Source organism: Staurois parvus, unplaced genomic scaffold, assembly GCF_062004578.1.
Source record: "Staurois parvus isolate SC_StPar_1 unplaced genomic scaffold, SC_StPar_1.0 ptg000192l, whole genome shotgun sequence".
NCBI classification, from domain to species: Eukaryota; Metazoa; Chordata; class Amphibia; order Anura; family Ranidae; genus Staurois; species Staurois parvus.
In genome coordinates, this window is record NW_028317988.1 from 738,395 (window position 1) to 882,573 (window position 144,179).

Genomic DNA, 144,179 nt, shown 5'->3' on the forward strand with positions numbered 1-144,179 from the left:
ATGGACATAGTAACGAATGTAAACGAATTAAAAAAAATTATAACAAAATTAACAAATGCATTTGTTTAATTCGGTTGACATCACATTATGCAATAGTAGTCCGGGACTATGGGGAAATGAATTACATTTTTGAATGCGTACGATAATTTGTATTCAGGTAACGAATGGATCCAAATTTTGATCCATTTGTTAATTCGGATGTATATGACACCAGTCTATATTATCCAATCAGCTCATGCCATTTCTCTTGGTGGGTTGGACTAGCGTCTGAAAATATTGATTCCTTTCTATTCAAATCCATCCTATTCAATAATATATTGAATATATAAAAAGCACTGGCTTCTGGTGTGCATTTGCCAAGTGGATAGTGTAGGGACAGGCTCCCAGCTGGTTAGGAACAGTGCACTAGCACTGAAAGGTTCCTGTTGAGGATGGACAGAATAGGGGATCCACCACTGCTCTGCTGATCTGAAGACTTCTGCCAGCCTGCCGCCACTGTGCCACCATTCTGGAATTGCTGAGTAAGCTTCTGCCACTGCCTTGACATGTGTAATTGCTGCTGCTGTTCAATCCAATAACAACAGTGCCAATTACTTGGTCTCTGAGTGCCTTTTCTCCATTTTGGGTACCAACTAAGTGGACCCGCCCACAAGCTAGTGGAAGGTTTTTGACATTAATGCATAGAATGCAGCAAGTTAAAAAAAACCTTTTGCTTTTAGAACCACTTTAATTTTTCATTTAAAAAAAATAATAATTTGATATTAAAATTGTCCATTTCTACCACACCTATCAGTCACAGTCACTTCCTTTTCCATTCAACCTGAAGCTGGAAAAAACGCTCAGAGATGGTTTTGTTAATTTTAGTTTGGACTAGAATGTTCAAAATCAAGGGATAGGAAGGAGAATTGTATGTTCATTGTATGGGGTTCTGTTTTTGCACAATTAGTCTTATGTCCAGTATCAGTTACAGGAATGTAGAGAGAAGCTTGAAAATTGTGAAACATGAATTCCGTACACTTACACTGGTGGGTGGTACAGGCCATGAAGAACCACTTTGTAGGCAACAAGTAGACTTGTAGACCCAGGGTACCCAATCTAGACATGTGTGATTTGTTTCATTACGAATAAAAACATCAGATTAAATTTTCGTTATTAGGACATTCAGATGTATCTGAATTTCCGAATCACAACAGTAAGGAATTTTAACGCATTCCAAAATATATTAAAACAAAACAAAATTATCGAAAGTCGAATTAGAAAATGAATATGAAAATTAATGTCTGATGGGGGGCACAGTCTCTGATGGGGGTGCTGCTTATGATGGAGTGCGGCTTTGAATGAGTGCAGAGCAGTTAAACACAGCACTTTAATTATGCCTTCTCTACTTTCACAGGTAACTGCATTTATCTGCTACCTCCACTCTTAACCAGACAAACGCATTGACTCCTGCTGTTCTTCTCTGGGTAACTGCATTTATCTGCTACCTCCACTCTTAACCAGACAAACGCATTGACTCCTGTTAAATTCTCACCAAATGTTGTAATTATATCTGTGTATCTGTTGACTTGTCCTCACCTCTAGGCGCACTCAGGTTTATGACTGTGGCCTGGTTCCTAAGAATCATCCCCCCCTATTCATGTGAGCCTTATCAGCTTCTAATTGGGGTGGAGTTGAATGCTCATTTGAGCATCTCCCTATAAATGTAGTTCAGCTCATGGGGGAGATCTCTGATGGGGGGCACAGTCTCTGATGGGGGTGCTGCTTATGATGGAGTGCGGCTTTGAATGAGTATAAAGGATGCGGCGCTGTATCGCAATTATAATTATACTGAATCACAGTTATGGTTATATTGAAATATCCAAGGTATGTGTGATGATTGGTGACTACTAAGAAACCATAAATATACTGTCACAAACAGAGTGACATGCAGTGCAAAACAGTCTTTGGTGACAATCCTTCAAAAAGTGCTTCTTCCACACGGTGATAGTGAAAAGATATAGCTGTGCACTCACCAGATGCACAGTTTAACTGCGCATTTAAAGATGAACTCTTTTCCAAATCCACCGACTGTTTCTAAAGGTCAGGTCAGGCCAGATATTCATTCCCCTGTTGTATAGCTGACAATCCACGGTCTCTCCCTTAGGTGGCTCTATAGGTGATAAGTGACTCACCAAGGGCCACAAAAAAAGGGAGACCAATAGCGTGATACCGTTTCAAAAAGTTTGGACTTTATTCCACACAGTATACAGATAAAAGGGAAAAAAAACACACACTGACCATGAGGTGAATTTAAAAGATGGCCACCGGGACCTCCATTGTGCCGGTGACAGAGAGATAGTGACGCTGTAGCTCCTTCCCTGACGCGTTTCGTGCTAGTCGCACATCATCAAAGGGGAAAGCTTTCCCCTTTGATGATGTGCGACTAGCATGAAACGCGTCAGGGAAGGAGCTACAGCGTCACTATCTCTCTGTCACCGGCACAATGGAGGTCCCGGTGGCCATCTTTTAAATTCACCTCATGGTCAGTGTGTGTTTTTTTTCCCTTTTATCTGTATACTGTGTGGAATAAAGTCCAAACTTTTTGAAACGGTATCACGCTATTGGTCTCCCTTTTTTTGTGGCCCTTGGTGAGTCACTTATCACCTATAGAGCCACCTAAGGGAGAGACCGTGGATTGTCAGCTATACAACAGGGGAATGAATATCTGGCCTGACCTGACCTTTAGAAACAGTCGGTGGATTTGGAAAAGAGTTCATCTTTAAATGCGCAGTTAAACTGTGCATCTGGTGAGTGCACAGCTATATCTTTTCACTATCACCGTGTGGAAGAAGCACTTTTTGAAGGATTGTCACCAAAGACTGTTTTGCACTGCATGTCACTCTGTTTGTGACAGTATATTTATGGTTTCTTAGTAGTCACCAATCATCACACATACCTTGGATATTTCAATATAACCATAACTGTGATTCAGTATAATTATAATTGCGATACAGCGCCGCATCCTTTATATTCATATGATTGCGAGGTTTTTTGGTTTACTTTTTGATGCTTGGCTGCTTTATTTCACTTTGAGCGCTCGCAAATTTCTTTTAGGCTTTGAATGAGTGCAGAGCAGTTAAACACAGCAGTTGAACTTAAGCAGCAGGAAGACACATCAACAGCAAGAAACCCTACTGCATGCTGGACAGACTGCAAGGAAACACCCTGGGAAACATCTCTTACATACCTGAGTCCCACTCCGTGTACCTTTTTATATAATACACCCCTCTTCTGCTCTTCATATTACTATCCTCTGTTCACAAATCTCATTTCTTTACCCCTCTGCTCCACCCCAAAACTTGTACATCTCCCCCTCATTGCTATCATCTCCCTACTATTGCTTTCATCACCTCCCCAAAATGCCTCTTCCACTCCTCCTTCTCATTTTCCTCTCCTCTGTTCCCAAAATCCATTCACTATATCCCTCTGCTCCTCCCAAACATTTGTATATTGTGCCCTCACTGCTTCCCTCACCCCTCTATGGCACCCACCACCTCCTCCTATTACTCCACTCTCCAACTGACCCCAACACCTCCACTAGTAGTTTCTCACGCTCCTGCACATCCCGCTCCCATGCCACCTTTCTCACCCTTCTCCTCCTCATAACCGCGGGGGACATCTCCCCGAATCCTGGCCCTCCACCACCTCCCTCACCCGCACAAAACCCTCCCGCCTCCACGTCCTGCCGCAACCCCCGCAACTTAGTATCTGTCCCCCTGCTCCCTAAAATCTCCCCCCCGGTTTCATGTGCACTCCTGAACGCCCGATCGGTGTGCAACAAGCTTACCGCCATCCACGACCTCTTTGTTTCCCGCTCCCTCAACCTCCTGGCGATTACGGAAACCTGGATCCAGCCCACTGACTCTACCTCCCCTGCTGCACTCTCCTACGGCGGTCTCACCTGGACCCACTCACCCAGGCCCAACGGTCGTAAAGGTGGTGGGGTTGGCCTGCTCCTGTCACCGCTGAGCACCTTCCGAGTCCTCCCAAACCCCCCCTCCCTATCCTTCTCCTCCTTCGAGGCCCACTGCGTCCGACTATTCTCCCCAACCCTCCTGAAGATTGCTGTGATATACCGGCCTCCTGGATCCATACCCCGCTTCCTGGAAGACTTCTCCTCCTGGCTACCCTTCTTCCTCTCCTCTGAGCTACCCACTATCATCCTTGGGGATTTCAACATCCCTGTCAACCTCGACAACCCGGACACAGCCCGTCTCCTCCACTTAACCTCCTCCTTTGCACTTGCACAGTGCATACAATCCACCACCCACTCCGACGGTAATATCCTTGATCTTGTCTTCTCCAACCGCTGCGCTCCCCACAACCTCACTAACACCCCCTTCCCTCTCTCTGACCACAACCTGATTACTTTCTCTATCTCCTCTTCCTCCAACGCCTACCCTTCCAAATGTCACACTACTACCAGCCGTAACCTCCGCAACCTTAACCCTGCCTCCCTCCACTCCGCAGTTGATCAACTCCATGACCGCATCCTCCCCCTGTCCTGCCCCGACTTGGCTATGACCGCCTACAACAATGCGCTGTCAACAGCCCTTGACTCACTAGCGCCTTTAACCACACGCAACATCAGACCCCGACCGCTCCAGCCCTGGCAGACTGATCACACCAAAACCCTCAAACGACACAGTCGTGCCCTGGAGCGACTATGGCGCAAAACCAAATCCCAACAAGCCTTCACCCGATACAAATCTGCCTTCCACACCTACACCTCCTCCCTCCATACTGCCAAACAAGCCTACTTCCTGACCCTCATCAAGGCCCTCTCCTCCAATCCTCGCCGACTCTTCTCCACCTTCAACTCTCTACTCTCGCCACCCCCACCTCCACCCAGCACCTCACTCACTGCCCTTGAGATTGCCAATCACTTCAAAAACAAGATTGACACAATTCGCAAGGACATTGCCGCAACTCACACGCCTTCTCAACCCGTCCCCTCTCACACAGCTACCCCCTCATCCCCCCTCCCCCTCGACATAACCCACAGGGACTTCGTCGCTGCTCAAACTCCCTCCAACCCCCTTCCCCCTCACTCAGCTACCCCCTCTACACCCCTCTCCCACGGCCCCACCACTGCTCTGACCTCCTCTCCCACCCCACCCTACATTCCTCATACTGAAGCTCCCCCAACACTCCGCACCTTTGACCTTACTACCATCGAAGAAGTCTCCAAGATCCTCTCTGATGCCCGCCTCACCACCTGCCCCCTTGACCCTATCCCCACACAACTCCTACAACCTCCCTCCCCCTCCATCCTATGCTCCCTCACCCACATCTTCAATCTCTCCCTCTCCTCCGGCACTTTCCCTTCCCCTCTGAAACATGCACACATCACCCCCATACTTAAAAAGCCCTCCCTGGACCCCAATGACCCGAACAACCTCAGACCCATCTCCCTGCTCCCATTTACATCTAAACTCCTCGAGCGCCTAGTCTACGCCCGCCTATGCTCTCACCTCAACGACAACAACCTCCTCGATCCCCTACAGTCCGGCTTCCGTCCCCTACACTCCACCGAAACTGCCTTACTCAAACTCTCCAACGACCTGCTAACCGCCAAAGCTAATGGCCACTATTCAGTGCTCCTACTCCTTGACCTCTCTGCGGCCTTTGACACAGTCGACCACCCCCTCCTCCTCAAAAAACTACACTCCCTCGGCCTCAGAGATTCTGCTCTCTCCTGGCTCTCATCCTACCTGTCACAACGCTCTTTCAGCGTTACCTATAATGCCACCACCTCCCTCTCACTCCCCCTCTCTGTTGGGGTCCCTCAAGGCTCTGTCCTCGGGCCCCTTCTCTTCTCCATCTACACCTCCTCCCTTGGCCAACTCATACACTCTCACGGCTTCAACTACCACCTCTATGCCGACGACACACAAATCTATCTCTCAACCCCCCACCTCACCCCCTCGGTCTCCGCCCGAATCACACACCTGTTGAGCGACATATCAGACTGGATGTCGCTCCACTTCCTTAAACTGAACCTCTCCAAAACCGAGTTTCTTGTCTTCCCTCCAGCCCGGACACCACCCCCCATTGACTTCTCCATCATGTCCAACAACGCCACCATCAAACCCGCCCCGCAGGCCAGAGTACTTGGTGTCATTTTGGACTCCAACCTATCCTTCCAGCCCCAAGTCCACTCTTTAACAAACTTGTGCAGACTCCACCTCCGCAACATCGCCAAAATCCGCACGTTCCTAACTCCAGAAACCACTAAACAGCTCATCCACTCCCTCATCATATCGCGACTCGACTACTGCAACTCCCTCCTCACTGGCCTGCCTCGCCGCTGGCTATCCCCGCTTCAGTCCATCCTGAATATGGCTGCCAGACTCATTCACCTTTCCAACCGCTCCGTTTCCGCCACCCCCCTCTGCCAATCCCTCCACTGGCTTCCGATTGCGCAATGGATCAAATTCAAAATCCTAACGCTGACGTACAAAGCTGTCCACCATACTGCCCCGAACTACATCACTGACCTAATATCCAAGTACCGCCCAGCACGCACACTCCGCTCCTCACAAGACCTCCTTCTCTCTAGTTCCCTGGTCTCCTCCTCCCATGCCCGCCTCCAGGACTTCTCCAGGGTGTCACCCATCCTCTGGAACTCCCTGCCCCAACCCATCAGATTATCACCTACTCTCCTCTCCTTTAGGAAAACCCATCTCTTCAGGGAAGCCTACCCCGCCCCCTGTTAACTTGCCGACCTCCTCCACTCTTCCTACCACTCCATCCCCCACAGCTATCTCCTCCCTCCTAGATTGTAAGCTTGAAAGAGCAGGGCCCTCGATCCCCTCATGTTTTGCATTGTATTGGTATTGTTCTGTCACATGTTCTGTCCCCCTTTGTAATGTACAGCGCTGAGTGAACTATTGGCGCTTTATAAATACTGTATAATAATAAATAAATAATAATAATAATTTTCAATTATTGCAATAAATACAGTAAGGTATAAAAGTGAATTAAGATGATGATTCCTACTTAGGAATCTGCTTGATAAAATAGAATAAAAAATAATGGAATTGAATAGAATAAAAAATGAATAGAATAGAAAAGAATAGAATAAAGCAGACTAGAATAATATTAAATAGAAAATAAAATAGAATAGATAATAAAAGAATAAAATAGAATAACGCATAATAGAGTAGAAAATAAAGGGCTAAAATAAAATAAAACAGAACTGAACAAAACAGAATAGAATATCATAGAATAGACTAGCATAGAGTAGAATAGAATAGAATGAATATAACCATCTTCCAAAATTCAAAATTCAAATCAATTTGAAGATGACGAATATACAAAACAAATTCCTAAAACGAATCACTCTAAAAGAAGTGAACATGATGAAACCAAATTATTAACCTGAGATATAACACAAGATATAAGGCGAGCGCAGATAATACGGTAGCTGCTAGCACAATAGGCAAAGTAACAAACCCACAGTAATCAATTCAAATGTAAGTGCAGCGCTAAAGCATAAGTGACAAATGCAATCATAAAGTGCTTATGTGAACAAAAATGTTCATACAATATTCCAGTGAAATAAATCAAATAAAACGTCTCAGATCACATAGAATCATAAAATCATAAAAAAACCTCTAAAATTCTGAATATAAATAGTGGATAGTCCCTGTCACTGCAGGTCACAGAAGTGCCAAGTGATATATGTGTGCTTATTTAGCAATAATGGTGATTATACATAGTCTGTGGCACTACAGGTCACAGCAATGCCTGGTGTTCGTGGAACTACAAGGTGCAGCAATACCATCCGGGATGCTCGAGAGTGCTCATGATCCAACATGGGAATCCACCACCTTATATGGATGTGCACCAGGGGCGGACTGACAATTCATGGGGCCCCCGGGCAATAGGGGATCATGGGGCCCCTGTGTCCTTGCCCAAACTCAAAAAAGCCAATGAAAAAGGTACCAGGGGCATCTCATGGGGCCCCCTACTGACCCCGGACCAGTTTCCAAATGGTCAGTCCGCCCCTGATGTGCACTCACCAGAACACTACTTGTATAATAACGTTAATGCTGATCCTTATGGGGGGTCTCAGGAAGCCATAAATAGGTACCGGACTGCTCCAGGGTCATGGCTGTGCAAAATCAGCCAAGGATCCTCCTAGGGGGAGAACCTCACCACAGGAGCCGAAGGTATGGCGATATTGTGTAGTATTTTTTGAAAATAGTTAAAAGCAATGCACGTGGATACAGCAAAGAGTTAAATGCATAAAAGCATACCAAAATGGCCTCCACTCTGAGCTCCGACTGTGGCGGTGTGATGTCAGCACCACCCAACGCGTTTCGTGCGCATGCACGTCTTCAGAGGCACGCTTACTTGTAGCATTAATGCTATTATACAAGCAGAGTTCTGGTGAGTGCGCATCCATATAAGGTGGTGGATTCCTATGTTGGATCATGAGCACTCTTGAGTATCCCAGCTGGTATTGCTGCACCTTGTAGTTCCACGAACACCGAGTATTGCTGTGATCTGTAGAGCCACGGACTATGTATATTCACCATTATTGCTAAATACTGTAAGCACACATACAGTTGTGCTCAAAAGTTTGCATACCCTGGCAGAACATGTGAAATTTTGGCATTGATATTGAAAATATAACTGATCATGCCATAAAATGCTCTTTTATTGAAGGATGATGATCATATGAAGCCATTTATTATCAACTAGCTGTTTGGCTCCTTTTTAAATCATAATGATAACAGAAATCACCCAAATGGCCCTGATCAAAAGTTTACATACCCTGGAATGTTTGGCCTTGGTACAGACACACAAGGTGACACACACGGGTTAAAATGGCAATTAGATGTCCTTTTCCATCTTTATAAAGTTCTATGACCTTGTTACTCAGGACTTTTGACAGTTCTTTTCTGCTTCCCATGGCTCAGTATCTAGCCTAGTCAGTGCTTCCACGTAAGAGCTAACAAACTCATTGACTATTTATACACTGACAATAAGTGCAATTTAAAAAGCCACAGATGTGGGACATTAACCTCTAATTGGCATTTTAACCCGTGTGTGTCACCTTGTGTGTCTGTACCAAGGCCAAACATTCCAGGGTATGTAAACTTTTGATCATGGCCATTTGGGTGATTTCTGTTATCATTATGATTTAAAAAGGAGCCAAACAACTATTTGATAATAAATGGCTTCATATGATCATCATCCTTCAATAAAAGAGCATTTTTTGCCATGATCAGTCATATTTTCAATATCAATGCCAAAATTTCACAATTTCTGCCAGGGTATGCAAACTTTTGAGCACAACTGTATATCCCTTGGCACTTCTGTGACCTGCAGTGCCAGGGACTATCCACTATTTATATTCAGAATTTTATAGTTTTTTATGATTTTGTGATCCTATGTAATCTGAGACGTTTTATTTGATTTATTTTACTGGAATATTGTATGAACACTTCTATTCACATAAGCACTTTATGATTGCATTTGTCACTTATTCTTTAGTGCTGCACTTACATTTGAACAAATTATTAACCTAACGAACGAGTCTGAAACAAAACAAAATACATTTTTCCATTGTGCACATCTCTAACCCAATCAGGGAGAGACCACACATGCTTGATGTTGCAGTTTATTTGTATATTGTACTGTACATAGGTTAGTGGTAATGAATAATGACAGTTTTGTAGGTACTGATATACGGCAGTATAGCATTTGGTGTTTACAAAATGCGGAGACCTGGAATGGTACTATAATACCGCTGTGAAGAGCCCTATTTTACTACTCTTTGATGCCTGAATATTTCCTCTAGGCAGATGTTGTACCTGAGCTTACCCTACTTGCCTATCCTTGGCTATACATATTTTCTAACCATCGGGGTCTCTGTCCCAAATCTACAAATTGCTCTATGTGTGCCCAAATGACAGGGGTCACCCTAATATATAGAGTCCTACACCAAGATGGCCACCTGAGATCTTGTGAGATTACAGAGGCCAATTGTACAGCTGACCTCTCTGGGAGACTGACAAAGTCCATGAGGGGACAATTCCCCTACCGGATTCCACTCCCTTTGTATAATGACACAGTGCCACCAACAGGATGGAAGGGAAACTTCACCTGCCTACAGACTACATACAAAAGTATGTGTCTCTCAATCTATTTCTATGAATCTCATTACAACAGCTAATGCAAGTAATTACACTGTCTGATTCCAGCTGGTATGCACAAGGATTACGATGAAAATGTAGACAAACACAATAAATTGCAGTGCATGTCTTATTCACTAAATATATATAATTTATAGTGTTTTCTTTTCTTTAAAGGAAATGTTCAGTGTCTTTATTGATACAGATGAAAAAGACATCAAGGTGATGTAAATATTTTTATCAATGTGTGTTAATGTATTATAGTGGAATAGTATAAATGTGAATTAGGATGTATTAGTCATATTTACATACTATTTTAGGTTCAGGCCCAGAATGGGTAGTCAGAGGACTGAGTCGTTCACCAAGAAACCCTACTTCTCTTCTCCATATTGGGCCCCGGACATTGGTTGCACAACAATAGTGCGTAGAGAACTTTATGGAACGGTACTTGCCTGACTGCATTGTGCCAAGTGTAAATTTGGTGGAGGGGGGATTATGGGGTGGGGTTGTTTGTTAGGAGTTGGGCTTGGGCCCTTAGTTCCAGTGAAGGAAACTCTTAAAGTGTCAGCATACCAAGACTTTTTGGACAATATCATGCTCCCAAATTTGTGGAAAAAGTTTGGGGATGGCCCCTTAATGTTCCAACATGACTGCGCACCAGTGCACCAAGCAAGGTCCATAAAGACATGGATGAGTGAGTTTGGGGTGGAGGAACTTGAATGGCCTGCACAGAGTCCTGACCTTGACCAGATAGAACACCTTTGGGATGAATTAGAGCGGAGACTGCGATGCCATTTAAATTCATGTGCATGTAAAGGCAGGCGTCCCAATACTTTTGGCAATATAGTGTATTACTGAGTCAGCATTGTCATCCTTGGCTGTTTGCTTGCAATTTGGACTACAGGCTGATGTGCCAACATTTGTACATTCATGCCATCAGTACAGGACATCCCCCCTCCTGTAGAACGCAAGTGAATGAAGAGGAAGCCACTGGGAGAAGAAGCCACTGGGGAGAAGGGCCATGCATATCCCATGGATGTCACAGAATTAAAAGGTAATAAAAAGGAGGCTGCTATTTGATCAGTATGAAACACTAGGCTAGCAGTTTTTTGTCTTTAAGGTAGAAGGTTTATATACAATATATAAGTACCTGAAATAAATAAAAAAAAAAAATAAAAATATATATATATATATATATATATATATATATATATATATATATCCTTTAAGGTAGAAGGTCTAAATACTGCAATAGTATCTGCAAATAAACACTCCAAAAAATACAACTTTGTTTTTTATTGAAATGTCATCTTAGATGACTGAAGAAATGGCTAAGGTACAGCATAGAGTTCAGTCTCTGTGAGGCAATATCACTGACCTACTGCGTTGTGGCAAGGCACAGTGATTAAAGCTTTGACGAATGTGAAGCAACATCTGCTGTCACCTTAAGTTAATAGAGACATTCTGGTGAAGCCTCTCGCTGCCCACCATCCTCAGATCAACTGAGGTTTAAGCAGGCATGGACTATACCTCCATCTGATGAGGATCAACTACAAGTACCAGCCAGCTACACCAATCATATACTGTAAGATAAACAATAGGGGGAATGGAATTGCATATAACGTTTCTTTTTAAAGCGAAGCTGTTGTTTCCAGCAAGTACACATTTTAGGTTAACATTGTAACATTTATCTGAATATAACTTTTGATGTGACTTTTGTGCTTGCTTTGTTGGTTTGTATTTAGTTACATTGTGAACCCTCCCTTTACTGGTCATCTGTATGTCAGGGATTGGGTTTTGCATCACTTTAAAAACTCAGAAAAAGAAAAACGTTACCTGCCCCCACATTGCCTCGGTGATCCATGCAGAAGTTTTCCTCCCTGCTCTGGGACATGTCATAGGTCCAAGAAGACTGCAGACCATCCACAAGGCACAGTGTGGCTAGTGCATTTGCAGTGGGCAGCCGGCTGTGAAGCTGCAAGGAGTTACAGCTGGCTGTCCACAGTTAAGATGCTGGCACCAGTGACCCAAAGACCAGTCAAGAAACTGGCCAGGATCCTTGGACAAGTGAGTCAAGAAACTGGCCAGGATCCTTGGACAAGTGAGTGAGTGTTTATTAAAAGTCAGCAGCTACAGTTTTTGTAGCTCCTGACTTTTAATTTTTGAAGAATTGACTGAATATCCTCTTTAATACTTGGACAAAAAGCTGCCTAACCCACCTAAAAATTCTGGAACAAGAGGCAAGTTGTCTTATACAGGAACTTTCTGGAATGATGAAAAGGTAGTCATTCTGCTTGGGAGAAGGTGTATCCAAGAGATAAACAGCTTGTACCACATCTGAGCAATGGAGTAAAATCTTCTTATAATGTATTGGAGCAAGTCAAGGAGATGGTAGTACAAATGTCCTGGTTAACATGAGAAGAAAAAACACCTTAGGGAGAAAGAGGCACTATTCCTCAAGAAAACCTTGTCTCTGTGTAGAATGAGAAGGTTCCTTGCAAGACAAAGCTGCTATTTCAGAAACGTGCCTTGCGCAGGTGACAGTAACATAGAAGGCCACCTTTAGAGTAGACAGGGGAATATCTCTGACAACTTCAAAGGGCAGTTTTTGAATAGGCAAAAGGGACTAGGTTTTGATCCCACAGAGTAACAGGTTGATGTACCCATGGAGCTATATGAGCCACACCCTGTATGAGCCACATCTGCCTTTACCAAGTTGTTTAAGGCAAGTGGTCTTTTGAAAAAGATTTGTCCCATGATGGTACTCAGGGTCAAGAGTTGGTTCAAACTGGATTGGAGAAAGGTCAGGATTTGTCTCCTGTAATACATCCTTGGATGAAACTGCCATGCCCTGTACCAATAAAAATGGTGGTGGCAGATGGATTTCCTCTACCCTTAGGACCTGGGCTTTAACAACTAAGCCATTAAGCCAGCTACTGTGAAGCAGGATGGTAAACTCGTCATTGTGACATAAGATCCAGATAATCTAGAAGAGCCCATGGGTTGACTTGCCTGGGCCTAGTCAGTGCAATAAGAATCACTGGTATGCCCTTTATCTACAGGGTGTCTGTCAGGAATCTGATGACATCTGAGTACCATATCCAGCTAGACCAATTCAATGTAATGAGAATTTCCTGCAGCCCTCCACCTCGATCCTGGAGAGCAGTTAAGTCAGGAGCTTCAGAAAAGGAAAGGTGTAGATGAAATTGAAGTAACCCCAGGGGTCACCAGAGCATCCACTGCTATAGCTAGAGGATCGGGGACACTTGCTCAGTTTTGAATTGTTGAATCTAAAGGCCAGGAGGTCCACATCCAGCATTCTCCACTTGTTACAGAGGTCCTGAAACACTTATGGGTGAAGATACCATTTCACTCTGTCCAGACATTGTCAGAGGAGGTAGTCTGCCTGCCAATGTTCCACGCCTGGAACACACAGGGCTAACAGGCCTGAAGAATGAAGGTCTTCCCAAGTTAGAAACTGATCAGCTTCTCTATGAGCTGCATGACTTCTGGTTCCTCCTTGATAACTGATGCACATGGCATTGTCTATTAATTCCAGATTGGGTGACCTTGTAGTTGAGAGGCACTGAAGGGCTAACAAAATCGCTCTTAGCTCTAGAATGTTGATTGGGACACAAGCTTTTTCGGGTGACCAAGTCCTTTGTACTGAAAGGGTATCTAGAACTTTTCCCCAGCCCTTCAGTCTGGCATCTGTCAGGAGAATCTTCTAGACTAGTGGAAGGGAGGATTTCTACACCTTTATGGCTGGATTCATGAGCCACCAGGCCAGAGACAATTGGGTTCTGGGTGTCAGGCAAATCAGTGAATTGAGTGACTGCACCTGCTTGTCCCACATAGCCAGAATGTCAGGTTGCAAAGGTCTGTAGTGGAACTAGATATATGTTACTGCCTTGATAGATATTACCATCAAGCCTATAACTGTCATGCAAAGCAGAGAATTTGCTGGTTATTTTATCTTCTGAATGAATATTCCTTGTATTATGGGCAGCTGTATAATAACGCATTATGGCCACAAGATGGAGTTGAGGAGCAGCTTCCCAGCTCCATCTAGTGGCCATAATGCAGTATTTTACTACTGCGCATAAACAACATTCGTTCAGAAGGGAAAATAGCCTAAAGAACATTTGATTCATGAAATATATTATGAAATACATTGCCTATCAATGATGACCTCCTTCTGCTGTATGCTATATTGATCCATTGGCTTCAATACTTCATTAAGCCACTGCATTAGTGAAAGTTTTATGCCAATTGATCCTCACACTTGTTCCAATCAGTGAGCTTTGAAGCAGCTGGACCAAGTAACAGCCAAGTAACTCCTTTCTCTTGCACCATCCTATGGAGCAGCCCTGGCATGAATGAATTAGAATTGTGTCTCCCTACACTGTGTACATCAATAGAAACACACAGCCATTTAGCCTAGGATGGCAAGACACTCCCCTGCTCCGCTTTCCTCCTCTCAGCTAAAAGACTGGCTTCAGGTTGCACAGGCCTTTATTAACTTTTTCCTGTGAAGTTCAGGGAAGCAGCACCAAGGGAGCAGGATCCAGCAGCATTGAAGGTTGTAAACTGCAAGTGTCAGGGTAATTTTAACAATTTCCTGGGGAATGTTTATTTTATTTTGCTCAATGTGTTAAACTAAAATAACGCTGAGTGTTTGACACTACTTAAAGCTCTCTACATACTTTACAATCTCATTGGGCAATCTCAGTTATAGCTACCAACATCTACGACAAGTTAAGTTGTTCCGCATATTACTTAGTTTTAGTAATTCTAAAGTTAGATCGTAATGTGTTTAGTGACCTTAAGAAAAAAAAAAGCATTCATATAATTATTTTTTTAAATGGGCGGAGTTTAACTTTACAGAGCTGTTTCCAAAGCAGCGGAATGGGACTTTAAAGTGCATTTGACTTTAAATATTTAATTTTACAATCAGGGTTACTTGTGCCGAATCTTTATTTGTTTTATTTGCTTTCTTTTGTTTCCCCCCCAAAATAAACCTAACATCTTTCCCTCCATTTGCTGGTCTTACTGCTGTAAGTTGCGCAGTCTGCCTGCAATCAAAGCCGCCATTAAGTGGAGTCTTTCAGATTTTTTCGAGAAAATGATAATGGTTACGGAGATGACAGAACGTGGCAGCTGGTGACAAAAATCCCCCTTGATAAGACGACAGCGGTAAATCAAGCTACTGCCACTTTTTTGTGTTTCATGTTTGTTAATACCACCTCGGTCGTTTGAAGTTTAAAGCAAGGTTCAAAAGAGCCAGGTGCTGAATCATAATATTAAAGCGAAGAAGGAGCCGTATGAAAGAGACTAGATCTGAGAGGGGAAGGCAACAAACACGGCTTTCAACTGCCTTTTGTCGGCCCTATCTGCAGATGTCACCAGTTGTTATCCCCAAAAGAGATTTCAGGCTCGTAGCGGTGCCTCTGGCTGATTCCTAGTCAACGTTTCAAGTGTCAATCACGATGGGAAGGATGAGGCAGCGGTCCTGGTCACTGTCCTGTAAAAAGAGCCAGGCGTTTAACATTGATTTAGCTCACTCAATATACAAAGATAGTGCGGGCTTTTGTGCAGCGAAAAAGGGCCGGTGGCAAGGTTGGTTGTAGAGCAATTGCAGGGTATCCGATGCTCCTTGGTGGAGCTGTCACGACGCAGTGTCTGGGGTCCTGTGAAAAGTTATTCAGGAAACAGCGAGCACAAATAAAAAAAAAAAAAAAGAATTAGTGTTTCACCTAAAATAGCATCACAAATAGGATTTTATTCATGGTGTTCTGGCTGGAAAAATATCACACGGAAATGTTTCTGAATATCATATGGCGGACAAATACGGCATCCCTCATACAGGCAGGTCCTGCTCTACTGTTTACTACTATAGGTTGTTATATTTAGTTTTATATGAACTTAAGTGTTCTCAACCGTGTTGAGTCATAGGACCAAGTGATTGTATAATTGTATCTAAATAGATATTGTATATTGATAGATAGATAGATAGATAGATAGATAGATAGATAGATAGATAGATAGATAATGTAGACAGATTCATACATGTAGATATATAGATATATAGATATATACATAGATTAGAAAGATACATAGATTATTAGATAGATAGATAGATAGATAGATAGATAGATAGATAGATAGATAGATAGATAGATAGATAGATAGATACCTGTAGACAGATAAATAATTAAATAGATTAATAAATAATAGATGGATAGATAGATAGATAGATAGATAGATAGATAGATAGATAGATAGATAAATAGATAGATAGATAGATAGATAGATAGATAGATAGACAGATAGATAGAAAATGTAGATAGATTAATACATGTAGATAGATAGATGCATAGATAATTAAATATTTAGATAAATATTAGATAGATAGATAATGTAGATAGGTACATACCTGAAGATAAATAGATAGATTCGATAGATAGATAGATTGTTAAATAGATAGAAAAATATTAGAAAGATTAGATAAATGCATAGATTATTAGATAGATAGATAGATAGATAGATAGATAGATAGATAGATAGATAGATAAAGATAGATATAGATACAGAATATGAGAAATTGAAATGAAAAAAGAAGAGATGTTTCCTTGCTCATTAAGTTCCCTTTAGAATAGATGTAATCTAGTGTAGTGTAGATTTAGACACATGCATTGCATGCAGTTGTGGGGCATTTGTGGCGCTTCCCCATTGACTTGCATGTGTAGCATTATGCATGCTTGCTGCCCGCTGAACAATCCATGTCGAGTCAATACTTCCACAGCCGTGAAGGGAAGCATCACGGCCACAGAGTGAAAACATCTCTGTCTGCTGCCTATTGTAGCTTTGGGGGGGGGGTATGGTGGTTGGCAGTCGGCAAAAATGCGGCGCAACCACACATTTTTGCAGCCCATCAACTGCTAGTCTAAACAAGGCCTAAATGAATGACATTTAATTTGCTAACATCGTCTAACCTATTGCAATTTTTCCTCCTCTGATTTGGCTTAAGTTCTTACAGCATATGTCCAGCTTTAAGTCCTAATCAGAAGCCCTTGTGACAGTGCCATCATAGCAAAATTGGGAGACAGGGACAGAGCATTGTCTCCCTATAACAAGAAGAGACTGAATGAGGACCCATTGGCAGGATCACCATTTTTTTTAAAATAAAAGCTGCAGATTTAAAATTATGTCTCCCACAGCGGGGGCACTGTTGTATCTGCTACAGTGGGGTGGGGGTGGGGGCTGTTTTATATTTCCTACAGTGGGAGGACTGTTATATTTCCTACAGTAGGGTGGGGGGACGCTATATCTTCTATAGTGGAGAGGGACTGTGATATCTGTTACATGTGGGGGGACTGGTACAGGGGCGGACTGACAACTCATGGGGCCCCCAGGCAATAGGGGATCATGGGGCCCCTGTGTCTTTGCCCAAACTCAAAAAAGCCTATGAAAAAAGTACCAGGGGCATCTCATGGGGCCCCCTACTGTCCTTGGGCAGTGCAGGAGTATACAAATGGTCAGTCCGCCCCTGGCTGTGGGTCACTAGAATATTGGGGTATGAAGTGACAGCACTTAAGAGTCCTTCTGGTGCAGTACAACAAGTGGTTACCAGGGGCAACAAAAGTCAGTACAGTTGGTTAATGCGGCCTGTCGGTAGCATGTACCTGTTGGCACATCTTCTGCTATGGTCTGTCTCCTATTGCAATAGGAGTAGACTGGCACCACAGAGGCCACCATCCTGTACTGAGGTACGGAAGCTCAAGAGTCAAGTCAAGTGCACATGTGGAGCCCACGCTAGGTGAGCAAACAACCTGGAGTGAAAGCCTGCAGGGAATATGTCTGTCCCTGAGCAGAGTAAGGTTGCTCTCAATGCTCAGTGGGGTGATCCAGACAATTCTAAGCTCTGCAGTTTCAGGATTCCGATTTGTTCATGATAAGAGGTTTATGATCCTCAAAAGGTGAGAAACTGGTGTCAGCAGAGGCACCCAAATATGAAGGAGAAGCCAAGAAATGGATTCTTCATTGATTCAATATTTATTGTTCATGGAATAATATAAAACACAGTCAACACGTGTCATGGCACTACCTGGCCACTTCCTGAGGATGGTGCATAAAATACTGATAAACAAAACAATGATATGAATCATATGTAAATGAAAAGGTAATTTAATAATTTTAATCATTTTAATAACAATTTGCACCATATATGTAACTCTTTAAATTTCCACATGAAATATAAAAATGTAATCACTCATAAAAAAACACGCTTTAGAATATAAAATATCAATATAAATATGTGTACAGCAAAACATAAACTTTATTATATAGACCATTATATAGAGATGCTAAAAAAGTAACAGATATCATTAAAAACTATTTTTTTTATTATTTCATAGTTCTTATTACATGTCTAAAAACAATGATATGTGGTTGCCTGTATTGTTAAACTCCTATGTTGCCAAAGGAAGAAAAATAAATACATAAATAAACGAAAAAAAACAATATATTTATTATTAATAATAATAATAAAATAATGATGATAAATATATACATTTGTATTGGGGTTAAAGTTAATATTTGTTATATTAAAACTTATTGTTATATCAAAATCTTCATAATAAAAGCCGTGTAAATATACATTTTTTATACCAATATATGACTATGTAGATAGAAGTTCAGGTTGCCTTTAAACAGCTGTGATCTGTCTCTCGTGCTGTTTGCAAGTGTATTGGCACGTTCTACCCCAGGGGTAGTCCTCTCATGTAACCCATACTTGGCCCCCAACGAGTTAATGGGGAACATAGAGGAAGGACTGTCATCAGTTGGGGGTAACCAACAAATGCCCTGCCAACAAACTAATCAGCACTTAGATTTCTCTAGGCCCACCAATGTCTTAAATGACCCTTCTAAATACATTTTTAAGCATATTACAATAATATGTTTTGTTTCTGAATGAATAGGTAGAGTTAACCTTTAACTCCCCTTACTGGGCCTAATCACTATTGACCCCCCACCTTCCCAGTTAATGGTGGATCTCATTGGACTATAGGCAGTATGTCATTTTTAAATTAGACTCTGAATAAAAATTTCCATTCTACAAGAGCAGAAGAGCGTTGATATTTTTCCACAGAATTTTCAGATTTTAGGAAGCAGTGGTCAGCACTGATAACACACTTATTTTGAGACTGTTTTGGAAACTTTCATATTTATTCTCCTTTCATGATCTTTTTCATCCAGCTGACCTTCTTCCTGCTAAACAGGGAGAAATATCAGTAAGTGAACATCAGGCTCCTTACTGTCTGTCACATACTGTGACAGCCATAAAACGCCATGCACAAATATATTACATTTTTTTTTTTAGTATAAGGATTCCAAAGCCATATCCCATCAGGGAACTCCGAGCTCATCCAGTTCTTGTCATTACAAACAAATGCTCCTAAAAACGGAAGGTGCGTAGACTACTGGTATCCTAACAGGGTATAGAGATCACAGACTCTAAAGTAATTGAAATTTGTGGAAAATGAGCTCAAGGCGGCATTGAGAATACCAAAGTGATAAGACAGCTCAGACATCCTAGTCATGTGCAGGGATGGACTGACAACTCATGGGGCCCCCGGGCAATTGGGGATCATGGGGCCCCTGTGTCCTTGCCCAAACTCAAAAAAGCCTATGAAAAAGGTACCAGGGGCAACTCATGGGGCCCTCTACTGACCCCCGGCCCTCGGGCAGTGCCCGAGTTTCCAAATGGTCAGTCTGCCCCTGGTCATGGGATATGTATTATGAGCACTTTCCCCTTTATGCAGCTCTGATCCTCACTAATTTTCCTTTAAGGACAATGTGAAGCATCGAAGAAATAACTCAAATATATATGTGCTCACTAAAATTACACTTTTCTTTACCTTAAAACAACACCCAAGCCTGCTGCCATCTAGAAGGGCTCAGTAGTGGTAGTGGTGGTTGGAAGGGTGGTGACCAGAAAGTTAAACTTACCCATTGGTCAAACTTGGGTTGATGAACCAGTTAACCAGTTTACTGTGAAATACAGTACATGCAGAATAAAACTGATACCAAGTTCACATTCAAAGGATAATAGCAGTTGGGTCATGGGGCAAAATACCTGAACAGCAACGGCATCTGACTGGTTGAAGATTTTCCATCTGGCAGGAGGGCCCCGACAGGACTACCTTCTATGCCAATTTCATACAGGGTATGGCCAGTGTAAAGTGGAATTCCAGCTTAACTTTTACTTTTAATTGTTTGTGTACTCTGTAAACACTGTAATAGCATTAGCTACATACAATATGGCTGCAGTGTGTTCCAACAACAGTACAAGTGACTTCCCGTCTACTGGCAGACTTATAAAGAGTCGGACTGATCGCTTCTCAGCCATTCAGAAGAAGCCTTGTATTTTTACCAATGAATACAAGGCTGAGGTGGAAATCGTGATGTCATCTGCCCAGCTCTTTACCATGGTAAATCAGAGGAAGCCTTCAATTCATTATCAAATATAGCAGTGCACTGCCTAGTATGAGAGGGTGTCAAGTAGGAATGAGCTGACTGTTCAATCGGAACGTTTTACACTTTTGCCCCCTGATTGATGGGAGCCAAGCATCACATATAGAAGTGGTATTTCAACCTAGCTTCCTTTTGTCAATGGTTCCTAAAGCATTGGAATCACTATCAATTGTCATCACCACCAGCACATCGGCAAACATGGGAATCCCTGACCATGTAAGCAAAGGGGTGAACATAGCAATGACATCAGAGCCCAAATATGGTCCCTGGTCAATAATATTACATTTTTGGGTGGATGGGGTTGGGTGTCTAGAACTAGGTTACATAAATTTTTTGTTTATGAGCAGGTTTACTATGTACCCCTTACACATTAATATGAAAGGGGGGGCAGTATCTGGAGACCCCTTATTTATAAAGGGGCTTCCAGATTCTGATAACTCACTTCTGCCCACACCACCAGGTAAGGGTTGTGGGGAAGTGGCCCTTATCCTTATCAACATTATTCCACCCTATGTTGAGGAGTGGGAGAGCACATGTGTTTTTCCCCTTTCCTGGTCAGTCAGTTTGCATGCTCGGACTTAAGAAATTGAAGTTCACTGAACACTGCTCGGACCAAAGCCATGGCAGTTCAGCTCTACCTAGTGCCTAAGTTCTCTTTTGCCTACAACCTCATAGCTGTATATCTGTAGTGTGAAATCTGAAGCTCTGCTGCCTCTGACTGCTAGTCTCAGGAGAACTGGAGTGATTTGGTGATGTCATTGCTGCCCACTGTTCTCCTTGTTGGAGGCTCTGACCTAAGGAAGCAAAGCCCTGCTTATACCAAGATGACCTCCTCCATACAGAGACTCAGGGTTGAACAAGATATTGCAAGCCAGTAATATGGGGAAAGATCAGCACAGTGGCTAAGTAGTTAGCACTTCTGTCTAGTAGCACAAGGGTTGTCAGTTCAAATCCCAACCATGACACTACCTGCCTGCAGTTAGCATGTTTTCCTTGTGCCTGTGTGGGTTTCCCTTAGGTACTTCAGTTCCTACCACAGTCCAAATATATGCTGGTAGGTAAATTGGCCCTAGTATATGAATTAGGGAGCTTAGCTTGTAAATTCCTTGAGTGCAGGGACTGATTTGAATGTACAATATATATGTAAAGCACTGTGTAAATTGACAGCGATATAGAAGTAGATGTAATAAATAAATAAGATCAGTAGCAGGAAGGATATAGGCAATCCTGTTACCTATTCCTTTTTCTTTTTTTTTTATTTGGCCACAGCTTTCAGATTTCCATTCCTTCCGTTCCTGATTTCCCATCACTTTCTGTAGTTGAGGCAATGGTTGTCAGGGGATAATGTGGGGGTGAATCTCCCCACTGGGTACAATATAAATCTATATAAAACTAAGAAAAAAGTTTTGGCTTTACATACACATTAAGGGCCGGTACACACCATAGAAACGCAGTCCAGATGCGTTCCGGATGCATTTCTGCTTGAGAGTTTTGGACCATTTTGAAGCATTTTTTATTTGTTTTTGACTCATTTTGGTGCATTTTTTATGCGTTCTGCTTCATTTTTTCCCTCTCTCTTTCTTCAATTTAAATAAGGACATGTGCTTTCCACTGTGTTTTTGGTGCGTTCCAATGCAGTTCTGTGCAGGAAAAATGCAGCCTCTTCTACTTTTTTTTCTGCAACCGGAACGCACTGGAACTGCAAGCACTGGTGTGAACGTTGACATTGACATCCATATAACCTTTTTGGATGCAGATAAACAGCACGTGTAGTGTGAACTGGCACTCAATGTAAATGTTTAGCAAGCTTGGAGAGACTACAGACAAAAGCTCAGCTGATACCCCAGAAGTCTGTGAAGACATATAAATGCCTACCGAACATGATCCTCAAGTCATTTCCTAGTTTATATAGCGCCCTCTCAGGAAGCATGTAAAATGGCAGCCAAAGCTTCACAATCTGAAATGACCCTCAAACGTTTCTTACATTGGAAGAAAACAAGATAATGTTTATTGACTTCTGGAGGTTGCAGTCGGCTATTAGCAAAATTCTGAAAAAGCATCAAAGAAAAAAATTCTAAAATGCATTTACATCCTTCACCATACAATAGTTATTTATTGAGTATTTGAGTTTGGAAGGAAAACTGAATATTTACGGCCAGCACAGTGGCTAAATGGTTAGCACTTCTGCCTGGCAGTACTAGGGTCGTTGGTTTGCATCCCAGCCACGGCACCACCTGCCTGTAGTTTGCATGTTCTCCCTGTACCTGCGTGGGTTTTCTTCAGGTACTCCAGTTTCCTCCCACACTCCAAAGACATGCTGGTAGGTTCATTGACTCATGTCTAAATTGGCCCTAGTATGTGTATGTATGAATGTGCGTTAGGGACCTTAGATTGTACGCCCCTTGAGGGTTAGTTACTGATGTGAATGTACAATATATATGTAAAGTGTTGTGTAAATTGACGGCGCTATATAAATACCTGAAATAAATAAAAATATTAGTGTGTCCTACCTTCATCATAACTTTTCTTTTTTTACCTTCGCCTGCTCACTACCTGCCTTGACCCCTCCATAGCAAACCAAATGACCTCTCATTGTCTTCAGCCCACGAGGGAGGCACATGATGCAGTCTTCAGCTCCCATGTGATTTTCACTTCTTCCTTCACCATGCTAACTCTTGCAGGTTACTAATTAATCGCTAAGATGGAAACTCTCGATTTTTACTGACACTTGCAGGGCAGAGTTGGTAATATACTGTGCAAGCAGCTTTTTATATTCAGTTGTCTAAAGGTTGTTGCAGTTGCCAATACGTAAAATGGCCACTAAACTAACAAAGGTACGTTATGTTAAAAAGCTTCTAGGAGGATATGTCACTATGAATGTGAAAGTAACCAGATTCCAATTTTGTGCACACATATTAAAATCAGCATTTTTTTGGTAGAATGACTGTAACCCCCCCAATCACACACACACACACACTTCCCAAAAAGGTATACTGGATATCTTCTGGAAAGCAGAGACCCTGGAGAATAAAATGGTGGTAGTTGCATTCTTTATGTTGCATGATATTTGCGTTGGCTAGTGCAAACAAACACAATATTATACCAAATTTTTGGGTAAAATATGAAAGATTGGGTTGCATTGAGTAAATAGATACCAAATATGTCAAGCCTTAAATTTGGGTATGCCCATTAGAAAAAAAACTATTGTACTCAAAATTCTGCATGGAAATATTAGAAGAAATAAAAACGTACAGTACTGCAATGATGAATAAAATGTGACTTCATTACACCAGCTGGTCAGTTTTTTATGCGATTACCATTGCCACATTTCATATTCATCATTGCAGTACTGTACTTTTTTATTTCTTCTAATATTTCCAAGAATAAAGTAACACGAAATACTACACTATGGGATTATCCCTTACTTTTGCTCGGCAATGAGCATTTTAAATCCCCCAGTGCCATCTCCTGTGAATGTCCCAGTGTCCTGAAGAGGCAGAGCGATTTAGATTGACCACCATATCCTGGCAGCCAAGGGAGACCATCTACCCCCAGGCTACTTCCCGGACTACCCTTAAGGGACCCGTGAATGACCAGGATTATATGATACAACGCGCTTTTTATTAGCGCATCTGGTGAGTGCGCATTTTATACATTTACTGGCACACCTACCTCAGAAGAAAATAGCTCACTGGGATATGAACAGAATCACTTGGAGATTATATCTGATTTAAGAGTTTATTGACTTTTTTATGACTTTCACATATATTTGTGGTTATGCATCTTATATGGACATTTATATCTCTATTTTTACTATTTTCAGACCACTATGCACATTTTAACATTCAAGTATAAGTTGTGAGCAAAACGCATGTACTACCTATATGCGTTTATGTCATTGAAATTGGTTGTTTTTAATTATTATTATTTGTTCTATTCTTTTTTTAAACTTTATTTATTTATTCATACTTTTTGCTCCCCTACCCTCCAATCAGCAGCTTGAGCACAGATGGCTCAAGAATGACAGAGGGTATTACACACACACAAATATATAGATAGATAGATAGATAGTTAGGACATTACTGGGTATATTTTTAAAAAATTTGCAGAGCTATTTGTTCACAAAACTGCAGATCTGTTTGTTCTGTGTGAATGTCAGCAAAATTATTATTATTATTATTATTATTATACAGGATGTATATAGCGCCATGAGTTTGCTCAGCACTTTACAATACAGCAACAATACAGTTCAATACAAGAGGGTTAGGAGGGCCCTGCTCCTTGGAGCAAATCAAATGTTACTAGGTGTTTTATTTCCAAGTTGGATGTTATTCATTCATAAAAAAAGAGTGTTTTTTGGAAAATACATTAGGGCCACTAGAAGGAGCTGACAATCATAGTGCATAATTTATTTCCTATGATCATCAGCTCCATCTGGTGGCCATAATGCAGTACTCTCCTGATTCACGCTATTCTTATGAATGTAGAACATCTGACCTAGAGAGAAAATAGTCTAGTGGGATTCACAGTACAGACAGATAGCTATGTGCATTTTTACTATATACACACAGTTTTTTGATATACACATTGCTAGGTTGGTTTTAAAAAGATGTTGCTTACTAACAATGACCTAGCTAACAGCTTAGGGGTCCTAGTGCAAAATTTGTATTAGACTCTTGATGACCCTACCTAACCTCCACCTGCTGGTATATACTTGCCCCCATCCATGGCCCCCCACCCACCTCCTGGAAATGAATCCCCCTTCCACCAATAGCCTCCCTTTGCATCCTTCAGTGGCTACATGAAGGAGCTTACCCCTCAAGCATGGAGAATTGTTTGCCAGCACATCCACTGCACTCCTTGTTAACTGTAATGGTGAACATCAGGCAAACAGCTAAACAAGCAGATAAATAACATATAAGGGAGTGTCTTTCACCTGGCAGAGGATTTGAATCTCTGTCTATCCAGTTCTGAGATATACACACCTCTGCCATACAGTACAGCTATGTCTAGCAAAACAGAAGACTGGAATTTTCTCGGCTGTAGTTAAGCAGCACTTACCAGTCTTGTCTGTCCCCATATCTGTTTCAGGACAGTGAAAAAAGAAGCAGACATTTGACGTGGCTATCTCTCTGCTACTCTGCTCTCTCCTCCTATCAGCATGTCCCTGCAGCGCATCTGACTGGATCCTTGTGCTGCTTCTCCCCCTCCCAATCTGAGATCTGCTGTAAAGGGATTGCAAGATGCAAACTCACATTCAGGTGCACAGTAGTGTATGGGGGGGGGGGGTCCCTGCAACACAACTCTCTCCTATATTACCTTCATTTGAGACACCTGTTTAATTTTTGAACTTTTAAATAATTATCAGGGAAGCCATAAAAGAATTCCAGAATTCTAAACAAAACAAAAAACCTTTACCATGCTTGACCTGATGATTTGTTCTGCAACACGCATACTTCTCTGCATGTCACCTGTGTGCTCAGTACCTGCATACAACTGCCTTGTGTCCAAACCTCAAAGTGTTTTTCCATTTTACAACCAAATTGGGATAAATACTTTATATTTGTTACACATTCATAGCATTTACATAGCATTTAAAAAATGTTTAGAAAATTCTGCTTAAAGTGTTACTAAACCCACAACAGTAAAATCAGTCTGTATATGCAGTAAAGCATGCTTGTTATACTCACTGTGGAACCTAAGGGGTTAATCATCTACATTGTGTAAAAAGGCTGTTTGATCCTGACTTCTCTGATACTCCCCTTCTTTCAGTGCCCCCCTCTTATCTCCTGATAAGACATATCATGTGGAGTCACTCTGCACATGCTCAGTTTGGTGTGTATTGCTAGAGAGGTTTTTTTTTTTCCTGGGAGAGTGCATGTGATCCTCACTGGGCCAATCAGCACTGCCCAGACAGAGGTCAGGGGTTCTGCATCCTCCTAGAGAAAACTCCTACAAGCTTTAACCAGCGCTCTGCTGAACACTGATAGAAGTCACAAGACTGCTCTAACTGCTGATGAGAAAAGGTATTTAGCAGTTTATATTTACTAAAATGATTAAATTTCCATGTGCTGTGTACTGTGGGAGACCAGATATAGCTAATGCAGGGTCCTGGGTTTAGTAACACTTTAACTTTTTACTTAAAAATCATACCTGGCTTTCCCTTTCTACATAATGTTAAGGAAGGGGGCCTGGGAAGTGTTGTTTTACCCTAATTAATCTTGTCTTTATTGTGCTGGCAGATCTTCATTATCAGTTGTAAACTAGATGTGCACACTGTCCACCTCCACTCCCTTCAGGTAAGAGCCAAAAAGCATGAGTCAGATTCAAATTCAGGGCAAAGATCCAAGACCCGACTTTCAAGAGTACCTGTCATCTCTTTACAGGCATACCAAACTGTGGCACACTAGAAAGACTTAAGAATCCAGATAAAAAACAGGTACACCGGATCCAATAAAAGACAGCTCTATTTTTGAAAAGTTTTTTTTTCTATGCCTCCCCATTCCCTCACCATTGCTGGGGGGGTCTATCTTTGCTGGGGGATTTATTGTTGCTGGGGGGTATTTTGTTGTGGGAGTCTATTGTTGCTGGCTGCAGTGGATCTAATTTACTGCTTTATTGTGACCATTTTCGCATTTCATACAAATTTCTTAGCACCTCAAAATGATGCTTGGTTGTGTATTCTCTAAAAGGTACTGGGACAGGTAGGGTGAGGAACCAAGGGACAATGCTCAGAGGTGGGTAGGGGGCGGGGACAAGACTTGGAAGGGGGAGTTTCAGCACCTATATTTATTCCAACCCTCCACCCATTAATACTTACTTTCGCTATAATTTCCAGACTATTTTGTCGCTCTGTTTGAGCTCCCAAGAAAAACCCAGTACTTGCGGGTATGGAGAGGCATGTGGTCTCCTCCCAGGATGCAATGCTCGGGACCTGAGCAGGAAATCATCAGGTTCAAACACTGTTATCTGAGGGAGCAAATCATTAACCCTGGTAAGCTCCAGCATCATCCAAAATGAAAATCAGGGTTTGGTCTTCTGGTTCTTATGAAGGAATGGAGCAGTAGGGGATTATGGGAAAGGTGTATATCATTGGGTGGGGGAGGTGGTGTGCTTATGGGGTTCTCACTCCTTGGGGGTGCTGCGGGTGAAAAATATTCTTTCTACATGTTGCACCACTCCTGCCTCCCTGATAGTGGCTGTTCAGATCCAAAGGAAGGCTCCTTCCCTGCTCTGGTCATATAACACAACTGAGGGAATAATTTCCCCCACTCTGAACTTCTGCTGTGAGTGAGGTGAGGGGGGAGATCAGTACTAAGGTGTCTGTATTGGACAGGGGGTGTTTACTGAGAGGTCTCTGCTGGGGTGGAGTCTGTACTGAGGGGTTTGTACTGGGGGCAGGGGCGGACTGACAACCCATGGGGACCCCGGGCAATAGGGGATCATGGGGCCCCTGTGTCCTTGCCCAAATTCAAAAAAGCCTATGAAAAAGATACCAGGGGCATCTGATGGGGCCCCCTAGTGACCCCGGGCCATCAGGCAGTGCCCCAGTTTCCAAGTGGTCAGTCCGCCCCTGAATGGGGGTGATCTGTACTGAGGGGTCTGTAATGGGGTGTCTGTACTGGGGGTGGTTTGTACTGAGGGGTCTCTGCTAGAGTGAAGTCTGTACTGAGGGGTCTGTAGTGGGGGTAATCTGTACTGAGGGGTCTGTACTGGGGACAGTCTCTACTGAGAGGTCTGTACTGGGGGTGATCTGTACTGAGGGTTCTGTACTGGGGCATCTGTACTGAGGGCGTTTGTACTGGGGGTGGTTTGTACTGAAGGGTCTGTACTGGGGACGGTCTGTACTGGGGGGTCTGTACTGGGGGGCGATCTGTACTGAGAGGTTTCTGCTGGGGTGGAGTCTGTACTGAGGTGTCTGTACTGGGGGCGGTCTGTACTGAGGGTGATCTGTACTAAGGGATCTGAACTGGGGGGCGGTCTGTACTGCGGGGTCTGTACTGGGGCGGTCTGTGCTGAGGAGTCTGTGCTGGTGGTGGTCTGTACTGAGGGGTCTGTACTGGTGGTGGTCTGTACTGAGGGGTCTGTACTGGGGGCAGTCTGTACTGAGGGGTCTGTACTGGGGGTGGTCTGTACTGAGGGGTTTGTACTTGGGGCGGTCTGTACTGAGGGGTCTGTACTGGGGGCGGTCTGTACTAAGGGGTCTGTAATGGGGGAGGTCTGTACTTAGGGGTCTGTACTGGGGACGGTCTGTACTGAGGGGTCTGTACTGGGGACGGACTGTACTGAGGGGTCTGTACTGGGGGCGGTCTGTACTAAGGGGTCTGTAATGGGGGAGGTCTGTACTGAGGGGTCTGTACTGGGGGCAGTCTGTACTGAGGGGTCTGTACTGGGGGCGGTCTGTACTGAGGGGTCTGTACTTGGGGCGGTCTGTACTGAGGAGTCTGTACTGGGGGCAGTCTGTACTAAGGGGTCTGTAATGGGGAAGGTCTGTACTGAGGGGTCTGTAATGGGGAAGGTCTGTACTGAGGGGTCTGTACTGGGGACGGTCTGTACTGAGGGGTCTGTACTGAGGGTGGTCTGTACTAAAGGATCTGCACCGGGGACAGTCTATTCTGAGGGGTCTGTACTGGAGGTGCTCTGTACTGAGGGGGTGGCAGGGAGGGGGAGGCATTTAAGGTTGTGAGGGTAGAGCTTTACATTTGAGCATGTGGTCTTGGAGGGGGTGGGATTTGCACTCAGGGGAGGGGGTAATTTGTTGCTGTGCTCTGTGCAGTACCTCTATGCAGTAATGTGTGCAGCTGGTCTGTACCTGGCTGGCACCTTGCTTACTTCATCACTGTTCATCCAGAAGGAAGTGGGCACCTATGCAGTGGCAAAGATGAGGGGGCGGAAACATCAGTGGGGTGCCTATTACTCCTTGTAAACCATTTCATTGCAGGCTCCTCTCCTACTGTGGAAGCTGCTCGGATGCCTGTTCCTCATGTGTAATACCAAAATTTACTGCGCTCAACCCCATCACCCAATCTCAAAAGGGAGCTTTGCCAGTGCTCAGACTGTTGCCCCTGTCAGCCATCCAATAGCAGATCTCTCCAAAAAGGTTGGCACCACAGCAGGATCTTGCAAAAATACTACAATATATTGGTACATCAGGTTAAAAATCGACATAACAGACCTACTGACGCATTTCAGTCACACTGGCTTTAGCTTGTTTACAGCTTAGCATTGTTGAAATGCGTTAGCAGGTCTGGTATGTCGAATTTTAACCTGATGTGCCAATAAATTGTTTAAGTTTTGCAAAATCCTGCCGACTTTTTTTGATGGATTTATACCTGATGTGTATTAGCAGCAAACTGTTACGCCTGCAATCATTTTTTTTAAACCTAGCAGAATAATAGGTCTCAAATCATGTCCTTTCCCAGAAATAGCAGCAGAATAAAATAACACATTTCTGTCCCATCTCCTTGGCCGGCTACATTTTGCATTCTTTTTAGGTCGAGGTGGTCCAGGGCACCGCAGAAGGTCCAGCGTTTTATTTCTTAGGAGTTATTTTATTTGCTAACGACATTAAATATTAGAAGCTACAACAGCTGGTGTGTTTATCCTTACTTGAGTGTATTAACCTCTTTAGCCCTTTTTTTTTCCACTTGAAGGATTCAGCGGTACAGATTTGACTGTCAGCTGCAGTGCCTGGCGGCCCGTTGGATTGGCACGCTGACAGGATCTAAAGTCCACTGCCGCAAGTAAACATGGATGGCACTGCAGACAAATAGAGCCAGCTGACTTGGGGCACCTGCAGCTGCCTGCACCAGAAAGGAAGAGAGAGAGAGCAGACAAGAGAGCTTGTGCCCGCCGAAGCGGAAAAATATCAAGTTTACCTCTAGTTATTTAGCCTGGTGCTCGCATCTCTGCCTTGTCTTGTATAACATTCATACCGAAGGCTCATGGTCACGTAACGGCAATACGACTTACATGGGATTAATCCTCCAGCAGTCTGAGCTCATATTTATACACGGTGCTGTATTGCGCTGGTTATTCTATAGCAACACATTAAAAATATTACAATTATAGTTGATTTGCTATTTAGAAATTAATATATTAATGCATTTTTTACAGCTCAATATATTCATGTGTAATAACAATACTAATACAATTATTAGAACTTTATCCCCTCTCTATTCATGACTCCAGATTTTTACCTCTTTCTTTCTCCTTTTCCTACCCTCCTCTCACCTAAACTAGAATTTAGGCTGCTTTTCCACTTGCAGCTAGGGGGCAGTAAAAACAGGTGGTTACATTTTTACCACCCCCTGATCTTCCACCTACAAATACTGACCGGATGGGTACACATTGCTCTGGCTGTGATGCTTTGCATCGTAATGCAACAATGTCAATGCTGCATGCCAGGGGCGGACTGACCATTCAAGCACTCGGGCACTGCCCGAGGGCCCAAGCTCAGTAGGGGGCCCCATGAGATGCCCCTGGTACCTGGTACCTTTCATTGGCTTTTTCATAGGTTTTTTTGGGTGTGGGCAAGGACACAGGGGCCCCATGATCCCCTATTGCCCGGGGACCCAATGAGTTGTCAGTCCACCCCTGCTGCATGCTGAGTTTGGCAAGTGGCACAGTTAAAGGGGCAGGTGTATTAGCCCAGTTAAGGGCCAATTCACATTAGTGCTGTGAGCCTCATTTTAGCACACTGTAAAATGCTTTCTATGTGTCCTGGTCATGCTAAAATGCAGCCTGACGCTGCACTGCAGTGATCTGCGAAAAAAATGCAGATATGGTGGATAGGATTGCATGTCACTGTCCTTCAGCGCATTGCGCTGTTATACGAGGACATGACTGAAGTGTCACTTTCTGCACTTCAATAAAGTTTGGGAAAGAAAAAAGGGGAGCTGTCTGATGCTCTGAATTGGGCACCTTGCCGCCCCCTTGCAGCCGACTTATTGCAGCTGGAACAGACAGCAGCAGGACAGTTAAACTTCTGTGCAGCAGCTGTGTAAATGGGCCCTAAAGGGATGCCAGGGCTGTATGGGAATTTGTTAAAAAGAACAAATTATAGTGCAGTTTTGTCCCACCTTACAAAACTTTAAAAATACTGTATATATATATATATATATATATATATATATATATATATACAGTGGGGCAAAAAAGTAATTAGTCAGCCACCAATTGTGCAAGTTTTCCCACTTACAAAGATGAGAGGCCTGTAATTGGCATCATAGGTAGACCTCAACTATGAGAGACAAAATGAGAAAACAAATCCAGACAATCACATTGGCTGATCTGGAAAGAATTTATTTGCAAATTATGGTGGAAAATAAGTATTTGGTCACCTACAAACAAGCAAGATTTCTGGATCACAGACCTGTACCTTCTTCTTTAAGAGGCTCCTCTGTCCTGCACTCATTACCTGTATCAATGGCACCTGTTTGAACTTGTTATCAGTATAAAAGACACCTGTCCACAACCTCAAACAGTCACACTCCAAGCTCCACTATGGTGAAGACCAAAGAGCTGTCGAAGGACACCAGAAACAAAATTGTAGACCTGCACAAGGCTGGGAAGACTGAATCTGCAATAGGCAAGCAGCTTGGTGTGAACAAATCAGACCACTGACCAACAAGACCACTGATAATCTCCCTCGATCTGTGGCTCCATGCAAGATCTCACCCCGTGGGGTCAAAATGATCACAAGAACGGTGAGCAAAAATCCCAGGACCACATGAGGGGGACCTAGTGAATGACCTGCAGAGAGCTGGGACCAACGTAACAAAGGCTACCATCAGTAACACACTACGCCGCCAGGGGCTCAGATCCTGCAGTGCCAGACATGTCCCCCTGCTTAAGCCAGTACATGTCTGGGCCCATCTGAAGTTTGCTAGAGAGCATTTGGATGATCCAGAAGAGGATTGGGAGAATGTCATATGGTCAGATGAAACCAAAATAGAACTGTTTGGTAGAAACACAACTAGTCGTGTTTGGAGGAGAGAGAATGCTGAGTTGCATCCAAAGAACACCATACCTACTGTGAAGCATGGGGGTGGCAACATCATGCTTTGGGGCTGTTTCTCTGCAAAGGGACCAGGACGACTGATCCATGTACAGGACAGAATGAATGGGGCCATGTATCGTGAGATTTTGAGTGCAAACCTCCTTCCATCAGCAAGGTCATTGAAGATGAAACGTGGCTGGGTCTTCCAACATGACAATGCTCCCAAACATACCGCCCCGGGCAACGAAGGAGTGGCTTCGTAAGAAGCATTTCAAGGTCCTGGAGTGGCCTAGCCAGTCTCCAGATCTCAACCCCATAGAAAACCTTTGGAGGGAGTTGAAAGTCTGTGTTGCCCAGCGACAGCCCCAAAACATCACTGCTCTAGAGGAGATCTGCATGGAGGATGGGCCAACATACCAGCAACAGTGTGTGCCAACCTTGTGAAGACTTCCAGGAAACGTCTGACCTCTGTCATTGCCAACAAAGGATATATAACAAAGTATTGAGATGAACTTTTCATATTCACCAAATACTTATTTTCCACCATAATTTGCAAATAAATTCTTTCCAAATCAGCCAATGTGATTGTCTGGATTTTTTTTCTCATTTTGTCTCTCATAGTTGAGGTCTACCTATGATGCCAATTACAGGCCTCTCTCATCTTTGTAAGTGGGAGAACTTGCACAATTGGTAGCTGACTAAATACTTTTTTGCCCCACTGTATATATATATATATATATATATATATATATATATATAGTATGAATTAAAGAGTAAATCCACTTTTGTTGAAAAAAAAACAATCCCCTCTGGGTGATCTGCGTCCTTTCCAGGCTTTTTAACAACCTTTTTTCTTTTTTGCAGATTTCTACCTTTTGTTATTCTGTAGAAATATCTGTTTGTTTGCCTGTGTCCACGTGCAAAGTAAATGTGAATAGGAGTGACTTTTTCATTAGTGATCAGCTGCTGCACTTGCAGGGTTTTAATGAGGTAAGTGGCAGGGTCTGCATCCCTTTAGATGTGATTAAACCCTTTGGGAGTATCTCACCAAAACTGGAATGTTTGTTGCAGAGGATGCCCAAAATATGATTTGTATCTTAATGCGCACTTTTGGGAAAATCAGTGAGTCAATCATACAAGCTGGAAATTACATTTTTTGGTGTGTTTTGTACACCATCTGTATATCAAATTCTTCCAGGTTGCCATATTGCATTGACTTTTACAGAAAATTACAGCTCTGCAGATTGAAAAGGAAAGGTACTTTTTTAATAATGTATTACAATATGGCTTGTGATGCATTTGTATATGCTCTATTATATTTTATATTATTTTATATATATATACGTACAACGACTCACTATCAGCTACACTAGACTCTCTGGCACCCCTAACCACACGCAACATCAAACCCAGACCACTCCAACCCTGGCAGAACGACCACACTAAACGCCTCAAACGCCGCAGTCGTGCGCTGGAGAGACTAAGGCGCAAAACCAGGTCCCCTCATACATTCTCCCTCTACAAATCTGCCTTCCTCACCTACACCTCCTCCCTCCACGCCGCCAAGCAGGCCTACTTTGTTAACCTGATTAACACCCTCTCCACCTGCCCTCGCCGACTCTTCTCCACCTTCAACTCCCTGCTCTCTCCCCCCCTTCCTCCACTCAGTACCTCACTTACCGCCCGCGAGATTGCCACTCACCTCCACAGCAAGATTGACGCTATCCGCAAGGACATAGTCAACTTGCAATCTACCTCCCCATCTAGCCTCCCCCCTTCTATCACCCCCTCATCTCTCCCCTCCTCTGACCTCGCAACGGCACTGCCCCCCACCACACCCAAGGCCCTGCCTACCGTAACCCCCCCATCACTGCACTCCTTCAGCCCTACTACCACTGAGGAAGTCAGCAGAGTCTTCTCAGAAGCCCGTCTCACTACCTGCCCCCTGGACCCTATCCCCTCTCAACTCCTCCGGTCACCCCCCTCTTCCCTCATCCGCTCCCTTACCCACATCTTTAATCTCTCCCTCTCTACTGGCGTATTCCTCTCCCCCCTAAAACATGCGCACATCACCCCCATACTCAAAAAGCCCTCTCTGGACCCCACTGACCTCAACAACCTCAGACCAATTTCCCTGCTGCCACTCACTTCCAAGCTCCTTGAGCGCTTGGTCTTCGATCGCCTAAGCGCCCACCTAGATGACAACAACCTCCTTGACCCACTACAGTCCGGCTTCCGTCCCCTACACTCCACCGAAACTGCCCTCCTCAAAATCACCAACGATCTACTAACCGCCAAAGCCAAAGGCGACTACTCTGTCCTCCTCCTCCTAGACCTCTCTGCGGCCTTTGACACAGTCGACCACCCCCTCCTCCTTAATAAACTACTCTCCCTTGACATCAGAGACACCGCTCTCTCCTGGTTCTCGTCCTATCTATCCCAACGCTCCTTCAGTGTCACCTACAATGGTGCCACCTCCCCTTCTCTCCCCCTCTCTGTTGGGGTCCCCCAGGGCTCTGTCCTTGGACCCCTTCTCTTCTCCATCTACACCTCCTCCCTTGGCAAACTCATACACTCCCACGGCTTCAATTACCACCTCTATGCTGATGATACTCAAATCTACCTATCCACCCCTCACCTCACCCCCTCATTCTCCGCCCGCATCACTCACCTCCTAAACGACATCTCTGACTGGATGTCGCTCAATTTCCTCAAACTCAACCTCTCCAAAACCGAGCTTCTCATCTTCCCCCCAGCCCGCGCCCCCCCCCCCATCCTTTCCATCACTACCAACTACACCACCATCAATCCCGCCCAGCAAGCCAAGGTCCTTGGCGTCATTCTGGACTCAAACCTTTCCTTTCAACCTCATATCAAATCTCTCACAAACACATGCAGGCTCCACCTCCGGAACATCGCCAGGATACGTTCCTTCCTTACCCCAGACACCACTAAACTACTAGTACACTCCCTGATTATCTCACGCCTGGACTACTGCAACTCCCTCCTCACCGGCCTACCCCAGTGCAGGCTCTCCCCGCTTCAGACCATCCTGAACTCAGCGGCCAGACTCATCCACCTCACCAGCCGCTCCACCTCTGCCACCCCCCTCTGCCTCTCCCTCCACTGGCTCCCCATTGCCCAACGCATTAAATTCAAATTGCTCACCCTGACCTATAAGGCCATTCACAACACTGCCCCTAACTACCTCACCGATCTGATCCCCAGGTACCACCCTACCCGTACCCTTCGCTCTTCACAGGACCTTCTTCTATCTTGCTCCCTGGTCTCCTCCTCCCACGCACGACTGCAAGACTTCTCCAGGTCCTCCCCCATCCTCTGGAACTCACTACCCCAATCCATCAGACTGTCACCGTCCCTCCTCACCTTCAGGCGCTCCCTGAAAACCCACCTCTTCAGGGAAGCCTACCCCACCCTCACCTAACAGCCGCTGCCCTTCCCTCCTCCTACCACTTCATCCCCCACAGCCGCTTCCTCCGGTGCCTCTACCCCCTCCCTCCTAGATTGTAAGCTCGAAAGAGTAGGGCCCTCTAACCCCTTGTGTACTGTTTGATGTTACTGTTCTGTTTCATGTATTGTCCCCCCCCATTGTACAGCGCTGAGCAAACCCTTTGGCGCTATATAAACACGATAAATAAATAAATAAATAAATATATATATATATATATATATATATATACACACTGCTCAAAAAAATTAAAGGAACACTTTGAAAACACATCAGATCTCATCGGGGAAAAATATCATGCTGGATATCTATACTGATATGGACTGGAATGTGTTAGAAATGTAAGGATGCCCCATCGTTTGATGGAAATGAAAATGATAATTTATCAATTATTAGCATGGAGGAGATTCCAGGACACAGGCAGTTACTCTAGGAGAGCTGGACAGGGCCGTAGAAGGTCCTTAACCCATCAGCAGGACCGGTATCTGCTCCTTTGTGCAAGGAGGAACAGGATGAGCACTGTCAGAGCCCAACAAAATGACCTCCAGCAGGCCACAGGTGTGAATGTCTCTAACCAAACAATCAGAAACAGACTTCATGAGGGTGGCCTGAGGGCCCGACGTCCTCTGGTTGGCCCTGTGCTCACTGCCCGGCACCATAGAGCTTGATTGGTATTTGTCATTGAACACCAGAATTAGTAGGTCTACCACTGGAGCCCTGTACTTTACACAGATGAGAGCAGGTTCATCCTGAGCACATGTGACAGATGTGAAAGGGTCTGGAGAAGCTGTAGCGAATGTTGTGCTGCTTATAACATTGTGCAGCATGACCGTTTTGGTGCTGGGTCAGTGATGGTCTGGGGAGGCATATCCATGGAGGGATGCACAGACCTCTACAGGCTAGACAATGGCACCCTGACTGCCATTAGGTATCGGGATGAAATCTTTGGACCCATTGTCAGACCCTACGCTGGTGCAGTGGGTTCTGGGTTCCTCCTGGTGCACGACAATGCCTGGCCTCATGTGGCAAGAGTATGCAGGCAGTCCTTGGAGGATGAAGGAATTGATACCATTGAATGGCCTCCACACTCGCCTGACCTAAATCCAATAGAACACTTCTGGAATATCATATATCGGTCCATCCGATCACGCCAGGTTGCAACTCAGACTGTCCAGGAGCTCAGTGATGCCCTGGTCCAGATCTGGGGGGAAATACCCCAGGACACCATCCGTCATCTCATTAGGAGCATGCTCCGATGTTGTCAAGCATACATACAAGCACGTGGGGCCATACAAACTACTGAGGGCCATTTTGAGTTGCTGCAATGAAATTTCAGCAAAATGGACCAGCCTGCTGCATCATGACTAGTGCACAAGAGATAGGCTAATCCAGACCCACTACACCACCATTTCACCCTTCCATACCAATCCCCTTTACGAATTCTATTACAGAAAACATAACACCAAAGTGGAGTAAAAATGGCCAACACTGCCTTTTATTAACAAATCAACTTTAAATACACAAAAAACATTCCTTAAAACAGAAACATATATAGTTGTTGGTCTTCGAAGGCACCCAAACCGAACCAAAATGCACCTGCGGAAACCAAATTACGCTAAGCCTCCAGCCGCAACACACCGGCTCGGAGACAACCATACCATCCGCAGTGCAGCACCACCATCTTCCAGTTAAACCTCGGTTAACTGGAATGCCCCCGGGCACACCATACCACCAATGGATCCCACACCATTATTTGTACCTTCCAAAATAAGTACTGTCTCCAAAGACCAACAACTGCACACGAACCGAAATAACCCCCCCCCGGCAGTGACACAATACCAACAAAAAACAGGGAAGGCGGGAGGGAAGCTCACTCTTCTCACGTCCCATCACCGACTGATGCCCCTCCCCAAACCCCCCACCCCAAGGTGTAGCAGACACCCCACCTACACCCCCCAGCTACCAATCAGGTCCCAGCCATCCCTTACAACCCCACCTCGTGCTATCCTTAACCCTTTCTTGTCTTCCTTACCACTCTAGGCCTAGTCATGCCTGCCCTTCGCTATTTCTCTTCCTTTCTTTATGCTACGGGCATTTCTTTTTTTTTGTTTTAATTTTCAGGGTGTCTTTGAATTCAGTCCTCTGTAGGTTGATACTTTTAATTTCCATGAAACGATGGGGAATCCTTACGTTCCTAACACATTAGTCAATCTATATCAGTAAGTAGCAAAGGGGGTTGTTAATCAGTTTCAGCTGCTTTGGTGTTAATGAAATTAACAACAGGTGCACTAGATGGGCACCAATGAGACAACCCCCAAAACAGGAATGGTTTTACAGGTGGAGACCACTGACATTTTTTCCCTACTCATCTTTTCTGACTGTTTTTCACTAATTTTGCATTTGGCTAGGATCAGTGTCACTACTGGTAGCATGAGGTCATACCTGGACCCTACAGAGGTTACACGGGCAGTCCAACTCCTCCAGGATGCAACATCAATACGTGCCATTGCCAGAAGGTTTACTGTGTCTCCCAGCACAGTCTCAAGAGCATGGAGGAGATTCCAGGGGAGAGGCAGTTACTCTAGGAGAGCTAGACGGGGCCATAGAAGGTCCTTAACCCATCAGCAGGACCGGTATCTGCTCCTTTGTGCAAGGAGGAACAGGATGAGCCCTACAAAATGACCTCTAGCAGGCCACTGGTGTGAATGTCTGACCAAACAATCAGAAACAGACTTCATGAAGGTGGCCTGAGGGCCCGACGTCCTCTAGTGGGCCCTGTGCTCACTGCCTGGCACCATAGAGCTCGATTGGCATTTGCCATTGAACACCAGAAGTGGCAGATCTGCCACTGGCACCCTGTACTTTACCTAGATGAGAGTAGGTTCACCCTGAGCAAACGTGACAGATGTGAAAGGGTCTGGAGAAGCAGTGGGAAACGTTATGCTGCTGTCAGAGGGAATGTTATTCATTCATAAAAAAGAGTCGCTCAGGAAAATACCACAATAAGGCCACTACATGTAGCTGACAATCATAGCAAATACATATTTACTTCCTATGATCATCAGCTCCATCTAGTGGCCATAATGCAGTATTTTCCCAATTGACTGAAATCTGTGTAAATTAAAATCATTTGACCTTGAGGCAAAATTGCTTAGTAACATCCAATTTCTCCCTCATTCACAAATAAAAAATGTACATGCAGAACAAATAGCTCTGTGATTTGTTTTTTATAAATATACCCCACTGTGTCACTGTTCTCTTAATGTACCATGTACAACAGAGGTAGGCAACCTTAAAGAGGTGATGATCTGCCTGGACAAAATGGCAGTAGTCAAAGATCACTGGGCACAGTGTTGACCAGTGTCACCGCCTCAGACCTGATTTAAACCTCTAATTGCTGTACTACCGTGTCACAGTCGCATGCATTGCACCAGAATCATGAGCTTCCACACCACCTGTCAAACACACTAGGAACGCTTTGCAGAGGAGCAGTAGTGCCTGCTGCACTTGTGAATGAGCCCTTAGTTGCATCTGGCAGGAGCACCTTTAGGGATCGTTCACATGTAAAGTTGGGGTGTGGTAAAACCCTGTGGTTGAGTCATGGTTTTACCTCCCCCAATCATACACCCTTTAGCTGCTGAGGCAGCAGCCAAAGGTGTACACATGCTGCAGCAGAAATTACACCCCCTGTAGCTTTTGGTGGGTGCTACCGCCTGTCAATCAAGACCAATTCAAGTACATGGGGCCACTCTGCAAGCACCCCCCGCAACTGCATGTTTCTGCAAGGTCCAAGGGGTTAAAGCAGGTGGTAAGAAAGCAACACACCGCTGCCTGTTTAGACCCTTGTTTGCTGTACTGCACCAGGTTGCAGGGCACTTGCAGAGCGGCCTCATTCACTTGAATGGGTCATGCTTGGCTGGTGCTACACCCACTAACCATGACAGGGTGTAGGAGCAGCACTACAGAGGAGACATCAACTTATGTGGCTCTTGCTCCCTACTCAGATCAAACTTTACAAGAAGTCCCTCTGCATTACACTCTGATGCTCTGGGATGTCAGGTCATCGAGCCCTGACCATGATCTACCAGACACCTGGCTGAGATCTACTAGTAGATCACAATCTACTGGTTGCTGACCCTCGCTGTAAAACTATTAATTCAAATAAAGAATTTATTTTAAAATATAATTTAGGAATATATATTAACAACAGGTGTGCTCTCTCTGTTCTTCAAAGACAGGTATACTAGAGAAAGAAGGAGGAACAGAAAGAGTGATGAAGAGAAAGAAAGACAAATGGAACTGAAATGAATTGATTTTTTTGTTGTACACAAAGACAAACATTTGACAAGACAGATATGATGACATTCACCAACAACACGTGGCAAAGTTCACAGTCCAGCTTGTTTTTATGCGGCGTTCATGTATATTGTAAGAATAGTTCAGTCTTTTATTTCTTTATTCTTTCTATTCAGTCGGCTGCTCATTTCCTGCTCTGTCAAGATAACTAGTCAACCTTTGCTCTTGTGACATCATAGACCAACTGGAGAATCCTCAAGGGGCTGTTTGTCACACTTGATGGAAAAAAAAAACATCAAAAATGGTGTACTTGTCTACATAAGAAAAATACAAAGGCGATTGTGTTAACCCAATCAGAACTAACACAAAATTATTGATTCTGAAATATAAAAATGGAAGAAGGGGTCAGCAATGTAGCCTGATACAGTATATAGAACCTCTAAACCTAATACCCGATTTTTGTACCCAACCCTCCAAGTTCTCTCACCCCCTCCACCTTGTGACATATGTTCCCTCTGCAGGAACTTTACGAGGTCTACTAAAATAAAATAGACAATAAATAGGAGATCCAGCACAGTGGCTAATGGTTAGCACTTCCACATGGCAGTATTAGGATCACTGGTTTGAATCCCACCCACAGCACCACCTGCCTGGAGTTTGCATGTTGTCCCTGTGTGGGTTTCCTCTGGGTACTCCACTTTCCTCCCACTTTCCAAAGACATGCTGGTAGGTTAATTGGATCCTGTCTAAATTGTCCCTAGTATGTGTATGTATGAATGTAAGTTAGGGACCTTAGCTTGTATGCCCCTTGAGGGTTGGAGACTGATGTGAATGTACAATATATATGTAAAGCACTACATAAATTGACAGCACTATATAAGTACCTGTAAAAAATAAAATCCTGCCCTTTGATTGACAGCTAACCAGCCACAGCTCAGCAACTGCAGTCAGGTTAATAGAAAAATGCAAAGATCTGCACTCAGCAAAAGTTACTAATAGAAAGCCACCTACACAATACTTTGATATCCAATACTACAAACATAATACACAAATATTGCTATTCTAACCTAACCTTACACATGGCAATTGAAAAATGTGAACACAGTGCCATATGAACAAATAAAAACAATACTGGTTAGTAGATATGAACCTGGCAGTGCATATGTTAGAGGAAAAATAGGCAATAATCATGCCGAAGCGGTCCACATGTCCATTTAAATCTTCACAGGTGCTGTTTAAGATCAGACACAGTACCAAAACCTAGGCCCCTTTCACACGAACAACGGCCTGATCAAGTCCGCCTGTCAATTTTTCAGACTGACCTAACTGGACAGTCCATTAATTCCCAACTTACCTCCGATCCAGTCCACAAGAAAAAAAAAGCGGAAGGGGATTCATTCTCCGCTGTCTAGGTGGATTTGATTGGAGGGCAGTCAGGTGTAAACAGACAGCGCAGTCCAATTACTCCTGGGCACCCATAGCGAAAATTAGGCTCTGTCCATGTTCGCTCTGCAGGAACTGAGTGGACACGGACCTGTCATCCGCCCGCTCTACTCTGTTCAGCTCTGATCAGTAGACAGGTCCCTTGCTGATCAAAATGGAGGCAGCTTATCAGATCTCAGTGGCCCTCATACAATGAGCAGTCTAATGCTCTTATGATGTTAAAAAGCATCCATAGACACAGAGACCCACCAAAGGAATCCTCCAGCACTCTCCCAATAGGTGTGTATTGCATTTAAAGTTAAACATAAGGGAAACACTCCCAATAGTGTAGAATCACAAGGTAAAATTTATTAAAACACAAAGTAAAACACTTATATTACATCAATGTATTAAGCATCAGTAGTATAGTATAGATACTGGGATCCTGCTCTGTACAGTAATGTTGGTGGGCTAGCTTCCAAGATGGTGTGCGTGTATCATAGCTCTGCCCAACATGTTTCGTCATATAGTATGTGATGTCATCATGGGCTAGAGGTGAAGCTTCACTTTGCAAAGAATACCCAACCACATGCAAGGGAAATACAAAATAAGCATTTTGCTTGCACATGATTGGATGATAGAAGTCAGCAAAGCTTCCTTTTCTTAGCTCTGGAGCAAATGCCTCTGCAGAGTGCATCTGCACTTGCAAAGTGCACAGTCTATTTGCCTTTAGTAAATCAACCCCTCTGAATCTTTTTGAGTTTTCTCTGAGTCTATCCTAGTTTTCCTGTATTGAAATTAGGTGATGGTGGTCCTCAAAAGGCTTGAGGTATTAGCCTGAAAAAACAGTTGAAAATCTATAAAGAGGCCCGAGGTATCCACAAGAAAAAAAGAGGGGAGAGTCATGAGAGACCTTATAGTGTAGGATGTCATTAAAGATAAGGTTATTAATTCAAAATGATTTTTTTAGGATTAGACAAAAAGTGAAAAATGACTTACAGCTGGTTAGGTTGGGGCAGGTGGAGAAAAAAGCCCCATCTTCATGCAGAGTGAGGAAGGTTGACATCGATGCAACATGGGTCCCAATCCTGGATCCTCTAACCAATCACCAATGTGTTTTTTACCTTCTCTACCTATCCTACCAATCCTTTATTCAGTTTTGATGAAGTCAGATTACTTTTTTTTACCAACAACTACAATTATCTTGGACTCTTTGGTCTGGTGCTCCCTTCTGTATTTCTATAGTGTTAACCAATCAGACAGCAGGAGCCGCTACAGGGTAGATTTGTATGTGACTAGTGATGATCAGCACAGTGGCTAAATGGTTTGCACTTCCACCTGGCAGTACTAAGGTTGTTGGTTAAAATCCCAGCCATGGCACCACTTGCTTGGAGTTTGCATGTTCTACCTGCACCTGCATGAGTTTACTCCCACACTCCAAAGACATGCTGGTAGGTTAATTGGCTCCTGTCTAAATTGTCCCTAGTATGTGTATGTATGAATGTGAATTAGGGACCTTAGATTGTATGTCCCTTGAGGGTTAGGGACTGATGTGAATGCACAATATATACCCACGACCACATGTTTGCGCACATGCACTTTGTCAAGTTGCGACATGTTGTGGTTAGCAGCGAAGCTTGCGGTCCAAGCTTAGCAGTCGATTTCCACTTTCTCCTGGGACCTCATGACATCAGTTCCAGAGTACCACGGTCCCCCGGTAGTGACAGCTGTACACTGTGATCACCACCATTCAACATCCTGGCTCGGGGGCGTAGGTGAGTGGGTATTTCAACCAGATAAGCTATGGGTTCACTGCGTTTTATGGATGAGTTTTGCTTTTAATGAAGTTCTTATGGAATAAAATGATACCCCTTATAAAACATATTGCGGGGTTATTATTGAATACAAGCCACAATTTCCTCAGCGCTGGTCTTTTTGAAACTGTAATGCATACTAGCACTATGCCTTCACCTTGCAGGGTTTTTTTTTAATTAAATTTTTTTGTGCGATTTACTACCACTTTAAGGGTAAAGCACTGAGCAAACTGTTGGCGCTATATTATTATTATTATTATACAGTATTTATAAAGCGCCAATAGTTCGCTCAGCGCTGTACATTACAAAGGGGGACAGAACATGTGACAGAACAATACCAATACAATGCAAAACATGAGGGGATCGAGGGCCCTGCTCTTTCAAGCTTACAATCTAGGAGGGAGGGGATGGTGGCACAGGAGGAGATAGCTGTGGGGGATGGGGTGGTAGGAAGAGTGGAGCAGGTCGGCAAGTTAGCAGGGGGTGGGGTAGGCTTCCCTGAAGAGATGGGTTTTCAGGGTGCGCCTAAAGGAGAGGAGAGTAGGTGATAATCTGATGTGTTGGGGCAGGGAGTTCCAGAGGATGGGGGAAGCCCTGGAGAAGTCCTGGAGGCGGGCATGGGAGGAGGAGACCAGGGAACTAGAGAGAAGGAGGTCTTGTGAGGAGCGGAGTGTGCGTGCTGGGCGGTACTTGGATATTAGGTCAGTGATGTAGTTCGGGGCAGTGTGGTAGACGGCTTTCTACGTCAGTGTTAGGATTTTGAATGTGATCCGTTGCGCATATATATATAAATCCTGTATTATAATAATAATAATAATAATAATACACAAACTACAAAGAAAAGGGCATGGGAAGCTGGGCATTGTAATATGGCACATGTACCAAAGCAATTTTTTTTAAATACTGTATAGCGCAGAGAAGGCCTTTCCATGAATCTTCAAAGGACAAAATTCAGAAAAACACAAATCACATGCTTGGGAGATGCAATAAAACTTTACATGGTGTTAAGAAACAGTATAATTTTCACAGACAGTCTTGGTGGCTGCATACACTGCCAGCTCATATTTGGCTGTAAAATTATTCTTTTCCTTTTACAATTAGCATGACTTACATACAGTAGCAGAACCCCAATCTGATTTGTTTCAGTTTGAAAAAGCTGGGAATTTTTTGTGACTTTAGCAGCAACACGTGCTTTGTCATGAAACGTAGTAGACCTGCTTTGACTGGCAGAAAGAAGCTGGCCAGTAGTTCATTGTGGTAGACGCTGTTCTCACTGCTGCAAAACAGTCCTGCCACAGTCCAATTTTTATCAAGCTCTCATTTGAAATTAAGAAACCACAGATGATACAACAGTGTAAAAATTGCCAGCAGTGTAAATACATTTAGCAGCAGGACTTTTTTAACCAGTTGCCCTCCTGAGGATTTACCCCCTTCCTGACTAGGCCATTTTTTGCGTTACGGCGCTGCGTTACTTTGACAATTGCGCAGTCATGCAATGCTGCACCCAAATTAACTTTACGTCCTTTTTTTCTCAAAAATAGAGCTTTCTTTTAGTGGTATTTGATCGCCTGTGCGGTTTTTATTTTTTTATAAAAGAAAATACCGACAATTTTGAGAAAAAAAAATATATTTTTGACTTTTTGCTATAAAACATGTCCAGTAAAAAAAATTTAAAAATCACATTTCGTCATAAATTTAGGCCAAAATGTTTTCTGCTACATATCTTTGCTAAACAAAATCTCAATACATGTAAATTAATTGGTTTACTTGAAAGTTATAGCGTTTACAAATGGCAGTATAGATACTGGAATTTTTTTCTTGTTAACTTTTACTAGTAATGGCGACGATCAGCGACTTATAGTGGAACTGCGGGACTGCGGTGGACATTCTGACACTGGGAGGAACTGACTTGGTGTCACTGACATCCCAAGTGACACCAATACAGTGATCAGTGCTAAAAAAAAAAGCACTGACATTGTACTAATGGCACTGGGCAGGAAGGGGTTAACATGAGGGCTGATCAAAGGGTTAACTGTGTGCAGGGAGTGTTTTACTATGGGGCGGTGTCTGTGTGCTTCACTGTAAGCTCACTGCTTTGGATGGCTGTGCTGTGCCCGAACTGACAGGGAGGAGAACTATTAGTAAACAAAACAGTTCTCCTCCCTGTTGGACATCCTCGGTAATCACCTGGCGTCGGCGAGTAATCACCGGCTGGGACTCGGTGATTGACAGCCGCGGTTGCAAATGGCGGCGCGGGTAGGGCGAATGGCAGCACCCCCTACTTAGAAATGCAAAATCACGTATATATACCCGTGCCGCCCTGTAGCAGTATTTCTGCTATAGGGTGGTCGGGAAGCAGTTAATGAAGGAGACTTGGCTGAAATATTGTGGAGAAAGAATACAGGCAGGTGTTACTACAAGAATGAAAGATTGCAGATGACACAGCAGTGTAAAATTGGTCAGCCGCAGAACAAATATACAAAGCAAGGCCAGGCCCAAATTTACTAGAGAAAAGGGGCACAGGCTGGGGCTTTTACTACTAATTAAGATAGTGTAAATCAGTGGTTCTCAACCTGTGGAAATACAGGACTCACATTTGTCCTCGGTCATTAGGTTGCGACCCAAAAATAATTTAATTTCCAACACATTATAATTTATTCCACAAAACAACATGTGCAGTATTCTACAAAATATGTCCACTAGGTCTTCAGTGGCTTTTTAAATAAACAATATAGTTTGTGCAATATTTGTAAAAGGGTTTTCAGTCCCCCCATTTCATGCACTCCTTCAGTCCTCCCTTCCTTGCCCTGCTTTTATGCTATTTCCTTATCCCCCTTTCAGACCCACATTTAATACCTACCTGGACCCCCTTTTCATGCCCTCTCCTTTCATGGTTTCCTTCAGTCCTACCCTTTCATGTACACTTTTAGTCCCTCCCCCCCCATCACCATCGCTTTCCTGGTTTTTTTTCAGTCCTTTCAAAACGCACTCTCCATCACCCAGCTATAACCCAGGAAAAGTACCTAGCAGAGTCATGCCCTCAGTCATCCATCCAGTGCCGCTTCTCTTTCCTCCTACGTGGCTGGCTGGTTGGAAGGAAGTGTAGTTATATGTCACTTCCTCCCAGCGCTGCCACAGAGGAATGAGGGCGAGAGCAGTGAGACTGCTTTGTAAGTGCACCTTTCGCACCACCTTCATGGGACAATAATACAAATATTAAGGCTGGCTGTAGTTGCAGTCCCGGCCATCGTAACATTTATATTAGTGCAGCCTGTGGTTTTTTTTATTAAGCTGTGTTGTCAGGGAACCAGACGTTTTATTGGGGCATTAGAGAGGCCTCAGGGGCACTTGCCCGTGGCCCAGTCCTCCCCTGGCTGCGACCTATTTTTGGGTCGCAACCCATTACTTAAAAAACATGTCTGTAGAGCATACAGAAGTGTAAAGCTGACCAGCAGGGGAACAGTTTTATTTAGGAATAATAGGCATTGAATGTTAGTGATATAATGGGGCTGATATACCACAACTGGAGAGTGCAATATCTGGTGAAGCTGTGCATGTTAGCCAATCAGCTTCTTACTTCAGCTTGTTCAATTAAAGTGTTACTCAGGGGCGGACTGACCATTTGGAAACTCGGGCACTGCCCGAGGGCCCATGGTTAGTAGGGGGCCCCATAAGATGCCCCTGGTACCTTTTTCATAGGCTTTTTTGAGTTTGGGCAAGGACACAGGGGCCCCATGATCACCTATTGCCTGGGAGCCCCATGAGTTGTCAGTCTGCCCCTGGTGTTATTAAACCCAAAACAGTAAAATCAGTCTGTATATGCAGTAAAGCATGCTTGGCATACTCACTGTGGAACCTAAGAGGTTAATCCTCCACATTGTGTAAAAAAGTTACATAGTTACAATAGTTATAGTTATAATCCTATACCCACAGTTGATACAGAGGAAGGCAAAAAAATCCCCAGCAAAGCATGATCCAATTTACTCCTGCTGGGAAAAAAAAATCCTTCCTGATCCCACGAAAGGCAATCGGATATTCCATGGATCAACTTTACCTATAAATGTTAGTATCCAGTTATATTCTGTGTATCTAAGAAAGAATCCAGGCCTTTTTTGAAGCAATCCACTGAGCTGGCCAGAACCAACACTTGAGGGATTTTCAAAATAAGTGAGCGCTTAAAACAACTAGTATAAAATCACAAAAATTAAAATAAAAGAAGAAGAAAACAGCAGCTGAACACCAAAGAGGTACCATATGAACCTTCTCAATAAAAATGCATACAAGGGAGAGGTGCAGCGCTAACTAAATGAATAAATATACTTATATACTTGATAAATATAAATATAAATCAGTAAAAAGTGCTATTAAAGTGCAAAACGGTGACTAAATGATGGATATAGTCCATATCGTGCTCAGAATCCAAGAGAGTCCTTTAAGAGCTCCAATCCCTGGATTCGTGGATGAGGTGATAAAAGTAAAAATTGCGCACTCACCAAATGCGCAATTCAAATGCGCATTCAAAGCTGATATTCCAAGGTCCTCATATGGATCTGGTCAGATCTGGTCATGGAAAGCCCTCTGTCACCTGGTAGTGTATTCCACACATAGAAGAAAAGGCCGCTCTGCAGATGTAAAGGACTCCCACTGAGAACACTCAACAGCACGCCCACGTGCTAACGCACCTCCTCAGGTAGATTACTCCGCCTCGGCAGTAACACGGTTCACAGATCACAGAGGCGGAGTAATCTACCTGAGGAGGTGCGTTAGCACGTGGGCGTGCTGTTGAGTGTTCTCAGTGGGAGTCCTTTACATCTGCAGAGCGGCCTTTTCTTCTATGTGTGGAATACACTACCAGGTGACAGAGGGCTTTCCATGACCAGATCTGACCAGATCCATATGAGGACCTTGGAATATCAGCTTTGAATGCGCATTTGAATTGCGCATTTGGTGAGTGCGCAATTTTTACTTTTATCACCTCATCCACGAATCCAGGGATTGGAGCTCTTAAAGGACTCTCTTGGATTCTGAGCACGATATGGACTATATCCATCATTTAGTCACCGTTTTGCACTTTAATAGCACTTTTTACTGATTTATATTTATATTTATCAAGTATATAAGTATATTTATTCATTTAGTTAGCGCTGCACCTCTCCCTTGTATGCAACACTTGAGGGAGTCTATTCCACATTTTCACAGCTTTCACTGTGAAGAAACCTTTCCATGTTTGGAGATTAAATTTATTTTCCTCCAGACGTAAAGAGCGCTCCCTTGTCCTCTGGGATGACCTCAAGGTGAATAGCTCTACACAGAGTTCACTATATGAACCACTGATGTATTTATACATGGAGATCATATCCCCCCTTAATCTCCTCTTCTGAAGAGAGAATAAATTCAGTTCCTCTAATCTGTCCTCATAGCTGAGCTCCTCCATGCCTCTTATCAGTTTGGTTGCCCTTTTCTATACTTTCTCCAGTTCCCCAATGTTCTTTCTGTGAATTAGTGCCTAAAACTGAACTGCATATTCCAGATGAGGTATTACTAATGGTTTGTACCAGGGTAATATGATATCTCTCTCTCTGGAGTCTTTTAATACAAGAGAGGATTTTGCTCGCTTTAGAACCCGCAGCTTGGCATTGCATGCCATTATTAAGCTTGCGATCTACCAGAACTCCCAGATCCTTCTCCACCATTGATTCCCTCAGTTGTACCCCCCCCCCCCAGTATGTATGATGCATGCATATTCTTAGCCCCCAAGTGCATAACCTTACATTTACCAACATTAAACCTCATTTGCCACATAGTTGCCTAATTAAACAGTGCATTGAGGTCGGCTTGTAAATTGGAGACATCCTGTAAGGACATTATTCCACTGCACAGCTTGGTGTCATCTGCAAAGACTGAAATGGGATTTTTAATCTCAGACTCTATATCATTTATAAATGTATTAAAAAGTAAGCATCCAAACACTGAACCTTGGGGTACACCACTGACAACCCTAGACCATTCAGAGTATGAATCATTAACCACTACTCTTTGAATACGATCTTTTAGCCAGTTTTCTATCCATTTACATACAGATTTTTCCAAGCCCATAGACTTTACCTTACACATTAGCTGTGTGTGGGGAACTGTGTCAAATGCTTTTGTAAAATCCAAGTATACCACGTCCACCGCCACCCCTCTGTCCAAATATACCACGTCCACCGCCACCCCTCTGTCCAAGGTTTTGCTCACCTCCTTATAAAAAGAAATCAGATTGGTTTGACAACTTCTGTCTTTAATGAATCCATGGTGTCTGTTGCTTAAAATATTTTTTTCCAGCAAGAACTCATCTATGTGGTCTTTTATTAAACTTTCCAATATCTTCCCAACAACAGGTTGTTTGATCCTGTCTTCTCTGATCCTCCCCTTCTTCTACTGTCCCCAATCCATCTGCTGATAGTACAAAGCTCTAGGAGGCACTCTGCACATGCTCGGTGTTATTTGTATTGCTAGAGAGTTATTTTTTTCTTTGGGAGGATGCATGTGATCAGCACAGGGCCAATCAGCACTGTCTAGACCAGGGGTGGGCAAACTTTTTGACTTGAGGGCCACAATGGGTTCATATATTGGACCCGGGGGCCGGACCAAGAGTAGATGAATGATGTGTATGTGTCATCCATAGTAAGTATAGTAATATTCCCCCATAGTAAGCATAGTAATTAATCCCCCATATAGCAATTCATCCCCCATAGTAATTCATCCCCCATATAGTAATGCATCCCCCATATAGTAATGCATCCCCCATAGTAATTCATCCCCCATAGTAATTCATCCCCCATATAGTAATTCATCCCCCATATAGTAATTCATCCCCCATAGTAATTCATCCCCCGTATAGTAATTCATCCCCCATAGTAATTCATCCCCCATAGTAATTCATCCCCCCTATAGTAATTCATCCCCCATAGTAATTCATCCCCCATAGTAATTCATCCCCCATATAGTAATTCATCCCCCATATAGTAATTCATCCCCCATAGTAATTCATCCCCCATAGTAATTCATCCCCCATAGTAATTCATCCCCCGTATAGTAATTCATCCCCCGTATAGTAATTCATCCCCCGTATAGTAATTCATCCCCCGTATAGTAATTCATCCCCTATAGTAATTCATCCCCCATAGTAATTCATCCCCCCTATAGTAATTCATCCCCCATAGTAATTCATCCCCCATATAGTATTTCATCCCCCATATAGTAATTCATCCCCCATAGTAATTCATCCCCCATATAGTAATTCATCCCCCCTATAGTAATTCATCCCCCCTATAGTAATTCATTCCCCATATTAATTCATCCCCCATAGTCCCCCCTGTGTCAATTCACTTACCTTTGCTCCGCGCGTTCCTCTCGCCGTGTTCCCACGCCGTTCCGGTGTAGCATGAAAATCTGTCTCCTATGAGGATCTGTCCCCCTCGACGTATCTGCGCATGTGCCAGTTTCAGGCATTAGCAGTCGATCGGCGATCTCCGGCACATGCACAGATACGTCGAGGGGGACAGATCCTCATAGGAGACAGATTTTCATGCTACACCGGTCTTCAGGGCGGACTGTGAGAGGAGCCTAGCGGGAGCCTAGCTCCGCGGGCCGGATTAAAAGGTCCGCCAGGCCGTATACGGCCCGCGGGCCGTAGTTTGCCCATTGCTGGTCTAGACAGAGGGTCAGGGGTTATGTGGCCTCATAAGACAATTAGGGGAGAATGAAAACTCCTCCTACAAGCTTTAACCAGTGCTCAGCTGGACACTGATAGAAGTCACAGGACGTCTATATACTGCTGATGAAAAAGGTATTTAGCAGTTTATATTTACTAAAATAACTGCATTTCCATGTTCTGTGTACTGTGGGAGACCAGATATAGTGAATTCAGGGTCCTGGGTTTAGTAACACTTTAAGCTTTCACAAAAAAACATGAAAGCTGATTGGTTTCTATGCAGATCTGCACCAGATTTTGCACTCTCCATTTTAGTAAATCATCGTTTAGTGGTTTAGGTGCACACTGTTCTTGCATTTCATTTTTTTTTTCTTTAAACGATGTAGCGATATCCTGCAAACTAAAGGTAGCTCCACAAACAGATGGTCAGAAACAAGTGAACTTAGATCTTAACTAATGGCTCTATGAATGCAAAATATAAACTAAAAAACACACAAAAGAAATTAATATCCTAAATACTACCCTTAAAACAAAAGCTCATTCACCCTAGGTTCACACCTAAGCATTTTCAGCAGTGTTTTGCATTTTGCAGCAACGCAGTACAGTCCATTTAACATGGTTTCCTATGGGACATGTTCACATCTCCGCGTTTTCACCTGGTGCATTCTTTTGGAAAGGGTCAGGGATATTTTTTAGACACAAAAAGTTGCATTTCCGGTTCTACAGACTTTAATGGAAATGCTGCAGAAAAGCATGTAGTACATCTTTGCTGTGTTTTGCCACATTGTTTATGCATTTTTGATGCATTTTGCATTTTAAACTTGCCTAGCAATAAGAAAAATGTAAAAAAAGGAAAAAAAACTGCAAAACGCATCAAAAACATGGCAAAAGCGCAGGTGCAAAAACGCAATGCAAAACACAATGCTCAAACGCAACCTGCATAGGTGTGAACCTAGCCTTATTGAAGAGAAGTCTTGCAGCATAAAAAAAAGAAAAATAGGAATTTCATTTAAAATAAAGGCTCTATAAACATAAAACAATTACTAATATACATCGTATACCCCAAATCCATGAACACCCCAAAATGTCCACTCCTAAAGCAAAAGTCCATTTTTTTAAGGTAAGCCTTGTATGAACCAATCAGATTTTAGCTGTTGTTTATCAAGACAATAAAAAACATTTAAAAAATCTGAAGTTTTTCTCTAAGATAGGCTTTTCTAATCCATCTTAATGTGTAGCGTTGTGATCAAACCACAAGAACCACTATAAATCCTGCGCATCTACTGAGAACCGGGAGCCAAATCTAGAAATTATTATTTTTATTGTTATTATTATTTATTAAATCTAAAAAGCATAATGCACCACAACAGAACTATTCATTTTAAATTAGAAGCTTTTTTCCCTCGGTAGAAAATTAGCAGTAAAAGCACATCATTTTCAATTTTGCCCAAATTTTCACCGGGTCAGGGCAATTCTTTTTTTATCGGAACATTGGTAATTCAAATGAGAAATCACAGCCACTGTCGGAGGCCTCAACAAAAATAATTCATTTTTTAAGTCTCAGTATTAAGATTTATTCTTATTTCCGGGCATTAATAATGTAATTTTCTTGTGTATTTGCAGAGTAAAATGTGGCTCTCATATTGAAGAAGAAGAAGGAGCAAGAATTCGGAAAATGACATAGACAAATATACGGTTTTTCTATGCACCAAGTACTATATTGAGGACACCAAGTGACATGTAAAATAGACATTAGAAATTGTGTATACATAATTTCTGTGTACAGCTTCGGCTATGATAAACAAGAATACAAATGGAACTGAAAAATTTTGTTTTTAAAGTGACTCAAAAGTAGTAGTACTATGGCCAGGCTTTGGACATTCAAATGCTTACTTGTTCATAAAGTTGAACTTCACTCAAAAAGTGAAATGCCGCTGGATTGCAACCCTCTACACCAGCCTGTATCTGAGTTACAGTTTTTTGGGTGGGGCTGCCATATCCTCAATCCTTGCCTAGGCAAAGATGATGCTGCTTACCCTGCCCCTCCCCTCCCGAAGCATCCTGGGACAGGTCACATGTCCCAGGAGGCTGCAGGACCATTCACAGAGTGCCACTCGAGCTCACGTATGCACAGTAGGGAGCTAGCTGTGGCTCCTCAGGAAGCCAAGATAGCTATCATATCCAAGATTGTGGCTCTGCAGCAGTAAGTAGAACTGGCTGTGGGAAGACAGTTCTGGACTCCAGGCACTGGTAAATACCTGATTTTAAAAAGTCAGCAATTACAGTATTTGTAGCAGTTGACCTAAAAAAACAATTGAAGGTCTTCTTTAACAAGCAATAAATGAGTTTTAAACCAAGCCCTTATGCCTCTTTCACATTGGCGATTGTTCTGCCGATTGTAAATTAATGTTTTTTTTATTTTGGAAATCCAACACTCCTGGCAGAGAGATTACTTGCGTTTGTACATTGCGTTTATCTGCGATTACGTGCATTTACTTGCGACTGGCTTCAGCTGTGGTAGTAATTTCTTGCCTTTTCTACTGCAACTGTTTACTTATATTTTCTTTGTATTGGGATTAGCTGGGTTTATGTACATCTAGCTGCGGTACATCGCTCCTGGACACTGTCAACTTTATTTTTCCTAAACGCATAGATTGTATGTTATGAAAACGTTGCTAAATGCAGTGTGTGAATGGAGCCATAGAGATACATTGTCTGCATTTAGCTGCAGTAAATTAGTTCATCTAAATGCAGCTAAAAGCTGAAATCTAACCGCCCGTGTGAAAGAAGCCTTACTGACCTCTGTAGCGCAGGAACTGTGAACCAATTCATACTTAAAGCTTATGTGAAGTCTATTAATCAGCAGGCTATCACAACAAATGCATTTCTGTATATTAAAGAAAAGTCCTTTTACAGAGTAAAATCTTGCTTGTTACCTTTACAAATTAATTTTATTCAGTAGTCACAAGAGTTTTGTGCAGATCCAGATAAGTCTGAAGCAATTAAAAAAAAAAATTGGTGAAGGGCTACATGACATGGAGGACAGGGGATACAAGGCAGGATAGGGTTAAAGATACAGTTGGTCAGAAAAGGTGGTCACTCACCGGATTGGATGTTGCAGAGGGTAGGTGGAGCTGCTGGGGGGGGTTTATGAGGAGGAGACCAAGAGTGGCAAATCCTTGAGAGCAGCAATCTTCCCGCCCTCTCGCCCTGATATTGTTGTTCAGACCCTTGGCGGTTGGGACTTTGGAGGTGTTAACATTTCGGAGCAGTTCATAGCAGTGACCCATCTAAGGTATAGCGTCCTCTGTTGGATCCCAGTTAATGGGATATTATCTGAGAAGTGTAACAAGTTGGTATCTGCAGAAAAGTGGGTTTAACCTCAAGCCAGTGTTTTGCGGCTGGGGATCGTGAAGTAGTAACGCAGATACACAACCTGATGTTGGTTTTAAAGTGCCCCCCAAGACAGGCAGCCTGTATGTTTTGGCAGTTGGTTCATGTATATGTTTACTGTTTTAAGGAATGTTATTTTGGTTTCTGTGTTAATAAATGGCCAAGTTGGACAATTTTCTCCAAATCAGGTTTTTGGTCATTTTTTACTTAATATAAGTTGGGAAAGGTAGCTATGATGTGATGTAGAAGGACTTGGAGACATGTGGGTTACCCTACGCATGCTTCTGCATGGAGGAAACCTGCCAGTTCTTGCTGTCATTGAGCCTACACCAGGGTTAGGCAAGAGCTCCATTCATCCCTATTTGCATGCAGTGGGGGCGGTTAGAAAGTAGTTATCTGGTCAATCCTTGCTGACAACCAAGCACAGCAGAGCTTGTTGGGGGGGGGAGGGGCATGTCAAGCAGGCTGACTACAGAGCTACAGGTAGGCACTGCGTCCCATAGGTCTACTTTGACGTGAAAGGGGTGCAAATTGACCGTGGTGTAAAGCATGCCACCACTGGACTCTACAGCAGTGGAGACGTGTTCTCTGGAGTGATGAATCACGTTTCTCTGTCTGGCAATCTGATGGATGTGTCTGGGTTTGGTGGTTGCTAGTAGAATGGTACTTGCCTGACCGCATTGTGCCAAGTATTAAGTTTGCTTGAAGGGGATTATGGTGCGGGGTTGTTTTTCAGGGGTTGGGCTTGGTCCCTTAGTTCCAGTGAAGGGAACTCTTAAGGCACCAGCATACCAAGACATTTTGGACAATTCATGCTTCCAACTTTGTGGGAGCAATTTGTGGCTATCCCCTTCCTGTTCGAAGATGACTGCTAACCAGTGCACAAAGCAAGGTCAAAAAGACATGTCTGAGCAAGTCTGGAATGGAGGAACTTGACTGGCCTGACCTCAACCCAATAGAACACCTTTGGGATGAATTAGAGCAGAGACTGCGAGCCAGGCCTTCTGGTCCAACATCAGTGCCTGACCTCACAAATGTGCTTCTGGAAGAATGGTCAAACATTCCCATAGACGCACTCCTAAGCCTTGTGGCCAGCCTTCCCAGAAGAGTTGAAGCTGTTATAGCTGCAAAGGGTGGACCAACTCAATACTGAACCCTGTGGACTAAGACTGGGATGCCATTAAAGTTCATGTGCTTTTGGAAATATAGTGTATAACAATAACCCACCCATAGCTCTGTTGAAAATAAAAGACCAATACATGAAATTTTTGAACTTTTGATGAATTATTGTTTTGTATCCTTTTTTATGGTACTAGTCATTTGGCCTTCATAGGAACAGCATGTATCCCTCCTTAGGGCGGAGATTAGAGGGATTTCAGACCAATAAGAGAGAACCAAGAGATGAATTAATCAGGATTCCTTAAAGGAGCAGAATGACTTGGCTTCTTTCCTTTTACTTATATTTTTTTTTTTCCTCTGATTCCAGTCTACCAGCTGACTGCCAGAATACATTTGAGAACTTAATAAAATAAAAATCCTTTAAAGTGACAATCTCCCAGATCATGCACGCTAATTTTTTTACATATTCTACACAAGCAGTAAGAGTACTCACTCATCTCTATATCTATAAGCATTGTGGAGATCTGTTAAAAACTGACCGAAACCCACTTGAAACTTGTAATCTTTGAGAATTGACCTTTGAGAATGATTTAGTCCACAGCTAGAGAGGTGAGTGAGGGCTTATTTAAAGCTATTTTGCAGCTTTTTAAGAATACTTTATGTGAATAGTTTAATCTTTATAGTCTTGGCACATGTACACTTTAAAGCAGAATTTCACCCTAAACTGGAAGGTCCACTTTTAGGAAACCTTCTCCCCCAACGTTATTGGAGGTTTCTTTTGTTTGGGGGGTGCAGGTACCTAGTTTTTAGAGGTACTCGCTCCCACTTCTGCTGGTGTCAGAAATCAGCAGCAGAGATGGCCAAATCTGCTTGGCTACACTTAGAAACTGAGACCAGACTATATACAGTATAGTAAAGTAAATGTATTAATAGTAAAGCAAAAGACAGCCACACACTAGCAAACAGCAAACATAAAAATACAAGTGAACCACAACCATATAACCAAAATCATTAACTAAGTAACAGGAAGCCTAACTAAACACTAACTACACACAACTGGCCAAAAACCAATCAGCTTTTAACTTCAGCTTGTTCAATTAAGCTTTGGCAAAATAAAATGGAGGCTGATTGGTTTCTATGCAGAGCTGCACCAGACTTTGCACTCTCCAGCTTTAGTAAATAACCAATATGTAAAAAATGGAAAACATGGATAAACAGGTGTAGCGGGGCCATTGCTGTTTCCCTTTTAAAGAACTGTTTCCCTTTTAAGACTGCATGCTGTCCCACAGGGTTTGATTGGCTCAGCTCTCAGCAGTACTGGAGTGTTTGTGGGAGTTGCAGTTTCATTACAGAGGAAGACAATGTAACTTTATACTGCACAGAACTACAGGACCAGGATGCTTTGCAAGGAAGAGAAGGGAGAGAAGAGCCATGTGTGCTTTTGCAGAGGACATGTGGGAGCTAGTCTGCAGCCCCTACTGTTGAAGTACACTGACACTGTTTCCAGAACAGCAGAGGTTGCTAAGGACAATGGTTATCTACAGCAGCTGAAGTCAGCAGCAACAGTGATGATTGATCCTAAACTCAGCGGCCAGACTCATCCACCTCACCAAGTGCTCCACATCTGCCTCCCCCCTCTGCCAATCCCTTCATTGGCTCCCGATTGCCCAATGCATCAAGTTCAAGCTGCTAACCCTGACCTACAAGGCCATTCACAATGCCGCCCCGAACTACATAACTGACCTGATACCCAGATACCACCCTACCCGTGCCCTCCGCTCCTCACAGGACCTCCTGCTCTCTAGCTCCCTGGTCTCCTCCTCCCACGCCCAATTGCAGGACTTCTCCAGGACTTCCCCCATCCTCTGGAACTCCCTACCCCAATCCATCAGACTGTCACCTACCCTCCTCACCTTCAGGCGCACCCTGAAAACCCTCCTCTTCAGGGAAGCCTACCCCAACCTCACCTAACACCCGACCTCACCTAACAACTAACCTCCTCCACTCCACCCACCACTCCCTCCCCCACAGCCATCTCCTCCTGTGCCACCTTCCCCTCCCTCCTAGATTGTAAGCTCGAAAGAGCAGGGCCCTCGAACCCCTCGTGTAGTGTATTGTTACTGTCTTGTCTCATGTTATGTCCCCCTTGCTACTGTACAGCGCTGAGCATACCCTTTGGCGCTATATAAATACTGTATAATAATAATAATAATTGTTACCAGTCACCCGCGACGGCAGTTACCGACAGCAACGACATCTCTTACCACAGAGGTCAGAGTGTTGGAAATCGTAGAGGAGGTGTGTGACCATCCCAGGTGAGGCACCTCAGAGATTGTGCAGCACCGACAATTGACAACAGAAAAAATCTAGCAGAGAGACAGAGCCTCATTTATCATCCCTTCAAGGAGTTAACCCCTGGAGACTGTTCTTCGTGGATGTGGCGAGCAACTGCTAACAAGAGACATGTCAACCTTTAATAGCGCTCCACCTATTCACTAACACAGGCCTGTGCAGCACATAGACTCACACAGTATTACAATCCCACAGTATACAAGTGAATTTGGGACTGAGCCTAAAGAGATGTCAGTTTAGCTGGGGACATATTGCTGCTATAGTTGCAGGGGGTTAATTCTGTTCTATAGCTATACCGGTATATACGTATCTACATGAATATTGTGTTTATTGATGTTATTGTGCCAATTCTAGAAGGTTTGTGTATTCTGTGAATTTTACTGCTATTTTCCAAGTTAATTTGCAGTCTATTTGCAGACTTTTACTTGTCTTATTAAATCTGTTATAAAACTTCCCACAAGGTGTACTGGTGTGCTGTGGATCCAATATATATATATGGTTCATCACTGAAGTAAGGACAGAAGTGCCCGTTAATTCCAGCAGCTCCTTCGGGGGTGAGTGCTACACAGGGTAAACTGAAGATGCAGGGACCAAATGGGAAGGGGGACCAGGAATGACATCAGCTACAAGAAGAGCAGAAAAAAGTCAGCAGATTACAGGATGCAGGGCAAGAGCAAGATCTGGAGCAGAATAACTGGCACTCAGTATCTGGCAGCAAGCAAAGTAAAACAGTGAAGAGAAGTATACTAGCAGATGTAACACACACTTACTGTTTGCAGGATGTTGATTACCCACCAGATGGCAGCGTTCCACACTTTAGCTATCACAGATTTGAATTTAGCAAGGTACCTACTGAATGCTGGAAGCAGGACTGTTGTGCACGGACAGGATGAAAGCAGACTACATTTCCCAGAGGAGCTGATGAAGGGGCGGGAGTCTTTATAACTGAAAGCCCAGGAACTTCCTGGAGGGAGAAGAGGGACTATGTGAGAACGAGGACATGTACGGGACACTGGTGCGAAGTTTGGCAGGCCCAGATCAGATAGGGTTGCCTTACGGAAGGAATACAGATAGCTGGCGTTGCTGACAAACAGGAGAGCTAACTCTGCAGACCTACAGATCATGGAATTGGTATTGTTCCATGCTCAGAGAGACCAAGAGGGCAAATGGGCCCCCCTAACCAAGAGACCTTTCTTCACTCCGCCCAGACAGCAGACTTGGTGAGATGGTTCAACAATTCAAACTGTCTTCAGTTACCGGATATCCTGTTCTTTTCTCAGTTATATCAGTGCAGCACACTTTGCATCACAGTTTGCCACCTGAAACACAGACCAATTCAGTACTGAGACGTACAGCTTCTGTGCCCCACCCCATTGCTCTGAACGCAGGACTACTCCTGCAGCACATGTGTCTTTGTGGACAGTGACACTGTTAATACCTCATCCCCAACATGTTATAGCCATAAAGGAGCTTGCTTCATCAAGTCAATTCCCTATCTATTGGAATATAAATTCTATTGGATTCCACTCCCACCCCTTTTCATCTATACCAATCCTTACTTCCACTAAGGGACCCACTTCCACTAAGGGACCCTTCGTCAACTTTGACACCATCAGTCAGGGGAGGAGTGTTTCCTACTACTGTGTTTTTCTTTCCTCAATAAATCTTGCTCTCAAGCAAAATGGACCTCGACCCTAATGTGCACCAACTAGGGCCCCAATAAGCATGCAGAAGAGTTGTATTCTTTCTTATTTTTCTATTCTGGGGTATCTAAGGGGCATTAATATCTGTATATTCATTTTCTAGTTGAACACTGTTCCCAGACGGCTAAGAATACAAAAGTGAGTTAGCCCAATTTCTTGATAACCTACTAAAGCTCATTTTTGGAAAAGATAACTCAGTGTGGGGACTGGCATTTAAACTCGGGTCCTGCAGGACAATCTGGGTTTGTTTTAAAGGGGTACTGTGTTTGATCATTTAGCTGAGCCTTGCAGAGTGTCTAGCAGCTTTACAACTACTGTTATTTCTTTTGTGCTTGCACCATTTCTTCACCTTTTCTTCACCTTAAACTGTGTGATTGCTTTGTGTTCCAGGGCCAAGGGATTCTCCTGGTCAAGGTTGTGTCAACAGGGGTTGTGCTTCCAAATCAGGCTCAGAACAGACAGGGAACCCAAAAATACTCAGCGGCTCTTAAGAGGGTAGCACTACACAGAGGCAAGACTAAATACCCTTCCAAAAACCAGCATCAGGTGGAAACTGATTACTAGAAACTGCTGGCTGCTGGGAGACACCCGCTCGTGGACACCAAAACTACAACCTCCCGCTCTAGGAGGCACTATGCCACCACCAGGTTATTCAGGTCCTGACAACTGGAATCGCCCCCTTCTTCATACCTACAACCTATTGGGATATGTCAAAGGTTCCAAGATTCTGCAGGACCATTAAAAAAGCGCTGAACATGCACAGTGGGAAACCAGCTGTGAAGCTGCAAGGAATCACAGCAAGCTTCCAACACTAAACAGGATGGCACTGGATTCCTGGACAGGTAAGTTTACTTCTATTAAAAGTCAACAGCTAAAGTATTTATAGCTAAAGACTTTTATTTTTTTTCTATAGACTGAAGATACCCTTTAAATACACTGCAACTGAAAGTTTGTAAAAGTGCAGCAAATTAGTTAATTGTTGAGGACAGTGCTACAGAAGCCCAACATTTTGAATAACCCCTTTTTAAATAGAATTGGAAGTATCCTTAAAATCATCTGCCTGTTTGTGGCTATTAATAACTCTGGCATTTTTACAAGGTTATGGAAAGCCTTTCCTTATTGACAGAGAGATTGGGAACTGAGATAAGAAGACTTAATCATCTACCAAATTCTTGCTAAACATGGTTCCTTTCCACATACCCTAAAAAATGAGAGCGAGACAGGAAAATATCAGTCACCCACGTGCGCTCATGGCTTCTAGAAGTAAATAAGTAGCTGGGAAAATGACTTAAGAACAGAATGCATTTTAGACTTTACTGGTGGATATTGTGAATTTTGGAGATTTGGGGTTCCCATCTGCTGTGTCCTATTATTTCAGGGGTTTAAGATTGCATTTTGTTGTAGATATTTCACTTCAGGTGTTTAGCGATTCTGTATTCCCTAACAATCAAATTCTCTTATTTGTCTTTTTTTCTTTTAAATATGAGGTGTGACAATTTAAAATGGCTCTAGAGCCTGAACAGTTTTTACTTTAATCTTTAAGTTAACCACTTCAAGTCCGGACACTTTTACCCCCTTCCTGTCCAGGCCAATTTTCAGCTTTCAACGCTATCACACTTTAAATGACAATTGCGCGGTCATGCAACACTGTACCCATATGAATTTTTTAGCATTTTTTGAGACAGATAAAGCTTTATTTTGGTGGTATTTATTCAACACTGGGATTTTTATTTTTCTGCTATATAAACGAAAAAGTCCACAAATTTTGAAAAAAAGTGTTTTTCTTATACAATTTTGTAAATAAATAATATTTCATCATAAATCTTGGCCAACATTTATTCAGTTATCTTTTTAGTAAAAATAATAACCCAAATTAGTTTATAACCAAAAATGATTATTTTTTTTATTTTTTTTTTCTTATATTATTATTTATGGTTTTTTTTGCATACTGTCACCCTAGCAGCACAGTGTCACCATGGTGACACTGTACTACTTGTGGGGGGTGGTGAAGATTTTTTTTTTTTTTTTTTACACTGATTGCTTTTACACCCATAAAGGCTGTAAAAGCAATCATTTCTCCTTCTCTCTGGCTGCATTCTTGCAGCCATTGAGAACTACGGTGTGAGCTGTGATTGGTCACAGCTTGTCACATGGTACAAGGCTGTTGTGAATAGCCTTGTACCATGTGACCTCTGTGATCATTCACAGATTTCACACGTAGTAAGCAATGATGTCAGAAGTGACATCTTGCTTACTACTCTGCATGTGATCAGTGATTGGCCAATCAGTGATCACATGATCGGGACCTCGCACAGAGGTCCCTTCCGACAATCGGTGTTCCACTGTGTCCTGGGACACAGCGGGCACCGGATCGTGGTGCTGCACGCTCCCAGGGACCGCGCACAAGCAGGGGGTGGGGAGGCCGTTTATAAATGGCCACCCGACCCTGCACTGCCACCGTCCGTGACAGGAGGTGGTTAAATAAGGATATCGTTTATTATCACTTCAAGGCCTCATGCACACAGGATGTCTTTACTGTGGTTTTTAGAGGTGTCTGGCGTTTTTTTTTCCTGTTTCCAAACACCCCTCAATGTTAGCCTATGTGTCCATGCGCACATAGGGGTTGATTTACTAAAGGCAGATAGACTGTGCACTTTGCAAGTGCATTTGCACCAGAGCTTAGTAAATGATGTAAAGATTCACTTTGCAAAGAATACCCAATCACATGCAAGGAAAATAAAGAAACAGCATTTTTGCTTGCCAGTACAGTGGGGACCGGGTGGATAGGAAGGGTGCAAGGTCCTGGTTCACCTTTTCATTTTGTTGTGAAAAGGTGAACTTACACTTCAAGCACCTGTACAGGTTGCACCAATTTACAGAAACTCAAGACAACAGGACCAATAAAAGCTGCAATGACTGGAAATTACGGCGCATCCAGCAATTTTCTGAAATAGTAAGCATTACCTTCACATCCATTCTCATCTACGCCCAGCAGTCTGATTATAAAACTTATCTCAGCTACGCCTGAAGCCATTTCACCTTACATACTAATGAAAGAGCCTGATATCGCAGAAAATGTGTCTAATGTTTTGATAATAAACTTTGTGGTGCTACCTTGACATTTGTTTTTTTTTTTTATAAAATCACAAGCTATTGTGTTTTTGAAGCGGGAGACCATTAATCTACCATTACCATGACTTTCTGCCAATGTTATCCACTAAGTAGCTGGGAAAAACGGAGGCCAAATAGTTCAGACATATTCTTATAGACACCGTACAAATGAAAAAACACTTCCGGCCATTGAGCGCTATTCTTACATCCTTTTAGTACGTAGAGTCATCGATTAGAGCAGGATTCATTTTCTATAGTTCATTATTATATATTTATTTGCAGCGGTATTGTCTGCTAAGGTGTACACAGATCAGGAAAAACATTTCTTACAATAAGAAGTTTTGTTTTTTTTCTGTCCTACAAAGTTTCAATGACACTAGCAAAACCTTGCAATGTATCAAGAGAAAGAATGCTAAGTAGGGTGACTCAAGGAAGAGTCTCCAAATAGGTTAAGCACAATATCATTCTATTGTATATTAACTGAACGTTGCTACTTGTAAAAAATATCTGAAAGAATATTATTATTCTGCTTTTTTTTTTAAGCCCTTCTCAGTTATATCCTCTTTTCTCATTCTCGCTACACCATCCAGTTCAGTCGTGAGAAAACTGTCCATAATTGTCAAAGCAAGTTGCCATTGAAATGGAAACTAATCAGCACTGACTTGTTAAATAATAACCAGCCCATAGCAAGATTCTTGTTCCCAGAATGTAAGAATCACTGTAGAATCACTGCTGAAAAAAAAGTGCACTGATGGGACAAAGAAACTGTTACTACATCCATGGCTTAAATGGTTCTCATGGGTTTTTTTTCTTGCAATGTTATTTTAAAGTCAGATAAGCTCCAGTCAAAAAAATGTAAAAAAAGTAGCTGAAAAAGATTGAAAAGAATAGTTTCACAAGCAAAAAAGATTTGTACAATAAGGTATATGTGATGTATTCAAGGTTGTTGGCATAAAACAAAGTTTCTGGTGCCTACAGGAGTGCACTTGCTTGTGGGTGAGCTATAGCCTGTTGTCGGCTGACATCACAGAGCCACTACAGGCTCTGGAGGGATTCCAAATATATTGTCGGGATCCACCCGGATGCCTGATTGGCAGCTGGCTCAGCCTGTCTCCCGACCGCTCCCTGTTCCTCTCATGATCACTCAGCTCTGGGCCTTAGAGCCAATGCTGCAGCATGAAGGTGTGTATGTATGTTTTATTCTTCCAGGTCTATACTTCATGTTTAGCTTAATGTCACTCCCAAGCCTTTTGAATGTATGAGCATCACTACATTACCTCCTGTAAGGGAATCTAAGTACCTCTCTTTGTCACCCTTCAACGTGCAGGCCAGACACTCCCACAACAAGTCTGATCTCACCTTGAGCTTTTATGTAGTAGCAGAGTAGAAAGATAGATCTCAGGTTATTGTACTACCATACATTTTTTTCTCAAAATAAAAAAGTAGGAGTCGCTAAAGTTTTGATTCGCCCTACAGTCCTGCACAGCTAGGCAACACTCATTTTCCACACAGTCCGTGAGCTTGGTTTTTGGATTTTATTAGGGGAATTCAACTTGGATAGGATAAGGTGTGTATAGGATGCCAAAGGGTAACGGCAACAGAGGACAAATGTTCCTGGAACTATATACAAGGTACAGCAAAAATTCTCTTCTGGAGAGCTAGCCAGCATCTCTTGTAGTACCACCCCAGACCCAAGATTCTCCTAATCCCTGGGCAGGGTATCCAGTATCTGCCACTATAAAAGAAGACAGTCCTGGGTAATAAGCAAATCCAGTTTCCCTTTGAAGTTCTCCTTCCCCTTACTGGCCCAGGGGGTGAAGGTCTACTCACACAGTCCTTCTCCCATGCTGCTGGTGGGTCAGTGGCTGCTACCAGACCTTCTATTTGGGCTGCTCCTTTCCTGCTGCATAGGTGGTCCTGGCTCTGGGGGCCAGTGAAGTCCTGAGTTTCCTCCTTCTGTGTGTTCCTGTCTGTAGGTGAGCCCCTTCACGTTTGGCTCCCTCCCAGGCTCCTGCTCTCCAGCCTCACTTCTCCATATTCCACCCGAACACTCCTGCTGCTGAGAAGGCTCTGTCACTATTACGGGTTTTCCTGACCCCATGTCAAGCCTCCTGTTGGGGATTGGCCAGGATTCCTCAAAAGTGCACATCAGCCACTGCTTTTAGAACTTTTCTAGTGCAGGGGAAGTCTCAGAGAACTGATCTGCAGAGTCTCTCAACTCTGACCACAATTTGACCTCGCTCTGACTGTTGCACCTGGGCTGCTACTCAGCCCCTTTCTAACAATTTGTGATCTAGCTTCCCCTAGCAGCCTAGGAGGGTGCTACATCTATAAGATGCTGAGAACCGAACAGAGTCAAGTACTGGGATAATGTAACTCCAGAATGCATACAGCTCTTCTCCTCTACCATCTTTGGGCAAATTAGATCATAATTTGGTCTGGACCAATCCTTGTTATGTGTCCCTGGTTAAGAGACAACCTCTGACCACCAAATCTGGGAAAAGATGGTCTGAAGAGTTGCTTGACTTATTGCAGGGCTGTTTTGAGGGGACAGATTGGAATGCACTCTGTGAGCCACATGGAAGGGACATTGATGGGCTTGCAGAGTACATAAGACATTATACTAATTTCTGTGTAGATTCTATTATTCTAACAAGAATTGTTCATTATTATTCAAATAATAAACCATGGGTAACCAGGGATATGAAAGTAAATATGAAGGATATTAAGGTTAATTGGATCCTGTCTAAATTGCCCCCAATATGTGTGTATATGAATGTAAGTTAGGGACCTTAGATTGTGCGTCCCTTGAGGGTTAGGGACTGATGTGACTGTACAATATGTAAAGCGCTGTGTAAATTGACGGTACTATATAAGTACCTGAAATACATAAATATTCTTAACTCCAAGATTATGGCTTTGTGGGTAACAAGGAGTTAAAAATGATTCAGAAAGACCTGAGGATGAAGATTAGAGAGGCAAAAGGGAAAAATAGAAGAAAGTTGGAGTTGAAACTCTAGCAAAACAAAGTGAGAGAGGCCTGGAGTGGCATGAGAACCACAGGTCTCAAGCCAGTTGATGGAGAGACTGGTGGAGATGTGCAGAGGGCAAAATAACTGAACCATTTTTCTAATAGGGTTGATACGGAAGCCCTGGCTTTGATTCCCTCAAATTTAACATAAAGTTGCAGGAAAGCAGAGTTAAGGCAAGTACCCTCCACTCCTCATACTAGATGTCCTTCCTCCTTTAGTGTGCATTCTGATTCCCCCTATTGGATATTTTCACTAGTTGTTATTTTTATAAGAAAAACCTTATTCTACCTTCATGGGAAAGTGCATCAATATTTTTTTACAGCTGATCAGGTGGGTAGACAGTTGAGGAGACTTAAAGCAGGAAAATCAGCAGGCCCTGATGGGGTGTCCTTCAAGGGGTCTTTAACTTGAGCCTGAGTCTATGAAAGGCCCCTGAGTTGTGGAAACATCCTGCCTTGTCCCTGTGTCAAAGATACAGCGTCTTTGTAGCTCCAAGGATTACAGACCAGTGGCTTTGACCTCCCACATTTTGAAGACCTTGGAGAGACTTGTTTTACATCAGTTATGTCTGAGGGTTAGTAAATATTTAGACCATTTGCAGTTTGCCTACCAGCCTAGACTTGGAGTTGAGGACGCTATGATCTGCATGCTAAATTGCATGTATACACACCAGGATAAGCCAGCGAGCACTGTGAGGGTCATGTTTTTTATTTCTCCATTGCTTTTGATACTAACAGGCCTGATCTCATGGACGAAAAACTGTTTCCCTTGTGTCATGGATTGTAGACTATCTGACAAGAGGACCGCAGTATGTGAGTTTGCAAGATAGGGTGTGTTGGATAGGGTGATTAGCAATATTGGGATTCCACAAGGGACAGTTCACTCTCCCTTTCTTTTTACTGTCTATATTACTGATTTCAGCTACCAGAAAGAGTCTTGCCATCTTCAGAAGTTTTTTGATGACTCTGAGGTAGTGGAATGTATCAGCGATGGGGAAGAGACTGAGTACAGGACTGTGTAGGAGAACTTTGTCACATGATGTGAAGACATCTGTATCTAAATGTGATGAAGACAAAGCAGCTGGTTGTGGATTTGAGGAGGAAGACACCAGTAACCCCTGTCCCCATCCAAGGAGTGAATATAGAAGTAGTAGAGATTTACAAGTATCTGGGGGTGCACATAGATATTTGACTGGACTGAAGCAAGAACAATGAGGTGCTTTGTAGGAAGGGCCAGAGCCACCTCTATTTTTTAGGAGGCTGAGGTCTTTTAACATCTGCCAGATCATGCTGAAGATGTTTCATGAGTCTGAGGTGGCCAGTGCTCTCCTGTATGCAGTATCATGCTGGGGCTTAGGGTGGCCGACACCAGCAGACTCAACAAACTGATTTGCAAGGCCAGTGATGTTGGATGGGAAATGGAGTTTTTAACAATAGTGTTAGAGAGGAGAATATTGTTCACGGTACATTCAATCTTGGACAACTCCACCCACCCACTCCTCAGCGGAGTGCCATCAGTAATAGATTGTTACAACCATGATGCGCTACAGAGCGACACAGGAAATCATTTTTGTCTGAGGCTATTGAATTATATAATTCGTTGTAAGTGCTAGATGTGAGGATTTTATCTGGTTTATGCTCTAGATTTATATGCAGTTTTTATATCATGTTGATATTAACTTAATTATGATTTTGGGTAATGCTAGAGAAAGTGGTGGACTATTTGCATTTTGTTAATTGATTTTCTGTTATTTTTTAATCTGTATTATTTATTCTATGTTGTATTTTAATAGTATGGAAGGTTTATTAAAGTATAGTTTTAATTTAGTTTTATTGCTGTTATTTATAATTTTATTGTGTCATTGTATTTTATTCCCGTTGTGTTCTTGTGTTTTCTTCATTGACTGTGGCTATACCTTAATAATTTCCCTTTGGGATTAATAAAGTATTCTGATTCTGACAGAGCAGGGGCCTCCAAACTGCAGCCCTCAGGCTGGATGTGGCCCTTTGCTTGCTTTTATCCAACACTTGGGGCACTATTCCTTCCACTGATACTAGGCACTATTCCTTCTACTGACACCAAAGATGAATCATTATTCCTCCCATTGAGACCTACAATGGGGTGCTATTCCTGTCACTGACACCAGACATGGAGAACTAATTATCCTACTGTCATCAGTGATGGGGCACTATTCCTCCCACTGACACCAACAATGTAATTTCTTTTACTCCCACTGACCACAAGCCTATGGCATTTTTTACTCCCACTGCCAAGGCATTTTCTACTCCCACTGGCCACAGTCTGCCCCCCTAAAGTTTGAAGGCAATAAAACTGGCCCATTTTTTCAAAAGTTTGGAGACCCCTGCACTAGAGTCAAGTCATCGAAGTGTGCCCATTGGAAAAAGAGATAGGACCCAGAGGAAAAGCTGAGAAAATGGAGGTGATGACAATGGAATAACTGCATAGCTCTGAACTGTCAGCGCTGAAGGAGGACAAACACAGAGGGTGAGTTTGCAATAATGCTTTGCATTTTCTGAATGAATGCAAAGTGTTCTATGTCTGGAAAAGGTGCAGAACATGATGTAACTACCCCACCTCTACATCTTGTCCAATCAGAGAATGCTTTTTTATTTATTCAGAAAATGCAAAGCATTCCCTGAATAGCACAAGTGCTCAGAGTCTGATCTCCTGTGTTCACAATACATTGGGCCAGCTGCACGGCTTGGGACCTGAAAGCTGTGGAGATCACTGTAGCAGTGTCTACTTCCATGATTTTCAGATTCCAGGGGCATTGGTCAGGTATGATATATAACATAGTTACATTGGTCCAAGTTTGACCAATATAACTATGTATAAAATATACCATACCTGGAATTCCTCTTCAAAGATAAAAGAAGCTGATTGGTTGCCATGCACAGTTGCTTTAGATTGTGGTTGTTCCAAGCTTAGTAAATTCCCATCATGTTATCTGTTCCATCACAAAACCCAAAATTAAGAAATTAGTTCTTCATTTGAGAATAATGGGTGAAGCCGGGCATATACTGTAATTCCTCTAGGGCCCTTGGCAGGGCTGAATTGACCATAAGGCATGCTAGGCATGTGCCTTGCAGGCTAAAGCCAGCCATACGTGCATCAAAATTTGTCCATTTCAGCAGGGACAGCATGTATGGGATAGCTGGTTGTACACAAGTCGATCTTTAGCTGGCAACAGGCCTGGACTGGCCATAGGGCACACCGGGAGCTGCCTTCCTTCCTTCCTCCTCTCTTTCTTTCCTCCTTTCTTTTTCTCTCTTTCTCGTTTCTCTCTCTCTTTATTCTCTCTCTTTCCTTTTCTCTCTCTCCTTCCTTCCTTTCTTCTTTTCCTTCTCTCTCTCTCCTTTCTCTTTCCCTGTCTTTTCTTTCTTTCTCTCTTCATTTCCTTCCTTCCTCCCCTCTTTCTTTCCTCCTTTCTTTCTTTTACTTTCTCTCTCTCTCTCTCTCTCTCTTCTCTTTCTTTATCTCTTCATTTCCTTCTTTCCTTACTTCCTTCCATCTTCCTTTCTTTCTCTCCCCTCTCTCTCTCTCTCTCTCCCTCTCTCTCTCGCTGTCTGCTCAATTCAATTCAAAAGAGCTTTATTGGCAGGACCGAATAAGTCCTCAGTTTTTCACGTCCATCTCAATCTGTTGCATGCTGTCCATTGGCTCCTCTTCTCCCTGTATAATTTGGAGTTTCCTCCTTATAAAAAGTGAAGTCCAGAATGAGAGCGAGGAGTCTCTAGAAGTGAGTGTCCCTCACTGAGGAGTACTTGGGGTACTGTAGCAGGAAATGGTCCTCATTCTCCAGGACCCCCTGGTCACATTGCTGGCACAGTCTACTCTGGCACAGTTAGTTTCTTTGAGTTTGCTATTTCATCCATGTCTCAACATATTTTTCTTGGGAATCATTAATTTTTTTTTATTTGAGATTTTGTCAGGCCAGTTTGTTGGGTGTTTGGGATACACAAGGCACTGATGAGTTGCTACAGGCCACATGACTTTGACTGGTCCTTATTGGTCAGTAGGGCTGTATGGTGGTATGAGGTAGGACTGCTGTTTTGTAGATGACCCCATTATGATAGTTCCGTCTTCTGTACTGTGAGAAGCAAAGAAAATCTGCCCAGCTCAGACCAGCAAGCACTGTTAGAGGTGCTACAATGGACTTGGAAGAGGTGCTTGCAGAATTCCAGGTGAAATAGTTCTGGCGGGCTGGAGTCCCATGTGCATTAGTCTGGGTAGGTGACAGGACCCCAAACTTCACTGCCATAAAGAAGTATTGGGGTCATAACGCTATCAAATATTCTAATCCACACTCTTACCGATGGTTTTAGGTGGTACAGCTGTCTCCTGATGGCGTTGAAGGCTCTGCATGCCTTGTCTTTCAGGGCCCCTATGGCTGGTTTGAAACTTCCTGATAGGTTAATTTCTAGGCCAAGGTTTGTGTAGCTGTATTATTCATCAAGAGTGCATTTAATGTAAAGGAGGGGCTCTTAGTTTGTTTTGTGTTCTTCCTTTGAAACTCCATGATTTTTGTTTTCTTTGAATTGATGGGTAATGCCCATGTGGCACTATATTTCTCCTTTCTTTCTCTCTTCATTTCCTTCCTTCCTTCCTTCCTTCCTTCCTCTCTCATCAAAGCCCCCCAACAGGGTTCCTACCAAAAAAATGTAAAAAAATAATAAAATATAAAATTGTACAAAATAAAAACCTACTGACACTAGTGGTGGAACTACCAGGGTCACAACGGTCGCTCTTGCGACCGGGCCCTGGCGTTCTACCACCAGACTCCGAGGAAAGTATCCCTGGGCTTAAAGCTGCTCAGTCCAAAATGGCCGGGCCTATTTTTTGTCCTGGTCTGGGCCTGGCTGGCAACACTGGATTAGTATGTATCCAAATCTCAGAATCACAATAGTAACCAATTTCAACCAATCCAAAATAAATTATAATGAAAACAACAAATTCATTAGAATTTATTCCTTCCATTCAGATGACACAATGCTATAGTTTGGGCTTTTTGTTATGTTTGAAGTATCCGAATTACCTTAACAACACAATGAATGATCCGAATTGATTCAGATGCATTCATTTTTATTCTAGTAATAATGGTAATTATCTAGTCTAGTGGTAATATTCTAATAAGATTGTATTTTGTATTGGGGTTGAACTTGAGAGAGCATTCGTATTTTGAATGTGCACGGCCTAACAAAGTCAGTTGGGAATGAGGAAATTAATTCAACTTAGTAACATAAGGAATGAATACGTATTAATTCGGATTAATTTGTATTATTCAAATGAGATCGGCGTAGCCAATCTTCCGAAATAACAAAAAATAACAGAACTTGTGAAAATATAAAATGATTTGGAACAACAAATATATACTCTCCCGAAATAACGAATCATTCTGAAAATTAATTATTCTAATGTAATGATTATGACAAAACAAAATGATTAACTTAACAAATGAAACTGAAACAAAACTAATTTTTCCACACATGAACACCTCTAGCAATCAAGTAAAAATATACCATACCTGGAATTCATGTTTAAAGTGTTATTAAACCCACAACAGTAAAATCAGTCTGTATGCACAGTAAAGCATGCTTGTTATACTCACTGTGGAAACTAAGGGGTTAATCCTCCACATTCAGTAAAAAGGTTGTTTGATCCTGTTTCTCCGATCCTCCTCTTCTTATACTGTCCCCAATCCATCTGCTGATAGAACAGAGCCTTGGGGGCAGATAGAAGTCACTACCTGCTGAAAAGGTATTTAGCAGTTTATATTTACTAAAATATTTGCATTTTCATGTTCTGTGTATTGTGTGAAGCCTGATATAGTGAATGCAGGGTTTAGTAACACTAGTGGTAAGGAAAGATTATAAATGGATGCTACACATAAAGTGAATATTCCATTTGATTTCAATGAAGCACAGTTATCACACTCAAATATCCTACTCTCAGCTCCCTTCACGGAAAAGTAACATACTGCTTTACTGAAACTACAAGTGCTGCAAATACTATGTACTCAGCCTTCAATCCTTGCTGGTAGTATAATTTAGCTTTTAAACTTAATGCCAGTCAATTGGAACACACGATGTTCCTAATATAAAATCATTTACTTCATCAAGTTGAATAAGGCTTTATGTAAAACTATTAGCATAATACATTGAATAAATATGACCCTTGTCCATCAAAGAAATGCAGTTAATAATTAATTGAATGCCCAGATGGATGAAGAAGATGAATCGTATGGAACGTTGAAGCTAAACTAGCATTAATCTTGGGCTGTATTTAACAAGTGCGTGAAGAAAAATAGATGACAAAGGACTTGCTTGAAGGTGACCCAGCTGTAAGGACTGGAAAATTTGCAGGTTTGTTTTTAAAGTTTTAAAGGCACACCTTTATCTGCATCAGGACAATATATAAAACTAAATATACACACATACTTGCATATTCATTGTAATAAAAATCTGCTCTATACAGTATAAACCATCATATATGATATCTAAAAATGTTACATAGTTACATAATTAGTCTGGTTGAAAAAAGACAAAAGTCCATCCAGTTCAACCATAAAAAAAAATTTATAATCCTATACCCACAGTTGATCCAGAGGAAGGCAAAAACCCAGCAAAGCACGATCTAATTTCCTCCAGAAGGGGAAAAAATTCCTTCCTGATCCCTCAAGAGGCAATCAGATATTCCCTGGATCAACTTTACCTATAAATGTTAGTATCCAGTTATATTCTGTGTATCTAAGAAAGAATCCAGGACTTTTTTAAAGCAATTCGCTGAGCTGGCCAGAACCAACTCTTGAGGGAGTCTATTCTTCATTTTCACAGCTCTTACTGTGAAGAAGCCTTTCCGTATTTGGAGATTAAATTTCTTTTCCTTCAGGAGTACAGAGTGCAGCCTTGTCCTCTGTGATGACCTCAGGGTGAATAACTCAAGTTCACTATATGAACCACTTATATATTTATTCATGGAGATCATATCCCCCCTTAACCTCCTCTTCTCAAGAGAGAATAAATTCAGTTCCTCTAATCTTTCCTCATAGCTGAGCTCCTCCATGCCTCTTATCAGTTTGAGTGTCCTTCTCTGTACTTTCTCCAGTTCTCCAATATTCTTTTTGTGAATTGGTGACACGTGCTTGCTTTTACTTTGTGTTCCATCCTTATGTTCCCTTGGAGAACAATCTCATTTCAAGGCTCCTATAAAACAATAGGAACAAGACCACCTGCTATTTGTTTACTCAGGTTAAAGTGTAACTATGAGCAAAATAAAAAATGACATGATATGCTGAAGACTATCAACAGCACTAACACAGCAGTTTTTCTGATCCCACCATCCTTCATAGTTTTATTACCTGGTGGTCCTACCAGTAGATCCATTATTTTTCCACATCCTTTCATAGGCCCAGTTGTCCAAGAGTGCTTAAGATAGCTAACATTTATTTATAAGCTTAATTCCCCCCCCCCCCCCAAAAAAAAAATGTTGCTTCACCTGCTTAGGGCCAGGTTCACACTGGTGTTTTTTGGGCTCGTATGCATGGTATCCGTGTGTTTCTATCTGCGAGCCTATTGACCTCTATTAGGTTGCGCATTTTTGGTGCATTTTCTGAATGTGCCCCAAAGATGTAGCATGCAAAACTTTTGGTGTGCTTTTAGAAAATGGTGCAAAAACGCACGACCTAATAGAAGTCAATATGACCATGGCTAAAAAATGTGTGTGAAATGCATGGAAATTGTGCATACACCTGATCAGCGGCCAAAACGCAGTGTACCAGTGTGAACCTGGTCTAAAAGGTGTTAGCTGGGTTTAGGCTATAATCTGGTTCTCTTACTTCAAGTCAATTAAAAACTATTTGTATGATTTTGCTGCAAAATAAAGAGTGTTGTCACCCTAATGCAGGAAATTGAAAAATTTATGGATTTACGGGTAGGATTACCTGGTTCTAAAACTATGTTAAAGAAAAATTCCAGATATGGATATTTTATACATAGATCTACTGGTCCAGATTGGACAATGTAACTATGTATATACCACACTTGGCCAACATCCCTGTAAGCCGGAAATTGCTGGAGTAGCAATTTCCACCTGCTTCTGGGTCCCATCCTGAGAGGCTGGCCTGATGCATTGAGAATACCGGAGGTTGGCCATTCAGCACAGGCACCATTTGCAGAATGTTTTGCATTTTCTCAAGGAATGCAAAGCATTCTCTGATTGGAAGAGGTGGAGAGCGTGATGTCGCTGTGCCACCGCTGTGGACTATGGATGCATGCAACCAGGCTTAGAATCCAACGGGATCACTCATGCACAGGTTCCTCCTTAGCACCCGGCTTTCTGCAGGCGGCATAACATCTTTTTTTTTTAAATTACTTCAGTATTATTTATGTGTTACAGGTACCTATATAGCATCATCAATTTACGCAGCACTTTACATATATATTGTACATTCACATCAGGCCCAAACCCTCAAGGGGCGTACAATCTAAAGTCCCTAACTTATATTAATACATACACATACTAGGGCCAATTTAGATAAGAGCCAATTTACCTACCAGCGTGTCTTTGGAGTGTGGGAGGAAACCAGAGTACTCGGAAGAAACCCACACAGGCACAGGGGGAACATGCAAACTCCAGGCAGGTGGTGCCGTGGTTGCGATTCGAACTAACAACCCTAGTACTGCCCTGTAGTATCTCTTTAAGAGGTGAATACAAAAAATAACTGTTGTTTTAATGCTAGTGACAGACTTCACCATATACATGTATAATTTTTTACATTTTGCCCATAGCTACACTTTCAATTTGTCATTCATAGAACATTAGATATCCTGATAACTTATTCCCATTCCCCACACATCACCGTCATGCTGAAAGTAAGCCATTGCAACAGGTAATCCCAGCAGAGTGTCACTGTTGCCTCTACAGTGAATTAATATGAAAGTAGCCATAAATACTTAAAAATACAAATAAACAATAATAGGATTCATCTTTTTAATATGAAAAATATCTAAACATATCGGCTTCCATGGGTACTCAGGTGTACAGGCACTCTGATGATGTGACGTGAACTGTGCTGAACTATGTGCATCTGTATGCATGTGTGTACATAGATGTCTGTGCCCACATACATTGCTGCATATAGATGAGTGTTGTAATTAGCCGCTGTGTGGCTTTAGAAAATAACTAACAATTGCCTGAGACTGGTTGATTGGTATTTTCTTCAAGATCCGTCATCCAAGAATTTAGGGTTGAAGTGGTATTAAACCCAAAGTCAAAAATATAATATATTGCAGCTTACCAATATTTAGATGTAGTTGCTGCATTTGTTTTCTTTTTTAGGCTTTTTCCCTCTCTTATTTCACCTGGAGATCTTGCCATCACATGTAAGAATTAGTAAGCTGCAATATACTGACTGTTTGCTTCTAATACCACTTTAAGCCTGCAATTAAGGCTGATGTTTGAAATCACCTGGGCCTTGTACAGCTTACCTGACAAGCACCACCCCAACAAAAAATATTAAAACAATATTTTTGCTAAAAAACACTAACATCATAACTAGCAGACACAAAGGGGTTTATTTACTAAAGCTGGAGAGTCCAAAATCAGACTCCCTTCTGCATAGAAACCAATCAGCTTCCAGGTTTCATTGCCAAAGCTTCATTGAACAAGCTGAGGTTAGAAGCTGATTGGTTTCTATGCAGAAGGGAGTCTGATTTTGGACTCTCCAGCTTTAGTAAATAAACCCCAAACAGTCTAAATCTAAAAGATACAGCAAAATTGTATTGAGTTGGTGTGAATGGTCATAGGACTTGGAGCTACGTGCAGGCAGCCGATGTTATGCTATGAGTACGAATGGCTGCTATCAAGCCTTCTAACTGAGCCGCTCCCTCCAGGTGGTCCTCTCTCAGGGAGCTGGTGAAGTCCCAAGTTTTCCTCCTTCCAAGGTCCTCTGCCTGCAAGTGAGCCCCTCTCTATCTAGGTCCTTCATAGGCTGCTGCCTCCTGCCTCACAACCTTCTCTCCCTCTTTCACCCAAACTCTCCAGCAGCTGAGCAGGCTCAGTTACTCTTAAAGGTTGTCCTGTCCCCTTGCCAAGCCTCCTGTGGGAGGCTTTTTTTTTTGGTGTGCTTTGAGTTTGGGCAAGGACACAGGAGCCCTATGATCCCCTATTGCCCGGGGGCCCCATGAGTTGTCAGTCCGCCCCTGTCTCTGGGATAAGACTTCATTTGTGGCTCAGACTCACATGAAATTAATGTCACATAACCAGAACTGGGGATAGGTTTTCCGATTCCATTCCAGCACCTGGCACTTAGACATGAGGTGGATCTGCAGGACCCCGGACTTGGTTCAAATCCTTGTTCAATCCTGTGAAAATCGGGATGTGTGGAGGGGTATGTTCAAACAATACCAACACTATCTGAAAAGACTATGGGAAAAGATCTATTGTATGAAACCACTGCTATCTGATTAAATATAATCAGATTGTTTTTCACTGTTGGTTGATGTGTTCCCACATTATAATCCAGCGTCTTGCATGGTTACAGCTACGTTCCTTCTCTGTATCCCTGATTGGGCAATCCAAGCATTTACAGTATGTGTTGAAAGAATCTTTGTACAAAAATACATTTCAGCATTTGGACCACAGTTCCAGCAATTCTGATCGCTGTCCGATGTCCTTACGTGGAATTCTCAGGCTCAGTGGCTGGGAAGAGGTTAAAGACACAGCTCTAAAAGAAAAATAATTAATAAAACATCAGAACTTTGTACATGGACAATTCAAATGTAATTGTGTTTTGTTCACTTTATGTATTAGTCAGTTCCTCATTCTGCAAATAAAGAACACGCGGAAAGGAGATCAAAGATTTGGATGGCTGCTCACCTTTGTTGCTAAAGACTCCTTAGTCTTCATACAAACATAAGAGGTTTTCTTTAAAAAAAGATCTGGCAAACATTTGCATAAAACATCTTTACAATTTCCTTTGATCCGCGAGGTTCAGTGTCGGTACAGGAGAACGTATTGCCGGGTAGAGCCGTCCTCTTCTTTCTTGCTTCTATAATGCACTTGTATTGTTTGGAAAATTGCAGAATAACATGTTTTGATGAACCTCGCGGGGCAGACAGGAGATCAATGAAACCTGAGGACAACCAAGGAAGAAGTGTCACAATAAGAAACTTATTCAGGGGACAAGCCTACCACCAGATGTTCCATCCCTTAATAGGCTACCCCAACACTGAAAGAGAGAGATGTAAATGAAAGTGGTTTTAATCCCAAACCAAAAATGTAATATATTGCAGCTTACCAATCATTAGATATGGTGGCTGCATTAGTCTTCCTTTCTTTCGGCCAGTGGTCTCCAAACTGTGGCCCTTTGCTTGCTTTCATCCAGCCCTCAAAGCATTATTCCTCCCATTGCAAGCAACAGTGTGGCATAGTTTCTCCTACTGACATCAAAATGGGGCACTATTCTTCCTAATGACACCAATGATGGAGCACTATTGCTCCTATTGAAACCAACAACAGGGCACAATTCCTTTCATTGATACTAACAATGTGGCACTATTTCTCCCATTGATACTCCCACTGACACCAGGACATTCTCTTCTCCCACTGGCCATAGTCTGGCCTCCCTAAAGTTTGAAGGACAGTAAACTGGACAAAGCAAGTACTTTATCCCTCTAAACTTCTTTCTGTTATCTCTTTGCTGTGCTATTGCTCTCTGTATATTTATATATATATATAGATATCTATATATATATATATTGGCTACATCTTTTTCTGTAATTATTTTTATTGCACCCTTTTGACCTTTTAGTAATAAATCTTACTTTCTGAAAGTGTTGAACTGTTTCTAAAGCTCTTTAATGCAAACTAAGAATCCCTGCCTCTGAAGAGCGCTACTGTGTGTGTGTTTTAAACTTCAGTATATCTATGCCTGCAGTGACAGTGGTATACCGACGCTTATGCAAACATCATAGTGTTATTGCTGATATTGCCAAGTTTCCTCTTTCTCTGTACAAAAAGGAGGTGGTGGCAGTGTGAAGGGTTAATGAAGGGTTAATTGCGTAATTAGCCTGACCCAGTAACAATCTCTCCCAGGCTACAGATACACAGATTGTGGTCCATTAGCTGGAAAATCTTTGTGCAGAGTGCAGCTGGGTGTGGCATTGTTACGCACATGACAGCGCGGTTTTTGATTGGCTAGTCCTTCGGTCACAAGTTTGGTGAGAAGGGCTGTTGTCTGACCCCATGATCGTCACACCCAGGACCCTGCATTCACTATATCTGGTCTCCGACCATACAGAGAACATGGAAATGCAATTATGTTACTAAATATAAACTGCTAAACATCGTTTCTCATCAGCAGTATATAGCAGTCTTGTAACTTCTATCAGTGTCCAGCTGAGCACTAGTTAAAGCTTGTAGGAGGAGTTTTCATTCTTCTCTGACTGCCCCATTAGGCTGCATGACCCTTGACCCTCTGTCTGGACAGCACTGATTGGCCCTGTGCTGATCACATGCATCCTCCCAAAGAAAAAAAACCTCTCTAGCAATACACACTAAACTGAGCATGTGCCTCCTAGGGCTCTGTACTATCATTAGATGGATTGGGGACAGTAGAAGAAGGGGAGGATCAGAGAAGACAGGATCAAACAGCCTTGTTCCTTAATGCGGAGGATTGACCCCTTAAGTTTCACAGTGAGTATAACAAGCACTCTTTACTGCATATACAGACTGATTTTACCATTATGGGTTTAGTAACACTTTAAATACATACTGTACATACTCTGATTACCTGCTGAGGATAGACATCGCTGCCTGTTTATCCAGGTAAGAGAAGAGGTTAAAATGTCAAGTTAGCCTGAGAATAAATCCGTCAATGGCATAGCTTGGAATCTCAGCATAAAAACGAGCATCAAGGTGCGCCCAAAGACGATAGGAAAACTGATTACCTCCTTACAGGAGAATGGTTAAAGCTCTCTCCTTAAGCTGAGTTTATCTGAGTTATTGCTGCCCATTCAGAAAAACACAGAGCAACAGATGTTCACCTGGCCGCCCGAGCCTCTTGAAAGGGAAGATATCCATATGTCGTGGGAGAGAGGAGCGTGATCTGACTCTCAGAGAGAAAGCTCCTTGTTTCCATCTATTTGTTGAGGCTGAATAGGGAAGGTAAAATTGAAAGGAAAATAAAAGATAAGGTAAACAAACGTGGAAATGTAAATCACACAAGGAGCTAACGGACCGTCCTTAAGAAGCAATCAGGGAGAAAAGAAAGACGGGCCTGAAAGATAAAAGTGAATTTACAAGAGGCCCAGACAAAAGCGTTGGAGAAGAAAGGGCTTTTATGGACAATATTTCAAAATGAAGTGCGCAAACAAGGCCAGCCCTGTGCCGTATCTTTTGTTTCATGTTTCTTTCGTGTTTGGTTGTTTTCTTTTTCCTTTGGTACTGGAGAATGTTTGCACATCAAACCACGGGTCAGAGACGTCTCTATGCCCAGAATCAATATTTAAATTTCCTTTCCTTTACCTGCCAAAAATTTTATTGTTATTAGTTCTATTATAATTGCTTATTATTAAACGTATCTGCATATGAAGTGTACAAGGTAGGGGGGATTAGTGCAGCATGTAATGTGCACCAACCTTCTTCACTCGCTGATCTGCTTCTCGAAATCCTGGGTGTAGGCAGCTTTGAAGTCTACCATTTGGTCTTCCAACTACCTGGTAATTTCAGAATATCTTGTAAAATGTTATAAGTGAATGAAAGTGTGGGAGGGCCAAATGCAATACGATTTGAATCACTCAGAGCCATGAATGGCCTTCCTCAAACCTTCCTCAAGAGGAAATGGGATCATAGAGACGCCCAAAAACACCAGCTTGTCAGATAGAAAGAGATGTAAGCAGCCTCAGCCTGTTACTCCTCCTGAAGCCAGGCTGGCAAGGACCTGTGGTAGTGAGCCCTTGTAGATTGCCAACTCGGGGTTCCCCAGGGTACAGAGTCTAAGTCCCAGCCTGCTTCTTCACCAGAGCCCCTGATGGTGGGAATGGACTTGCAGCAAATTAGAACCAGGTCGCGGCCCCCAGGTACGCCCAGCTGAGGATGCGGAGACCCCTCGCGTGAGCAGAGTACAATGGCAGGAGACAACAGGAAATCTGATAGACAAGCTGAGGTCAGGATGGGCAGAAAACAAACACAGTCGGTGGACGAAACCGGGGTCAGTACACAGGTAGTCAGATACAGGATACAGGAGTAGCAACAAACAGGAAATCAGAGAACTAAGAAGTTGCTCAGGCAAAGTGGCCTAGACTGAGCATGTCTTATATAGACAAGCAAACTAGGAGGCGGGCCAGGAAGTGATGGAAGGGAAGGAAATAAAAACCAGAGAATAGCAGGCGACACCCATAGGTGAGCACAGACAAACCACACATGTGAAGGGGATCAGGAACAGCACTGCAGCAAGGAAGTAAGAATATACAAACAACAAACTGCAGGCTAACTTGTGACACAGGCTCTGATGCGTTTTGCCCCACCCACTGGGGTTTAATCATGATTATGCCCTGGTGGCGGGATGAAACGCATCAATGGTATGGCCTCAGGAGAAGTAACAGGCTGAGGCTGTTTACATCTCTTCCTATCTGATGAGCTGGCGGTGTACAGCATCTCTTGGTTCCCATTTGCTCTATTCCTTTCTGGAAGAAGTACTTGACAGCCAGCACCCATTCAATACTGTGAGATATCAGACCTGTTCATCATCATAACACCTGGAGCAGCACTATAAGCTCTTACATGGTATCATGAGCAGGGCTGTGGATAAAGGAGTACTACCAGTCCTCCTGTGCAGGACCCAAGCCAGCAAGGGGGCCCAAATAGCTGGGTGAATCGGGTGTGGGCAGGGAGGGTGATTGGCATGGCAGGGGGACAATTACTGGAACCGATCCCCTGTGTGGCTCTCTCTGCAGCAGCTGAAAGCTGGATTCTTCTCCTCTCCCTTCCACTGGCTTTTAGCAGCTGCAGAGAGAGCCATACAGGAGATTGGTTCCAGTAATTGCCCCCATTGCCCTCATCATGCTCCCTGTGCAACATATGTTTTCCCCTTCTGCCCAGAAACCCCTGCAATGATGCCAGCTGTCATTCTCTCCTTCCCATTGGAAGCACAAAATAAGATTTTCTGGGGGGGGGGGGCCTATCAGGTTGTCTGTATGGAGCCCCATGGTTTCTAACAGAAGCCCTGATTATGGAGGTGCATGATGTTGTAGGTGAACAGAAGCAGTGCAATTCCATGGAGCCAGATGTACCTACATTTAAGGTAGACACATAAGTAAATGTATTAACACTAACCTTACCTCTCTTTATATAACTGGATGGTGCCCCTGGAAAAACTAGTGTATGTTAGTTATTATTAGGTTAATGTACAAAAAAAACTCTTCTGACACAAAATCCAGAAGTTTGACATAGGGTATGAAATCGTGGATCCTAATTTAGGCAGACTCAAGTATGGTCAAATTTTAAAGAAATCTCATCAATTGCTCCCAGATTTAGGAAACATCACAACATGTAGCACAGACCTAGAAGGTTGTGTAGATGGGTGGCCAGGTTAGAGGGATTCTGCGTGAGCAAAGAGTTCCTATATATGAACACAAAGCTGTTACACATTGTTGACACTTGAATTGACTATCCTGAATATCAGTGGAATTTTAGACCTGAGAATTTTCAGGCCAGGCAGAAACCAGATTTCTTTAAAAAGAACTGCTTCTTCACAGTGTGAGAGGTCATTCCTAAAACAACAGTTGGTCAAAGGGACTTGAATCACTCAAAGTTGCCTTAAGAACCTCCTTTGATAAATATTTGATCAAAGATATTGGTGTCATAAGAGAAGAGTCTTATTTCAAAATGTAAACTGTGAATCTACCAAAAAAAAAAAAAAAAAAGGACACTGTTTAATATTGAGAAGAATCTCTACATTTTCTAAGGAAGTGCAATCAGAAGCTTTCAGAACTAGGATGATACAGGTAGTGATTCACATGAATAGAGAGACAGCTCAATGATATACAACCAAGCCTGATGTCAAAGGAGTAAAGTAAGATACTAATGAAACTGGAACTACACTCAAAACTATACCAGGCTTATTTAATAATGCAGTCCAATTTGCAGTAACGTACAGGAACTTGTCAGCCACACCAGTAAACTGAAATCTGTTTGGTTGGCGGTACAATCTGCGTTATCATACCTTGTTCAACTATTTACTGAATTATACTAAGGTCCCTTACACACAGGAGTGGGCTCTGTTGAGATCATCAGGGGATCTGTCCGCTGATCCCCTGCTAACCATAGCAAAGCGAGCAGATGACATATCCGTGTCCACTCAGTTTATGCAGAGCAGACATGGACAGAGCCCGCTGTGCTCTATGGGTGGCCGGGAGTAAATAGACTCCGTTGTCCGCTTACACCTGACTGCCCTCTGATCTGGTCCATCTAGACAGAAGGGGACAGATCCCCTTCAGTTTTTTTAGCGGACCAGATCAGAATGGAGGTAAGTGGGTGTAAACAGACTTGTGGTTCCTCCACACACCAAAGAAATACTGGTAGGTTAAGAGCCAAAATTGGCCCTATTATGTGTATGTATGAATGTGAGTTAGGGACCTTTGATTATATGCTCCTTGAGGGCAGGGACTCATGTGAATGTATGTAAAGAGCTGCACAGATTGTCAGAGCTATATAAGTACCTTTATTAAATAAATTTCAGTCCAACCCCCATCCATGGCCATGGTAAAGCAAAAGAGAGTTTCATGCTCTCTTTGATTAAGTTTTCATAACATATTTCATTTTCAAGTGACTTGTGGCAATCCTCAAGCATGTAAACACAATAGTTGCTTCATAATCTGTTCTATTCACTGTCAAATACAAGTAAAATAAAATAATAAAACATATCTCAACTGCCATTTCATCCATTTAAGGCCATTTTCTAAAGGCTATCTCTATCTTTAGCAACATGTTACATGTTACACCTGTTCTCAGGGTGTAACATGTAATATATTAATAGACACTCCAACCCTCAACCCCTGATCAGCACACTTGTAGTCCACCGACATTTCCTGCAGCTCAGTAACTGAAAGCCTGTACAGAGGTGTGGTCAGAGAGCTGTAGGAAGTGTCTGCAAAAGCCTGACATTTCACTCGCAATCCACTGATAGCAAGTGCAATACTTTCCTAGTCATTTATTGTTATTTTTAAGTATATAAATGTTACTATGGTATACAATGCTAACTTTTATATGCTTTTTGTATAATAAATGGCCTTAAATGGATGATTGGTTGTCCTGATGTATTTTTTGGTATATTACTATTATTTTTTCATTTATATATAATTTTGTATCTTTTGTAATCTAAGAAGATTAAACAGCACTGTTACAAATATGTAAATATAGATTTTCAGTTGAAAGTCAAGAGCTAAGTCCCTTGATTTCATCTCAAACCACTCCCTCTAGCAAATGCAGACAGCAGTGTGATATAAATTCACAAGAATGGCATAGATGTCCTTTAAGGTATATGTAAAGCCAATAGTTTAATTAGGTAATGATTAAAACCCCTGTCAGGTTTTTTTTGCCATCTGTGCCCCACTGGTGGACTGTTCCATCATTTCTTGTCTTGTAGACACAATAGTATTAGGAGGAAATCTCCCTAATGTTAGTGTGCTCTCCTAATTTTCTAAGACTTTTTGTGAATATGTAAATTCTCAATTATGTTTATCACAAGTGAAAGGACTTACAAAAAGGGAACATTAAATGAAGAGCACAGATAAGAGGTAAGAGAGAACTGACACAAGAAGGGCAGCCAAAAAATAGAAGGAGCTGGAATCAAGACATACAGGAGACAATAAACAGCTGGCATCTATGGGCCAGACCAGTCAAGAGGCAGATCAAGAATAAGAAAGCTACACAGTAAGCATACCTAAACTGTCATTAGGCAGATAAGCTAAAAGAGGAACTGACATGTTGAGGATACAATTAAAAAAGTACCCAGAATATAATGGGAAGTACGTGCTGGACACGGGTGAATTGGCATGTAGAGGTAGAATTAGATGAAGGCCCCGCATGATGGTGGCAGACAAGACATAAAGGAAGGGAATAAAAGAAGCTCAGGCAGAAGACAAGGAAAAATGGCTTGAAGAAAGCATTAAAGGGATAAGTAAGGAAGATCAAGGCAGGGCAAGAAAGGACAATGATAAAGTCACATGAGGCAAGGAAGAATATGAAAGTGGTAGGATATGAAATATGTTTGGCAGATAGAAGGTGAGAAAGAACTGTGAGAGTTGGCATGCACAGAGCTGATGGGAGACTTAAAGGAACAAAGTGAGAGTTAGCATGTGGAGAACATATGGGAGACCTAAAAGAACTGGCATGAGGACAGACAAGAGGCAAGGAGGAACTGGATATGAGGAAGGACTAGTGTATATAGGGCATATTGGAGACAAGCAGGAACTGGAATGGGAAGGACTAAATAGATAAAATGAGAGCTTGCCATGATGGCAAACAGAATACAAAGAACAATAAAAGCACAATGACTTAGTAGTTCGCTCTCCTGCCTTGCAGCACTAGGGTTTTTTTATTTGACTCCCAGCTAGGACACTACCTGCATGGTTTTTGCAGGTGCTCCCTGTGCTTGTGAGGGTTTCCTCTGAGTACTCTTGTTTTCCCTCACATTCCAAAGACATGTTGGTAGGTTAATTGACTCTTGTCTAAATTAGGCCTAGTATGTGATGTAAGGACCTTGGACTGTAAGCTTGGGGGTACGAACTGATGTGAATGTAAAGTGCTGCATAAACTGTTGGTGCTGTATAAATACCTGTAATGAGTGACTGTTGTGAAGAATATAAGGTGGAGGAAGGGGGGGGGCAAGGAATCCTCACTACCTCACACCTATGGGACCATGACACACAAGGAAGGTTCTAAATGGTTAGGGTAATCTACATACTTGCCTTTAATTGAATAAAGAAGTGTCACATGGCCTGTCAACGGTCCTGGGTACGATCTGGCTCCTATAAAAGAAAAGAAGATGCACACTTAGTGGTCTTTCGGCAATTGACAGCAAGAAAAAGAGTGCATACTACCCTCCCACCCCTTGTAGCGGCCTTGGTTATGTGGTCTTCATCCCTTTCTATTGAAAGGGGACAGTATTTACTGTCAACATTATTAACTCAAGCTTTAATGGATGAGTTATTTACATGATCTTGGTTTGGACTGCTATTTATAGAAGGTGTTTATCCATATGTAATATATATACAGTATATATATTTTTCATTTATTTATATATAAGTATATTTATATTATAACCAATAATAAACAGCCTCGGCCATCTCAATCCAAGTTGTTGAGTCCATTGCTTGTTATTTATCTATGGGTATAGTTCTGTATACTGTTCCATAGGTATAACAGACCTAAAGCTGCCCATAGATTACTTGTTTTTTCTCTATCAGCTAACAGGCTGAATTACAAATAAAAGAACAGATTGCTCCATACACACAAGCGAGGTGGATAAAGGAATCCTCCCTGCCGGACATTGTATTCTGACAGCGGCACTGTTGTCAATGCTCATATCAGCAACTTAAGCTGGCTGATCGAGAAAATTTGTCCAACAAAATCCATATGACAAAAGTTAGTCTAATGATCGACATCTGTTGAACAGGCATATATTGTCAGGTCCCTAAAGACCTGGCTGAATTTCAATCCATCTATGGCCAGCTTTAGCCAAACATAAATACTTTGCCCATCTGCTTCCTCCAGTCAAGAGCCCCTTTGACTATGAGTTAAGGACTCATTTATGAAAAAGCTAGACTAGGAGAAGCTAGCATGGAAAGGTAACAAGTTTAGAGGGAAAAGTACACTAAAGATGGGAGAACTGGCACAGAGACGGGAAACAGAAGACAAGAAAGAAGCAACATGAGGCAAGGGACATTTAGCATAATGGAGAGGTAGAAGAAAATAGAAAACAGACATGAAGGGAGACAAAGTACAAAGGAAAATTAAAATAAGAGGGGAAAAAAGAACACCAAATTCAAGGGGCTTAGTTGCTTATGTTTGAAAAGTGTGGTTGTATTTCTCTTGCTTGTAACAAACCATTAGAATCCTTAAGTCCTTAATACAGATAGAACAGCTGAAAGCTGATTGGCTTTCATTGGTGACAAGAAATGTTCTCAATAGCACTTTTCATACAAAAGTCACTAAGGGCTCTATTTGAAACAGTTATTCGCTCTCTATAGGACAACACAGTTTATCCACATTTTTGCTTATTATTTGAGTCAGTCATAAAATGAAAGCTGCGATGTGGAGACTCTGGTGTCTTTGGAGTGTTTTTCGCATATCACTGGAGACCCTGAAAAGAGGAGAGCTTGGTCACATGACTTTAGCTTCTCCTGGCACTTTTCCTTCCCATTTGTTACAGTTGTAGTTCTACCCTCATGAGAGCGACTCTGAAATGGGTATTCTCAAGCTTCCCTCCGCACAGCCAGCCAACAGGTATTTCTTTCACACAGACTTGCAGTCAAAAACAGTGAGCAGTCAATGGGCTTGGTTTTGTTATTTTATTAGGGGAATTCAACTTGGATAGGGAAATAGGGATTATGGGATGCCCAGTTAGCTTGAATCAATGGAAGGGGGACACTTCTTTCCTATGTACAAAGGCAGATTCTGGACTGTTCTTTTCCTGAAAGCCATCCATCTTAGCAGATCAGTAACAACTGCCGTTATGGGCAAGGAACTAGTAGCTCCTCAAAAATCAACTTAACTTCTTGTAGCTACATGCAGAGACATCTTCTCTCCCCTTATAGAGCTGCACCCATCTCCACAGCCTGCAAGCACCACCACCCTCCTGGCTTCTCTGAAGATCTCTCGGGACAAAGATTAAAGATAGAGCCCAGTGCTGTCCTTAGAAATCTTGCTACATGTGGCATTCTTTCCCCCTGTAGATCCCAGAGTATACTGCTGTACTCACACTGGCCTTCTTGCTCCCTGCTGCTGGATGTATCCTCCAGAGCCAGCCCGAGCCCAGCCTTGAAGCTGCCCCCCCCCCCAGACCTAGGGGATCCCTCCTAGGTGCACACAGTCTCCTCAGCACTCTATCTTCCACCCAACTCCTCTGTCAGCCTGTCTCTCCCATACTTATAGGCCAGTCCACCACTCTACCAGGGCCTTCAAACCTGGGATTGGCCAGACCCACCATAAATATATAGATTAGGCCTCCACCCCTTCCTGCTTAATGACTTCTGAAAGGTTCTATGGGCCTTCAGGGTCAGGAGGAGGCGATAGAGCTACAACCTGTTGAATCATTCAGCTGACCTGCAATAACCCGACCTTAATCACATGACTCACCCAGAGGCAGACTGACAACTCATGGGGCCCCTGGGCAATAGGGGATCATGGGGCCCCTGTGTCTTTGCCCAAACTCAAAAAAGCCTATGAAAAAGGTACCAGAGGCATCTCATGGGGCCCCCTACTGACCCCGGGCCCTCGGGCAGTGCCTTATTTTCCAAATGGTCAGTCCGCCCCTGGACTCACCCAAATACCATGAGTCACACACAATGATTTTGCCTATAACCCACTACACTACTCTAGTAGCACACTTAGAGGCTGCTACACAGTGAATGAGGCTTCTCTTGGATTGGAGTCATCAAGCAGAGGGCATGTTGATGAAGCACTACACTGAGCTTTTGAAACATGCTCAAAGACCTATTTTTTAAAAGCATTGGTATGGCTGATTCCTGGAGACAACTAATCCCTAATGATGTCCTATTGTTGAAATACATTGGGCAGAGCCACATCTGTGGCACCAATTCCAGTCTGTAGAACACACAGCCATCTTGGGTCAGGCTAGTAGTGTGTTTTATGTATACAAGGCACACATGTTATTACAGAGTGTAAATGTGCAATTGTGGAGGTTGCGGTTTACAAAATAATAAACAGTATAACACTATATTTGGATTTCCCTGTTTCATTTTGGTGGTGGCATGGACAGTAGAGGAAGTTGGCTCTGAAATAAGTGGTTGGAGGACTGAGGAGCAGAAGAGGATATCTTAAAGAGGACTAACAAAAGAGTGCTCTGAGACCTTCTTACAATTAGGAGGTCATAGGATATCTGGTGAGTGAGTTTTTCACAATGTGAATATGGAGAGGCACTTATCGCTGATGATCACTGAATGGCTATAGAAGTGAAATGGAAGATCAGAATGCTCACAAAGAATAAATGGACACTTTACTAAGAGCACTTTATTAAGGGCACTTTATTGTAAGGAACTTTTTATGCGTTTGTACATTGGCACATTTGTTTAAATATTTGCTGCATGGAAGATTATCTAGTGATTTATTTCTTTACAAAAGATACATTTTTTATTGATTATTGAGAGATTCCGCTGCACTTTTTGCAGTGCAGTACAATGCAACACACACAGTGCATTGTGGCATGCTGCTGTACACTGTAATGCTGCTGCTTTCTGGAGGTGTGTTGAAGTGCCATTTAAATGACACTGCAGTGCATTATTATGTGTACAGTGAGATACTTCATATCGTAGTAATGTGCACTTTACCAAGCATTACCGCAATGTGCAAATGAGCCCTAAGGGCTTATAAACCCCAGGTACTTTGGGGCTACTGAATTGTGATGGACTGCATGACACCCTGACTGGGTAACTCTTCCAAACTGCAGCTTCCTCCACTCTGGAACCAGAATATGATGTGAATGTAAAACATATATGTGTAAAGTGCTGCATACATTGATGCCTCTATATAAGTACCTGTAACGATAGATAGATAGATAGATAGATAGATAGATAGATAGATAGATAGATAAATAAATAAATAATTAATTAAACAATATATAGCAAGCATCAAACAGAACCAATGTTAGAGTAAAACAGGATTGACTTGATTAACAAACAGCACAGCATTAATACACAGAAACCTTCCCCCTAGACAGGTATGGCACACATTACAAGTCCCAGGAGAAAATTATATTGCATAAACAAATAAACAATCAAACACAAGAAAATAATGGATTCCCTCCTGGCACCTAGAGTATGGACTCTGAAGGTAATTAAACAAAGTGAGAGCTTATCACCTAAACCTAATTACAGAAAACAATAGTTGATGCCAGGAAACCTGTAACAGAAAATAAAGTTTCTTAACCCCAGATATGCTGGAATTCACCCCCTGCACATGACACATGTCTCCAGGATAATAGTTCCACTATGCACAGTATGCCAAGGGGAAAGGGTAGCTGGTATAATTCACAACCAGTTAGGTACCCATTGAAATTATATAATCCTCTTGGAGAAAAGGTTCCTTGTAACCCCAAGAGGGGGTCTCTTTAGTCCTGGGTCCATAGTCGGTGGGAAGGAGGCTGGCCCCCAGGCCCCTCCAGGAGCCCAAGTCACTGTATCTTCTGTGACATGCATGCAGTACGTTTTTCAGCACTGCGAATTGTGACATATACTACCTCATAGTTCACACAACTGTATCAAAAAGTTTCTCGTAACCGTGCGTTCATGAAACAGTCCTAAGTGTTCAAACTGGATATTGCCATATGTATAATTTCTTCACGTTAAATGCCATAACGGTCTGTTGTCTTAAAATAATGTTTGCACGACCTCAGACAATATTTCATTAAACATCACAGACGTAAATGAGAATTCAGAAGACAAAACATAATAGGATCGGCAGCTGTTCAGCAGCTGAACAATCAGAACATGTAGTTTCTGTGCAATAAAAATGACTTCCAGCTTTGCAGGATGATGCAGGTTTCCTGAACACAGGGCTTCCGTGTAAAGATTTTCTGTAACAATTTAGCTTAGTTTCTAAAATATTAAAATCAATTGTTACTCATTATATATTTAAATCCAACTGCAAGTAAAATCTGAAAAATCATTTATACAACAAATATTCTTGCTGTAGCTGCTTTTATAGTGCAATTGATGTAAAGTTGTGTTCAAAATAATAGTAGTGTGTTGAAAAAAGTGAATAAAGCTCAAAATCCTTCTAATAGCTTTTATTTCCATACACACAAATGCATTGGGAACACTACACATTCTATTCCAAATCAAAACATGAAAAAAAATATATCACATTTGTGCTGTTCCTCTAAAAACATTGAAGAAAAGTGAATATTAGACTGTTCAAAAAAAATAGCAGTGTTTGTATTCTTCTTTACAAACTCAAACATTCACTATATAAACTGAAAAATGTTTGAAGATTTTGCTTTCCTTTGAATCACTTAATGAATATTTTGTTGTATAAGCACTGTTTCTGAGAACTGCTGTACATCTGTGTTGCATGGAGCCAACCAACTTCTGGCACCTGTGACCAGGTATTCCAGCCCAGGATGATTGGACTACATTCCACAGTTCTTCTCTATTTCTTGGTTTTGCCTCAGAAACTGCATTTTTGATGTCACCCCACAAGTTTTCTATTGGATTAAGATCCGGGGATTGGGCTGGTCACTCCATAACGTCAATCTTGTTGGTCTGGAACCAAGATGTTGCACCTTTACTGGTGTGTTTGGGGTCGTTGTCTTGTTGGAACACCCATTTCAAGGGCATTTCCTCTTCAGCATAAGGCAGCATGACCTCTTCAAGTATTCTGATGCATTCAAACTGATCCATGATCCCTGGTGTGCGATAAATAGGCCCAACACCGTAGTATGAGAAACATCCCCATATCATGATGCTTGCGAAACCATGCTTCACTGTCTTCACAGTGTACTGTGGCTTGAATTCAGTGTTTGGGGGTCGTCTGACAAACTGTCTCCGGCCACTAGACCCAAAAAGAACAATCTTACTTTCATCAGTCCACAAAATGTTGCGCCATTTCTCTTTAGGCCAGTCAATGTGCTTTTTGGCAAATTGTAACCTCTTCAGCACGTCTTTTTTTCAACAGTGGGACTTTGCGGGGGCTTCTTGCACATAGCTTGGCTTCACATAGGCGTCTTCTAATTGTAACAGTACTCACAGGGAACTTTACACCTTCTTTGATCTTCCTGGAGCTGATTGTTGGCTGAGTCCTTGCCATTTTGGCTATTCTTCTATCCATTCGAATGGTAGTTTTTCACTTTCTTCTACGTCTTTCAGGTTTTGGTTGCCATTTTAAAGCATTTGCGATCATTTTAGCTCAGCAGCCTATCATTTTCTGCACTTCTTTATATGTTTTCCCCTCTCCAATCAACTTTTTAATCAAGGTACGCTGTTCTTCTGAACAATGTCTGGAACGACCCATTTTCCTCAGAATTTCAGAGAGAAATGCACTGTAACCAGCATGTACAACATTTGCTGCCTTCCTTCCTTAAATAAGGGCAATAATTGCCACTTGTTTTTCAAAGAATGAATGACCTCACTAATAGAACTCCACACTGCTATTATTTTGAACATGCCCCTTTCAATTAGTGATTTAATTACACAGAATCAGCAGCATGCATGTCATGACTGTTGGGTCTGTTGGATTTCTATTACTCTACTACACCTGCTAGTAAATTATTTGCCATGTAGAAATAGAAATAAAAATGCACAAGTAATCAAATAACACAGAAAGAAAGTTCTATTTGTGGGAAAAAAGGACATAAATTCTATTTATATGCAGCGTTGCATGACCACACATTTGTCATTTAAAGTAATGCAGCACTGAATCGCAAAAAAATAGCCTGGTCAGGAAAGGGGAGGGGGGGGGGGGAAGGAGATATTTACTTTAGTAGCAGCTGGTGATGTCACCATTGCACTGCGCTCTGAGTGGATGACGCTGTTCATTCAGAGCTTTGTGCCGTGGCCGTGGCTGGCAAACCACAGTTGAAGGGGGAAGCCCCGCGAACCCTTAAAAGTGTGCTGCTGGAAGACTTCCTTTTTAGGTAAGTGTGTCATAATGTGTCAGTATGCGGTGCATTACCTGCATTGGCCCAATTTTATTTTTCTGTGTTCACTACTTCTTTAATTAATTTGTAAATAAAGAACAGGAATATTTTGTATTTTTTCATTTAATTTTTAACAGCATTTATTGGTTTCTCGCTCTCGTTTTTATTTATCGGTAGCAAATGTGAAAATCATCAACTTAAAGCAGAACTTAAACTGGCTTTAGTTTTTTTTTTTTTTAATGCATTCTCTTCATTAAGGTAATAAATCGTCTGTGCCCAGGATCCCCCCCAGCCCCCCTTATTCTTATTTGAGCCCGATCTTGATCCAGTACTGTGCAAGAAAGCAGAGACTCTCTCCCTCCGTACTGGGCAGATTGATAGCAACTGAAGCTATTGGCTCCTGCTGCTGTCAATCAAATTCTGTGATGAGAGAGCAGGGGGCAGGGCTAAGGTGCCCTGGCTGCCCCCCATAGGCTTCCTATAGGGGCACTCACTGAAGAGGTGGAGCCAGGACAGCCGACAGGGGACCCCACAGAAGGAGGATGGGGGCTGCTGTGAGCAAAACCATTGGAAAAAAAAAGGTGAGTATAGCATGTTTGTAGTTTAAAAAAAAGCAGGTCTACAATCCCTTTAAAAAATAAAAGATTTTTATTTCTTATAGCTTTTGTTAGCATGGGAAGAATTGGAATTTGCCTTCCCGACGTCCTGGCCCTCTGACTGCTCTTAAAATTCTTGTAATTTTGTACATTCAGATCTTGCCTGGTTCTCCTACCAGTGTTAATATAATAGGCTGTATTCTCAAAAATAAAAAAATAATGCATGCATACAAAAAAGTATACTATATTTAAAGTGTATCTATAGACAAAATGTAAAACGATACAGCATATCCATTTCTACACTGTATTTCAATTATTTCTATCCCACTCCTACTCCTAATCTGAAGGATCTTGAAGTTTGTGTGAAGACCCCGCACATTTACTTCCATGAATTCTGTGACTGGTAGTCACTATGCCCTGTGAGTAGGCACTGTTGTGTCACACATTTCACAGAGCCCACCTTCTGAACTACAGAGGAGCTGAGAGGAGGAGTCTCAGGAGGCATAGTCAGTACAGGAATCACTGTGTGCAGGCAGCAAGGGACCATGGGACATGTAGTCCTTAGAAATACAAAGTAAACAGCATAGGAGAAGCTGCAAAGCTTGCAGAGAATCCAGGAAGGTGTCAAAAAAGAGGCGGTCAGGCAGAACCCCGAAAGAACCCCGAAAGCTTGTCCGCAAAATTGTATGTTAGTGCAAATAAAAAAAGTATCACGGACAGTACTCAATTGTTTCTGTTGCAAATGCACTAATACGGCTACAATCACCTCAAGCTAATATAATACGTAAGGTTAGAGATGTGCACGATGAAAACATGTGTTTCATTTTGTTTGCGATTAATTAATTTTGTTTTCTCTTATTCGTTACGTTAGAATGATTCCGTTACGGAATTTGTTTTGTATATTTGGATTTATTTTGTATGTTAATTTTTCCTAACCAATTTATTGTTTTCAGATTCATTTGTTCTGTTATTTTGGAGACTTGCATGCAATTTCTATGCAACTTGCTTACGACTTCGATGGACTTCGATGCGACTTGCTTGTGACTTCAATGCGACTTTCTTGCAACTCCAATGCAGCTTGCTTGCACCTTTAGCTTTGGTCAATCATAACAATACAGAATGTGACACATATTAGGTTCACACTGATGTGGTGCTGACACCACAATGTAAACAAAGGAGGCATTAAAAAAAAAAACCAGTGTGGAGGTCCCCAACTGATCCATACCAGGCCCTTCAGGTATGGTATGGATTTTAAGGGGGGCTCCACATGTGTAGGGTCCCACTCAAAATCCATACCAGGCCCTTATCTGAGCATGCAGCTGAAAGGCAGGAAAGGAGGGATGAGGGAGTGCTCCCCCTCCTGAACCAAACCAGGCCACATGCTCTTCCCCCAGCAAAGGGGAAGGACTTTTCCCCACAACTCTGGCCTGGTGATTGTAGGGATGTGGAGGTAGCTTATTGGAATCTAGAAGCCCCCAGGTCCCAGCCCCCCCCACGTGAATGAGTTTATTGGACATAGTAACTCCTACTCATTCGCCAAAAAAATGGGCAAAGTAAATAAAAACAGAAACACAGTTATTGATTGATAAGTCCTTTAATTAATCAAAAAATGCCCCCTAATGTAAATCCATTGTCAATCATGATAAGCACCAACCCATTCGAAAACAAAAATCCCGCCGCCTGCCAAACGTGACCGGTTCCTTCAAGAGACCCTTGCCAAATGACAGGGGCGGTGTCAGCCAGCAGAACTGAGATGCAACAAAGGACAAAAAAAAAAGATAAAAATAAGTATTATAGTACAAAAAAGGAATAGCAGTTATGTAAAATACACAGTGATTTTGCAAAAGAAATGTATTTCAAATGGGTTTATGTGTACTTTAAGTAACCAGGTTTTTTACCTGTTACACTTTAACACTCAACTACTGTTAAGAAAAGTCATAGTATTCTGTTGCCTCAATTAAAAGGTTGACATTATACTACCACCAAGTGTCCTTGAAACAGAGTAACCACAGCAGAGAGATATCCAGGTTAGAAGCTTATAGAGCAAAGTCCTACATTGCCAACCCAATGGAAACCCAACAGACTTCAGTTAACTGACAACTGATTTTATGACTTTTGAACATGTAAATGTTTTTATATATCTACCTTGTAATCTCTTATGACCATAACACAGAGGGAAATTCATCTATGCATTGGAGACTGAAGAATTATTATTTTAGATCGTGGTATTACCAGCCATCGACATAAACTGCATATGTTGCTTCATTCAGCAAAGGAGGTTTAAAGATTACAGCCATAAAGCAGTCATTATTACCCACACAGAATATTGCAGCTCAGATTGATGGCAATTTAGAGAAACATCTGGGAGAAGGAATATATTCAAATCCAGCTGCTGCTTCCAGATATTCCTGGAGAATTGTTCCAGGATTATAGTTATGGATTACTGCTACAGAAATAATAACTGTTTCTGGTGCTTAAGACTCCTACATTTTGTCCTAGGTTTGTCTGTTTCATTTCATAAAATGTGAAGATGAAATTGGAAATATGGAAAATGTGCAATATGGAATTGAAGAGTACTCAATACTTGCAGTAGTTATTAAGGCTATTATTTACTATAGGTAAATTAATGAGAGAATATCTAAGCTCAAAAAAAAAATGTAGTATATTGTACACCTTTGATGTGTTGTTAGCTTTAGTTTTCTTTTTTAAGGCTAAGTCCATTTTTTGCTAGTACAGATAAATACCATTTGATAAATACTCGTCAGAATTCTATTGTAAGGGCTCTTTCATACTAATCTGCTGAAAAAATGCTGTAAAAATGCATATGCATCTTTTAATGAGTTTTTTATGTGTTTTCTAGTTGCCCATTCCGTCTCATCATGCACCGGTGAAACATGGACATGTGACTCAAACAGCTCACCAAAACCGCAACCGCACATCAAAAAAAAAAAAACAAGAATTCCCAGCTCACATACCAGCTATAACCTGCTGGGAATTTTTCTCTGTTGTTGTTTGACATGCCTCGCCCTTCCATATGCCCCTTTCTGCAATGGCCAGTTATAAGTTGGGGCAGTTGCCATTTGTTTGTACCATTGGTAAATTGGTGAGGGGGTGCACTGGACACCTTTGCTGCCATTGTGCTATATGCTGGGTGTCCTGTGCACCTCTGTGCCTTTAAGGAGGGGCTCACTCCAGGCATACCTGGCCTTAGTCTATCCATTATGATATTTGTGCTCCTACTATGGAGGCTCTCAAAATGTATACAGTTAGGACTGCAGATAATACTGGGGTGCCCTGAAGAAGCTCTGCAGCTTAAGAATGTATTTGCAAATGTGTGCAAATTAAACACCTGTTTTTAATGTGAACTATTAGACAGGACAATTTGGTTTGTTGCAGGTTGGCTGGTAAATTGAGCTGGGAATTTTTATTTGTTGTTGTTTCACTTACCAGCTAGATTGCAACAATGCCAAATTAACCCTGTCTAATAGTTCAAGTTTAATAACAAAGGGGTTTAGTCGCACACATGTGCAAATATATGTGTAGGCCACAATGGTCACCTCAAAGCATCCCAGTTTACTGTGGTCCTAACTCTATATTTTTGAGAGTCTCCCAAGTTGGAGCACATAGAGCAGTGCATAGATTAAAGGCAGGTTTGCCTGGAGGGAACCCACCACTTCCTAAAGGTGCAGGGATGCAAGGGACACCCATCGAGGGCACAATGACAGCTGAAGGTATCCAGTGCATCCCCTCACCAATTCACCAATCTATACAAACAAGTGCAAACCATTCCAACCTATAAGTAGCCTTTGCAGCAAGCAGTACATGGAAGGGCGACACACACATCAAATACAAACAAAAAGTTCCAGATCACTTACCAGCTAGTCTGCCAAATTAACCCTAACAGTTTACACTAAAGACAAGGGGTTTAGTTGCACATATTTGCAAATATATGCATAAGCTGCAGTGGCCACATCAAGGCACCCTAGTCCTAACTTTATATTTTGGGAGGTAGACCACCCCTCTGAACTGGGGTACCTTGATGTAGTCATTGTGCCCTTACTGGGTGTTCTGTGAATCCCTGTACCCTGAAGGAGGGGTGAGCTCCCGCCAGGCAAACCTGCCCTTAATCTATCCACTGCTATATATATATATGCTTCAACTTGGGAGACTCTCAAAATTATAGAGTTAGGACCACAGTAAACCGGGGTGCCTTGATGTGTCTACTGAGTCTTACACATATATTTGCAAATGTGTGTGACTAAACCTTTTGTATTTAAAGTTAATTGGTTAATTTGATTTTGTTGTATTCTAGCTGGTAAGTGAGTTGGGAATTTTTGTTTTGTTTATGATGTGCGTTGCCCTTCCATGTGCTTCTTGCTGCAAATGATATATACTGTATATCAATATATATATTGAGGTGGTTGCTACTTGTTAATATAAAAAAAATGCAACTGGGGTTCATTTTCATGCATTTTCCATTGATTTCAATGGACAGGTGCTTTTTTGGTGCGCTTTTAAACATACACCGAAAATGCTACATACAGGACTTTACACTGTTGTCATACAATCCTGAGTTTCAATGTTACATTGTGGTCATACAATCCTGCACCACACCTGCAGCGCATTGTGAGTTCTATAGAATTTAAAGGGATATATTTTCATGCATTTTTGATCTGCTTTTTAAACACCAAAAGCCCATCAATACTGATCATTGTGAAAGTGTCCTAATTGTAACCTCCTATGCACTGAACAGATATCTCGAACAATGTTATCACCTTCCAAAATCATCTGTAAACTATAATGTAATGCCCCATTATGCAATGATAATGAAGAGAGGAAAAAGTATTTGTAGTCCAAAACAAAAGAACAGCTTATGCAGGCCATAGACAGGTCGTTTATCGGCCAAATTTTCATCCGAATGAAAAATCGGCCGATATTCACACCGTTAGTGGGGCAATGTCATTGGTCGATTTTCGTGGTTCTTCTCATTTCTTTTTATCAGTCATGCTGGAAAATCTACGAAAAACAGCCGTTTTTCGTAAGCATTGGTGGCAGCATTGGTGGCAGCAACAACCAATTTTTCGCTTATCGGCCGATAAACGTCACGTCTACGGCCTGCATTAGGGTGACATTGGTGTTCCTCTATAGATATAATTCGGTGAATGAGCTTTGCTACTGTGTTGGTGTCAGAATCAATAATGGTGAATATAAAAACCCTAAGTGACTATCTATAGACTGGTGAACTGCAATATATTACAATTTGTTTTTTTGATTTAAGAAACACTTAATGGCCCCTTTTACATGACCGTTCCAGTCAGGTCCGCCTGTCAGGTTTTCATCCATTCATCCCAATGGACTGACTTTTGTCTGTTTACACCTGCCTACCACCAATCTGATTTGGTCTGCTAAAAAGAAACGGCAGGGGATCCTTTCTTCTCTGTGTAGGCGGAGTGGATCGTATGTGGTCGGGTGTACTGTAAATGGACAGCACTATATAGGGGAAACACTATATTTCAGTATTGCAGAAATGTGCTAAATGTATATTGATTTATCATGCTCAGGCATACACTTTGAGCACAATGCAGATGCCCTCACTGCAATTCTGGGAAGCAATTGTAACTGACCTGGAAGGCCTAACTTCACAGCTAGCATTACCCCAACATACCACAAGTTGCCTTCAGTTCTCACCTTTACAATAAATATCACATTTTGAATCTTGTCATTTGGTTTCAACATCCCGAACCTAGGCAATGAACTAATTTGAACTTTCAAGGACTGATAGCTTTTTTGATGCTGAACAACAGACTGGGTGATCGTCATCACTGAAATTTAATGCAATGAGTAAATAATTGCAGAGTACAGCATGGCCATGAACTTAATTCACATTTCTTATTGTACTCTTCGGAATCATGTGTACTGAGTTTTAACCCCCCGCTATCATCGCAGCTCAAATAAAATAACAATAGAAAGGTTGTGACAATAAACCTGTCGATTGTACATGACTGGTGCCACATTCATTTCTCTCTTCCCAAATTACAATAAAATAACCAATCCATACAATTTCCTTAACTTTCAACTGGGTTGACGCTTTAACACGTATCAGCCATGTCATTGTTTTGTTTTTTTATACTTTGTGTGTATGCAGCACACTGGAGAGCAGACGGTTGCTCTTACACAAAAAGCATTGGTCTGGGATTCCAACAGTTCGACACACCCACTAAAGAATGCTCCAATCAGCAAAGCCCACGTTCCCGGAGCAGCATTGTTTATTGGAACACTGTGCAGGTGGATTGTCTGACCATTGGTGACCCAGACATCTGCACTCTGTGTGACAGTGGGGTCCGGGTCTCCAGTGTGTTGCTGACTATACTTACAGTATGAAGCATACACATAAAGTTAAAATTTAAAAAAATGGTATCTTCAGTTATACAGTCTGGTTGCAAAAACTATGACTTTAAAACAGTGTAGCACCCTCCTACTTAGGTTCTAGGATAGGTAAAGTTAGTTTGCTGCCCATTGTAGTCAATAGAGTTAATGTTTTCTGTTAGGCAAATTTATTTGGCTCATTGTAACCAGTGGAGCTGGAATTTGTTGGGTTGTAGCACAAGTGTTAGTGTAGGTACATATAGCTTTGGCCCACTGTAATCAGTGGAGTTGCTTTTGATTGGTTTGGTAGGGTCCGTACAGGCTGTATGATTGTTTGCTTCTCCCTGTTCCCCTGGAGAAGCTCTGCGTAAAAGTGGCAGGAGGATTTCAATCAGCAGCTAAATATTTATGTAGCCCCAGCCAATCCCTGGGAGGCCTGACCTAGAGGATTCTGGGAGAATGTATAAATACTCTGGAGCTGAGAGCAGCCTGGTCTTCTTCCAGAGGAAAATGTCACAACCTAGGGGGCCGTTAGCCCTCCCTGGACACTACTGCCATGTGTTTGTTATGTTCCCACTTCCCTCCTGACTGGAGGGCCTGGGGCCACTGAAGGTTGCTGAAGGCTGACTGAGGGGCTGTCGTCTGAGGATCTGGTCTGGTACTACTGGGGACAAACTGCCTGCAGGATACTGGTAGGAGGCAACTATCTTGAGGCATCAGTGAGTATAGCCAAGGGTGTGAGATCCTTGAGACTAAGTGCTGCTGCCACCCCTCTTGTGTGTTGGAAGGTCAGCTGAGTGCACTGGTAAAACTACCAAGGTCACAAAGGTCGCACTTGTGACTGGGCCCTGGAGTTCCACCACTGTAGGGGGGGCCTGTCACCAACTGCCTGCTGCATGCCACTAGAACACTGAGCACTCACCGGCACACAATATCCACACATCAGACTGCCCCACTCATCCTATCCGCCTACCTATTGAGTTCAGTAGGGTAGGGAGATGCCCATGTTGAGGGTGGAGACTAAAAAAAAAAGTCAGCTGACTCAGGCTGGCCCAGTAGAGTGAAGGAGGAGGAGCTGTCTGCTGTGTGAGGATACCCCATATCATTACTGCCACTGACTGATCTCATCCACTGCCACTGAATACAACCCCCCACACCACCACCACCGCTGCCACTGATCCCATCCCACCCACCGCTGCCATTGGACCAACTGGAACAGTGACAGCATAGCGGAGTTATGTTAATAGTAACCCCACCCCAATCCCCTGAGCTCCCCACTCCCTCTTTTCCCTGAGCCTTATACCAGTCAGTGGGAGGGGGAAAGAGGACCTGTCATGCTGCCCTCACCACCCCTCCTATTCAGGTCCTGCTGCCCCCAGGCCCCAGTATCAATGGGAAGGGCCCTGGCTGGGGGTCAGCGGTGCCCTTCATAGTTTCTTGCACCGTGGCCCTGAAGGTTCTAGTTACGCCTCTGGCTGAGTGTTTGCAAAGACGTTCTGTTCTGAAGAGCATAGCCTATCCATTCTTTGGGAAGGGACTGTTGCTTGGACTTTCCATCAAGGAAGACTCAACCTCCTCAGTGCTGCTACTGAAGAGCCTGTCAATCATCTGCTCATACAATGACTTTGCTCAGTTTTCCAAGAAGCAAGGTTATTGTCCTCAGCTTAGTTTCAGAGAGTTATTGGAGTTTCCTACTTCTCATTCACATCCAAGTTCAGTCCTTTATTAAAACATCAAAAACACCGACCACTAGATTGTTTCTTGAGCAGGAGGAGTAAATGTGCATATATGCCTGGCTGTAGGGCAACTACGGGTAAAAGAATGAAGAACCTATAGTTCTGCTGTCTCCTATGGGGTCCTGCTACAACAGTATAGTTATATAACAGATAAACTAACAAGCATCCTATGTATAAGTCACAATAAACACAGAAACATGAAAGAATATAAAATCTCTTTACAGTGCCAGGGTTGCCTCTCCAACTCTACTGTGCAGCCACCTTCTAATCTTGGGCCAGTTCAACCCCTCCAGAGGTTAGACTCGGGGGCCTACTTGGGTTTTTTACCGCTGACTCTGTTGATGACTCAATAAGCTAATACTGAATATTGAGTAAATGGTCGAAGTAGAATCGCGCCAGCTCTAGTTGTCAGCACACAAATGATGCCACTCCATCAGCTAACCTGTCACTTTAGACCACAAAGGGATACCACCAGCTGTGACATGAAATCTGCAAGAAAAGAGAGAATTAGACACTGCAATTTACTGACACTACTTCATTACATTTGTAGAGGCTAATCTACAAACCGGTAATAAAATTAGTCAAAGAATACATGTCTTCCCTGGTTCCTTGTCTTCCATGACTTGTGGCAATGCTAAACATCCCATTACAAAATTCCAGCACCTCTGACATGGGTAGGTGAGAAGAGACTTTTCTTTTGCTGAACACTTGCATACTGAGAATTCATCCATGGTGGGTTAGCATAACCCTCAATCCTTACGCCGTAAAATCTTCTACCAATTTGAACACCCTTTATTCCTTCTTCTTTGCCCTAACCAGACCCTGACTGGAACAATGTTCCAAAGGAACACAAAGCTCCAATCACCATCCGTGATGTGTCCAGGACACAGTCAGGGTTATCGATGTCCTTGTTATGAAGCTGAAGAAGACAAGTGACTGTTAGCTACTGGTTAGCTACAAGTTGTGATTCTCCAGTTTTCTCCGTGGATCTTAAAACATCAGGTATCACCAAGTGACATCACTGTTTGCCTTATGAAGGGACTTTGTGCTCCAAAACATCACTTTACACTGAGATCAATAAATAGTTCTGCTTTGAGCAAACAATGCAATGGCTAGACTTGGTGTTTTGATGATTCCTCAATATCATTACGCTGGAAAACCATCTGGTGTGCACCATTTTTTCTCTGTTCTCCATAGACCTATAGACCTGAAGCTTTGGGCAATTTACAACAACATCCCTGCACTTGATTATATTACAACAGCTAAACCTCCAAGCTCTGACCCTCATCCTTTGCTATTATCCTCTCTGCACTGTGCATTTTCTTTTTTTTTTTTTTATTTGTTACGTTCAAGTTGTCATGAAAAAAATGTTAATGAAATATTTGCTTAGAAGTCCTCTCTGGGCCAGGCTGATAACCTATCTGTGTTTGAGTTCGGCTTCGCGTTTTCTAAATACTCATCTTCTGTCTGTTTAGCTTATTGATTAGTTTGGCAGGAAAAGCAGCCTTGTCATCAGTGTGCAAGGTCAAACTAAACAAAAAGGGACAGTAGTCACAGACAAAAAAGACAAAAAAAAGAAACGATAAAATGAGAGAAGGAAAAGGTGATAAGAGTACAGATGGAATTCCAAACATGCAAGGACTCAACCTGAAGGATGACTCTGGGTAACAAGAAAGATCAATCAGTGGACTGTTAAGTTATATATATTCAATCTCTCTTTTTTGTTCTGGTGACTGTTGTTGCCAGAATAGGAAATGATAAGAAAATTACAAATTTGCCATTGTCACCAGAACAGGAATAAAGGAGAAGTCTGATATGGGTTGAAACTCCTAGATGGGATTTGCTCCTCAATTTGGGGAGAGCTCCTTTAACCTGCTAGATTTTAAAGAAAGCTTTATTTTGATGCATTTTCACAGCAGTGGGGGTAGTAAAATCAGGACATTAAGCCATGGTTTTACCTCTTCCTAAATGCCCCCCTAAGCTTGGGCATGCGGGCAGTCAGGGCTGTACACATGCAATGACCACAAATTTTGCTTCACAGCCACAGCAAGAACTAAACAGCATGCTGCATTCAGTGGACAGTTGTCAGTGGACAACACCGCTGAACGTGACCTATTCAAGTGAATGCAATGCTAGGTGGGCTGGCATTTTGAGGGTTAAAATGGGGGTGACATATCACCTCCTAACCACCCATCAAACACCCTCAAAAAAGCAATCCACTGCTGATCATTGTTTAAAAGGGCAAATGTGAATGAGCCTTGAAAGTATACTTTTTTAGAAAACTGATGTTTCATCCTGATTTCTTGGATGTACTTTAATCTTTCTGAGAAGGGTGAGGGACCATACAAATTTGAAAACATTAAAAACTAGCTTTTATAAATATAAAGTTTACACATCTTTAGTTTAAAAAGATAAAAAGATTTTTGTAAAAGAGTGTATACACATACAATGGTATATAACTTTTCCTGTTTTGTCTGCGTGGTGTGACCTTTGGCCTTATGATGTAAATAATGGCTGGAAAATAGCAAGTCAAGTATCATTTCCCCTGGGCAGCAATATCAGTAGAAGCATTGACAACATTCATGAGGTCCCTGTGGGACTTATTTCCTAGCCATAAGAATGTGTATGCATAGACATGCCACCAAGTGACTTGCCATGCTCATCATATAGCAAGGGCAACATTTAGAATTCTGAACTCTTAGACGTGTCTCAAGTGCACTTTGTGCTGAGATCTTTTGTAGGGTACACACACGTCAAAAGTGAAAGTTAAAGTAAACGCAAGTACTAAAATTTAATATAGGCTTTAACATGTTAATGTAACATCAAAAGCAGTTTTCAACATTTTTTAAATTGGCAGCTCTCATTAAAATAATTCCCATTGATCTTGCCATGATGGTACTCCTCCAGGCACTTACATTTATAGGGTGAAAATAAGTTTTTTTTTTTCAATCACAGTTGTATATTATAAATAGTACTTTAACAAACTAAATGTCATTAAGCATTAAATAGGGTTTAAATCTACTTTAAATGATTTCTGTTTTAACTAGCCTTTTTGTAAATGAATACACCACCCACTGAGTTTTACAGTATTGTATCACACTGACTTTACTGAACCAGGACACTGTATCTCATCAACATGGAGCTCATGGTTCTGGTTACCCTCTGAAGTGTGACAGAAGCTTCTTCACTCTTGTTCCATATTGAACTTCCATTTTATGAATCAGACAGCCCCAGGTTATAAAGACTGAATGTCTGCAAAGGTAGAACTGACTGATAACTGAATCTTAGCAAAGGCCCCCTATCTGCAAAAAGACAATTAAAGTGGCCATTAGCTTCTCCGGGTGGATGTGTTCAATATGTTTGGCTTGTTCAGTGATAGTGATTGGTATGAAGGACAGGTAAAAGGTAAAGAAAGTCAGGCCCGGAGGAAAGGACCACAAGACATGGATAGAGGGATGGCATGACTGGGTGAAAAGGGGACTGTTGGCACAGGAGGCGTTTTTGTGATTTTTAAAGGATGCAAAGAGGTAGGGGTACTGACCTGATTGGTGAGGCAGGAATAATTGGATTTTCAGGGGGTTGTAGGCAGGAGGGTCCCAAGACAGTTTCAGTTGTAGGATGGCAGACATCAGAGAATCTTCCTGCCATCCCTTCCCTTTTATACACTTATTTTCAATTTGTTCTGTTGTTGGTCGTGTGTGAGGCATCCATTATGGCAGCTGGCGGGGTTCAAGGTCCTAGAAGGTGGGCAGTAGGTTAAAGGTGAATTGGTAGGAAACTGTCTTGGGTACGGCTCCCCTTTTTGTACATTTATGTGTCAGGAATGGACTGGCCAGCAATGGTGGGACTCACCTGCCTTTTGATCTGCAGTACCAGGGCTGGCCAGCGGATGCTCCCAGCAATCAGAGACTCAACTTTGCAGCCAGCTAACACCTGGAACTGATTATGCTGGGGTATTTAAGGGATGGCCAGACCCACAGACTCTGCCTTGGTGTTGTGTTTGTCCTGGGCCCTGTATCCTGTTTCTGTCCTGCATCCTGTTTCTGAACCGCTGCTGACTTCTCCTGCTCTGATCCCGGCTCGCTCCTGACCATCCCTCTGCCTGACCCTCTGTACCACGCTGCTTGCTACCTGTTCTGATCCCTGGCTTGTGACCCTGACCATCCCTCTGCCTGACCCTCTGTACTACGCTGCTTGCTACCTGCTGAACCTGGCCTGTGACCCCGACCAATCTCCGCTTGCTCCCCCTGTACCTACCTGCCCTATTGATATTGACCCGGCCTGCCTGACGACGCTTGCTTGTATGTACTGTTATCTGTGGGTGGTTGGTTTGGTTGCACTGTATTATGTTTTAGTATTGCACTGCGTTTATGTTTGTATTGTTAGTGTTAATAAATTATATTGTTTATAACATATCTGAGGTCTGCGTTTCCCTGCGTCAGCCACACACCTCTGGTCACACCTGGGAGCCCTGACATTATGGTAGTATCTGAGGTAACTGGCAACTGTTTCCAAGTTGTGGTGCGGCTGGATTCCTACTTTACAGATTGTCACAGGTATCAAGCTATTTGCCTTGAGGCTCCAGTACACACTAATTATTGAATATCAGTCTGTTTTTGGTTATTTGTTATTTATATTGGTTATTTATCATTTTGTTAATAAAGTGGCTGTTTTGGCCATGAAAAGTCCAATTGGTGTCGGCGTGGTTTATTTAGTGTGGTATGGTGGAAGGGTGGCCAGGCAGCATGAGTGCCAAAAGTTCATCTTTAATACACTAGTCATGCACAGTTCAAATAAAATATGTAATAATTCAAGATGATCTAATTTGAATCTGGGTTTGTCTGATCTAGTTTGTTCATCTTTAGTAAACAGCATATGTATGATCATTTAGATCTTATAGCACTTTTGTTTCATTTGAAAATAACATAATTGAATGCCCCTTCTTGGATTAAGACCTATCCTGTAAATGTTTAGCATCTCTCAGACTTTTATTTGGATTGTCACCTTTTATTGTGACTCCTTTTCTGCATGTACAGTAAATGTGTACCAGATGCTGCTGTGCTCTGCTAAGTCCTAGCCCCAGGTGGACCTGTACTACATAACAACTTCTCTGCTGGTCTAAAAGTTGACTTATGAAAAACCACATCAAGCAATAAAAAGGGTCGCCACCAAGTGACCCAGGGCATATGCAATGTCCCAGGCTAAACACTGCCATGCTATGTTGCAGCTCATATGCCTTGGGGACAGGAGCCACACTTGCCCAGAACTGATAGAAGCTCTGCAAGAAAATGTCTGAGAGGTGATTGAATCCATGTCATCTTCAGCCAGGCAAGGCTGTGTATAACAAGGACATAAACCTGCTGACTAGGTTTGCCTGGAAATAAAATCATACATGTACCTTCCCTGACATGTTCTAAACCTTGTGGTGTGGCACAGTGGTTCGTCATGATGTACCCTGCCTTCCAGCAGGCCCTTTGTTTGGCTAGAAGGGCTTGTGGCCACTCTAGGCAGTCATACACCTGGCATAAATGGATCATCAACATCAGTTGCCTGACAACCAACTCATCTATGACACCACCAAGCACTGTGACAAGGCCACTCATGTTTCTTCTAGAACATACACTCTGTGGCCTGATAGACAGGGAACTGGAGGCACAGCGGGAGGAAGAGAAAGACTTGCTGCTGTCTCAGGGCCAGCAGGATCATTTGCCTAACCCTTATCGGGCAGAGGCAGCAGGAGGTATATGAAGAGTAGAATGGCTGGGGTGCTAGCGATGAGGAGGAAATGGGGCAGGCTTCAAGGAGATGTTTCACCCTTCCTAAATCCTGAGAATTTGTACATTAATGGGTTGAGATTGGGCAGTACTTAAGGTCCTCTGCTGCAGGCAGTTTGTGGCTAATGGGGTCTTTTATGCTGAAATGCCTGCACAAGGACCCCAGTATTTAGGACATATCAAAGAGAGGAACCATTATTTGATGGACTCAGCATTAGATTCCCGACACAAGGGAACCTAATAGAGGCATCAGCAAACATTAAATGTAGAGTCATGCAGCCGAAGGCTGATTGTCCTGCCCGAGCAGGCAAAGTTGGCAGTGCAGTGAAGTACACTGAAAAAGAGGCAGCTTTTGAACAGAATGTTAGCAACAACTGCCCAATGCACTCTAATTGCCCCAAACTAGTTACAGTTATAATGTTAAAAAAGTAAAATACCCCAATTCACTAAAAAATAGATGTGATGACCAGGGCGGACTGACCATTGGGGAACTGCCCGAGGGCCCGGGGTCAGTAGGGGGCCCCATGAGATGTCCCTGGTACCTTTCATAGGCTTTTTTGGGTGTGGTTTGAGTGTGGGCGAGGACTCAGGGGCCCCATGATCCCCTATTTCCCAGGGGCCCCATGACTTGTCAGTCCGCCCCTGGTGATGACAGTTGAAGAGTTAGGTACCAATCAGTTCCTGTAAACAGTTATTGGTCCTTTAAAAGATTTTTGGCTTAAAGATTTGTGTATCCGGGCAGGAGAATTTGCCCTAGCACTAATTAAAAAAACTCTTTTCATTCCCATTTTAATTTTAATTGCTACCTTTCATGAAAATAACAGCTGGTGATACTGATACTGATGAGGTCTTGGGCATTTAGAATGATGGGGTGACAATACTCTGCACCATAGGCATGCGCAAGGGGTGTGTCGGGTGTGCCTGGGCACACCATAATCTCCCCCCGCAGTGCAGATTCCCCCTGCTGCCTTACCCCTTGTGGCAGGCACAGCACCCTTTGGTGCCTAGTGCGCTGTGGCATTAGAAAAATTATGCAACTGCTGTTTCTTTGTTTGATTAGACTGACTTTACTCTGTAATTTCTCCAATGCCGCTCTATGGATGCAGTAGGTTTAAAGAGCCCACCGAATACTTTAGTTAACTTCTTTAATAACTTCAATCTTCTTCATATAACACTGCTTACAATGGCTTATTTCTTTCATATTACAATGGTTTAATTTGTATTACATTGGGTTGATTTGATAGCTTATCTCGATAGGTTCAATAGATTTGATAAATTCGTTCTGTATATTTCGATAGATTGATAAATTCATTTAGATTTATAAATTCGTTAGATTACTCTACAGTGACTTGATTCTTAAGTTCAGTGGAACTACAAGTAAACACATACAACAGTTTTTAGACACAGATCTACCTGCACTGTTAAACAACAGAGGAACACACAAGTGCATTAAATACCTATTTGGCCTTCTCTGCCTCCATGGAGCTTCTCTGATTGGAACTTTGCCTGTTTCCTCCTCTGTCTGGTGAGCATGTGTCTCTAGAAAATCCTAGCAGGGAGTTTTACACAGGCACAAATGTGAAACTGGCTGGGATTGGTTAAGGCTCTGTACAGTGTGAGGCTGTCTGTGATTGGCTCACCTTATACTAACTCTTAAAGGCATATTTTCCTTTTCTGCTTCTGCTAACACAATTAATATAAAAATGTCATATAACAATCAAAGACATAAATCACAGCAATGATTCTGCTTTTGGCTTTAACATATGCACATACAGTGGGGATCGAAAGTTTGGGCACCCCAGCTAAAAATTTGTATTAATGTGCAGAAAGAAGCCAAGGAAAGATGGAAAAATCTCCAAAAGGCATCAAATTACAGATTAGACATTCTTATAATATGTCAACAAAAGTTAGATTTTATTTCCATCATTTACACTTTCAAAATAACAGAAAACAAAAAATGGCGTCTGCAAAAGTTTGGGCACCCTGAAGAATTTATAGCATGCACTGCCCCCTTTGCCAAGCTGAGACCTGCCAGTGTCATGGATTGTTCTCAATCATCGTCTGTGAAGACCAGGTTATGTCAATCTCAAAGGTTTTAAATGCCCAGACTCATCTGACCTTGCCCCAACAATCAGCACCATGTGTTCTTCTAAGCAGTTGTCTAGAAAACTGAAACTGAAAATAGTTGATGCTCACAAAGCTGGAGAAGGCTATAAGAAGATAGCAAAGCGTTTTCAGATGTCAATATCCTCTGTTCAGAATGTAATTAAGAAATGGCAGTCATCAGGAACAGTGAAAGTTAAAGCAAGATCTGGAAGACCAAGAAAAATATCAGATAGAACAGCTCGCAGGATTGTGAGAAAAACAATTCAAAACCCACGTTTGACGGCACGATCCCTCCAGAAAGATCTGGCAGACACTGGAATTGTGGTACACTATTCCACTATAAAGAGATACTTGTACAAATATGGTCTTCATGGAAGAGTCATCAGAAGAAAACCTCTTCTATGTCCTCACCACAAAAATCATCGTTTGAACTTTGCAAATGAACATATAGACAAGCCAGATGCATTTTGGAAACAAGTTCTGTGGACCGATGAGGTTAAAATTTAACTTTTTGGCCGGAATGAGCAAAGGTACGTTTGGAGAGGAAGGGGCACAGAATTTAATGAAAAGAACCTCTGTCCAACTGTTAAGCATGGGGTTGGATCAATCATGCTTTGGGGTTGTGTTGCAGCCAGTGGCACAGGGAACATCTCACGAGTAGAAGGAAAAATGGATTCAATAAAATTTCAGCAAATTTTGGATGGTAACTTGATGCCATCTGTGAAAGCTGAAGTTAAAGAGAGGATGGCTTCTACAAATGGATAATGATCCTAAACACACCTCGAAATCCACGGGGGATTACATCAAGAGGCGTAAACTGAAGGTTTTGCCATGGCCTTCACAATCTCCTGACCTCAACATAATTGAAAATCTATGGATAGACCTTAAAAGAGCAGTGCGTGACAGACAGCCCAGAAACCTCAAAGAACTGGAAGACTTTTGTAAGGAAGAATGGGCAAAGATACCTCAAACAAGAATTGAAAGACTCTTGGCTGGCTACAAAAAGTGTTTACAAGCTGTGATACTTGCCAAAGGGGCAGTACAAGATATTAACTCTGCAGGGTGCCCAAACGTTTGCAGACACCATTTTTTTGTTTTCTGTTATTTTGAAAGTGTAAATGATGGAAATAAAATCTAACTTTTGTTGACATATTATAAGAATGTCTAATCTGTAATTTGATGCCTTTTGGAGATTTTTCCATCTTTCCTTGGCTTCTGTCTGCACAATAATACAAGTTTTTAGCTGGGGTGCCCAAACTTTCAATCCCCACTGTATATACTGTACTGAGGTTATTGGCAGGTTTGGTATACACATATATGTGAACCATATTAACAACCTAGGACTGGTCTTAGCTGGCCAGCTACACCCCTCCCCCCCCATGTGTGCCCCTTTCTCTGCAGCACTACCAGCTTCATTCCTCTCTCTCTGGGTGCTGCAGACACACAGGGGGATAGGTTTCAGGATAACATAATTCCTATCCTAGAGTGGCTCCATTCACCCTTCCATTATATCTATGAAATGAGCCACGGTTGCCACCCTGGCAGTACCTTGATTATCTTTATTACATGAGGGTTGATGGAATTAGTAGTTTACAAATAAAGTTGTTTGTGTTTTCTGTTAAATTTACATGTTGCAAGGACACCTTATTTTTGTCAAGATTAACAGATATTTTCTGTATTTGCTGAAAATGTTCATAGCCTGTAAAAAACAAGTGCAGCCACCACATCTAAGGACTGGTAAGCTGAAATACATTACATTTTTGCCTTTGGGTTCAGTTATACTTTCACACAGAACAGAGGCTAATGTAACCACCAAATAGTAGATAATAGCAGACTCCCAGAGTACATACAATGTTCAAAATTGCAAACCAAGAGACCAGCTGCTGCCAAAACTGTAATTTGGGAGCATAGTATGCTCTCCTTCTATATTGCTGTTTAACCTGTCAAAGGATTTGTATTTATGTGTATCCAGTCCTGAGATTTATACAGCTCTGACACACAACACAGCTCTGTCTGGCAGGGCAGGAGACCTGTTTTTTTCATCAGTTTACTGACATTAGCAGGACCCTCCTGCTGCCTGTGACCAGACACTTGTTGGAAAAGCAGCAGACTGTAAAGCTCTCTATTAATCTGCTCTCTCCTCCTATCTGCATGCTCCTTGTCAGCACATGAGCATTTCAGTAAACTGATTGCCTCCTTACGTTGTGTCTCCCTCTTTCAGTCTGAGCTCTGCTGAACATCAAGATGTCAATGACAAGTCAAATTCTGATACTTACACTTAAAAAAATTAATCTATCAATATATTCATCATTATAGAGCTGCATTATTTTATGTCTATTATATCTACTTGAAGTTCCGTTTTAAGCTGACCTGTCTCACATGCAAGCTTAAAAAGCAAAAAAAAAACTGAAAAGACTATAGTTCCCCTTTAACATATACACCAAAGTATTTGATTATACGGCTCAAATTAAAATGCAGGTTAAACTAAGGGTTAAAAGTCTAACGGGCAATTTAATTTCATCCGCTATCATTTAATTATCGTTAGTGCTTCAATTTAAGTAGCTCTTGTCCATGAACTTCAGTCTTATTAGAGCGATCCTTTCCGCTAATACGTTAACCATAAACTCATATTGATCAGTCCATGCAATATCTTAAACTGTCATGTCAATTGATCAGCTGCAAGGTTGTGAGAGCGGTTTGGTGCTAATTAGGTTAGTGAGCCAAAGTAATTAGCGCCAATGAAGCCATTCTTGACACAGACAGTAATAGGTGATTCCTCTGTGTGTGTGTCCCTATGAGACAGAAGGAAAGGGCTGGAGGGGAACAATTAGAGGTGACCTTGCAGTATCGAGCCAGCCAATTGTTCTGGATCAGCGCTTTAGGATGGATCAAAGTGTATCTAGTGTCCGCATGATCATGCTTCTGGTTACCTCAATCAAAGATGCAAAGCAAGTCTGTTGTCAATCATCTGTTGTGGATGGAATTATGGGAAATGTTTCTTTGTAAACTACGATCCTCCATTGTTCCGCGTAAATCCATATAGTTTCCAGTATTCTCATCTATCGAAAGGTCTAACTCTTAGCCTTTGAAATTACAGACCAGCTTTGTTAGCAGCCTTAGCCACATGCTTTGAAGCACAAAGTGGTACAGGGGTTCAAATGTAATCAGTTCACCCAACATAACCTTAAGCGAATGAAAACACACAAGTGTATCCCAAAGTTTTGTTATGCATGTCTAGGATAAAGCTTTCCGTATTCATTGCCTATGATGTCCCGCTTACAATGAATTCCCAGACAACATAGACTTCAGGTCAGCAGTGGTCATTATATTTACTGTGGTCTTAGGGCAGTGATCTAATAAACATGTTGGGGGTATAAATTATGAGTGGCAGTGATGGTGACAACAGTGGATCATGCCATGTGTTGAAACAGCTGTATGACATGATGACAACCAGGGGTGGACTGACAACTCATGGGCCCCCGAGCAATAGGGGATCATGGGGCCCCTGTGTCCTCGCCCAAATTCAAACAACACCCAAAAAAGCCTATGAAAGGTACCAGGGGCATCTCATGAGGCCCCCTACCGACCCCAGGCCCTTGGGCAGTGCCCGAGTTCCCAAATGGTCAGTCCGCCCCTGGTGACAACACAGGAGCACTATTAGCATAGGGACAATTAGGAGATTGGCACCTTCTAAAATAAAGTACCTGAGCAAGGACCTTCATGGAAGTGTAGAGCTACTCCCAAACAAGCAGCTTGGTAGGTTGGGTTCTCTGTTTTTTGCCTCAACTCTGTGAATGACAGCAGCCCCTCTGGCACACCTGGTTGAATGAAAACTGCTGCAAGCACGTATAAGAACACCAGTGCAGATACCATTAATTGGACAGTGAGTTAGTACCAGAAAATGGACACAAGACCATTTCATGATAAATTAACTCAATGTATTAGTACAGGTTAGAGTAAATGGAGGTTTGAGCATAAACTCACATACAGAAGGTAGGTTCAGACACAGTCTGCTAGACAGTATAATCACTATGCCAAAGTAATTTAGAATAGAGTTCTGTACCACTAGACTGGAATAGAGTCTAGTTTAGTGGCTTCCTTTGTGTATGGTTGAAGCAGTCTCTCTGGACATGGCCCAACTCAACAACCCTAACATGCGGGTAGTGACCTTGCCTACCTTCTCCATAGTGTTCACCTTCTCCATGAAGATGCATACTCTCCTCGCCCGTTTGAAGAGTATACCTGTCTGCACTTCAAAATGCCTAACTCTGCGTAGAACTGAGCCATCCATTCTGTCAATTTCCTGATAGCCACCTGCAATAGAGCAATCTACTCAGTTGCAGGTGGGTCTATTGTTTTCCCACCTACAACGGCCATGGGTGCATCCAAGCCTGTATGTCTATGGCCACCTTTAACAGTTCATGAAACTTCTATCCCTCTCTTGCAAGGTTTCTTTGACATTGACAGACAGCAGTCAATCTACAAATTGCTATGTCAGCCATCTGTCTGCATCACCCAAGTTGGGCCATCCTACTCAGCCTCTTTTCATGTAGTGTATTTCTGCTGCTATATCTTGCAGTTCCAGTGAGTACTGTAAAATGAATTCTTCTACTTTCTGCCAAAGAAGTGGGCTCTAAGGTCCTTTTACGTTACTGCTTAGCTATACACTGCTTCTAAATGCTTAACTGTTTTGCCAAGGGAATCTTCCACTGGGAGGTGCAGGATTAACTTTCTTATGAATACGTTAATGGCCATTTCTGCTTGTTGAGTGGGTAGGATGTAACACAAGGAGGGAGTTTCCTGGTGGACAGGCCTTCCCATAGCTGTAACTGGACACCATTTTGTCATGCTTACACCTGGAGGGCCACCCCCTGGAGTTCTTCTGGGCTTCTCTAGGCACATTGGGGTACACATGGGGTACCTTTACTTGTTCCGAAACCATCAATTCCCCAGGACAAGGCTATAGCCACTTTCAGGGAATACTCAACCTTAAGTCAGACCTCTAACTTTAGAGATGGCTATGCACTGTGTACACTTGAACAATAAACTGTACTTCATTTCTCTCTCTCGTCCCTGTGTCAGTGTAGACCTTCCCACCAAGCACTTAGCATGGAATCCACACGTGCTCTGTATTAACTTTCGTATCTGTGCACAGTCGGAGGACCTCTGGCGCTGATCTGCTCCCTTGCTGCTATGAGAGACAGACCACTCACAGAGAGAGTACCGACAACAACTCTTACCTGTCACAGGCTCACGCTTCATGACGGGCTGTTCGGTAAACCTCCATTGCTCTTGGTAACCACTTGCTGTCTTCATACCCCAATGTGCTTTACTGACCCATGTTGTAGACCAAGTACAGAATGTGTTGGCTACTTCCAAACACTTCTTTAGTAACTTAAGACCAGATAAGGACAAAGTTTTAAAAGCTTTACTGGAAACTCTCAACATGCTTTCAATCACAGCCAGTGAGCCAATGAGAAGAGAGAGGGGGGCAGCACCGATCCACAGCTCCATGTGTGAATGGACAGATGGAGCAGCACCTGGGGAGTGCGCATGCTCGGGTGCCCCCATAGCAAGCTGCTTGCTGTGGGGGCAAACGACAGGAGGGAGGGGCCAGGAGCACCAGCAGGGGACCTGAGAAGAGGAAGATCTGGGCTGTTCTGTGCAAAACTTTTGCACACAGCAGGAAAGTGTATTTGGGTTTTTTTGTTTTTTTTTTGTTTTTTAATTAAAGCCTTTAGAATCACTTTAAAGGATATGTGTATTTTATATGTTGGACAAATACAAAGACCCTCCCCATGCTGTGCTAATAACCTTTTTTTACAACAGCTTGCCTATTAGTTCTAAAAATGACCAGAAGAAAACAAGAAATGCCCCCCATAGACTTTAATGAAATTTGCCTATAAGTTCGGGAGAAATATCGTGGTGCGGCGGCAGTAATCACAGAAGTCCAGTTGCAGTAAACTTGAAACGTGTATTGAGCACAATGTCAAAGTTCCAAACACTCTGGTGGGAGAGAACCACTTAGGGAAACACTCACAGTTCAGTGTAGTTCACAAAGTAGCTAAGGAGAGATGCCGACAGCATCTGTCTTAGAGGTAGCAGCAAGGCCTGGCAGGTCTGGTCCCAAGTAGAGAGGTTTCCTTACAGGATAGCAAGTCCCTAACCTGTCCCTTCTTTTCTGAAAACGTTCGCTGCCGCTAAGTACTTTCACTAGCAAGTGGGGTCTCTCTCCCTATCCTAGCCACTCGTAAAAAAGAGTGCCAAAACCTGGGGACAGGAACCTATATAGACCCTGCTAACCCAAAAAGGCCACCAAGGGTCATATGGCTGCAGCATAGCCAACATGAACACTGCTCCACTAACCCAGGAAACCATAGAGAAACAGTGTTTCCCTCAACTTCCTCTCAAGGCTGTGGCACCACTCAGGTTTGAGCACCATCTACAGTGGAGAAACCAGACTTCACCTGCCTACAGGCAGGGCTGACACCACTCCACAAAATTAATGTTTGCTTTGAGCCCAGGACAGAACCTAGGGATCCAAATATCCTTCTGTAATTGCAAGGTATTTAAATGGATAAAGGGGAAAATGAGTATGTATCACACTTAACATAGGGAAGGCGTGCTGTAGTTCACAGGGGAGAACTGAGCAGCTCTGGTAATACTGCTTGAGAAAACACTATGGATTGCAAAGGAAGTGAGGCACTCACTTGAGTTCTGGTAGGATCAATTAGGTATTTTTTCCTAATTATCAAACTGATATAAAAAAACACTTATAATAGTATATTTAACAGACAAGGAAGCAAATGAAAAAAGTTCAATATTCAGGTTTATATCCACTTTAACTTTCAAGGCATTGCACAGAACATGTAATATATACAGTATATTACTTGAAAAAAAATCTCACCACAACAGTGTGCTTCTGCCACAGCAATCGGAGATGTTTCTAGAGCCGAATAGTATTTTTCGGAACAAATTGCCAGTGCTTCAGAATAATGTGCTAAGTACAATGCTTGATTTCTAATACGGGAGCAGATGGAAATGAAATAAAAAGCAGACCGGCCTCATCACAAGGACCTTAAGATGTATTATTACTTCAGCATTTATTTGGCTTTCTTTTGATTATTCGCCGCCGTTCCCCATCCTTTGTGAACGCTATGACAGCAGCCTGGTTTGCAGGCAGGGAATTATTATTTTTTTTTCCTCTAATCATAATGTACTTTTAGGAGACTACAATTTCCTGGAAATTAATTCAACAGCAGTAATCAGGAGTCCCCTAGTGGTTTGCTGCCTCGCTGGAAGTTTTTGCAGCCTTAAGCCTCTCGAGCATTAGGAAATCACATGAGGTCAGCAGAGCAAGTGTGTCATCTGTTGTAACATGTCTGCCTTGATTAGCAATGTAAAAGCTTGTATTACATTTACTTGCGGAGGCCTTGCATTACTCAGTATTTGACAAATATATGGGGCAGTTCCTTGTTTAACCCTGATTTTTGTAATTCACCTGCTAAACTTCCCTAAGTCATGTCATCAGACAATTATGATCACTTGCGAAAATCCACTGACCTCTCCAGACCATGCTGCTTCTGCCTCTTAGGGTGACTTTTTCGAGCTAACCGAAGTAAAGCAGGTATAATGTCTACAGTGCTGCGCCAACTGTTGGCGCTATATAAATCCTGTATAATAATAATAATCTCTGTGGACAGTCTGGGGAAGATTGCTGTGATTTGTTCTGGACCAGAACTGTTCTGTGTGTATATTTCTGCAGACAAGTCCCACTGGAGCAGATTAATCCCCTAGAGACTATACCATCAAGCTGCCTAGTGTCTCTCCCTCTCTTGTCTCTAAGGCTTTGTTCACATCTGTGCAGGTGGTGCCGCTGCAGTTCCGCACAAGAATCTGTGTAGCCGCACCACCCGCACAGAAGAATGTGGACCTGCGGGTGGCGTGCCATTAAAACTAATGGCACGCCGCCCGCACTGGAAAACGCAACCGTACTGGGAACCGAGGATCCCGTGCGGGCTGCGTTTTCAGAAGAAGTGCAGGGACCTCTTCCCTGTGTGTCACGGGGCACAGAAGTCCATTCAAATGAATGGGCTATCATGCCCGCGCAAAACGTGGCCTGCGCGGCCGCATATATGTGAACCAGGGCTAAAAGGTTGTTTAAGAGACTACAATATTAGACTTCTTTATAGGGGAAAGAGTGACTTTTATTTCTCTCCGTACCTGTCCTATACAGGGCCATAGATAATTTTTTGTTCTGCAGGGTTCAGTTCAGTGGCAGGTACCAGGTAAAAAATGTTTTAATAAAATAAAATATGACAAAGTTATTCTTCTTTCATATCACAGCACAGCAACAGAGTGCTTTGTGCTGCTGTGTTGTGACATGAATAAAGAATGACTGTCATATTTTATTTTATTAAAACATTTTTTACCTGGTACCTGCTACTGACCCCCCCCCAGAACAAAAAATGCGATCAAATGCAGCACAGCTCACTGCACTGTACCAATGGGCTGTGTTGCAGTCTGAACAGGACACACAGAACACAATTGTTTTCTGTGTGTCCTAGCAGTGACCTGTGTTCATTCAATGCAGTAAAATGCAAGTCACTGCAGTATATGTGAACACAGCCTAAGACATGATAATAGCCAAGCCATCCTTACTGTGCAACCTTATATGAGCATTGCCAAGGCCACTACATTGGGGTAAGCTATTCATAAGCCATTCAAACTAAAGCCTCCTTCACGCTGCTGCTTACATGCAACCACTGAATTCCAATGGCTAGAACCAGCGGCTTTGTGCGACTGGAATGACCAGGCATGCGTATAGCAGCAGTTGCTTAGCCCATTTAAACAAATAACAGGATGACAGCGGTTGCCATTGTTCGCATGTAGTCACACGCAAAGCAGTTACCTGCAGTTAGGGACAGATGTCCAGGTCTGGACACAACTGATAAAAAGCTGCATTTTTTGTGGCTATGTGCATGAGCCCTGAGAGAAGTGGTACTGTGCAGAGTCCATACATACAGAATAAGAACAGATATCGAGATTTACACCCAGCATCCAGGACAGAAGAAGTGGGACTGTGCAGAGTCCATACATACAGAATAAGAGGAGATACCGAGAATTACACCCAGCATCCAGGACAGGAGAAGTGGTACTGATGTCAGAGACTGCAGACCTACTACGGGAGATGGTCAGAGACTGCAGGCATACTACAGGAGATGGTCAGAGATTGCAGACCTACTGCAGGAAATGGTCAGAGACTACAGGCATACTACAGGAGATGATCAGAGACTTCAGTCATACTACAGGAGATGGTCAAAGACTGCAGACATACTACAAGAGATGGTCAGAGACTGCAAGCATACTACAGGATATGGTCAGAGACTGCAGACCTACTACAGGAGATGGTCAGAGACTGCAGGCCTACTACAGGAGATGGTCAGAGACTGCGGACCTACTACAGGAGATGGTCATAGATTGCGGACCTACTAGTAGAGATGGTCAGGGACTGCAGACCTACTACTAGAGATGGTCAGGGACTGCAGTCCTACTACAGGAGATTCACAGGTCCATCAGCAGGACCTGCTGTATCTGCTCCTTTGGGCAAGGAGGAACAGGATGAGCACTGCCAGGGCCCTACAAAATGACCTGCAGCAGGCCACTGGTGTGAATGTCTCTGACCAAACAATCAGAAACAGACTTCATGAGGGTGGCATCCTCTAGTGGGCCCTGTGCTCACTGCCTGGCACCATAGAGCTCGATTAGCATTTGCCATTGAACACCAGAAGTAGCAGATCTGCGACTGGTGCCCTGTACTTTTCACAGATGAGAGTAGGTTCACCCTGAGCACACGTGACAGATGTGAAAGGGTCTGGAGAAGCCGTGGGAAACGTTATGCTGCTTATAACATTGTGCAGCATGACCGTTTTGTTGGTGGGTCAGTGATGGTCTGGAGAGGCATATCCATGGAGGGATGCACAGTCCTCTACAGGCTAGACAATGGCACCCTGACTGCCATTAGGTATCAGGATGAAATCCTTGGACCCATTGTCAGACCCTACGCTGGTGCAATGGGTCCTGGGTTCCTCCTGGTGCACGACAATGTCTAGCCTCATGTGCTGAGAGTAAGCAGGCAGTTCCTGGAGGATGAAGGAATTGAATGGCCCCCACGCTCGCCTGACCTAAATCCAATAAAACACATCTGGGATATCATGTTTCGGTCCATCCGATGGTGCCAGGTTGCACCTCAGACTGTCCAGGAGCTCAGTGATGCCCTGGTCCAGATCTGGGAGGAAAAACCCCAGGACACCATCCGTCGTCTCATTAGGAGCATGTCTCTACGTTGTCAGGCATGCATTCAAGCACGTGGGGCCATACAAACTACTGAGGACCATTTTGAGTTGCTGCAATGAAATCTCAGCAAAATAGACTAGCCTGCTGCATCATTTTCTCACTTTGATTTTCGGGATGTCTTTGAATTCAATCCTCTGTAGGTTAATAATCAAACGATGGGGCATCCTTATGTTCTTAACACATTACTAAGTCCAGTATAGATATCCAGCGTGATATTTTTCCCCATTGAGATCTGATGTGTTTTCAAAGTATTCTTTTGATTGTTTTGAGTAGTGTATTATCGAATCTGATGGATTCGATATTTTCAGATACTAGTCCAACCCACCAAGAGAAATGGCATGAGCTGATTGGACATAATTGACTGGGGTCATGTGCATCCGAATTAATATATTAAACAAAATTTGGATCCATTTGTTTTCTGAATCTGAATTCGAAAATTACATTAATTTCCCCGTGGGCCCAGACTAGTATCATATCATGTGACGATATGCGTATAAAACAAATGAATTTGTTAATTTCATTACAACTTTTTTCGGATTCATTGCCATTAGTTTTTGTGTCCATTTGCAGATTCAGATACATCCAAATGAATACAATTTTCTGTCAAAATATGAATCAAAATGAATCGCATGTGTCTACTGGACACAGAATTGTTGATATTTTGGTGGATCATGTGTGACACGGTATACATGTGATGGGATTCATTTTATGACTTTACACAAAAATCCTGGGTTGAAATGTCAATACAACCCTTTTTATCAAATGAATTTTATGCAAATTTATAAATAACGTCATTTTTTAATAATTATGTTTACAAATTGATTGCTAAAGATTGTATTATTGGTTGCACCCTTGAAAGTCCCCAACTTGTTTTGTTTTAAAATGTCTTACAGTTTCTAAGCTGGGATGATGGCACAGTATACTCATATATGTCTACGCAAATAAATGTGCCTTCCCATTCCTGTAGCAGCTTATTTTTCCTTTATATGCTCAACTGAAGGGCTGTTCTGATTGGGCAAAGTTCACAATGCAGGACTTTGCTGGCTTGGAGGTTAACAGAACTGTGGGTGCTGTCACAGGCTCTCATCAAGAGTACCTGATTATGTCCACCTTTTCCACCCAGCTGCTCCATTCATAGAAACTTCTATTAAGGAAACAGGATCTATGAATGGAAGAGTGGTGGATGATTTAAAGGTCCACCATCTGCATTCATGTTTAATTTGTTGTAGTACCGGCTTCTATAAATGAAGCATCTGGGCGGAAAAGGCGGACATAGCCAGGCACTCTTCATGAGAGCTTGTGACAGCACCCACAGTTCTATTAACCCCCCACCACCACTGCACCAAAAGATTACATTAGGGAGACGGGAGCATGTACAGAGGAAGATCCCACCTAAGAGAAGAGGCATACACTTAGGCTTTAAGAGGGGAATTTTTCAAAACTGGAGCATCCAGAATCTGGAGCAGTTATGCATGTCAACCAGTCAGCTTCTATCTTTCATTTTCAAATCTTAAGTGAATAAGCTGAAGATAGAAGCTGGTTGGTTGCTATGCAGAGCCTCTCAAGATACTGTTTGCTCCTGTTTTTATAAATTCTCCTGTAAATGTTTAATTTTACTTTTTTGCACTGTATTTTTTTCTTGTGAAAAAAGTAAAATAATGAGGCTAATGTGGGGCCATGTTTTGGCACAAGAAAAGGTCAAGTTGAAAGGAATATTAGAAACTCTGAGAAGCTATTTAAAGGCCACTGCACCCTTAAAAACCACCAAAGACCACCTTAATTCACCACACCGTCTTTTTCTAGAGCAGCCTGTATTTTTCTTAAGATTTCCTGTGGGTTTTTCTTTGTATCCCAAACAATTCTTCAGGCAATTGTGGCTGCAATGTTACTTGGTCAACCTGACATTGGCTAGGTATCAAGAGATATGCAAATTTTCCATTTCTTAATAATAATAATTGAACAGTACTGACTGGCATATTCAAGGCTTTGGATATTTTTTTACATCCTTCTCCATTTTTATTAATTTCCATTACCTTGTTATGCAGGTCTTTTGACAGTTCTTCTTTGCTCCCCATGGCTCAGTATCTAGCCTGCTTAGTGCATGCACGTGAGAGCCAGCAAACTCATTGACTTTTTGTATACAGACACTATTTGCAATTTAAAAACCACAGATGTGGGAAATTAACCTTTAATTGCCATTTTAACAAGTGTGTGCCTGTACCAAGGCCAAACATTCCAGGGTATGTAAACTTTTGACTAGGTCCATTTGGGTGATTTCTGTTATCATTATGATTTAAAAAGGAGGCAAACAGCTATGTGATAATAAATGGCTTCATATGATCATCATCCTTCAATAAAAGACAGGTTTTGTTTGGCATTATCTGTCATATTTTCAATATCAGTGCCAAAATTTTATGATTTCTGCCAGGGTATGCAAAGTTTTGGGCACAGCTGTATATGGTCAAAACTTGTCTCTTTCCATTATGAATCTTATGTACTGGTAAGTGGATTCCACCCCTGTGTTTGTTCCCTGACAACAATAAGCAGTATCTATTTATCTGTACAAACCTATCCTCATAAAACCGGAGTCAATTAATGCAAAACATACATATAATGCTCTGATAGGCTTCCAGAAAGAAGGCATTGTATTGAAAGGCAAGGATGAAACTTCTTTCCGAAGCTGTGTCACTTCTGTTTTCATCGCGCTTGTGTTTCTCTTGGACTATTTTTGGCCACCGGAGGATAGTCGAAGAAATGTTCTTAATTCCTAGTACTTTGATTCACCTCCCCAGACTAAGCTTTGTTCTAGGTGACTTAGGCTTCATGTGATCTGCCTATTATTAGAACACAATGAGCCTTCCAACCTTAAACTCCTGCTTTTCCCTGTCCTTATATATCTGTCTCCAAGCATAAAGCGACACATGACCTCTTATCCTCAAGAATACTTGGCACGGATCCCCTGGTATCTCAGTCTATTGTTCTAAGAGGGAATGGCACAGCCGGACGAGAGTCTTGCTGACACTTTTCAGCTTTAAACTTGGAATGCCATTAATCAATCAGCTGCATCTGTTAGGAAAATATATCAGGGCAAGTAATCCTTTAAAAATCTCAAGTAGGAACAGTCTAAAGATGTGCCAGTTTCTCTCTTTCTACACAGAAACTGTTAAAATTTACCTCTAGGCAAAATCGTTTTCTTTTTCCTTTTTGGATAAGTTGGGAGGTGAAGGTTTAACCTTCTATTGGATCTGGTGACCATTAAGAAAGAGAGTGGGAAGAAATCCAAAATTTCAGGATTGTCCCAGAACAAGATATAAGACAAATTGACAGGTGTGAATGGGCCTTAAGTGGGGGTTTCCATCATTTTAGACAGACTGTCTGTACCCCCACTAGGTGGATTTACCCTCTAATAGTTCCACTGCCATTGCCACTGAGACAAAGATGGAACATTTTTTTGAGTTGTACCCAGAACATGAAGTAAGGGATAATCTTCCAATGAAAACAGTTGTTCCAAGAACAATTGTCTAAGAGAGGAATTCCCCTCACTTTGGGAGGAACTTTCAGAGGTGTACCCTGAAGCTTGTATGATGCAAAAGTTGATCTGGTTTCTCCCTACTACCACCCGCCACTTCCACTGTGCACCAAGATACTCCCACCATGCGTGAAGATACTCCAAGTGGCTAAAGAGTTTTTCCAGACCTTTATCTACATAATGAGAGGGAGGGTGAGTCAAAAGATTTTGGAGAAACTGTTCACATTTTGACATACTTCTCTAATTCTTTTGAATATCCTGGAGCAGGCTGTAGCAAGCGTACACCCAGAGATGGACACGGTTCAACCATTTTGGCTTCAACCTCCATCTTGGCAAAGGGTCGACCATCTTGACAAACATATTTCCCCCTCATTCTCCCCCCTTCCTCTCTGTTCATACACATTGACATATGGCCTGTGTGTTAGGAGTGTCACAGGCCGGCCTGGGCACAGCAGAGAGCCCCAGAGCTATAAAACATTTTTGAGCTGAAGCGCCTGGTTGTCTAAGAGCTGTGCAATCTAGCACATTGTAAAAGATAACGCAAGCTTTCCCAGGAGTTCAAAGACATTCCAGAGAAGCACAAACCAGATAACACTTTTAAAATCCATTTTTCCCCTATGTCTCATATCTTGGAATATGAGAGACTTACACAAAAACCAGGCATATCTTCAGATTGGTCACGAGGAGACCAACAGTTTGGTATGCCACTCTCCTTGGCTGAGATACATAGGAAAGCAGAAAAGTAGATCTCTTGAACCATTCAGTGTATAATTTCATATTTCATATTTAATCATTCCTCAGATGCGTCTTCATAATAATCTACCTGCGGGTGGAATGTCACTTGTGCATAGGGAAAGTTATGAACCAAAATATTAACTATAAGAGATTTTGGCTCTAGTTTAGGCCTACGCCCAGACCTTCCCTCCCTAAACGGGGCATTGGTCCTTGACTTCAGAGACACCCCCTGCTAGGGAACTACAAAATGGGCTGTCAGGCCCAAGAGAGTTAAGTTGAAGAATTCTCCCTTTTAACATCAGAACCAACCTGGGAGATGTGCCCTTTTGCTTTGAAACTTAATCTGCAAACCCAAGGCTGATTGGCAAGTACTTTATCTCCTTTCTGTTACCTCTTTGCTTTGCTATTTTTCTCTGTATATTTATATATATGTTGGTTACATCTTTTTTCTGTAAATATTTTTATTGCACCCTTTTGACCTTTTAGTAATAAATCTTTCCTTTTGAAAGTGTTGAACTGTTTCTATAGCTCTTTATTGCAATTTACAAATTCCTGCCTCTAAAAAAGAGCGCTACTGTGTTTGTTTAACCCTCTGTATAACCGGTCTTCGGTGACAGTGTTATACAGATGATTATCTCAACCATCATAGTGTTATTGCTGGTATAGTCAAGTTTCCTCTTTCTCTGTACAAAAAGGAGGTGGTGGCAGTGTGAAGGGTTAATTGCGTAATTAACCTGACCCAGTAACAATCGCTCCCAGGCTGCCGGTACATTGATTGTGGTTTAATTAGCTGGAAAATCATTGTGCAGGGTGCAGCTGGGCGTGGCATTTTTACACACGTGAAATCGCGGTTTTAGATTGGCTAGTCCTTCGGTCACGAGTTTGGTGAGAAGGTCAGGAGTCTGACTCCGTGTTCGTCACACAGGGGTAGGCAACCTTTGAGAGATGGAGATCCACCTGAACAACATGAAAGAGATCAAAGCTCAACGGGGTTCGGCGCCCTTTTTTTTAATTCTTAATTTGGAGATGCACAAAAGATGACAATTAAGAGTTAATGTCACACAGCTTGTCTACCAAAGAATAATGCAGCCCACAGAAATGAAGGCAATTATCTTAGATAACATAGTTAAACAGTACATTAAGTGCAAACAGGGCAACTGAAGGCTGACATGTGATGCCTGCATAGACTGGTTTCTCTGCACCCTTTTTGTAATAAAAGAAATTAACTATTGACGCCTAACTAACTAGTGAGGAAACATTAGAAAAATATAATAAAACAAATGTCACAGTAAAAATATAAACTTAGCCTACTCTAAAAGTGGACGGTGTCAGTAGAGCGGTGGACTGTGTGTGGAGAGTGTCAGTAGGGCAGTGGACTGTGTGTAGACAGTGTCAGTAGAGCAGTGGAAAGTGTCAGTAAGGCAGTGGATAGTGTCAGTAAAGCAGTGGACATGTCAGTAGGGCAGAAGTTGGTGTCAGTGGACAGTGTCAGTCAGTAGAGCAGTGCACAGTGTCAGTATGGCAAAGAATTGAGTCAATAGAGTAGTGGATGGGGTCAGTAGGGCAGTGGACAGTGTCAGTAGTTTTTTTTTAATTATTATTTTTAAGTATTTAGTTTATTTTTACAATTCAATTCATTACTATTTTTCACATTTTTTTAGTAGCCCAGTTGGGGGTCTTTGGTGAAATATCAGAGATCTAAACATGTTTCACTTTTGAGATAGAGAAAGAAGATTGGGGGGGGACCAGGGGAGCACACAGGGGGCCCGAGCAGGACCATTAAGAGTAACCTGGATAGAAGGGGCAGTGGGGTGTGGCATGGGGGTGGGGCATATACAGGAACCGATCCCCTCTATTTTCCCCTGCAGCTTCTGAATGCTGGTGAGATGGAGAGGAGAGAAAGCAAGCTTTTAGTGGCTGTAGGAGGAAAATGGAGGGAATCGGTTCTTATATATACCGCCCCTGCCGCCCCTCCTGTTCAGGTGTAAAACCAAATGTGGCAGGGAGGCTGCACGGGCCCCTTATAGCATAAGAGAGGGTCGCCATTAAGACCCCTGTGACCCCTGATGCTATGCCAGTGGAAATTTACCCAATGATAGACAGCAAAAAAATAAGCTTGTAAGGTTTTTAACTTTTCTCTACCTATCCAAAACTAAAAAAAAACAGTTGGCTATAAATATACCTTAAGAGCCTATATACATTTTTTGAGGTGTTTTAACATGCATTGTGTTAAGGCGGCCTATTCAGAATGACTTGCCTAAAATCACACATGCCCTGCACATACACTGCTATGTGCTGTGGCTTGCTGCAAACGCAGGTACGTTTTATTAGTGCGTGGAGGTCCTATGCACAATATATAACACCATGATGCATCAACTCCTGTTCTGTGAATTAATGCACATTACAGTAATGTGGGCAGTAATGCATGTATTACAGCAATGCAAAATTGTGAATCCGGCCTTAAGGTTTCAAGTGATGCTGCTGCTGCCTAAAGGGCTTTCTTTTGTTCACCATCAAAGTTTAGTTAAAGTGTAAAACTTTAGTGTGTAAAGAATGGTTAAGTCACCTGTAATTTTTCCTATTTTTTGCAGTTTTTTTGCAAAGTGATGCAGCCACTGTTCTAGTATTCAGACATGTGTGGGTGCCGGCTTTAAGAATACAATATCTGTGAGGGGAGATTCCTTCATCCATCAGATTCCTTTCCCTCAGCCTTCTGGTGGAACAAGAGTAATCTTATTCCACAAGTTTAGTAGCCTTAGTCACATTTAGAGTTCCAACTGTCATTTATTGAATTTGAGTGTATGCCTGGGAAAGATGATTAAAAAAAAACATATCCAGTACATCTTTAGATGTATGTATATAAAAAAACATTATAAACACCTTTTTTTTAAGTGATCACATTCCCTGTGTTCTCAGCTGCATAAGAGCTGGGGGAGGAGAAACACCAGGACACTGAACTTCCAAGTGAATGGCTGTGTGGAGGGGGGGGGATGCCAAATAGACATACCTGTAAAAGAAGACTGTAGATATTTACTGTACCTTTCCCTGCTGCCCCTGGCGCCAGACTCGAACATTTCAAGGAATATCAGTATGCTGGATCCCCCACAAGTCCCATTGCTGCCTCCTGCCAGGCTTTGTCTTGGCTGTTCTTTTTTTGGATCCGGCCCACTGATCCTGTGTGAATATAAGGCAAACACTGGTCTGGAGCCAAAAGGGGAGAGTCTCAGTCTGCCGATGCCACCCCCGGGGTCCCTGTTATGCCAATGCCAGAGTACACGCTTGAGATTGCCTGCCATCAAGAGACTTCCAGTATGTAGGGGGACTACAGGGACACATAGTCTGCCCTGAAGATGCCAAGCCTTGATTCTGCAATAATGGACACTGCCAAGTATGGACTTTTGCCTATGCAGGTCTGCCAGGGCAGCCAATAAGCCTGAGTTAGGGAGTAAGGATAGTAGGGAAGAATGCAATTGTTTTGGACTTTTTAATGTTTGGAACTATAATAATAATAATAATAATAATAATAATAATAATAACTTCTTAGTAAAGCTTTTAAAACTTTGTCCTTTGTCTGGTGTGAATTTATTAAAAGAGGTGTAATGTAAGTAACTGGCAATACACATAGTCTATAGCATGGGTCAGCACATTGGGGTTACCAGAAAACTGGTTACCAAGAGTAACAGACTTCTAACAGCAGTCTGTCATGTAGCATGTACCTGTGGTAGGTGTGATAGCCTCTTGCAGTGAGAGACATGTAGTCAGCACTCTCTCTGTGAACAGATCTGCTCTGCAAAGGTCCATGGCCTGTGCATAGGTATGAAAGAGCAAGAGTTAGGTAAATGCATGTATGGAGTCTGGGCTAGGTGCATGCCAAAGCTCCATTCCATTATGGTTGTTAGGTGGTGGAGATACACTGGAGTGGGCATAGGCTCAGCGTAACTCTCATAAATGCAACAGTCTACAGAAAAAGTGTACTAGATGGAGACTAGAGAGTTCACTGGAGCACAGTTATTGTTCAAGTGTACAGGGTGTACAGCCATCTCCAAAGTCAGAGGTCCACCTTACGGTTGAGTATACCCTGAAAGCGGCCTTAGCCTTGTCCTGGGGAATTGATGGATATGGCACAATTAAAGGTACCCCATGTGCAAGGCAAGAGACCTTAGACCAGGTGCCTACCATAGCCCAGAAGAACACAACAGGGGGTAGATCTCCTGGCATCAGCCCACATCATGGCGCCTGGCTACATCACGTGGCGCGGTCTCTAACCTCTGTCCCATACAGATATACCTGCTAATGGGGTAGGCATACAGTGTAACCAAGTCAGAGCTCAGCCCATGTTTGCATTACTCGCAATAAATCCATCAAAGGACTGTCTCGATCTTCTATTTTCTTCCCATTTGGTCTTAATTACTTTACAATTATTATTTATTCCACCATCAACAAGTTATGAAATTATGCAGAGATGCTTTAACAGAAATTCCCTTTCCATTTCAATCTGCACTCAGCTATGATGTTCTAATACTGCCAAAAAATACATTCCTTGCAACCATTAGGCCAGATGTCAGGCATCCCAAGCAAACGAAGTTCTATTTTTGGTGTCACACACACTTTTTATGTGTGTCTCTACCAGGTCTCAAGGGCACAAGGGGTGCACTTTTTGTTATATAAAAGCGTGATCAAGTGGTGATAATGATGCACATTCTCTAACTTAGAAGTCAAAACTCCTTATCACTATGCTGATTCCAGGTAAGGGCCTAAGACACCATTTAAGTCAAAGCGTGAACATGACAATGAACAGGTCAGCAATGGCAGTCCCATACTATTTTCATTACACAATCACGTTATCGTAAAGTGATATTAAATACAATTGTTTTTTTTTATACTTCAATATTTTTATTGAGAATTGGTATACAGTGGTATGCATAGGAACAGTAACATTTCCACCCACATGGCGAAATGGTGAGCATAAACAAAGTCATAGAGCATATAAGCATATATATATCAACCATCATTCCCACCAGGTAGCAAATGTTCCAACAGACAATGGACAAGGGCCGTGCCAGAGAAATTCACCACCAATATAAAAACCCAATGCAGAAGAAAAAGAGTTAAGAGTAGCGAAATCAAAAGAAAAGATCTAGGATAAGACAAAGAGGAGAGGAGAAAATTTAAAAAAAAAAAGGGGGGGGGGGGAGAAAAGGAGAGGGTCAGCAGCGACATTGTTAAGCAGTGGAGATATATCTGATCCATGGTTCCCACATCCCCTCAAATCTAGACTCATCATTATTGACAATGCTAGTTAGCTTATAATTTACCATTATCCAATTAAGTTTTTGTTTAACCCCATCCAGCGGAATCAACGATTGTCTCCAATTTCTAGCTATGGTAATGCGTGCCGCCATTAAGAGGTAAAAAATTAGTTTAGTCGATTTTTGGGAACGGTAGCAGGTAGCAGATAAAATAAGGCCACTTCCGGTGTTCTACGAATATTAATTCCTGTAACTTAATAGATATAATTAAACATGCGGATCCAAAATCTATTCACCATCGGACATTTCCACCAAATATGGAACATAGTTCCCTCTTGTCCGCAGTGTCGGAAGCAAGTAGGTGATACTGAAGGGTATATTTTAGTGAGGCGCGTAGGAAGCAAGTACCAACGAAGTAGCGTTTTATAATTGGATTCGATAAGAGCAATATTAATCGATATCTTTGATAAAGAATGGGCTGTGGTCTGCCAAGTTTCCAGATCAAACGAGCTATTCAAATCCCTTTCCCATTGAGTTATATAGGATAATTTAGTGAGAGGATCGACAAGGGAAGCATAGACAATGGACAAACAACCCCTCATCATCCCAGTTGCCCCACAGGAGACTTCTAAAGGAGTGAGTGTACAAGGTTCCGCGATTATTTAAGCTTGCTAGAGATAAATGAGATAAGTTGATAATAGCGAAACAGGCATCTGGTACTGTGTCAAAAAATATTGGAGAGAACGAGGACGAAATCCATCCAGGTAGTCTCCAATACGCAGCAAACCCTTATTCATCCACCATTGAAATACTGACGGTGACACACCAGGAATAAACTCAGGATTATAAAAAACTGGAGCTAATGGAGTATGTGGGGAGAAGAAGGGTTTGCGAGCCCGCCATCTGTCCCAAACTATCAACGAATAGGACAACGTAGGACACAAAATAGGAGGACGTAATTGACTGGGGAGCCACATAAGAGCACCAATAGCGTAAGGATGGCAGGATAAGGCCTCAATGCCAACCCACTGGGGGACTTAACCCCTGGCTGTAGTAAAAGTTAACTGTGCTATCTGAGCTGCAGGAAAATAAGCTAGGAGATTAGGAAGTCCCAAACCGCCATGCTTCTTTAGGGAGAAGAGAGTTGACCTGTTGACCCTAGGACGCTTTCCCCTCCAGATAAATCTAGAGACTGCAGCTTGTAATAATATCAGTTCCCGTTTGGGAACCATGATCGGTAACGTCCTAAAGTAGTACAACAGTTGCGGTAAAAAAGTCATTTTAATAGAGTGGATTCTACCAAACCAGGAAAGTGGGAGCAATTGTTTTTTTTTTAAATAACAAACATGTTATACTTACCTGCTCTGTGCAGCCCCAGTCCTCCTCTTCCCCAATCCCTCCCTCCTGCCGAGTGACCCCAGAGCAAGTGGTTTGTTATGGAGGTACCCAAGCAGACTTGCTCCTGAGCTCAACCCCTCCCTGCCCCACCCCCTCCCTCTTCTCATTGGCTCACTGTCTGTGATTGACAGCAGCAGGAGCCAATGCTTTCTCAGCCAATGAGGAGGGAGGGTTTCCAGAGAGCTGAGGTTCATGTGCACGTCGCTGGATCGCGATAAGGCTCAGTTAAGTGTTAGGGGGGCTGGGGATTGCTGCACACAGAAGATTTTTAGAATGCGTGAAGGTAAAAAAACGTATTGCCTTTACAACCACTTTAAGCCAAGATCTCTTTTTTGGTTTTTCAGTAGAGTAGGAAAAGGCAAGAATCTCTGTCTTGCTTTTACTGCTGTGTGTCCCTACACTGGACAACCACCGTAGTGACTAGAGATGGGCCAAACACCCCCCTGTTTGGTTCGCATTCGAACATTTGAACAGAGAGGAAAATTCACTAAGCGGTATCTTACCACATCTGAGTATGCCGTAGGATACCACACGGCTACTATAAACAGTCTTTATTGTTTCAGCTGTCAGCGGGATTCCCCACTGACAGTTGAATGTAAAAAGAATTCCCGGATCTGCCTGGTAATTAAAAAATAATATATATATTTTTGTTTAAATGGCATGGGGGGTCCCCCCCCAAAATCCATACCAGATCCTTATCCGAGCATGCAGCCTAGCAGGTTAGGAAAGGGGTGAAGAGTGAGAGCCCCCCTTCTGAACCATACCAGGCCACATGCCCTCAACATGGCGGGGGACAAGGGCCTCTTCCCCACAACCTTAGCCAGTGGTTGTGGGGATCTGCAGGTGGGGGGCTTATCAGAATCTGGAAGCCCCCTTAAACAAGGGGGCCCCCAGATCCCGCCCCCCATGTGAATTGTAATGGGGTACATGGTACCGCTACTCATTCACAAAAAAAAATATAATGTAAAAATTAACAGTAGACAGTCTTTGACAAGTCCTTTATTAAAAACAAAAATTAAAAATGCCCCCCAAAGTAGATCCAACATCAATCACAATACCAGATAAGAAAAAAAAAATGCTCCGCTCTTGATGCTGGTTCCCGCCGTCTTGCAGCTGCGCCAGGATGACAGTTCTTAAATGCTGTCATGGTGTCACAAGGGGGCGGGTTCCTGAGCCCCCTTGTGACGTCAACATGCGCTGTGATTGGCCAAAGCATTGCACCTGATCTGTGGTCAGGTGCAATGTTTGTCCAATCACAATGCACTGTCAGGGCGCAGCTCATTGTGGAGCACAGCGAGCAAACAGCCCTCTGAACGCCCTTAGCGTTTGTGTATTCGCCGAACACACGAACGGCTGATGTTCGACTTGAACATATAGCCCATCACTAATGGTGTCCATCAGCATTGAAAGTGAGAGAACATCCAACATTTTGAGCTGTCACCAGGATAGGAATAATTGGGAAACTCTCATACTTACCAATATTTCAGTCTCAGTCCCCTGAACACAGTTGTCTCTGTCGACAGTCCACCTCAGGCCCATCCAGTGACCAGGTGGTCCCACCCAGACCCCGTCCACTTACCAGAGTGGCCCACCATAAACCACACCTTTAATTATGTGGGGACCACGCACTTTTGGCCTCCAACCACAATAATGAATGCCTTCTTGAGTCACGTGCATGTGCGGCAACTCAAACAAGGTGACACTGTGATCCCAGGAGATTGCTTGGAATTACGCCAAGATGTGGGACTGTCTGCAGAAATTTGGGACAGTTGGCATCTATGAATCCTCCAGTAGGGATGCAGTGACAACTATCTAAAGGGAGGCATCCCTTTTTTGAGAGAGATCTTCACTTACTCCCTGTTGTGTCTAAGGGACAGAAAGTTACCATTATTCACCCCAGTGAGACACAGACAGCAAACCTTTCCCTAAGGTTTTAGATTTAGAAATATTTTAAGTTGGTCAATGACCTTTTGAGAGCTGTTCGATAGTTAGGCATGGTCTGACCACACTAAGACATCTAGGCCATAAAGATGGCCATATACTGAGCACATTTTGGCTGAATACTGATGAACCAGCCAAAAATTGCTTAGTGGTTGGTTCAACCAATTTGACTCTGTATGACAAAATCTGATTATTCAATTGACCTTTGTTGAAGGAACCTGTTGAAAATGTTTGGCCTGCAGGCTGAACAAAAGAAATCTAACAGTGTATGGCCAGCTTTAAGCAAAATGAGGGAAGAGCCCTGCAGACACCTCCAAGGGTGGCTCGTTGGGTGAAAACCATACAAATCAGACAAGGCTTTTTTAAACTGTCTTATTGGCATCAGCAGTTTTCCAATTGATCTAAAGTCTAAAATAAACTCAAATAAAAAGGAAAAAGAGCGTATTAAAAAAACAAAACAGTAGGAAATAGTGGATTCTTGCCTTTGAGGTTCTAAATTTAGATCCCAGCAGCTGTTCACAAGGGAAGGGAATATTTATGAGTTTTAAATAACAATACATTACGCATAACAAAAATTGTGTCAAGTTTCATTGCTGTTGCGGTATTGAATTTCATGGGAGCAGCGCTGGCCTCATTATTTCTTTGCGGTCTTATTATTGCTCTCACTAATTTGTTTGGGTGACAAGTTCTTGCTACACTTATCATCGCATTTAACTTGCGTAAATCAAAACTTTGTGAAGTTCAGCTGTGCTTGCTTTTCACAGGTACAGACGTGAGAACCGGAAGGGCATCAAGAAACATGTGGATGGACTGAAATTGCAACAATCTATTTATCTGTAAGGTATAATTATTTCACAAATCCGTGCATGCTAACCTTTAGAATTTTATTTACTTAAAGAGATCCAGTCACAAGTCGGCTTATAAAGTCTTTAAATATTGAGTCTTAATTTATCATCAGTGTGTATTGTTATCTTTAAGAGATTTCCATTTGCTCTCCCATATAGCCTAACGACTAAGTTCACCTTTTGTAAAGAAAATAATAAATGCACATCTTTTTTGTAGGTAAAAATTTTTATTACTTATTATTTTTTTACATTGCATCCAATAAAGCATTGCATCCATGATCAGTAGATCTCGGAGAAATGCCTGGATCCTGCAGACTGTCAAGAAGCTGTTTGCCCATACCTCCTGTACAAGCAGGCAGTTACTGCATGGCAGGAAGAATCAATGAACTACAAGAGTGCTCACCAGCACCCTAGCATTTTATTGAGAACTACAAGCCACAATGACTGTCGGTACTTGTAGTCTATTCATTCACAGGAAACTGTGAATGAATGATGTGGCCCCATTGGTGTACTGTTTTCAATTGTGACAGAGCGAGAAGATACCCCACCCACTGTCACAGAGAAGGGAGCGCTGGTGGATGAGGTGGATCACTAGGAGCATGTTACCCTAAATATGGGTGTAACATGTAACATGCGCCTAAAAGTTAACTTATAGAGTAGCAAAGGTATTTTATTGCTGTCCTGAGCTCTGTTAGGCTTCCTGCACATATTACTGTCTGATTTTACAATCTCCTTTAGATCTACCAGCAAATATGCTGTGCAAAGACTGGTTGGATACAAATCAATTGGATAGTTTAGGTAGTTTTTTGGTAGATCTAAAAGTTTTCAGCGGCAATTTTTTAGGCAAACATGTTTGGAAGCTCCATGATAGTCTATGGGCGGCCAGATGTAAATGGACTTGCATCTGTTTACATCCAATTACTGTACCTTGGAGCCCATCCATATACTAAATGAAAAAAAAAAATAGAAAATGTTTGCATCCTTTTCTGTATTTTTAGACCTAAACGCAATGGATCTAATGTAGTCTGATATAAACAGAAGTAAAGTTCCTGTTTTTAAATGCAGCAGAGATGTGAATGAACATTGATGTCACAATAGACAAGCAGCAGCTTAGTGTTGTCAGCCTACAACAGGAAATGCTTTTACTAGCAGCTTCTTTGCAACTGTTGCCACACGATCTCATTAAAAAAAATCCTTGTAAAAAAAGAACATCTATAGTATATCAGGGGTGTCCAACCTTTTGACTTTCCTGGACCAAATTGGAAGAAGAGGAATTGTTTAGGGCCACACATAAAATGTACTATTAATAGGATATCTGATGAGCAGAAAAAGTCAGGCAGATCACTTGTTAACAATATAAATAAAGTACCTATCTGAGTATTAAAACTTAAGTAAAACAGGGCAACATAAAATTAATGTGATATTATCATTTCTCATTGAATTCTCAAGCTGCTCATCAGATATTTTGATTCTAATTTTGCCCTTTATGTGCTGCATCCTTGAAAATAGTTGTTCACAAATATACAGTAGGTGCTGCCGAAAACTGGTGACATGAATAAGGTGTGATTGTGAAGAGTGGGAGATTTTTCTTTGGGAAAATAACACTTATAAAAGTCCAGTAAATTGACACTGTCAAATGTTTCTTCAGCTGCATGTGTTCGCTAAGTATGTATTTACACAAAAAATCCCCCCCCCCCCCAAATAAAAATCAACATTTTTAAGTTAGTCTATGATTTTGGGTTGAGCCACATTCATAGCCATCTTGGGCAGTTAATGGCTTGTGGGCCACAGCTTGGACACCCCTTATCTATATTTACCTTTCCGACCGCCTAGTCTTAAAATGCTGTCACTTAACTGTTTTTGGACACTGCAGATTTTCAACCAGCTTCCCTACCACACCTAATGGTTCCTCCCACAAACGTATATATCCTGTAGAGAAGGGTTTCTGAACCAGGGTTCCTCCTGAAATTGCTAGGGTTTCCTTGAGCAATGAGCAACTTCTGCCTTTCAGATATTTCCCCACTGACACCATTGATCTTTTTATCTATCTGTAAGGGGGAATACTTCCCAGTGAACACAAGTGGAAGGAGCATTCTTCTCATTGACCATCACACTAATGTATCATGAGTTGTAGATATAGTAATTTTTAGCAGGGGTTCCCTGAGACTGGAAAGTTATTTCAAGGGTTCCTCTGTGTTGAAAAGGTTGAGAAAGGCTGCTGTAGAGGCATGCAAGCCAGCCAAAGGAATTGCTCAGTGGAGCAGAGGGAGCAGGTAATTGACCCACTGGCCAGGGTGGAAAACTTCCAGCAACCAAAGAGCAATGAAGTGGCGGAGCTTCAAGTAGGGGCTACTGGAAAGGCAAGAATACATGATCCTCATTACAGGGCTGTCCCTTTTTAAAAAGTGACTCTGTGGTGACAGGGTCACTTCAAGAAAACTGTATACAGTTGGGCATGATGCCAAACACATTGAAAAATAGATTTTGGGTTTACATGCATTTTAAAAATATTATTGTTTGTGTACGGGATCCTTCTTTGAAATTAATTGCATTTGCCAGTACGTTTTTCTTCTAGAATAAGTATAATATCACTACACAAAGACATTACAGCGAGGCTTGAAAAATAGAGATCCTGAACAATGCCGATTATCAACTTACAGAAATAATTTGCAATGTAATATACTATTGTTTGTATGCCAAACCCCAGCACTACACAATGTGCTGCAAATGTAAGATCACTCTAATGGAAGTAAAGTCAGAAGGTCCTCCCTCAGATCTATGCGACTTAGCCGAGCAATAAAAGAGAACTAAAATCATTTCATTTGATGTTTTCTTAGCACCTACAAGCCCTCTAAGCTGCAGGACGCACAAGAATAGCGTGTTTCCAGTGCAACAATGGAAAAGAAAGCCACAATTAGTTGTGCCTGGCCATGGCCAGTAGTTTAATTAAATTTCAAGGATAAAGCAGAAACTTCAGAACATATAAAACACAATAAAAAAAAATCAACAAAAAAGGCAAAACCTTAGTGGATTGTATTGTTAGAGAGAAATGTCCAAAATGTATTCATAATGTTCTTAACATTAAAGAAACACATCTTTGTAATAAAAATAAAAGTTTAACTATTGCTGGGCGAACCAACAAACTACTAAAACTATTCTCTCTATACAGGACATGCCTTCAATAATGTGCAAAAAGGAAATGCTGTGGGAGGAAGGGTCAAGAGGCTAAAGTGTTTCCCACTTGTACAGCAAAACTGGAATAACATTGAATTGATGTTTGTCATATGTTCCCTTTACCATAGCATAACCTGTAAAAGTAATACAAAATTTCTGGTTACCTTTTTTTACGTGATTTTTACTTGATTAAAAATCCTTACATGTTCTCCCTGCTTTGTAATTTTTAGGAGGGGACTGTGCAGTTTACCATAATGAACCCTGTAAGTACTATGTTTGTGATTCTTCATTATCAACCAGGGGCGGACTGACAACTCATGGGGCCCCCGGGCAATAGGGGATCATGGGGCCCCTGTGTCCTTGCCCAAACTCAAAAAAGCCTATGGAAAAGGTACCAGGGGCATCTCATGGGGCCCCCTACTGACCCTGGGCCCTCGGGCAGTGCCCAAGTTTCCAAATGGTCAGTCCGCCCCTGTTATCAACTGTAAACTAGAGTTGAACACTGTCTGTCCAAACTAAGGCTTAAAATTGTACAAATCGCCCTCCTGCATTTTTGTTAATGAGGGATAGCTAGCATTTTTATGGGGACAAAGACACTGTAAAACTGTCCAAAAATTTTTAGAATCAGCCATGACACCTTCTCCATAGAAACATATAAAGAGTAAGAAATATTTTTTAGGTATAATGTGTGTATGGGAAAACCTAACAAACATATAGTGGGATTTTCTCAAATTTTATTGCAAAAGTGGAAATACCCTTTAAGACCCAATGGTGTTTTTCATTATATGAAATAATATATCCTAAGGATATCTTAAGGGATGTTCATTCTGATAGGCCCCTTGGAAGCTAGATTAGTGTAGCCCACTCTACTAAGAGCAGCTGGATTTAAAGTGGTTGTAAACCCTTACATACTGTATACCCAGTGAAGTGGCCGCAGGTGATACACAAAGATAAAATAAATTCTCCTACATAAGTTGTACCTGTTTATCTACTGCCGTCTGTCCCCTACATCCATTCAAAGTGCAGAATTTACACAGGATCTCTCAGCTCTGAAAAGCAGAGTGCAGAGAGCTGAAGTTACATCAGTGAGGGGAGCTCTGAGAGATGATTAGAGGGAAGGGAGACACACCCCTTCACACAGCACACAGGAACAGAGCTGAGGCAGTCAATCACAGGCTGTGCCTGCCCCTGTCACCATTCTTCTCTTGCTGTCAGGAAAAAACTTTTCAGAAGTGACTCATGCTTATGGCAGAGAAACAAGGTAGTGGACAGAAATGACACTTACTGCTCTAGATTGAGACAAGCACACGCTAGAGAGGGATATGCTTTGTTCATATTTCATGTCTGAAGTTTACAACCACTTTCATTACGGGATTCTTCTACCTTCCAGTGACAGCCCAACTGGTACCTAGAACGCACCAACATATCAGCTTAAAGTGTTACTAAACCCACAACAGTAAAATCAGTCTGTATATGCATTAAAGCATGCTTGTTATACTCACTGTGGAACCTAAGGGGTTATTCCAATGCATTGTGTAAAAAGGCTGTTTGAGCCTGTCTTCTCTGATTCTCCCCCCCCCTTCTACTGTCTCCAATTCATCTGCTGATAGTACAGAGCTTTTCGAGTCACTCTGCGCATGCTCAATTTAGTGTGTGTTGCTAGAGATAATTTTTTTCTTTGGGAGGGTGCATGTCATTGGCACAGGGCCAATCAGCACTGTCCAGACAGAGGGTCAGGGGTCATGCAGCCTCATAGGACAGTCAGAGGATAATGAAAACTTTTCTTACGAGCTTTAACCAATGCTCAGGCAGACACTGACATAAGTTGCAAGACTGCTATATACTGCAGATGACAAAAGGTATTTAGCAATTTACATTTACCAAAATATCTCACGGACAGTACTGAATTGTTTCTGTATATTTACCAAAATAATTGCATTTCCATGTTCTGTGTACTGTAGGAGACCAGATATAGTGAATACAGGGTCATGGGTTTAGTAATACTTTAAGTAAAATATCTTCTTTTTATTTAGCTGCTACTCTAGGAAAGGAGCTGTTAGTGACTAGACAACCCAATGCAAACATACATGAACAATAGTAAATACATACAACTGTCATGGACAATGTACCCTAGAAATTAAGATAGCAGTGTGGATAGTAAAGGAGATGCAAATGGGTCTCTACTTTTTGCCACACTGGCCAGTGAAGAATAAATACACAAAAGATATGTAAATGTTCACAGCTAGCAAAGTTGGGACCCATCGGAGCTCATACACTTACTGCAGGTAGGAGGCAGCTGCAGGCTAGTCAACGTACTTGTACATCTACACTTAGTTCTTTAGCATGTTTTTTGGGGGGTTTTATTAGGGGTATTTGAGCTTGGATGGGGTAAGGGGCGTATAAGATGCCCAAGGGAATGGCAAACTGAGGACAACTTCCTGGCAACTATGCACAAGTCTTTTTACAGCAAAGATCTCTCCAGCCTCTCCTAGTGTACCACCCCAGACCCCAAATGACACCTCTTCTCACCCAGATATCTAGAGGGAATTCCTATGCAAGGGGATCCAGTGCCTATCACTTTAGGTTGAAACAGTCCCGGGCAAGGGAATGCTCAGGTTTCCCACCAGAATGCTCCTTTCCACTTAACTGGCCCAGGGGGTGTAGGATTACTCACTCTTCCTCTCCTGTGTGCTTGTTGGGTTGGTGGCTGCTTTCAGGTCTTCTGCAAAGCTGGCTCCTTCCCTGCTCCTCTGCCTGAGGGTAGACCCCTTCCCATTGAGCCTCCTCCTCACCTTTAAGGATTGTCCTGTCCCAAAAGACAAGCCTCCTGCCTGGGGATTGGCCAGGATCCCTCAAGAGTGCAGGCCAGCTCCTCCTCACTTCTGCCCACTGAATTCTAGAGACTTCTCCAAGTCTTTAGATCGGGGGAGGTATCAATGAGCTGGTCTGCAGAACCTCTTAGCCCCTGACCTGAATTTAACTCCACTGACTATCACTCAGGCTGCTACTCAGCCTTCTAACTAAAAAAATAATTAGCTAGCTCCCCCTATCTAACTAGGAAGGTGACATATATTTATGTTATATATATATATATATATATTTACTGAAAGTGACACAGCTTTTAAGTAGCTCCGACTTTCTGACTGCCTAAAATGTTTCTTGAGTCGCTAAAATGTCAGGACAGTGCAAACAGCCTCCATATGACCCTATATATATATATATATATATATATATATATATATACTGTATATATATCATAGTTTGTTAAACGCTATAACTTTCACACAAACCAATTAATTTACACTTACTGGGATTTCTTTTTTTTTTACCAAAGACATGTAGCAGAATACATTTTGGCCTAAATTTAGGAATACATTTGATTTTATTGGATGTGTTTTAAAGCATAAAGTAAAAAATATTGGTTTTTTTTCCAAAACATTTGGTCTTTTTTTGTTTAAATAATAAAAAAACCCAGTGGTGATGAAATATCAGCACACAAAAGCTCTATTTGTGTGACAAAATAATATAAATTTCATTTGGGTACAGTGTTTCATGACCCAAATATTGCCAGTTAAAGTAGCACAGTGCTGAATAGCAAAACATGCCCCGGTCATGAAGGGGGTTAAACCTTCCAGAGGTCAAGTGGTAAATAAATATCTCACTTTGTACACCACAGGTATTATGTGAGTTCTTACAAGTGTAGAGTAGTATAAGATGGCCTGGCTGATTTTAGACCAAACACCCACTTATATATTTCGCTAACTGTCTCTGTCCTTGAAGGAACTTTTGTAACACAGTCTCTTTGATTGATCAGCAAATACAATGCCTGGGTTGTAATCCACCCTGTTGATACTATGTAGGTGATGTTGGCTAAAACAGCTTACCATACCATAGATGAATCGAAATTTGGCGGGTAGGGACTGGCCGAATCTTGATCCATGTGAGGCCACTGTTGATGAACAAAAGTCGATCTACTGATGTCTGTTAAACCGCTCTTTCAGATAAAAGTCACTCATTGAACAACTGCAGCCAACGGCTGCAGGGCTGATCTTTGTATTCTAACAGATGGGGGAGTCCACCTGCTGTCAGAAAGCAACATCCATCAGCCCCTACAGGGGTAGCACTACACAAGCAATATAATGATAAAGCATAAATGTAACAAAGTAGAAATCCACTATGTTTCCATGAACTGATATAGTACACCAGTGTTAACTTATTACTTACAATAAACACTTCACCAGATCCAAATTAATCCCTCCACCTCAATTTGGAAATCCACTCACCCTCTCAATATTCCTTTCTTTTTTTTTTCAATTCGGGCATACAGCACTCCTAACTCCTAAGCTAGCCTTTCTCTGATTAGGACATGGCTGATCTTTAAAATCGGAGTCTCTTAACTGATCGTCTCTCCAGGTCCATAGCCTGCATGGGATGCAAATGTAGAGTAGAAATATGCACATAGTAATATCTTCTTAAAAATCTTATTAAAATGAATTGTACTTACAAGCTCTCCTGTATAATACATCACAGCACATCCGCTGCTGCATGGTCACAGGTAGAAAGAGCAATCCTTCCTCAACTAGCGGCAGGCCACTCTACAATGCAATGCCGCTCCTGGCTCTCCCTCACACCGACATTCTGTGCGCTGACCAAAAATGCATGACTCCCCCTCAATGCATTTTGTCATAGGTTGACCGTCTCAAGGGAATAGTCGGGCAGTGTATGACCTTTCTTATTTATAGCCTCAATATCTTTCCCCCTGAGTGCTTATAATTGTGTGGCACTAATCTTCTGTAAAGGTATTTCCTAGACTACATTTCTCATTGTGAACTATTATAATTCAGATGTAAAGTAACAAACTGGCCAAAAAAAATCAAAGAAACATCTTTACAGGGTAGTTAGAATAAACTTAGAATGAGGGACGGGAGTAGATTTAAGCTTAGTTAGGTTTTGTCTTGCCGTCCACTTTAGTAAAAAAAGAGTAAACTATTTTGCGGCATATTTGTTAATATAGCACAATACACACAACACACAACAAACCTTTATATATCACTGTCGAAACTATTATTGTATAATTCAATATGTTATGCCTTTGGGTGTAAACAATTCAATTTCAATCCACTTTTTTTTTTTTTTATTTCCCTAATGAGATTGGTCTCTCTCCAATGACCTTAACCTGATCCAACCCCTGGCATCCCTATTATGAACTTTCCTATAATTAAGTAAAACTCTTTTTATAACTGGTTTCAGTGTTGTATATATGCTCAGCAATTTGTTTTTTCAAAGGTCTTTTACTCTGACCTATATATTGTAAACCACAGGGGCATTGCAGAGCATACATTACATGTGTGGTCTCACAAGAAATAAAATCATTGATCTTAAACTTGTTTCCATCTGTAGTAGAGGAAAACCGTTTTCTTCTTTTTAAATTATGTTTATTCACTCTACACCCTTCTTCACCTTCCACATGCAAAAAATACTTTTTATTCAAGAAAGTGAATTTCCTCCTAGGGAATCAATCACATTTGTAACTATTTTGTCTTCAAAATTGATGCCTTCCTATGTATACATTTTGGAGATGGAGACAGGGGGAGGTGTGGGCCTAAAACCTGATCCATTTTAAAGATAGACCAATGCTTTTTAAAAACCTCTTCCACCTCCCTGTATCTAAAACCAGTAATAAAGGACCACTGAAAATCCCTCATTTTCCTACATTCTCTCTTGACTTGATTCTTCAACAATTGTTGTCTAGGTATCTGATATACAATATATCCTGAATAACCTTATATATATATATTTTGTTCAGAATATCCCTTTTCTACAACTCTTTTCTTAAGGAAATCTGACAAGAAATCACTGTCCTTCATACCATTTCAATGAATTCTCATCATTTGATCCCTAGGGATGTTTCTAAGCCAGATAGGGTGATGACCATCATTTATTGGTAAATAACTATTTCTATATTTGTCCTAGTACACAAGTGATCTCCCTCTTTAAAAATCACATCCATAAAATTAACAATTTTCCAACTATAATAATATGACAGGTAAATATTTTTTTCATTCTTTATTAAGGTCATTTAAGAACATATATAAAATTCTCAGTACCATTCCAGATCAAAAATAGATCATAAATAAATCTCTTATAAATAAAAGCTCTGGCCTTTTATTATTGAAAATATAGTTTTCTTCCCATATTGTACCAACTCCAATGTACAGTAAGGTGAATGAAAAATTGACTTCAGCTAAAATCCTAGCCCATCAGTCACATACCTCTGACATGTTTCATCCGCATTGGGCTTAATCATAGAGGTAGGACCTTGGGCCACCTAGGATGTGGATGTATGAGACATGGACCTTGATGATTGTGGATTTAGTGGGTTCTATCCTGTACCGTTGAGACCACATTCATAAATTCTATAATTTTTGCATGACTAATACTGGCTGTGATGGTAACAACATAGAGTATACTGTTCACATGTATTCCTGAGGAAGACTTTTGTTTGAAACGCGTAGAGCCTGTTCAGGTGGATTCTGTTATCTCTCAACAAGAGCTACCCATATTTGATATGTAAATCATATTATTGGTACAATATATTGATGTTGGATGTATAAATGGATCACATTGCATGTACTGCATCATCATTTAGTATAGAAGATGTAGTTTTTAGTTGTATTACATTTTCATTATCATAACATTTGTATATGTGCCTTGAAAAGTCTCTGTTACATATTTGTTGTGTGAGATTATTGATCCTTATGAGATGTGGGCATAATAACATAGAATCCCCTCTGATATATAGGTTTCTTTCACTTTACTTTTCGTTCACCAGGACAAACAGGGTGACTCTCCCTAACAGCAATTAAAACCCACAGGTGTTCTAATCCCTCTCCACTCTAGTCAAAATCTGAAAAAAAAAGTCAGTTCTACCTTTACCTTCTAAAGGGACCATGCTTCTGTGAATCTACAAACTCAGGCAGCCAAGTTTCAAAGGGCACTCTATCTCCTTTGGGCATGCTACACTAGGAAGTATTCTCATCCAAAGGAATGTCTGGATGCTTTTTTTTGCTATAGCACCATATGCAGAGATCCCTATGCCTAAAGACATCTAAAAACAGTTTTATTGGGAAACTTGAATTTCAAATAGGTCAATTAATCAACAATACTGGTACAACTGTCAAATGCAGCAGGAGCAAAGGAAATGGTAAATGTTTTTACTAATTTGCTTGCTTTGCCTAGATATATTTATGGATCTAAGGCATATTGGCACTTATTCTCAATGACAACATAACCTTCATACAAGGCCCAAGTAATTAGTGTGTGAAGTCACCGTGAATTGAATGGCTTACCTGTTGGAATGTTAGTGGCCACAGCGTGCATGTGCAGTATGAAGATGTAGGCCAGAACTATCTTAGAGGAAAGATCGCTGGATCATGCAAGATGATAAGTATTATCCCATGTGGGGAGTGGGGATAAGAGGACTTATTAAAGATCATATATACTAAAGATAAATTTGTTCTTTAAATGTTAAAGCCTAACTCCAGGTTGTGTGTTGCTTTAAATAGTTTGTTTCCATTACCATGAATTTTATTTATTTATTACAGGTACTTATATAGTGCCATTGGTTTACACAGTGCTTTTACATCAGTACCTGCCCTCAAGGAGCTTACAATCTAAGGTCCCTAACTCACATTCATACATATACATACTAGTGCCAATTTTAGACAGGAGCCATTAACCTACCAGTATGTCTATTTAGTGTGGGAGGAAACCCACACAGACAAAGGAAGAACATGCAAACTCCAGACAGGTAGTGCCAAGGTTGGGAATCGAACTGATGACACTAGTGCTGCTAGGTGGAAGTGCTAACTGTTGGTTATGTGTTAGAGAAGACACTGGTAGCTTGTGATGAGGCAGAACACTGTTTTACTTGTGTGGCTTAAGTTGCAAACATACAGAGCACATTTCAGCAGACATCTTGGTTTTGAAGAGAGGAAGGAAGAGAGAGAACCAACAAGTTTTACACATATGCACATCTAGTAACCTTAGTGTACAGTGCCATCTACTGGTCAAGTGATATTAACACACAATACTATATAGTACATGCTGTTGTATCTCCAACACTAACCAGTTAGCCATTGTGCTGCCCCATTGCTAAGAAATGCATTTGCTGTCAGCACTGTATAAATGGTATGAAGCATAAGCTACATACAGTATAAATTGCTGTGTTCTGGCAGCGGTACGGCGACTTCTTGTTTCATTCCCAAAACAAATTCAAGTCGGGATGAGTGCTGCTCAGCCTTTCACAGGAAGCTTATCATTAACAAATGGTCTTAAATCAGTGTAAAA